Source organism: Dermochelys coriacea, chromosome 6 (genome assembly GCF_009764565.3).
Source record: "Dermochelys coriacea isolate rDerCor1 chromosome 6, rDerCor1.pri.v4, whole genome shotgun sequence".
In the NCBI taxonomy this organism is placed as follows: domain Eukaryota; kingdom Metazoa; phylum Chordata; order Testudines; family Dermochelyidae; genus Dermochelys; species Dermochelys coriacea.
Window position 1 is genome coordinate 51,714,125 of NC_050073.1, and position 144,179 is coordinate 51,858,303.

The window sequence follows — 144,179 nt, forward strand, 5'->3', positions numbered from 1 at the left end:
CAGGTAAGGACCAGTATGGAGAAAGGAAATCAGCAGTACTCTACCAAATTCTACCTACTTAAGACAACAAATGGAGATGCCATTCCCACTAGATTGGGCAGATGTTTAGAATAGGAGCATGCATGCTTTGCTGGGCTGGCTTGACTTCACCTCAGGGGAGTTCAGGTACCCTGCTAGGCTCCTGAAGCTCCAACTCCCCTTGGTGGGTCTCTCCTAGGCGCCTTCTCCACTGGAAACAAAAAGGGGGTGACAGCTCCCAACGAGCACTGGGAACTGTGGGCACCAGAAGGAGCCGGCATCCGGAGGCGATAGTGCAGATCTTCACATCACTGTGATCCTGCCTCGCACGCGTTGAGCAGCAGTGACCTCGCTAACCAGGCGGCCTTTAATGACCAGCACGGGCAGAGATGAGCCACCAAGCCGCGGAGATGAGGGGGGCAGGTCAGCCCTCGCTGGAGCGGTTACGCCCGCTCCCCTCTCGGGGGCTCTCTTTGGCTCCCCTCTGTAAAGCTGGGGTTGGGAAGCATCCGCTGGCAGCGGGGGAACGGAGCACAGCCCCGGGCCCTGCTACGGCAGCGGGCCTCACAGCGCAGGGGCGATTTGGGGCTGTTCTCCTCTTTCCAGCCCTTCACCTGGACGAGGACGAGAGGCCCCAGCCCCCGGGGGGCGGTTCGTGGCTCTGCTGCTCCCAAGCAGAGAGCTCGGCCCCGCTCTTCCCAGGCCACCGCCAGGGACTGAGCCCCGGCTCTGTCCTCAGCCCTTCAAGCCGCCAGCCGCTAGGACCCAGCGAGCCGCCCTAGCTGCGCACAGGCCGCCGGAACCAGAGCGGCTCTAGCATTGGCCGGCAAGAGAAGCCGCTGGACGGAGAGACACCCCCCCTCCCTCGGGACAGGCCAGAGCCCCGCCCGCTCCGAGCCCTCGCTCCCACCCCCAAAATGGCGGAGCAGGTATTTCCGCTTCCGGGTAGTCGAGGAAGGCCGGGATCGGGTGAAGATGGCGGTGGCAACAAGAGCCTCCGGGTGGGGCTGGCGTTGGCCGGTATGGGGCCAAATGCTGGGCCTGACTTGCTGCTGGGTTTAGGGGCACGGCCCGGCGCCGCCACCACCACTGGGTGGTCACCGAGGATGGCAGATACAGCAGCAGGTAAGGGGGGCCCCCTAGAGACCGTCACCCTGGAGATGTCTCCCCCCAGAAAATAACCGGTTTCAGGGTAGCAGCCGTGTTAGTCTGTAGTCGCAGAAAAGAAGAGGAGGCCTTGTGGCACCTGAGAGACTAACAAATGTATTTGAGCGCAAGCTTTCGTGAGCTACAGCTCCCTTCATCGGATAACCCCCCCAGAAAGAGCAACCCCATAGAGTGGGGGTCTCCAGCTCTCAACGAGAGTGTGGAAACCGTCTCCCTGCTGTCGCCATGATGAACTCGCAGGGTATCCCCGTAGGGTCTGCCCCACGACACCCCCCTCTAAGCTATTGTGACCCCCCCCCCCTCCCTGCGTTCCCTTGGAGACATCGCCATGGTGACAAGTCCCCTCCCCCCCCCCATCCCACCCGCTTGCCTTCCCCAGCGTGACCGTTGTTGCTCTGACTTTCCCCGCCGGCGCCCATAGCCCTTTTGCCCCCCTCGCAGAGCCGGTTCCCAGGGAATCTCTCTGCTGTTGCCGGTCAGGGTGGGCCTAGTTAGATCTGATCCCCGCAAGGTGCCCAGGGCAGGAACCCCTGTTAGATGCACCTCTCTTCCCCCCTTCCTCCACCTTCATTTGGCAACTGATGGAACTTAGTCTCTGCCATTTCCTTCTCTGATACCAGAGTGTCTAGTGTCCCAGAGAAGATTGCTGAAAGGGTCAGGACGAGCAGATGTGTAGGTTTTATTTTGTAGATGAAGGCGTGTTGATGTCACGTGGTAATTTCTCCAGCGGAAACTCCATGACGGTTGTTGCACAGGGTATGGATACTTCTTCCTACTCCTTGAGTCTAGTATAGGGTAATACTTGTTATGGGTGGTGATACCTAGGTTGAACTCAGTGTGTCGGTGCAAAGCCAGGCTGATCTGAGAGCTCATATCACATACTAGCTCATAGTCATAACTGCTCAGGTAGATCTTCACTTGTGGTGCCTGTTGGCTGAATGTCTGTTTCAAATAGCACCAGAGTTTCTAGAAATTGATTAAGAACTCTATAATATTCACCAATGAAGTACGGACAACTCAGCAGGCCCTCACTGACTATTGAGGTTATTAATCAGTAGAAATAAGTATGTGGGGAAGCTGAATGTAAGTTCAGACTAAAGCTGTGTTTTGAACATTCAGGTTCGGTGCCTGGATGTAACTCATCAAGAATGTTCAGATTTATAGATGGTGGCACAAAAGAAAAAGAAATCTGAGGTCTGAGTCACAACATTGAAATAATTTAGTCCTTCTATGCAATAAGTGCTCAGTAACCCTGTGGTGAAGCTTCAGGCAATCCTTTGGGGATTAGCAGATCTCACTGTCCTCTATCTGGAAGATGATGGAAAGCGACTGCTGTGCCTGTTGCTTTTGTAGCTGAGTCTTTTTGCTTTAGTGATGGTTAAAATCTGAAGTATGGATGAGTTTGGGATTTTCTCTCCTGATTCTCTTCCATATTCCTATTGGCTGGTTTAGGATGAGACAGACACGATATTTGCACTGAAATGCAGCTAGCTGTTATCTCCACTCTACAATATTTGTATATTCTTGGTCACAGCTTTTCATTTTGATACTAAGGTTTGTCTCTCAGTTCACTCAATTACTGAAGCAAAGTAGTTCCCATTGATTTTGCTCTTTTCTTACTGATTTGTTCCCTCTGTATTGTAAAGAAAAACAATCAAAATCTACTTTACACTAAATCGACTTTTAGCCTAAACTTCAGTTCAAAAGCCAATTCAGCATACTGAAAGGAAAAGGAGGAGAGGAAACCCCAGAAGGGAGAAAGTCAAAGCATCTTCTCCCTTTCTCTAACTGATGAATCAGAGAAAATAGGGAAAGGTGAGTGACTGACTTAGAAATCCTGTCTTCCCTTTCTAAGAGGGAGCTACTTCGTGGGCAGCTAGTGAAATGGGCTGTTAAGTTGTATGTATTGTGGCTATATGAAGTGTGGTGAGATGGCTCCTTTTTCAGTAGTTTGTAACTATGATTGTTCTTCTTAAGGTGGTGCAATTTTTCAGTGTCTCTCTCCGAATAAAATCTAAATTCTCTGGATGGATGGTAGGAAGAATGGCTGGGAAGTTCCAGTTTTGAGAAAGTAATGACTTCTGTGTAGGTGTTTGTTTCTCTTCCAGGAAGACGTTCAGATTGCTAAGAATCCCAGTGTTCTTAGTCAGAAGGTAATAATATCCTAGAAAAACCCAGGAAAAGAAATCACTGCTGGTAATAGCTCACCTTAACTGATCACTCATTATAATGTGTATGGTAACACCCATTGTTTCATGTTCTCTGTGTATATAAAATTGTCCTACTGTATTTTCCACTGCATGCATCCAGTGAAGTCGGCTGTAGCCCACGAAAGTTTATGCTCAAATAAATTTGTTAGTCTCTAAGGTGCCATAAGTACTCCTGTTCTTTTTTGCAGATACAGATTAACACGACTACTACTCTGAAATCTAAGCAGTGTTTTTCTCAGTGTTCTAGTTGGGGATGCCTGGCTATTCTTATTAAACTGAAATCTACATTGTTGTCAGCTTGAATTTCTACAGTGCAATTGCTAATATTACTGAAGAAGCTTATGCTTATTAACTTTTCCAAATATAAAATAGAATGCCTAGTTCTCTTCAGTTTAGGTATTACAAGTTTCAAAGAGCATCACTTTTATTTATGGTGCCCCAGGGATTCATTCTAAGTAATAAGCACTTTTGTTCTCTTGTCAAGCAAACCTTGGACGTTTGCTGCAATAGCCTAAAGCTCCACTAGTGAATATGAAAATACCTGCTGTTTGTTTAGCATCGGCCTCTGTCTGTTTTTACAGTCTCAGCACTGTTGGAGCAAGCCCGCTTTGCGTCTGCATCTTCTTTGACACCCTTTCTAGGTCTTTGCCTCATCGTTTCCCATTTCCTTTCCAATCCTGGCTGAAAATATTCTCCTTCAGCAGGTTCCTTCTTAATTTCTCTGTCCCACTGGTGGTATAGGCTGGCTAACCTAGTGAGGAGGGCTTTAAACTAGGTTCACCGGGGGAAGGAGACCAAAGCCCTGAGGTAAGTGGGAAAGCGGGATACCGGGAGGAAGCACAGGCAGGAATGTCTGTGAGGGGAGGGCTCCTGCCTCATACTGGGAATGAGGGGCGATCAACAGGTTATCTCAAGTGGCTTATATACAATGCACAAAGCCTTGGAAACAAGCAGGGAGAACTGGAGGTCCTGGTGATGTCAAGGAATTATGACGTGATTGGAATAACAGAGACTTGGTGGGATAACTCACATGACTGGAGTACAGTCATGGATGGTTATAAACTGTTCAGGAAGGACAGGCAGGGCAGAAAAGGTGGGGGAGTAGCACTGTATGTAAGGGGAGCAGTATGACTGTTCAGAGCTCCGGTACGAAACTGTGGAAAAAACCTGAGTGTCTCTGGATTAAGTTTAGAAGTGTGTGCAACAAGAGTGATGTCATGGTGGGAGTCTGCTATAGACCACCGGACCAGGGGGATGAGGTGGATGAGGCTTTCTTCCGGCAACTCACGGAAGCTACTAGATCGCATGCCCTGATTCTCATGGGTGACTTTAATTTTCCTGATATCTGCTGGGAGAGCAATACAGCGGTGCATAGACAATCCAGGAAGTTTTTGGAAAGCGTAGGGGACAATTTCCTGGTGCAAGTGCTAGGGGAGCCAACTAGGGGAGCGCTTTTCTTGACCTGCTGCTCACAAACCGGGTAGAATTAGTGGGGGAAGCAAAAGTGGATGGGAATCTGGGAGGCAGTGACCATGAGTTGGTTGAGTTCAGGATCCTGACGCAGGGAAGAAAGGTAAGCAGCAGGATACGGACCCTGGACTTCAGAAAGCAGACTTTGACTCCCTCAGGGAACAGATGGCCAGGATCCCCTGGGGGACTAACATGAAAGGGAAGGGAGTCCAGGAGAGCTGGCTGTATTTCAAGGAATCCCTGTTGAGGTTACAGGGACAAACCATCCCGATGAGTCGAAAGAATAGTAAATATGGCAGGCGACCAGCTTGGCTTAATGGTGAAATCCTAGCGGATCTTAAACATAAAAAAGAAGCTTACAAGAAGTGGAAGGTTGGACATATGACCAGGGAAGAGTATAAAAATATTGCTCGGGCATGTAGGAAAGATATCAGGAGGGCCAAATCGCACCTGGAGCTGCAGCTAGCAAGAGATGTCAAGAGTAACAAGAAGGGTTTCTTCAGGTATGTTGGCAACAAGAAGAAAGCCAAGGAAAGTGTGGGCCCCTTACTGAATGAGGGAGGCAAGCTAGTGACAGAGGATGTGGAAAAAGCTAATGTACTCAATGCTTTTTTTGCCTCTGTTTTCACTAACAAGGTCAGCTCCAGACTGCTGTGCTGGGCATCACAAAATGGGGAAGAGATGGCCAGCCCTCTGTAGAGATAGAGGTGGTTAGGGACTATTTAGAAAAGCTGGACGTGCACAGTCCATGGGGCCGGACGAATTGCATCCGAGAGTGCTGAAGGAATTGGCGGCTGTGATTGCAGAGCCCTTGGCCATTATCTTTGAAAACTCGTGGCGAACGGGGGAAGTCCCGGAGGACTGGAAAAAGGCTAATGTAGTGCCCATCTTTAAAAAAGGGAAGAAGGAGGATCCTGGGAACTACAGGCCAGTCAGCCTCACCTCAGTCCCTGGAAAAATCATGGAGCAGGTCCTCAAAGAATCAATCCTGAAGCACTTAGAGGAGAGGAAAGTGATCAGGAACAGTCAGCATGGATTCACCAAGGGAAGGTCATGCCTGACTAATCTAATCGCCTTTTATGATGAGATTACTGGTTCTGTGGATGAAGGGAAAGCAGTGGATGTATTGTTCTTGACTTTAGCAAAGCTTTTGACACGGTCTCCCACAGCATTCTTGTCAGCAAGTTAAGGAAGTATGGGCTGGATGAATGCACTATAAGGTGGGTAGAAAGCTGGCTAGATTGTCGGGCTCAACGGGTAGTGATCAATGGCTCCATGTCTAGTTGGCAGCCGGTGTCAAGTGGAGAACCCAGGGGTCGGTCCTGGGGCCCGTTTTGTTCAATATCTTCATAAATGATCTGGAGGATGGTGTGGATTGCACTCTCAGCAAATTTGCGGATGATACTAAACTGGGAGGAGTGGTAGATACGCTGGAGGGGAGGGATAGGATACAGAAGGACCTAGACAAATTGGAGGATTGGGCCAAAAGAAATCTAATGAGGTTCAATAAGGATAAGTGCAGGGTCCTGCACTTAGGATGGAAGAATCCAATGCACCGCTACAGACTAGGGACCGAATGGCTCGGCAGCAGTTCTGCGGAAAAGGACCTAGGGGTGACAGTGGACGAGAAGCTGGATATGAGTCAGCAGTGTGCCCTTGTTGCCAAGAAGGCCAATGGCATTTTGGGATGTATAAGTAGGGGCATAGCGAGCAGATCGAGGGACGTGATCGTTCCCCTCTATTCGACACTGGTGAGGCCTCATCTGGAGTACTGTGTCCAGTTTTGGGCCCCACACTACAGGAAGGATGTGGATAAATTGGAAAGAGTACAACGAAGGGCAACGAAAATGATTAGGGGTCTAGAGCACATGACTTATGAGGAGAGGCTGAGGGAGCTGGGATTGTTTAGTCTGCAGAAGAGAAGAATGAGGGGGGATTTGATAGCTGCTTTCAACTACCTGAAAGGGGGTTTCAAAGAGGATGGCTCTAGACTGTTCTCAATGGTAGCAGATGACAGAACGAGGAGTAATGGTCTCAAGTTGCAATGGGGGAGGTTTAGATTGGATATTAGGAAAAACTTTTTCACTAAGAGGGTGGTGAAACACTGGAATGCGTTACCTAGGGAGGTGGTAGAATCTCCTTCCTTAGAGGTTTTTAAGGTCAGGCTTGACAAAGCCCTGGCTGGGATGATTTAACTGGGACTTGGTCCTGCTTTGAGCAGGGGGTTGGACTAGATGACCTTCTGGGGTCCCTTCCAACCCTGATATTCTATGATTCTATGATTCTATGATTTCTATTAAAGCACCTTGAGATATAGTTTGTCTAAAAAAGGCTCCAAACTTCTATTTACTGAAGATTGTTTTCATTTGTTATATAATATAATATATAGGTATTTTTACTGCACCTATCATGATAGTATCTAGGTGCCATTAGGTTTGTATCCTAGCAAATACAAATGCTGTACAGCACCAGAGATGACTGAGGTTATAGTCATATCTGTTTCTGAGAACTAATGCTTATGCAGCAAAAACTGTAATAACCTTCAGCAAAGAACGTTTTGTAAGTTAGCATGTATCCAGCATATCCTGTTGAAGGAATGTGAGCTGTAGCTCACAAAAGCTTATGCTCAAATAAATTTGTTAGTCTCTAAGGTGACACAAGTCAGCCTTTTCTTTTGCAGATACAGACTAACACGGCTGCTACTCTGAAACCTATAATCTTGAGGGTTTCAGTTCATCGATGACATGATTTTGTTTGGACTTCAGGTCATTTTGTTTCATTGCAGAAAGCAACAATCTAACTTTTCTTGTGTAGACATTGGCAAGGTAAATCATTCATTTAAAAACTACAGACTTAGAGGACACAGGGATGATCCAGCAGCTAGTGTGTGCTTTTCTGACTTCATCTGAGTGAACATGTGATCATTGTTCACTGTGAACGTTGTCACCAAGGAACTGTCTGGCATATTGTAAATGCATTTCTAATGTGGAGCTGGACATCTTGTATCTTTCCCATTGGAATGGTTTATTATGCAGCGTAACCTTATTACCTTGATTTATTTCCCATCTCTGAACTTGTTCCTTTGTCTTCTCCCCAAAGGAGATGATTATAGAAATCTCATTCTAATTTACATCAAAATCCTAACTTAGTAGCTGGTATGTGGTCATTGAGTTTCCATTCTCACCCCAGCAGGTCTGCGTTGAATTTTAATTTTTCATTTATTTGGATTTTCATAAGTTAAAAAACAGAACTGAAGTTATTTCCCTTGCCAAGTGGATTGAAAGATGGTCTAGTTTTATTGCTGCATCCATAAGTGTCCTTTCTTCAAATGCCAAAATATGATCATGTAACATTTTAGAGCTGTAATCAGTTAACCACAGCAGATAGTCCTCCACTGCATATGGCAGTGGTTCTCATCTCTGGTCTGCTGCTGGTTCGACACTCCAATGGGGGCTGCGAGAAGGGCAGCCAGCACATCCCTTGGCCCGCACTGCTTTCTGCAGCCCCCATTGGCCTGGTGTGGCTAACCGCGGCCAGTGAGAGCCGCAATCAGCCGAACCTGCGGACACGGCAGGTAAACAAACTGGCCCGGCTCACCAGGGGCTTTCCGTGAACAAGCGTTGAGAACCACTGGCCTATGGCAACAAGATGTTAGAGGGATTATTTACCCCTTCAGTGGTAGAAGCACATGAGTGGTGCCAGATGCTACATGGGAGCATATTCCTTTGGTACCAGTAGATAATGCACTTAATAGAGTGTAAACCTAAATTCCTACCAGTGCATCTTTTTGTTTTTTGTTTTAATTTTCCAAAACGTTATTGTTTTTTAGTTAGACTCACTGGAAAGAACCGAGGACCTATCTTGTTACCAGAGCAATTGGTCATTCAATCAATTGTAAAACTGTTACTATTCAATAAAATAATTTTTAATTGAGCAGGACTGGTGGCTACATTTTCAATAGACCTGTCCTCTGCAGCTGTTTTCTTTCTTTCTCTTAAACGTTGGCAGCAGGAGCCCTTAGGCAGTGCAGATTTGTGTATAGTGCTTAAGTGAGGCCACATGTATTAGGGACTTGTCTGATTTTCACACTCTAGGGTATCCTGCAGTATTCTGTTGAATGATATAATTAGTTTCTCCAAGTCACTAGTTCTCAGGCTCATTTGCTACTGCTTCACAATTTTTCACTGGTATTCTAGCCTCCCAGGCTGTACTTTAATTATGAGCCTGTGTTCTGGGCCTTGGTGCCCCCATAGCTTCCTACCTTCTGTTCACAGAGGACTCTAAACTGCCATGGAGTCTCCCTGTTTACAGTCATGAGGCTCAGGTTTGGAGCAGGCTCAATTTTATTGCCAGTTTGAGTAATGCCAAAGTAAATGGGAGGTGGTGAACACTGATTCGTAACTAAGATCTTAAACTTAACTTAGTTGACTTGGGTGGTTGTCAAGGCTAGTATTTGCAAAGAAAGTATCGTTAATTTTATGGAAGGGAGAACTGAACTTGAAAGGTTTTGGCTTATTCAGCGCTATAGAGGTAGCCCAGGTGGAAATTAAATATCTGAAGGGCAGGTGCATGAGGATATGTCTGTACTGCAGTCATGTGGTATGATTGTAGCTTTAGCCGACACATGAAGTAACTTTAATCTAGCTAGCTTAGGTCCCAGAGCAGTGAAGCCACAGCAGCGTCTGTGTCAACACAGACTAGCCCCATGAGTAATTAACCAGGGTCCCGGACAGGCTAATAGAGCAGAAGATGAAATGTGGGCTGCTGCAGCTTCACTGCTCTGGGATTCAAGCAAGCTAGATTAAAGCCAGCTCAGATATGTCTACTCATGTTGCAGTCGTACCCTATGATTGCAATGTAGACATACCCAACTACGTGTTGGCAAGGCTTAAGTGATGGTGATGGGAAGATAATATGAAGCCTCTGGGTCTGACTAGGTTAGTCATTAATCCTGGATACTTAAATAAGCAACAGTGACAAGTAACGCCATCCCTGACCTTCACTTCGCACAGTGATCCACACGTTTCTCTGCAAATTGGACTACAGGTTACTCACTGCATCAGGAGCTGAAAGTGGAGACAATACAGAAACACCAACCTTTGTGCAAGATGCTGCATTCTGTACCCTTGTAAGTAGAGCCCTACCAAATTCACAGCCATGAAAAACGCATCATGGACCATGAAATCTGGCCTCCTCCCGTGAAATCTGGTCTTGTGTGCTTTTATCATATACTGTGCATATTTCATGGGGCAGACCAGCGTTTCTCAAATTGGGGGTCCTGAACAAAAAGGGAGTTGCAGGGGGGGTCACAATGTTGTCACCCTTACTTCTACGCTGCCTTCAGAGCTGGGTGGCCAGAGAGTGGCAGCTGTTGGCCAGGTGCACAGCTGTCAAGGTTCTTTCCCCACTCTGAACTCTAGGGTACAAATGTGGGGACCTGCATGAAAACCTCCTAAGCTTACTTTTACCAGCTTAGGTTAAAACTTCCCCAAGGTACAAACTATTTTACCTTTTGCCCTTGGACTTTCGCTGCCACCACCAAACATCATGAAAAAAGCTAATGCGGTTTTGGGATGCATCAGGAGAGGCATTTCCAGTAGGGATAAGGAGGTTTTAGTACCGTTATACAAGGCACTGGTGAGACCTCACCTAGAATACTGTGTGCAGTTCTGGTCTCCCATGTTTAAAAAGGATGAATTCAAACTGGAGCAGTGACAGAGAAGGGCTACTAGGATGATCCGAGGAATGGAAAACTTGTCTTATGAAAGGAGACTTAAGGAGCTTGGCTTGTTTAGCCTAACTAAAAGAAGGTTGAGGGGAGATATGATTGCTCTCTATAAATATATCAGAGGGATAAATATAGGAGAGGGAGAGGAATTATTTAAGCTCAGCACCAATGTGGACACAAGAACAAATGGGTATAAACTGGCCACCAGGAAGTTTAGACTTGAAATCAGACGAAGGTTTTTAACCATCAGAGGAGTGAAGTTTTGGAATAGCCTTCCAAGGGAAGCAGTGGGGGCAAAAGATCTATCTGGTTTTAAGATTCTACTCGATAAGTTTATGGAGGAGATGGTATGATGGGATAATGGGATTTTGGTAAGTAATTGATCTTTAAATATTCAGGGTAAATAGGCCAAATTCCCTGAGATGGGATATTAGATGGATGGGATCTGATTTTACTATAGAAAATTCTTTCCTGGGTATCTGGCTGGTGAATCTTGCCCATGTGCTCAGGGTTTGGCTGATTGCCATGTTTGGGGTCAGGAGGGAGTTTTCCTCCAGGGCAGATTGGAGAGGCCCTGGAGGTTTTTTTTGCCTTTCTCTGTAGCATGGGGCATGGTTGACTGGAGGGAGGCTTCTCTGCTCCTTGAAGTTTTGAACCATGATTTGAGGACTTCAATAGCTCAGACATGGGTGAGGTTTTTCATAGGAGTGGTGGGTGACATTCTGTGGCCTGCGCTGTGCAGGAGGTCGGACTAGATGATCAGAGTGGTCCCTTCTGACCTTAGTATCTATGAATCTATGAATCTAACCGGGTTTTTTATTAGGAAAGAGCTGTTTAGCAACGTCTCCCCCCCCCAAAATCCTCACCAAAACCTTGCACCCCCCTTCCTGGGGAAGGTTTGGTAAAAAGCCTCACCAATTTGCATAGGTGAACACAGCCCCAAACCCTTGGATCTTAAGAACAATGAAAAAAACATTGTTTCTTACAAAAAGAATTTTAATGGAAGAAAAAGTAAAAAGAATCACACCTGTAAAATCAGGTTGGTAAATACCTTACCAGGGTAATTAGATTCAAAACATAGAGAATCCCTCTAGACAAAACTTTAAGTTACAAAAAGACACAGACAGGAATATCCATTCCATTCAGCACAGCTTATTTTCTCAGCCATTTAAAGAAATCATAATCTAACGCATATCTAGCTAGATTACTTACTAAGTTCTAAGACTCCATTCCTGTTCTCTCCCCGGCAAAAGCATCACCCAGACCCTTTGTTTCTCCCCCCCTCCAGCTTTGAAAGTATCTTGTCTCCTCATTGGTCATTGTGGTCAGGTGCCAGCGAGGTTATCCTAGCGTCTTAACCCTTTACAGGTGAAAGGGTTTTTTCTCTGGCCAGGAGGGATTTTAAAGGCATTTACCCTTCCCTTTATATTTATGACAACAGCTCTGAAGACAGCTGTGCTGCTGCTGGAGGGGCCAAGTAAGGGTGGCAAAACCATATCATGTGACTCTTGCTTCTGCGCTACTGCTGCTGGTGTTGGCTCTGCCTTCAGAGCTAGGCTCCTGGCCAACAGCTGCTGCTCTCCAGCTGCCCAGTTCTGAAGGCAGTGCCGTCATCAGCAACAGTGCAGAAGTAGGATAGCAATAGTGCAACACCCTCCCCCCCCCCCGCAAAAAAAAAAAATAACCTTACAGCCTCCCCCCGCAACTCCTTTTTGTGTCAGAACCCCTACAATTACACCACCATGAAATTTCCAATTTAAATAGCTGAAATAATGAAATTTGCAATTTTTAAAACCCTCGGCTGTGAAGTTGACCAAAATGGACCCTGAATTTGGTAGGGCCCTATTTATAAGGGGATAATTATAAGAATGCTAAGAACATCTCATGCTTGTGTGTTTCACTCCCACTGGCTCCTGTTGACTTGTACTGCCTTTATTTCAAGATCCTCAACATCAGAAATCACTTCTCTATTCACAACCCTGTGAGACAGCTGTACTCCCCTTCTTCCTCCCCCTCCCCACCCCCCCGTCCCGGACAAGGCAGTTAACAGTGCCTTGAATGAAGCTTGGGTGACAAGATGAGCCAAAACCTAAGAATTTTCAGTACATCCAAGAGATCTCATCTGTACTACTCTGGTATAGTTGTCTAAGAAAGCTAGGGACTACTGTTCCAGTTTATAGTAAAAATCTCCAAATGAAGTAGCAAACTAATTCCCTGCAGTGTGTGCAGGGATCTCTATTGTCTCAGTAATGACAAAGCCATTGAGTTTCAGGTGTTGCACTAATTGCTATTTTCAGGTCAAATTTATGATCCTATGAAGTAGTTAATATATATTCCTTTGATAGGTTTGCATCCACCCTGAAATGCTATTTCTCGTAAATCTACTGATACAGCAAATCATCTCTTTTTAATTATATTAGGAATACATGTGCGGAATGCATATAAATCTGTTGTATCACAAATTTTGTTGTAAAGTTCAGACCAATATATAAATGACTTTACACTGCACTTATGGCTGTCACTAAGACTCACGCAACCAATGGCAAAACTAATATTATTCACTTCATCTGTTCAAAGCAGAGAAATTGAAAGAGGAGCAACACAAATGATGCAAACAAAATGCAATGCTATCAGGATTTATTTGCCTAACTCATTCATGCCTCCATGGATGGAGAGAAACAGCTTTACCAAACGCATGTAATTGAAAAAAGAAAAGGAGTACTTGTGGCACATTACAGACTAACAAATTTATTTGAGCATAAGCTTTCTTGAGCTACAGCTCACTTCATCGGATGCATTCACTGAATGCATCCGATGAAGTGAACTGTAGCTCACGAAAGCTTATGCTCAAATAAATTTGTTCTCTAAGGTGCCACAAGTGCTCCTTTTTCTTTTTGCGAATACAGATTAACACGGCTGCTACTCTGAAACCTGTCATGTAACTGGGTGGTTTGTCTCTTTAAGGGGCAACCAGCCTGTGTGAAAACAGGTGTTTGGGCCTGATAGAGGATATTATCAGATCCATCTGGGAAAAGATCAGAAGATTGCCTGGTGAGGCCCTGATTTCTGTGAAGGCTGAAAGAGCTGAGTTTGAGGGGGAGAGCTGTGGGAGCTGGCTCCTGTGGCAGGGCTGGAGCAGGGCGACTTCCAGGTAGATGGCTTATAGGAGAACTGGAGAAGAGCAGACAAGAGTATGGAGGAGTTCCCTGAGTCAGGGGAAAAGAAGCTGTTGGATTTACATTGAACTGCTTGATTTGGAGGTTTACTAAAGGTTGATGGTGCAATCAATAAAACAGTGCCCTAGAGAGGGCCTGAACAGAACCAAGGTGTAGCATTTAAACTTTCCACAGTGGGGAGCTTAACCAGCAGTTTACATCACAGCAATCAATCTTAATAAAATCCCACATAGTCCCATAATGTGTGTTCTCTCTCTTCCCCGGTTCTGTTAGGTGCAAACAAAGAAAAGAAAAAAGTTAAATAACAGTTATGTGGTTGATCAGAGGTTTGAATGTAATTGTGCTAGTACTTTAAACAAGGGAGGGTCTCCACATCAGGATTCATGGAGGAGCTAGTTAATGCAATAATGAGAGAGAGAGACAGATGTATATTTGCAGTTTAGCAGTGTGGGACAATCTAAAATCCAATACAGACAAATGAAACAAATTACGGTACTTTCTGCCTGCAGAGTATCTGCTGGCCTGCCCCTACATTTCCTGGTGATATTGACTGAGCAACATACTTGATGAAACTGAAAGTGACAACTGATCTCCTGCCTCACTTTCCTTGTAAATTCCAGTTTGCCTAGCCATCTGGCCTACTGCTTTACTGAGTTTTTTCCTCCAGCTTTGCTAGGTCCATTGTGCAATTGGGGAGGAGGGCAAGTGTTTAATTTTGTGTGTGCTCCCTGAAGCACTGTCTGCAGTACAACTCCCTTTGATCGCATTTACAAGGAGACAAAGGCTGGAGGTCAATGATCATTGACCAGCACATCCAGCATGAAGAGGACAATCAAAACACCAAATGTAAGTGTAGATCAGAGTAGCATCTTAGCCTTCAGGGAAGGACGTACAACATAAATACAGCTGCTTTTTAAAATTAAGTTGTATTGTATGTGAGATCAGATTATCCTTGGCCAAGCTTTCTTAACTTTTTACCTAGCCCGTTTAATGGAAAACTTTAATAGGATGTCAGGCCCTTTCTATTTAAAAACTTGTAAGACATTTGCAGGTACATTTTGTCTTATAAGAGCATTTTTCAAGTTTGATCCTGACTGTCTGTACCTAAGGGTTAAGAAACCTACCTTGCTTGATCCAGATGATTGGGAGTTTCTGACCTATAATGGCAAGTACTTGGTCAAGCACCTATTGATGTGTGCTTGCAGCTTGACAGAAAGTTAAAGTGCATAGGTTTGTATATAGTGAAGATCAGTGATTAGCTGTTAGTCAGATTGAAATAGTGATTTTGTTGTTTGTGTGGGTCAGGTCTGGGACCAGTCACAGAGATGCAGAATTATTTGTTTGCCAAGCCAAGTGTAAAACAGGTAGCTTCTATTAGCTCCTTTCAAGAGTCAGAGTCTTTGAGGCAGAGGGAACCTGAAGCAGGCTCAGAAAGATATGGACAAGTTTGGAGGAAAGCTTAGTTTTAAGGCTGGGGTAGGCAACCTATGGCACATGTGCCAAAGGTGGCACTCAAGCTGATTGTCAGTGGCACTCACACTGCCCGGGTCCTGGCCACCAGTCCAGGAGGCTCTGCATTTTAGTTTAATTTTAAATGAAGCTTCTTAAACACTTTAAAAACTTTATTTACTTTACATACAACAATAATTTAGTTATATATTATAGATTTCTAGAAAGAGACCTTCTAAAAACATTAAAATGTATTACTGGCACGTGAAACCTTAAATTAGAGTGAATAAATGAAGACTTGGCACACCGCTTCTGAAAAGTTGCCAACCCCTGGTTTAAGGTGTATGATGTGGTGGTGGTGGTGGTACAAATAAATTGACCATTTTTTACAGAAAAGGGATAAATTTGGACCAAATACAGTATATGCACTGGTATGAGAAAGGAGGAATACCACGTGTTCACAGTATGAAACTAAAAGGCCCCAATCCTGTAATTCACTGCATACAGGATTAGAACTGTGCCCTCCTGAAGTCTCATTATTTCAGGAGAGCTCCATGTAGGCACTCAACTGGGATCTTGGTGTGCATTGTTTTCCCATAGCTACTTTCTCTGAGAAAGTGGGGGTATGTTAAGTGTGACAGGAAGCATAAGAATAAAACATTTCATTTTTAAGAAGTGAAATGTGCAAAGATGAATAACCCTCCTTATGCTGTTACATACTAATGGTGCAACTGCTTTCCCTTTTCTTAATTCGGAAGTGTGAAGATAACTTTGTTGTCATGCTAAGACATTTGTTTGGTGCTATCATAATAATGGTGAAGTGGAAACATGAACACCTCTGTCATAAGATTTGTGAGCACTCTCAGAACTATGCAAGTTACACAGCTGATTTTAAACAGGGTGGCAAAGATTCTTTTCCTGAAAATTGTGCTATAAAAACTCAGGCTACAACTGTAGCCTACAGGACAACTTGTCTTGCACAGTTCTCAAAACAAAGCCCTACCCACGCACTTTAGAAAAATTGTGCTACAATTCTGCTAGCAGCAACCATGTTTGAACATCCCTGGTCCCATGTGGACAGGGCCTAAATGATCTCTCCAGTCATGCAGGTCTAGACTTTCAATACTCAGTTTTGCAGATACCTTTGTGTGAATTTTTTTGGTTTACAAACAAAGGCATGGGCTGGTACTTCATAAACATGCACCACTTGGAGTGTGAATGGTATGTGATTGTGGAAACTAGACCTACATGAATAAAATGGATCTCTTCCTCAGAATATTTCTAGCACCCCACATGCTGCTTACCACTTCTGGGTAAAGAAATGTATTAGCTAATGGGAAAGAAGAACCATAATCAAGGGGAAGATTTGCTTCAGAAACTGTATGTCGGGACAACAGTCGCAGCAAACAAGAGGCCACTGCTCTTTACTGCCAAGCATCTCATAGAAACATCTTGTCTTATTTCATAAGCTATGTGATTGTTACAAGATCCTTGGAACTTACCCCCATAAGATAAATAGAGGCCTGCCAATAGACTGATTACTAGAGAGGATCAGTGTGCATGTTTGCTGGCAGACACAAAGCTGAAGGGTGAGAGAATGACCTTCTAGACAGTCCTATCTTAGAACCCATTACTTTAGTTCTGTTACGGTTTATCGTGAATTAGGTTTATGGCTTTTAATGTGAGCAATAGTCTCAGCATTCCTGTAGGTTAGTGGATCAGCTAGAAAGGGCAGGGCTAAACTGTAGAAGCCCTTAGAGGTGTAAATGATCAATTTACGTTTACACTGAAAAAAGGATTGGGGGTGTGGTGTGAGAATGGAGAAAATGGTGAAAAGAGGGGGTCATGAGCCAGGAAGACTATTTTGGTAGCTTTCTGAATGATTTGAGGAGCAAGATTGCAGCTGTTTAAATGTGAAATGTCCTGGAAAATAGATTTGAGAAAGATTTCACATCACCTTCCCTTCCTCCCCCCAAATATAGGATATAGTCTCCAAAGATCAGTTGGTGGTATGATTTTTCAACTTCTAATCATGTCTTGATAAATTTTGGGGTGTTGCATGCCGTAAAACATCTTGTTGGTAATTGTTCAGTTAACACTGCTTTGTTTAATGTGATGTGGCACAGTTCTTCTGTGGATCTCAATGCTCTTGGCAAAGGATAGGGAAGTCCTGGTATACCTCCATTTTGCATATAGGTAAACTGAAGAACTTCCATCGGCAGCCAAAGAGGAACACTTTGAGTATGTTGGATCTGGAGTTTCATCACAAACCTATACTATGTACAGATCATCTGCATTCAGATTCTTCAGTAGACATCAGTCCTTTGTAGCAATTGTACTACAACATGGAGACTCCTTAGTTTGTCAGATCATGCTAGGGTAAATGCCATCTCTGACTCTTCTGAAACGGGAAGCTTTGACTATATGAAACACTTGAATGTGGAACCTAAGGTATCAAATTTTAGAGGAGAAAGTCAAAATCTTTTTCGGAAAAAACTGTTCAGTTTCATGGTTTGGTCAATTCAGGCTCTACACCATTCTTAAAAAAAGTCAACAAACGTATTTGATCATATTCCTCATTATTTATACTGATATAGAGTATTTGTAACGATTGTCCTTAGAAAACCAAACTCTATCTCTGTATGTAAACTACAGACTCTGATACTTAAGGTGAAAATGCTGGAGAGTGGGAAATGTGACATTACCAAACTTGATGTAGTTTTCTGGGAGGTGGAGATGAGTTTGAGTAAACTCAAGGATGTTATTGCTTGTTTTTTTTATGGGGGGGGAAGGAGGAGGAGAGGAGTATTCAAATTCTTCTGAGCAACCATCTCTTTCCATTTTGAATGAATAATGCAGTAAAATATTACAAGGCTTGGATAGTATACTGGGCACTAGAATAAACTTTTAAAATAGATTGCAACCAATACGGCACTCATTCATTTGCCCACATTCAAACGTCTGAAAATTATGTAAAGATCCTAAGGACAGCCACCTCGTTCACTATGTAATACTAGCTTGTGTGCTGAATGAGGAGGGCTCTGTGGGGGAGAATCCATATGTGATCTCATAACTAAAGATGGTAAGAATTGAACTTGATTTTGTAACCCTAACAATAATCTTAACTTTTCTTGGTATGGAATTTTCTAGGCCTTTTCTATTCCATAATGGACCGTCCATTGCATTCCCCCCATGGATAATCATCAAGATTTAAACCTGGAACATTCAAATCCACAATGCAGACTTTTTTTCATATGTGCTAAAGGAGCAGCTTTTAGCTTGCATTGGTAATAGGTGTGATGGGTTGTCACCCCCAGGATGCAATCTGGGAGCTGTGGGCACCACTGTGCCCCTCTAGTGACCCGGCTGGGCTGGCCCAGCTCGCACTGCTTTGTGAGAGATTTATGGCCAGCCTCACCAGGCCCTGTTATCACCCAATACGACAGCAGGTGATGCTACTCACCCAACTGAGCTACCTGAGCGCAAACAGCAGACACAGCAAATTTCCCAGCTCCCCAGGCATGTACCCCCTTGCTGGAGGATAAACCCAGAATTATATCATCTTGCACTGCACAGGGATCTGTACCATGTAAGCTCATAAATAGTTCACTCTCCCCTCGATGTGGGAAAGATATGCAACAAGCCTATCTTAACCATGCTGAGATTTTTTTTCCCCCACACACTTCATTTAAAGGGACACTGGTTTAGATAAAGCAAAAAACAAGTTTATAACTACAAAAGATAGACTTTAAGTGATAGCAAACAGATCAAAGCAGACTACCTAACAAATAAACAAAACTACAAACAAAGCGTAAGATACTAGATAGAATGGATGTGAATAAGCAATTTCTCAGCCAGGCTGATGATTAAGGCTCCATATTTGTCATGGAGGTCACAGATTCTGACCTTCGTGACTTCTGCAGCAGCCCCGTGCAGCTGGCCCAGGAGCCACTTGAGCAGCTCATGCATTCCTCGGGTCAGTCTCACTGGCTGCTGCTGGGGCAGTCTTGGAGCCCCACAGCAGCAGGAGTTTGGGTGTGGGGGGGCTCAGGGCTTGGAGTTGGGATGGGTGCTTACCTGGGAAGAGGGGCTCCTCTTCCTCAGCTCTCCTAGCTCCACGTGTTGCCTCTGTTGGCAGCCAGGCACCACCCCTGCAGCTCCCATTGGCTATGGTTCCAAACCAATGGGAGCTGCAGAACCAGGACTTGGGGCAGAGCAGAGGCAGCACATGGTGCTCTAGGAAGCTGGGGCCTTGCTTCCCAGGAGCTGAGTAAGGAGCCTGCCCCAGCCCCACCATCTCCCCCACCTGTGGCACTTCCCCTCCTCAGCACCTGCGGTGCCCCCCGAGTCTCTCCTCCTCCCCCACCTCACCCCCAATTTTAGTCAGAGATATTTTTTAGTAAAAGTCATGGACTACAGGCCTGTGAATTTTTGTTTTCTGCCTGTGACCTGTCCATGACCTTTACTAAAAATAGCTGTGACTAAAACATAGCCTTACTGATGATACAAGCAGTCCATCAGGTTTCTATACACAGGCTAGAAATCCTTTTAGCCTGGGACCAGCATTTCCCCCAATTCAGTCTTTGTTTCTCAGACATGTCCAGGAATTCTCTGTGTGGGGAGTGAGGCCTCTAGATGATGTCACACAAACCCCTTTAGATAGCTTTAACATATGGCGGGAACCATTTGTTCCAAAAACAGTTCCCAGCCCAGTTTGTGGAAAAACACAGGTACCCAAAATGGAGTTCAGTATCATGTGGTCTGGTCACTTGCCCTTGTTGAGTCATAGCAGCCATTACTTACAGGCCAGCCAAAACTTTTATGGGAAGGCTAAACTCTTCCATAGCCCATTGCCTTTGCTGGTGGGCCATCAATGCTGTCTAGCCTCTTCATTGTTGTACCTGAAAGGCTAGCTATGCATGCTACTCAGAGTAAGCACATTTGAAATACAGATACATAGTCAATATTCATAAATTTAGATGCAAAAATGATACATGCACACAAACGATTTGCTGAATCTGGGTATCTTAACTTTTCCAATGACACCTAACGTGACCTATCTTGTACAAAATGCACCATAATTATGCCATAATCATATCATATATCACTATGAGGAATATGGGGTATAGTGTCACAGTAAACTAATATTCTCTGTGGCCTTTGTATAGAAAAGGATGTATTGATAATCCCATGCATGTGTAAGTAATTACAGATTGGCTGGCCCACTGTGGTGTGGGAAGTAGAGCTAGGGGAGGACACAAGGAGCTCCCCATGCAGTAGCTAGATCCAGTCCCAGTGTTTATACTTCTGAGTGCAAAGTCTGAGAGGGTCTGGATCTAGGAGCAGTGTGAGACACTTGTCCAAAGAAGCTGAAGGGTTCTATGGCCCTGCCATTTCCACACCAGGGGGCAGAGCTAAACTGGCATCGGGACAGGATCACACCGTTCCAACTCTGGTATGCAGTTCTGCAGCTAGCTGAATGCCTGCTACTGTCATGGACTGTGACTTGACTTACCCACAGTGTAACCCTACATATTGTGCTACCAGTCCCTGCATACAAACTATTGAGACAGAGGCAGGGTGTTTTTGGTTGAGAACCTTAACTTCTGGAGTGTGTTTTGCTCTTGATCTGACGCTTCCTGGTGCAGTGTTATGCTCATTTATTTCCAGTCTTCTAAGTAAGTAAATTCTTGAAAAGGGTTGAAAGTAGGTGGGTACGTTAAGGTTGCATTACTTTTGTGTTGTATATTTACAGAGGGACTTTATGATGGAAATGTTTTAAAACTGATAACTGCAATCTCTATTTAAGGTCCTTGGTATTACAGTAATGGATGGTTTAGAAATAAGGGGTTTAATCATCCATTTGCCATTATCATTAGTGGGAGCTGTACACCTGAAGATATTTGAATGGGGTTGAAATTAAATGCTCAACTGAATTGTAAACTCAGAGCCCCAAAGGTGGCCACAATATTGCATGGGAGCTCTAAATGCTACTGTAATACAGAATAATAATGGATGCACTGTCAATGTCAGAAGATAAAAACTTCTGAAATTGTTCAACAGCTCCATAAAACTGGTTTGAGCCTTAGTTGAATGACATTAATTTTCATTTTTAAAACTCCATTTATCAAAGCTGTAACAGTCTCCTGATTAAAACAATTACATTTTAAACTGTCTTGCAGGTGGATTCGCCAATGAATTTAAAACATCCTCATGATTTGGTGATACTAATGAGACAAGAAACAACGGTAAACTACCTCAGAGAGCTGGAGGTAATGCAGTGTTGTGAGGAATAATACGTTGCTGTTTGCAAAGCGCTTTGATGAAAAAGGCTGTGCAAATGCCAACTAGGGATAGAGGTGTGAGCAGGGAATGTAATTTACATGTCTGAGTGTGCAGTGCTGTTTCAGTGGAAGGATAAATTCTTCCCTGCCTTTACAAGCTTTTTCTGGGGGAAGTTTGATCAATCTTGTGGTATTGTCCTGGGTTGCATTGCTAAATATATTGTTAATATTCATAACATTATCCATAAAACCTACATTAGCTTTTTAAAAAATATTCCTGCTAAACTATTTGATTCTGCTGCCTTGTGTAATGAATTCCACAGGCTGCTATAGAGAAGCATTGCTTGGAGTTCTGAATTGACTTTGCTGCAGACTCTCAGCTTGCCTCTGTGAGACTTCTGTGGCTCAGCCCTCTGGCCAGGTCACATAGTCCAAAACACCTTTGAGGGCATAATGAACTCAAATAGAAACTGTTCCAAGCCCTTTTGGGCCAGTTCATAAGCAAAATAAATTCTGGCCCTTTCTGGGTTAAATTCCCTCTCTGGAATTGAATCAGCAGGGTTTCATTGGCCACTGATTGCGTGTAGTAATGAGGAGGCCTGGCCTTGTTCCTCTGGCTGCAGCCTAGGGAGCGTCCCTCGTTACTCCTCTGGCTCTACTCGGGAACTGACTTGCTGGCTGCAGGCAGCTCCTTTTATTTTGGCCTGCTGGCCATTGATTAGCTGTTGCTAGTCCCAAGCCTTTCTGACTGCTGGAGGATCAGATCTCACTGGTTTTGAAAATGGCTGCTCTTTTCCTCTCAACTAACTGTTTCCTGGGGCAGGGTGCAGCAGAGCAGAGGGCCCTCCTGTATGGAGTTGTGAAGACCTGGTACACCCTGTCACAAGGAGTCTACACTTTGTATGGTGGTGTTTCCTCTTTCTGTTTGTAAATTTACCTACGGTGCAATTTGAGTGGTCTTTGGTCATTCTTTAGGGACAATGGGAGAAATAAAGGAGGGTCTGGTCAGTTTATACTGTTTTTTTCTGTAACTAATATATATATATATATATAATATATAAATAAAATCTTGGGTAAATCAAAATATCTGTAACAGACACTCTGAAATGAGGGAAAATATCTCTGATTTCTCGAGAGAGACCTGTTTAGGTAGTGGTGCTGTTTTGTTTGAATAGGTTGCTTTGGTAAGAAAGAAGCTTGGCTTGGGCAAGTGGCCTGTCAGTGGGGATGTACTTTATTTCCTCAATATATGCATGTTTCTCTTATTCCTACAGAAACAGTTAGTTGCTCAAAAGATTCATATAGAGGAGAATGAAGACAGAGACACAGGGCTGGAACAAAGGCATAATAAAGAGGATCCAGACTGCATTAAAGCAAAGGTGCCCTTGGGGGACTTGGATCTGTATGATGGCACATACATCACCTTAGAGAGCAAAGATATCAGGTAATGAGATGAAACTCTTGTACTTTAATAAGGTTTCACAAAATAAAAATTAATACCCGAGCATGAGATCAAAAAAAGTTCATATAGAGAATATTTAAGAAATTGTCAGATGATAGTTCCCTCGGATGGCATCTGTTTTTATTGTGTTAATGTTGGAGGGGTTTTCACTGTATGTGGAGTACTGCTTTCCTCCCCGAACTAATGCACTTCAATCCTGACTTGTAGTGTTGCATTTTGGGGCTTCCGTCTATGATGATCTATAAAGACTCTAATATTCCTAACCAGGATTCTTCCTGAGTAGTGAGTGTCAGTCATGTGAATCGAGCTACATGGTGGTAGTTTTTTGGGGTGTGTTTTTTTTTTTTAAGTGGATAAACTTCCTCTAGTATGGAGCAGACTGAAACCACTTGGTTCGTTTTTAATTCAAGACAGATTTGAAGTTGCATCTCCAGAAGCAGAAAGCTAATGAATCAAATGTTACCTAATTGTAATGCTTAGAAGATAAAAGGAATATGAATAGTCTATGTGAAGCTCAACTCTTTTTTGGTTGAGGTGATCTTCAAGGCTGATCTTCCTGCCTTGCCATGAGTGTACTTGAGATGTGGAGAAGAGTTACTTCCTCTCTCTAGCTCTGAGTTGTCTAGCCCCATTCCCAGATTCTACAGGTTTCTCTTCACTCTTAATATTGGTATATCACAATCGAAGGGTATGGCTACACTACAAAATTAGATCAATTTTATAGAAGTCGATTTTTAGAAGTCGATTTTATACAGTCGATTGCGTATGTCCACACTAAATGCAGTAAGTCGGCAGACTGCGTCCTCACTATCGTGGCTAGCATTGACTTACAGAGCAGTGCACTGTGGGTAGCTATCCCACAGTTCCCGCAGTCTCCGCTGCCCATTGGAATTCTGGGTTAAGCTCCTAATGCCTGATGGGGCAAAAACTTTGTCGCGGGTGGTTTTGGGTACATGTTGTTGGACCCCCCTCTCTTTCCCTCCCTCAGTGAAAACAACGGCAGACACTTGTTTCGCGCCTTTTTTCCGGGGTCCGTCCGCCATCCCAGCTCAGCCCGCTGCCTGCCTGGATGATCCAAACCCCAGGCAGGCAGCAGGTTGAGCAGGGCCGGCGGACGGAGCACCAGACTGACAGCGGGCTTAGCTGCTCAGCCCGCTGCCAGTCTGGAGCTCTGTCCGCCAGCTCCTGCCAGCCGGGGTCCCGGCCTCCAGCCCCGCTCAGTCCGCTGCCATGCTTGCCATACCACGGCAAACATGGAGCCCGCTCAGCTCACCGTCACTGTACATCTCCTGGGTGCTGCTGGCAGACGTGGTACTGCATAGCTTCACAGCAGCAGCTCCTTGCCTTTGCGGCAGACTGTGCAGTAGGACTGATAGCCGTCGTACGACTCCTGGGTGCTCCTGGAAGACCTAGGTGAGGTCTATCAGGGATGCCTGGACAGACATGGCTATCGTCCTCTTAGAGCACCGAATGGGAGTGACTCCAAGTCATTCTCTTCTATAAATTTCGTCTCATGGAGATTCAGTCCTGCCTGGAATACCATGCGAGCTGGAGGCTTCTGCCTCAGGCGGCTCTCCCAGCCGGCAGCATTGCGCGGTCGCACCTGTCCCTTGCTCCCATGGCTCATGAAGCCTGGACAGGAGTAAGGAGTAGTTCAGCTTGTGGAATGACAAATCCAGAACGAAGGATTGCACTCTATGGGCCACGTTAAGATTATTTCAGAGTCCTAGATAGCATTTAGTCCCTATAAAAGGCTTCATGAAAATTCCACCCCCCCCCACCTCCAAAATGTTAATTTATCAGAGCAGCTGAAAGGGTAAGGAATCCAGGACTATAACTTAGAGAGAGCTTCCATATTATTTAACTCACAATTGATATAATTAAAAGTAAAACTTCGCAGCGAGGTCTGTTCTAAGTCTAAAAATGCAGGAGGGGAGTCAGAAAAAGGAACAGGGACTGTTTCCACCCAGTTTTGAACCGGGGACCTTTCACGGGTTTGGTGACTGCGATGACCACTACACTATGGAAACCCAACTTGAATATACCCCTCGTGTGGTCCCTATTATACTTGTGGTTGTGTATTTTTAATAGTTTGGTGTGTCACGGGGCTTCACTTTTTTTGCGACAGACTTTGCCGAATGCACAAGAATGTTTTCTCTAGCTACAGAAGCTACCTGATGCAATGTCTATATCTATGGCCTTCCTGCTCACAAAGCAGTCATGCCCCCGCCCAAGGCGGACACAGCGTGGAGTGCATGTGACACAGCGACCTGGCTCAGGCAGGATCGCTAGTGAGGCATGATACTTTTGTTAAGCAAACACAGCAATTCTTTCCTGGCCTCTGCCACTGAATGCCTCCATGCATTAAGCTGTTCCCTATCAGTGCAGGAGGACTTCAAGAGTTCGGAAAACATGTCATCGCGAGTGCGTCTTTTCGCCTTCTAATCTGCGATAACCTCCGGGACGGAGATGATGAGGGAGCGTAGAAACATTCTGGAGAGACCGCATGGTCACCTGTGCTGCTGAGTTTGCTACACTGGCCAAACAAGAAATGAAATTCAAAAATTCCCGGGGCTTTTTCTTTGTGCCTGGCTAGTGCATCTGAGTTCAAAGTGCTGTCCAAAGCAATCACAATGGAGCACTCTGGAATAGCTCCAGGAGGCCAATATCGTCGAATTGCATCCACGCTTCCTCAAATTCCACCCGGCGATGTCGATTTCAGCACTAATTCCCTCGTCGGGCAGGAGTACAGAAATAAATTTTAAGAGCGCTTTAAGTCGACAAAAATGGCTTTGTCGTATGGACAGGTACAGGGTTAAATAGATCCAACGCTGCTAAATTCAACCTAAACTCGTAGTGTAGACCAGGACAGAGAGACTTCTCTGGTCAGAATGTATTACTATCTGCCTTGTAGAGGAAGAATAATTACAACAGAAACACACTGGGTGGACAGATGTTCCTCAGCATGTATTGCCAAAATCTCCCAACTAGTATATTTCTAACTATCAATCTGTGTCTTCTAAGGTAGCAATTCACTGATTTGGGGTTTGCTCTGAAAGTGAAGTACTGTTTATCCCTTGTACTGACTCATAAATCTGAGAGAGTGCTTCAGGGGTGCTAACTAGCTCAGACACAGATGTTCATTTTTTAAAAGTAGTGGTCTGTTTAGCACAAAATGTTGGCATTTTTGACTAACTATTTCACTAGTGCCTCTCGTGAACTTTATGGATTAAAGCACTTGTAAGCACTGAGTTTGAAATGTTGCTTTCTGGTTTTAGCCCCGAAGACTATATAGACACACAGTCTCCTGTACCTCCAGACCTAGAACAACCAGACTGTACAAAAATTCTAGATCTTCCGTACAGCATTCATGCTTTTCAGCACTTAAGGGTAAGTAGGCAATTGCAAGGTGTTTCTCTTCCTGCTGCCAGATGGTTTGAAGAGGTTTGATGTTATAGCTTTTGGGAAACCTTCCTAATCTAAATTTTAGCTTGTACCAGCAAAAGACTGCTCGTGCTGGTATAGAAAAGTTTTATAAAAATCAGACCTCTAAGCAACATTACTGTAGTGGCAAAAGTTTCTAGTGTAGACCTGGCCTTAGGGTCTATCTCTTGATGATTATTTTTTAATAAGAAGTAGTTTTAATAAAAGGTTTGTTACTTCCAAAAGAGAGAGGATATTCTTGTAGTTGAAGCAGGAATCAGGGTTTCTCAGTTCTATTCCTGGCTGGGTCCTGAATTACTTTCAATAATTTTCAAAAGCATCCACTCACTCCTTTTGTGCGCTTTTGCAGTGCCTCGCTCGACACACTTTGTCTGATGTTCTAGAGATATTTGGCACCCACAGTTGAATTTATGGGAGCTGTCAGTATTCAGTACCATAGAAAATAAAATCCTAGTTATCTCAATTTGGGTGGGACCCTAAAGAGTGCAGGATGAGAGGCTGCTTTTGGATGTGTTTGCATTAATATCATTCTAATGTTTTCTCATCTGTAAAAGAGTGAGTATAATGCTTGTGTCTCAAGGATGAAGCTTAAGAAACTTAACAAACTTTGGGATACTCGGGTGGAAGATGCTACAGGAGCATAAAGTATTATTTTGTAAATTTTCCTGAAATCTGCTGTATTGTACTCTTGTAGCCTCAATAAAACTTTCAGTAGACATTTGTGTTCTCTTCCCTCAATCTAGGGTGTTCAAGAAAGAGTTAATCTTTCCGCACCCTTGTTACCTAAAGAAGATCCTATCTCCATTTACTTATCCAGACGTTTAGGAAGAAGTATAGAGGACATAGGCCATCGCATTTATGAAGGTCTAATGAAGGTATGACAGTAGGGACCCTCATAGTTGTGGCATGCACAAGAACAGCCTCAAGAAGCTCTTGTGCTGTTGCATATACAGTGTATTTGTGGAATAAAACACTATGGGTACTATCTGTCCACATACTATTCATCATGTGCAAGTACCAACAAATGTTGAGATCCCTGGTACATGGGGCAGCACTTCAGTGTTTTCCACTGGAAAATGAACCCATCATGGGAAGCCATGTCTTTCTTTGCAGTGAGGATCAGTAGCCAGAGAAATAAATGGAGATGATTTAAAGTTCAGCTTTAGTAACTGGTGAGATATAGCTCATCAAACCACAGAAAATACACAGTCATCACTTAACAGCCTGAACATTTGAAATAGAACCCAAGTAGTTAAAGAGCAAAGGTATCAAAAAGAGAAAACAATGGAACTGAAATGGCCATTTTCTCAAAGATTTTTCTGCACCATATTGCTGTGCACATTCCTTACTCAGCTTAAAATAAAAATGTTGATTAAATGGTCACTTCAGGCATCTTGTGAAAGTTAATATTGGGGTTCATATATCCTTGATGTATTTATGTGCTGATTCATTCTCCCTTTAAATGCTCCCAGCTCCTATTGAAGGGTATTGTTGCAGAAGGAGAGGCATAACTGAAGGCATGTTCAGAGTTTAATTTTGCCTCCGGTACCAATTGGAAAGTCTAGTCAACCTATTGGTTTATAGTATATCTTGGCTCTTGGATTGTTACAGTTTTTACAGTCGTGTGTTTTCTTACAGAATTCTTCTTCCTGGGTGCTGTATAATATGGCCTCATTTTATTGGCGAATAAAGAATGAGCCATATCAGGTAGTGGAGTGTGCCATGCGGGCTCTCCACTTCTCCTCAAGGTGAGAGCAGCTGATACAGGTTCCTTTTGCAGTCTGCTTTCTATTTATCCTAAACAGTATACAGTTTTTTAGTTACTGAAAATTGTAGCCTAAGAAAATAGGCGATAGTCTACTGAATAGAGACTAAAAGAAAAGGAGTACTTGTGGCACGTTAGAGACTAACAAATTTATTTGAGCATAAGCTTTCGTGAGCTATAGTTCACTTCATCAAAGTTTATGCTCAAATAAATTTGTTAGTCTCTAAGGTGCCACAAGTACTCCTTTTCTTTTTGTGAATACAAACTAACACGGCTACTACTCTGAAACCTGAATAGAGATGGCCATTCAGAGTTCCATTATTAAGCAGCTACACTTTTAAATAGCTCTTAAGAGGGTGAAATAGCCAGGAGGTAAAGACTGAAAATTTTATTCAATTTACGTTAGACTTGTTCAGTCTTTCACTTCAATAATCCACAAACCTGACAATACCAAAAGAATGACAATCTTGCTGCTTTTTACTAGAAATTTATTTGCCAAATTCTGTAGAGAAGGTACAAAATGTGCTGCAGAATAGTTGATACAATGAGATGTGAATGTAACCAACACTAAGCTACTTAAGGCACATCTTATAATAGTCTTGTCAGATTGGGAACACAGGAACAACGGTGGCTGTTGCAATCTGGTAGCATCCCTGGAGATTGTCTAATCTGGTGGGAAGGGTTATTCTCTGGCTACTAAATCTGTGATCGTCCCCCTAGATGAATGAGCAGCAATCAGCTGTATCAGGAAAGTGCCGCCAACTATATTAATATCCATTCAAAGCCACTCTTCAAACATCAATTTTCAAAATCCAGTGACATTCCAGGAAAACACCATTTAGAAAAGGTTGGCCGGGGCAGCAGTACAAGTGAGAGTAGACACTACCTATAAGGTGCATTAATTAAAACTGAAAACTGATGACTCAAGAGTAGTTGCAATTTATGGTGTTTTGTAATTAAGCTCAGTGCTCTTATAACTTCTAATCCTACATGGTTGGCACTGAAGAAACCTCTGCTGTGCCATTGGGGTGGCTGCGTAGCTGAATAGTGGTGGCTTTCTTTAGAAGTTATAAACCCACTTTTGATTTCATTCTCTCAACCACAATTTGAGGTTGGCTATAGGTGGCAGAAGTTCAAAGCTGTGCTTCAATCTTAGTATCGTTTACTAGAATATACTTTCTAGTTTTCTGGAACTTGCAAGATGGCACTTCAGCAAATTCTATAAATACCTTGATGAGACAAATCCTGCTTGCTTACTGTGACTTATGATGTGACTTTTGGAATGATAAAGGAGAAAGAGGATGATCTTATAGTTAAGATACTGGTCTGGAATGTAGAAGATCTAGGTTCAGTTTCTGGCTCTGCCATGAAATCATGATCTTGATGCAAGTCATTTAATGCCTTCCTTGTCGGTTACTCATCAGCAAAATGTGGATAATAACTCACGGGGTGTTATAATGATAAATCCATAAATATTTTAGGGTGTGCACAGATACTATTGTGAAGAGATTCAGTAATGTACCTAGTTTTATTTTAATTGTGTGTTACTCTATGATTCTGTGCTGCTAAATGAAGCTTGAGTAGTTTGTCTATACACACTGTATGAAAAATAAAGGTTACATGTACATTTGATTGTAAAGTACACAGATGGAGTATTAAAAAAGAAACAGTACAACGTTTTCATAAACATAATGCCATCCATCCAAATGACACCTTGGCTGGAACAATCCAATATTAAGTTAGTTCCCCTGTCTGTGGAAAAACTACTCGTTACTCAGTCAATCTAGAAGCTGAACATACTTTTAGAATATATTTTTGGCAAGATCAGTAGTTCTCAAACAGGGGCACGTGTACCCTAGGGGTATGCATACATCTTCCAGGGAGTACATGAATTCATCTAGATATTTGCCTACTTTTACAACAGGCTACATAAAACACACTAGGGCAGTCATTACAAAGTTTCATACAGACAATGACTTGTTTATACTTCATATACTATACGCTGAAAGTACAATATTTATATTCCAATTGATGTATTTTATAATTATGTGGAAAAATGAGGAAGCAAGCAATTTTTTGGTAATAGTGTGATGTGACACTTTTTTTTGTATTTTTATTTCTGAGTTTGTAAGCAAGTAGTTTGTGAGGTGAAACTTGCAGGTATGCAAGACAAATCAGACTCCTGAAAGGGATAGGGTAGTCTGGAAGGGTTGAGAGCTACTGGGCTAGATCATGCAATTAAGGCTTGAAGTCAGACTGCATACTTGCAATGTTTACTAGCTGCTGTTAATTTTGGAAAGTCCTTGTAATGTGTGCCTGGAGAGCACACAAGAAACATGAATAAAGAAACTCATTATCAGACATCTTTAATATATATTTATATTTTTCCCTCTAGGCACAGTAAAGATATTGCCCTGCTAAACTTGGCAAATGTTCTACACAGGGCTCATTTCTCAGCAGATGCAGCCATCGTGGTCCATGCAGCTCTGGATTACAGTGACTTCTTTACCAGCTATTACACTTTGGGAAATATATACGCAGTAAATAAGATTTTTTTTATTTTCCAAGAACTGCAGAAAACCAGATAGTGTAATTTAATCTCTTTGGCTATAGTTACAGCACTTAAAATACAACACAATGATTAAATGATCCTGCAATAAATTTCACACATTGTTCAAGCTTGATGTTTAAGTTGGTTGGATTCAGACCTCTTCGCAGAGAAATTAAATCTCTTTCAACAAACAAAGAAAAGCTTATATCTGCTGTTGAAAACAACTCTAGAACAAAACCAGTCTTGTAGCTGATTTACCCAACAACATGATTACAATTTCAGAAGAGATTGGCTGCTGATTAAAACAAATCAATATAAATTGAAGTAAAAAACTGATCTTTATTAATCACTGGAAGTGTTTCATTAAATGTTGCTGAGCAGTGGCTAACTTTCTCTCTCTTTCAATCATTCTTCAGATGCTTGGGGAGTACAACCACTCAGTCCTGTGTTATGATCATGCTTTACAGGCCAAACCAGGATTTGAGCAAGCTGTAAAAAGGAAGCACGCTGTCCTTTGTCAGCAAAAACTTGAGCAGAAACTGGAAGCTCAGCATAGGTAACTAAGACATGCATCCTCTGAAAAGCCTAATAAAAATTCATATGCAAGTGGTCTCATTCTCAATGTTCTGTTCCTGTGATTATTGCTCACCATTGTGGTAAAACAATGACATTTTAACTTACTACAGTTTACAACTATTGCATAATCATAAATACAAATATTGTAAGCAACCAAAAGTTTCATATGAATGTGAAACGACAGATGGCTAATGTTTAAAACAACAAACTTTCCGATGTCAAATTTTAAGATCGCTTCAGCGAACACTAAATGAATTGAAGGAATATCAAAAACAGCATGACCATTACCTGAGACAACAGGAGATCTTAGAGAAGCACAAGCTGATCCAAGAAGAGCAAATCCTGAGGAACATCATCCATGAGACACAGATGGCAAAAGAGGCACAACTAGGTACAAGTTTTGTAATGAGCATTGAATGTAATGAGTAAGAGTCACTTTCAGTCACAGCATAATATAGTGAAACAATTCACTCCCATATTGGGTTATAATGCTCTTAGGTGGCCATTTCATTTTGCTTTTGAAAAAGTTGTGCGACATGTTCTCCAGTCAGTCCTTGGGTCCTTGTCTGGCGAAGGCAAAAATCTATAAAACGCTTAGTTTCAGGAAAAGGGAGAATGTTATGTTGTTCTTGGGGACCCTGAGCTAATACTGCCCATGTTGATTAGCTTATGAAGGAACTGTAGTTCATCATAGCTAGAAATGGAAATGCTGAAGCCTTTGGATAATGGAGGCTGAGCAATTGTGCAGGAAAACATCTGACCAAAAAAAAAATCCCTCTTACTTAATACTAAACTATATTTGAATTTTGTTAAGTTATTCTAAGGACTTAATCTATCTACATAACAAGTTAGTGCTGGGTGTGAAGCCAGGGCGTGAATCTGCAGTGCAGTAGCTTGCCAAGCACTAACTCGCCATGTGGACTTTGCTACATCACACTAAAAGTTCTTTAGTGCATTTTGATATACTCAGATTTCAACTACAGAACTTTTAGTGCACATGTAGTAGGGTGTTCACAGGCAGGCATGGTACTCTGTCTATACCTGGCACTAATTTGCTGGGTAGATAAGCCCTAAGCTATAGGCCCTAGACTTGAGGGAATTCTGAGTAAATCCAGGACGCTCAATGCACTATAAGAACAAACTTTTGGAATGTAATGTCCTTTCTCTGTGAATTTATAGTTAAAAGATTAAATCTATCCTACATCTCCAGTATCTGAGCAACCATTCAGTTTTCTCAGCAGCAGTCTTGTGCCTATCTATTTGGAAAAGACAGACTGCCAAAAAAGCTGAATGAAGTGCAAAAGGACTATAGGAAAATGAGTAGGAAATGCAGAATCGGGTATTTCAAATCCCAAACTCCATGCAAACTGTACTGCAGGAAATGTAGTCAAATGTCATAGTCCTTTACACAAATATTAGTTTACCCATCTTCTTTCAAAGATGGGAGTTCTCCTTTAATACCAGTCAACAAGATATCTGAGTCTAGTTGCAAACTAATGTGCTGGTTCTGGTCAGCTGAGAAACCCTCTGCTCTTTCACAGCAATGAACTTTTGTTAATGTTTGTGCTCCATAGGGAACCATCAGATATGTCGGCTTGGCAACCAACAGCACAACTTGCACTGCCAGTGGGACCAGCCTGTTCGCTATCACCGTGGGGACATTTTTGAAAATGTGGAATATGTTCAGGTTTGTCTGTGATTTAGCACCCCTACTAGTCGCTTATGCAACACAAGTCCTTGGGGCGAAAGATGTCCATAATTGCTACCACACAATCCTTTTTAAAAAAAAAAAAAAATTATAAAAGTAAAAGGCACATTCTGCTAGTGTAATTTTCCTGTGACCCTTTTGCTAATAGTGGGAGAACCAAAAATAACTTTGGATTTTGGCAGCCAAATGCCTGTTGTTTAAAGATTTTTGTTTTGTTGCATAGGGAGGGGGCAAAATGAGGACTCTTAACTATCTTTTTGGGAGGAAAATGTTCTGGAGTGTTTTGTGAAACCCCAACATTGCCCTGGATTTTCCATCACTTTTTTTTTTCCCCCCCTCTGTATAGAATGCCCTTTTTCTATTAAGTACAGGCATCAGACGATTTGAGAAGGAGTGTAGTTATCTTACATGAATATGCTAAATGTCATGTAGCTTGGAAATGGATGCTTCACATCTCAAGAGGCATACCCCTAATCTAGTTTCCTTGAAGGACACAGCAAACATACACTAGGTAACTAATGTATATAAAGAGACAAATGCCTTTAAGGAATCTGTTTTCTCTTTGGATCCACATATAGTACCCCCATAGAATAATGTACCCCGCTATGACAGCTGAAAAAGTGTGTGTATTGTGGCAGAGCGCCAACATTGTCCCCGTGGGTCCCGTGCTTCCAGGCAGTTTATGCTAGCTTCAGAGACTCACTGCAACCCTTCATGTAGCCCTTCTCTCTCTAGAGCCAGGGATACAGTCTACTGTGCCCTTTTCATCATAAGCCAGCAATGGAGGTTGGTGAGAGAATTCCCACAGTCTCTGTTGCTGCTATGGCCTCCTGCCAAAACAGTTTAGCCTCCTGTCCTGATAGTGGCCTGTTTTCCCCTCCTAGGAGGTGTTTCTGTAGTGGTGGGTTGGGGGGAACCCAGGCCCATCCTCTACTCCGGGTTCCAGCCCAGGGACCCTTATGGTAGCAGCTGTTGGCAGCCAACCTTTCACTGCCAGAGTTGCTACATTTCCCTGGGCCACTTCCACATAGCTCTCCTTCTTCACCCTTACCTTAGGGCTACCTTACCCATGACTTGAGGGTGTCTTCATTAACCAGCCTGTTATTAATCATTCCTTCATTAATCAGCTGCACTTCCTCTCCTCTGGCTTCTCTCTGCCTGACTGGAGTGAGCCCTTTTATGTTATCAAAGGGGCCTTAATTAGAGTTAGGTGGTCACATTAGCTTAATGGCCTCACCTGACTCTTTGCAGGTTAATTGGAGTCAGGTGTTCTCATTAGCCTAGAGCAGCCCCTGCTCTGGTCAATCAGGAAAAAGAAAACTGTTAAGCCCGTATATCTGCCTTCTGCTACTCTGCTGTACCCAACTGGCCTGGGTCTATCACAGTATATATAAATAATTGTTGGTTTTTACTTTATATACCCTTCTACAAATTATTTAAGATGGATAGTGATACTTCCCTCTTTCTTGACATTTTCAGTCAGTTCATCCTGATGAATATCGTTCTAAAAACTTTTGTAACATAATGAGATTTAAAGGGGAGGGAATCAGCATTATACTTCCTAATATTTTGTATTGCTAAGAATGTGAGTGGTAATGTGAGTTCTTCCCATCTAACAATGACTCTCAATACTAATAGAGGTGCTGCTGTTGTTCTAGTAGCTTAAAATACCAGCTTTTATGCTTTGGGTTTGATAGTGCCTGAAGAAAGGTTGAAACACTCTGCAAAAGTAGATATCATATTTGTATTTGTAAAAAGTTTGGAAAGCCTGATATTAATAGAAAGAGTTTCACAATATTTCTTTAAAAAACAATAAAATAGTATTTTGCTTTGATCTGCATTTTCTCCTTATGTTTGAAACCCTAATATTGTGCTAGTGCAAGAGGACCAGAAATGACTCATAAATTAACCAGTCTAGTTTTGCTGCCAAAGCTAAGGGAATTGCAAGAAGTAAACAACCTGCATAAGTGATGAAAAGCAAATCTAACTTACAAAATTCAGTGTTAGTAGTTCATTACCTTGAAAGGAAATACAGTCTAAAAATAGTGATGTCCCTGTCATTTTCTTTTTTATCGACAGTTTGGAGAAGACTCATCAAGATCCAGTATGAGATCCGTGAATTTGGATCTCCATGCAAACCACAGCGATCTCAGCCACTCTTTGCAGTCTTCTCCTGTTGCCCATTCTATTGTTTCACTGTGGGGTCTGGAATCAGATGCCTACAGGGTGAGCAAAGAGTATGAGCTCGCTCTTTTATACAGGGCTATCATGAAAGATTGTGTATTCCTTTAGTAAAAGTTTTTATTCTAAAGCAGCAGTGTCCAACCACTCATATGTAGCAGGACTTATGTGCCTGGTACTCCTGAGTTCTCCTTCATTGTCTCAGGTAAGCTGCTCTGCTGAGCACTAGTGGACCACTACTTCTGCCTGTCTCCCATTCATTTTTGTGTGAACTCTACCACACAATGTGGATTTGGGTTGCTGTCATGACGGCAAAATTGGGATTTAGAGCCCAAACCTCCGTTCATGGTAGAGCAGCACAAATTGCTAAAAATAGAAAGCACTGTGCTGATGCAACCGAAATCTTGGCTTGATAAATTGGGACAATTTCCAGAAAAGGCAGGAAACTATTATCCTAAGGGAAGAGCTTGGGTTTTTTTTTCTTGTTTGTCATCCTACTGTATTCCTGAGGTATTCTTATCATCTAGTTAATATGAAGGTTAACAAGATTGATTGATTGATTGATTATTTCTCAATAGTTTAAGGATTTTTTTTCTTTGTAATTAGGATAAACAGCATATTCTTTGGCCTAAAAGATCAGACTGTGTAAAATCCTTTCCAACAATCCCGAACCCAGAGGAACTGCCAACCTATTTCCTGCCTCCAGAAAACAGAGGATTCGGGCAAGTGTTGATTAATCATGAAGTGAATTTCCCATTGTATTGTATAATCTGGTTGTAGTGATGTGGCCTCATTATGAGAATCTGGGGTCACTGACCAACTGGTGTATTATTATTTTAAGGTGGCTGGGTCTCCCTCTAGCTGAAGAAGATGGTGTGTCAATCTGTCTGATTGTAGCAGGCAGCAATTGTATTCTTTTGGAGGCCCTCCCTCTTCCCACTCCACAAAAGGAGTCACAGCCATCTAATGCTCTGTCCACACTACAGCTATAACCAAGTCAGGACCCCATTTCCAAAATGACTTTCCCCTTACCTGGATTTAAGATGGTTAAAACGTAGTATGGACAGGACCAGGCATATGCCACTCAGCTGTTTGTGTGTTTACATCCCACCATTTGAAACATCAACTCATGTCTTCTCGGTTCTTTTCACTGTCAGAGTCCAGTCGATCCTGAGTAGCCCAGGAGAGGCCCATGTGCATGGAGAGGCCCAGCTGCCAGATTGTTCGTCTATTATTGATGTCCATAACAATGAAACTCTGTACATGTTGGTCAAAGAACTAGATGGTCATCTGGAGCTGAAATTTAAAATGCCGGATGATCATGCAAGACAAGTAAGAGGCACTGTTTTCATAAGTAACCTTTTCATTCTGAGTGTCTGCCTTTTACGGCCTTAGAGCTAAGGTCTTCAGGATTTGACAGATTCTCATAACAAAAAGATAAGTACCTTGCAAAATCAGGCCTAGTACTTCCATAGGCTTCCCCTTGCTGGGAAGTGTAAGTTCTTAATATCTGGCATGAGGTCCCATGACATGGCCTCTTTAAACACCTATCAAAAGTGTGTAGACAAAAAATGATGGTTAATCTAGAAAGTACTGTCATCTTCTAAAACCTCTGAAGACCACATGAAAACTGTTCATTGGCTTTACCACCTCGTTGGCACAGGAGAGACACCCACTTTTACCTGTCTTTCGTTATTGCTTACTGTTCCTTGGTTGCTTTAATTGGTCTTAAGAGTCTCCCCTCCCCCAGACCACCAACAGTGCATCTGTAGGGATCACTTTTCAGCTACAGTACAAAGAAGGGGCTTAGGAAATTTTAGGGTCATGAGACTTGAGCAAGCCAGATAGTTTTTACAGGATATAGCTGTGTTTGAGAGAGCACTTTAAAATCTTCCACCCTATTTTTCTGTTAAATGCTTTTTCATGTTCAGATCTTGCATTCGCGTATCAACAATCAAACTATTACAGAGGAGCAAATAGGAGTATTCATCTATCATGCTATAAAGAAGGTAAGTCAAGAATTGTAGTTCAAAGTAAATTTGAGAATTCTTGTTTATCTATGAGGTGTCATAACTAGACTCACGTTGTTCAGTGGCACACTATTTACAAGTTGCCTTGCCTGGTGGGTATAGCAGAGCTGAAATTTTTAACTTCTTTCGATCTAGGTTCCACAAAGAACCACAAATGTTCCGAGAAGCATCCCTTTTACTCAGTGGACCCTATTATAGTTTCCTTCCTACGTAAGAACACTGGTGGAGTGAGTGAATTTCATTCCTGTAAAAATTTGCAAGATATTGAGCGAGGGAATAAAATGCCATTTCCTGAATCAAACAACAAATACCCCTGGAACTAACATGATGATCGCCAACCAATAGACATTGCTTTTCTTATGTTATATTCCTTTCCCCCACCCTTTATCTGGCTTGTCTGTTTAGACAGTAGCTCCTCAGGGCAGAGACTGTCTTAAGTGTTTGTACAGCACTTAGCACAATGGGACCCTGATCATGAGTAGGGCCTTTGAGTGCTACCACAATACAAATAGTAATAGTAAATGTTCGGATGGAGAAAACTTTTTGGAGAAATCATACTCGATCTTAACAGATGTCAAATTCACTCTGTTGACATGCTGCCTTTCGTGTATGTACCCCATTGTCAAAGCCTAAATATAATATGTGGAGTGTTTGGTCATCTTTTCATTCTCCATAAGAAGAACAGATCTGAATGGTATTCTTATTCTTGTGCACATAACAATTCTTTGCAGGCCTAACGTCTTACCTTCTGAGTTTTCTTAAGTGGCCATCCGAATGCATAGTTTTGTTTTGTTTTTTTCCTTGGAAATACTCGGTTATTTCATGGCTTTAGTGCTGAAAAAGCTTCTCCAATAAACAACTTCTTAACCAGTTAGAGCACGTCATAAGCACGTTCTTGTCATTCTTATGTGCACAAATTGCCGAGGACAGGAGGCATTTTCAGAGCAGAAGTTCAGCAGTAAGCATCATTGTCTTCCTGGGGAAAGACTAAATCTGTCTGTAAACAGGTTTGAATGTTTAAATTAATGACAGCCTTATGTTGAAAAAATAGGATTAAAGCCTTTGCAATACCCTTATAAGCAACGCCATTGCTAACTCTTGCACAGCATTTATTTAATTATTACTGTAGCACTTAGAAGTCTTAGTTATGGACCAGTACCCCATTTGTGTTAGTTGCTGTACAAACAGAACAAAAAGACAGTCACTTCCCCCAAAGAGCTTACAAATGAAATACGTAATACTTGGATGCATAGAGACAGGCCAACGTGGGGATTACATGGAAACAGTGAAACAATATTGGTTAGAATGATAGGCAGTATGTCGCTTGTTCCTCACAACGTGAAGGGAGAGGAAAGGAATTGTGCACAAAACCCTACAACTGTTTCATTGAAAATGATTTTATTTAAGTTAAGGTGTCTCTTACAGTTAATAAAATCAGCTAAGAAAGCAGTAGTAAATCTGAACATATCTGCTTCTCCTACCAAGTGCTGGGAAGAGGAACCATAATTTACAACTAGAAATACAAAAAAATAGTCTCTTACACCCCACCCCTAAAAACTGAAATACAAAAGTCTTTCTAGAATTCTGAAAGTTCTAGACAATAGCTATTACTACAGTTATGTCTAGGACTAAAAACAATTACTCCAAGCCCTGCATATAGACCATTGCATTTAGCACTATATTTATTTTTTTGTGTTTCCGTATAAGGCCTCGGAATGCACCCCTGACAGATCTGCATGCATGCGTGACATTATTCAGTGAGTGGCCTCAACAATAAGACTTACTCACACAAGTAACATTACACATGTGTAAATTGTTGCAGGATTGAAGCATTAGATTTGTCCTACAATTACAGATTACCCAAAAAACATTGGAAAAGAGATTTGATAGCATATTAAACTATCCATTATATCCTGTAATGCAAATAAAACCTTTTAGTACGAGACTGATTGATTCAAAATTACTGCAGAAATACCATTATCTACAAAATTTACTTCTCTTTGAAAACTTTTACCCACTATGGTTATAAGAAACACCTAAGATTGCTACAGCTGAAAGAGAGAGAGAATTTGTTTTACATATTTTGTCATGCATTTGACACAACTCTACGTAGTTTCATTGTTCCGTCTCTAAAGAATGAATTAGTCTATTTCATGTAACTATAGGTCAAGGGACAGCTAAGAATAATTAGAAATCTGATTGATTGTACGTTTTATCCCTCTGCCCCACCATGTTTACTACTTTAAGTTGTGAACATTTTGGGTCAGTGACTATCTTGCTATATGTTTAGACAGTTGCCCAGCTCACTGTGGGCACTACCCAAAATACAAATGGATAGATAATTATTTAAAATTGGAAAATGTGATTCTAAAACCTCAAATTGGTAGAGGGACTTGAATCAGATATAGGATCTGGAACCATGTTCAACTACTTTTTGAAACTGACTACTTCTCAAATTGATGGTATCCTTTTATGTGTACATATGGTAATGTGGTTCTTGCACCATGGAATGGCAAAGGGCTAAGAATCATTGATTCCTGTGGCCAGGTGGGATTGTAATATGTATGCATTAAAGGACTTTGTGGAAATCATTCAGGACAATCGCATGAATCAAGGTTGCTAGCTGAATGTTCTTGCTGAGCAACAGGTGCTACTAAATTAACATTAGTTCATCTACCCTGCACCTGTGACGTTCAAATGGTAAGCTAAATACCCTCAGCCAAGGTAGAAGGTAGAATAAATTGTATCCAGTTCAAAAAGCAATACACTGAGTTGCTTATGTTGGAGAGAGTTTATGGTAAGCGACTGTAATTTCCTGAAATGTTGTGACTTTTTTTTCAGCCAAGGGATCCTTTATGGCTTATGCTTAATGAGGCTGGACTCTACTGGCGTGCTGTTGGAAATAGCACCTTTGCTGTCTCATGCTTGCGAAAAGCATTGAACTTAGCCCCACATGAGTATCAGGATATCCCTTTAGTCAATCTAGCTAACCTTTTGCTTCATTATGGTCTTCATCTGGATGCCAGCAAGCTCCTGGTAAAAGCTGTGGCCATCAATAATTCTGAGGTAAGGGTTGCTTTTGTATTAATTTAGTATTCAACAACAAAAGTCTTCCTGGAACATTGCTTCATTAATTCCCATCCCCAAGTTTTATTCTCATATATGTAATTCTTCAAGCATCTCATTTGGAACATGTTCATTTAAGTTGCTACTTCATGTTTGATAATATCAGGAAATTAAAGCGCCAGATAACACTGGATGCTAGTATCAGTGTCCGGAAGAATAAATAGCTTTAAATATGGATAACAAATTAGGTTGCTTCTGGACACCAGAATTCCAAACAGCTGGCTGGGTGTTTTGGGATTCAAATCCTGGCATCACTAGTATCTAAAATGGAGATTCTTGATGCTATGTTAACATTTAATCCTTGTTGGAGGAAAGAGAAACCATTACATAAAATATGTTTAGATCAGGTTTGATAGGAGGTAAGCTATCCTTGAGAAGTTGCTTCTACCCAGCAGTTTTACTAAGGCTGGTTTTACATGAGGGTAAATGTAGTCTTGTGGCTAAAGCACAGGACTGGGAGTCAGGAGATCAAAGTACTGTCCTAGCCCTGCCACTGACTGCTCGTGTAATATTACACAAGTAATTTATCTACTGTGGCTCAATTTCCCCATTCCCTATTTCATAGTGCTGTTGTGAGGCTTAATTCATTCATGTTTGGAAGTGCTGTGAAGTTTTCTGATGGAAGATGCAAGAGAAATGAAAAGTATGAGACTGTATCCTCTCCTTTTGGAAACTGATGGTTGCGGAATTAGATTTGGAAATCTACATGTTCGTCTACCTAAACACTTACTGCACAACAAGCTGGGGTGTAAATATACAGCGCTCCGGCATGCCATACAGTGATATATGCCATCATGTGCCAGGAATGCCCCTCTGCCATGTACATTGGTCAAACTGGACAGTCTCTACATAAAAGAATAAATGGACACAAATCAGACATCAAGAATTATAACATTCAAAAACCAGTCGGAGAACACTTCAATCTCTCTGGTCACTCGATTACAGACCTAAAAGTGGCTATCCTTCAACAAAAAAGCTTCAAAAACAGACTCCAATGAGAGACTGCTGAATTGCAATTAATTTGCAAACTGGATACAATTAATTTAGGCTTGAATAGAGACTGGGAATGGATGAGTCATTACACAAAGTAAAACTATTTCCCCATGTTATTTCTCCTCCCACCCCACCCCCCACTGTTCCTCAGATGTTCTTGTTAACTGCTGGAAATGGCCCACCTTGATTATCACCACAAAAGGTTTTCCTCCTTCTTCCCCCCCCCCCCCCTTCCTGCTGGTAATAGCTCATCTTAAGTGATCACTCTCCTTAAAGTAAAAAGAAAAGGAGTACTTGTGGCACCTTGGAGACTAACAAATTTATTTGAGCGTAAGCTTTCGTGAGCTACAGCTCACTTCATCAGATGCATTCGGTGGACTTGCAGTGTGTATGATAAAACCCATTGTTTCATGGTGTGTGTGTGTGTGTAAATCTGCCCACTGTATTTTCCACCGAATGCATCCGATGAAGTGGGCTGTAGCTCACGAAAGCTTATGCTCAAATAAATTTGTTAGTCTCTAAGGTGCCACAAGTACTCCTTTTCTTTTTTGCATGGACTCGGGTACTATGCACTAAAGTTCCCTACTGCGCATTCAAACAGTACATCAGTGCACATTAGAAAGCTTTTAGAGAACAACAGTGTCTATGCAGACAGTTAGTGCATGGCACTACACCCCCACTTGCCGTACAGTGTTTGTGTAGCCATGGCCTGAATATTAGTCATCACTTAGTTGGGCCCAAGAGTTAATTTGGAATCTGCTGCCCCCTACATAATGGGTAGATATAAAGATAAATAACATGCCTTTCAGAAATGTGGGGAGACAATGCAAAACCAGATTATTGAAACACTAACCAGTATTGTGGAATTTTTTTTTTTCTTAGGGTGTTGTAAGTACTTGGCAAAAAATGTCTTCTCTTCATTTCAAGTTTAACAATGAGCTCTTCATTAAAAGAATTCAAAATGAATTCCAATTGTCAGAACAAGACTGTTGCATTATCAAAGAAAATGCTGCTGATCAGAAGATGTTCCAAAAGAAGTAGTGTGCAAAAATAGTCTCTTGGCTATCTAGATATCCCTTCATAACACACACTCGTCTCTGCTGCCTTGATGATTCCTTTGTTTTCTTGATTAATCTCATGCACTTTACGTTCCTTTCTTTGCATTTTTTTTAATGGCGCTTGTGATATCTTGTGGGAATAGACTATTGCAAAAGCTGTTGTATCTTTGCAAATATTTTGATTAACTTTACTTTTCATTAACTATAAATATGCTGGTACAAAGTTTTATGATATATTTCTAAATTTTGTAAAATACTTTGTAGCCTGCAAATGATTTGAAGAAAATTTTCTCGGAGAAAACATTGATATTCAATTCTCTTTTTAAATATAGTTAGACCATGTTTGCAACTTTCCTGCTTGTAATAAGAGATGTATATAACTACTGGATTGGCCAGAAAAAGTTATGTAAGTTTTAAACAAAAACAACCCTAAGTGAAATGAGTGTCTCACTCCAGTTCCCAGGGGACAAGAGTCCAGATCACAACTCCTCCTTCCCCCATCATATTTGGGGCCTAGAATTGAGGCACTTTAGCAGTAGTATGGGAAGCTAATGGTTGCACAATTAGATTTGGTTGCTTCTGCCCATGCTGTCCCTTTTTATTTGGACAAAGGTCATCCAGGGTCGTCAGCCCCTCGAGCACTAAATTCACTTTAAGTGGGGAGGGCAAAAATAGAATCAGCTGTGTAGCATCGGGGTATTTTTAATACAAGAGCTAGCAGCAATTTTGCAACAGTTTGAAAAGGAATCTAACCAGTTTAGATTGCAGATAAGTGTATGAAAAAGGAGGATCACAAGAAAGCAAGGGATGAATGATTAAATAATTGAATTAGGAAATTGGAGGGAGGGAGACACAATACCCATGCTATTTAGAAACAGGTTGCACTGGCAGGAGTTTCTTCCAAAGGTTCTTCCAGTACCTTTTGGCAAAACTCTACAGCAGTTCAAGACTGAGAGTATTGCAATCAAACTTAAGTGTGCCGTGCTATAGTGATGTCAGTTAATTTACCACAAAAGCCTTATATTAACAATGCTAACCAGACAGTGGATAGATTAGAGTTGGCATTTAAAGGGGATTCTCTGGTGTGTAAGGGAAAAATAATGTGAACAAGAAGGTATGATTAACAATAGGGCAGGATGATTTGGGGCTTGTCTGAATGAATGAGGTGCAATGAATTACCAAAGGCACCCAAGAAGTAGTACCACCAAATGAAGATAACAAACACATGATGGGAAGTCATAAGAAGAAGAATCCAATAAACTGGCTAAGGTTGGCTGGAGCATCAGACTGAACTCAAATTTGAATTAACTCTCTGGATGTGAATTAGTATCTTGTGACTTAATTGCATCATCAGATTGTTAAACGCACACACTCTTCTGAAGCATGTTTTTAATACTAGAAGCAAAATTTTTGAAAGACATGACTAGTCTTAAAAGTTCCATGACAAGAAGTATCATTTAGTGGAGGAAATTGGCTGCTCTGTTGCATGAGCGTGGTCATTATTCTGGTCACAGGGTTAGATGCAGCACTTAATTTCTCTACATAAACCATAAAGATGCTTTTCAAAACAAAGTGTAATGCTTCATTGTGTGCCAGGACTTAAATCACTGGATGATCTAAAATGCATGTCAGTTAGTTTTGAAGAATCATTACAATGTCTTTTGTCTCTGATGCAAGAGATTGCTCTTGGCTAGTCAAAGTTACGAGTAAGAGTGTCCGCTTACTACTGCGAAGAATTGAACAATGGGCTGAAAGTCACAAATCCTAAGCTAGTATGAAATTGGAGCTCTGAGTAATTTAATTATTTATTTTTCTGGAGAACAATAAGCTTAGACTGGCAAAAGACTAATTGGCGCTCCCGTCCCATATTAAATCTCATGTTACATGGTACCTTTTGCTTTAGACGACTTGGCTCCTTACTAAAAACTCCCCTAAAACATTTTATTTCACATTCTTTGCTGCCATATGTAGAATGTGCCATGTTTAAGATTGGGCTGTAAATAAGTGGTTTATGTTATACTTGTGGGTATATATCAGATTTCTGTATCATTTTAAAAACCTGAAATCCTAAGCACAGTCAGTATGTCCAACTAATTATTGGTTTTAAAAACCCTTCTAGCTGATTTGGGAGTGTGGAGGGCATAAGACTGTCTATTGCAATAGCTTACCTTCAGTTTTGAACCCAAAACACATTTGTTGTGCTGATACAAGATTGCTTTTCTCTTTGCAGCCCCTGACTTTCTTGAGCCTAGGAAATGCCTATCTGGCTCTGAAGAATATCAGCAGAGCCTTGCAAGCCTTCAGGCATGCGCTGGATTTAACTACAAAGTGTCAGGAGTGTGAGAGCAGCCTGAAGTTGATCCGCTGTCTGCAGTTTTGTCCTTTTGTGTACAACATCACCTCTTCTGTATGCAGTGGTAAGCAGCTGCTGAAAAATGGCCAAAAAGTGACATGGAGTGCACTCTGCCTGTAAGGCTGTTTACTGGAGTTCAAGACCGCTGTATTCTTTCCCAAGAATCATCCCATTTTCCTCTGTTTACTCTCCTCTCTCCAAGCAAGGACTAGCATTGAGGCACATCTCTTCTGGGAAAGAGGATAGTACTCCATTCAGAGCTAATTCAGGGCTACTTATGTTAGTAGAGGGGCTGCCATTAAGTACAGAGCACATGCTGCCTTCACAGCAACCTAACCCCTCGTTTTCTAGGTAATGGGGGTTGAATCCATGTCTCTCCATGTCATTGCACCACTACAACTGGTGTGTTACTCTTAGCCCCCTTATATACCCATTTAAGTTCTTCAGACAAGTATTGTGAGATCGTTCTTTTAAAGCTATAGGTTCTGGTAGGGACTATTGTCTATTATAGTTTTATTTTTTAATCCAGTACTTCCAGGCTTGAATAATAGATTTTAAATGACATTTACTTTTTAGAAATGCTCCATAATGCACTCTTACTGCACTACATGATCATTTCTTTGTTCATGCAGGACCTACAGTAAGTGTTCCTGGATTTCTAGTTTTTTTTATTAAAAAAAAAAAAAAATCCACAGTGAGATGGGGGCAGAAAAAAACATGTTTTTAAAAAATCTGTTTGGAGACATGATGCTTTGTTGCCATTAATGGCTGCTCTAAGATCCAAAGCACAACCTTGTGGAGAAGGTTCACTCAATTTCACTTGGCCTCTCGTTGACTATTTCAGATGTCTTTTCTGTACTTGCTAATGGTTCGTGTGCAGCTCCCAAGCTATCCTGAAGACCATTTATGAATGTATTTGGCAGTCCCTTTTCTGTGAAGCCATCACCAAGGGACACTTCTCGATGATTTTACTCAGTATTTAAATGAAAGCCTCACATGATGAGATAAATGTGTTTGATTTTAATATTACTAGTACCTTCCCCTAAGTTCTTGAAAATGTATGCGAACAAATCTTTTCTCTGAATTAGCATCTGGAATTGAACACTTTAAATGTATACCAAGAAATATGTTAGCTGCTGATCGATGTGATCTTCCAAGATTATGCCACCAGAATAATATTATTTCCTGATGCATTTAAACATTTTCATTTCATTATTTGGTGTGCAAAACAAAAAAATTGTTTGGCCTTTATAAATATATTTTAGTAAGTGGTGTTACCGCTCAAGTGTTAGGCTTCTCATTTACCTCCATTCCAAAATCCTCTTTCCTGAAACTGACTTGGAAGGAGCTCTTAATTCTGGGCTACCATCCCTAAAATCTGTTAGTCATTTCCCTAATGGTGTGTCAATTCGAAATGTTTTCCTCTGCAGTTTTCCCAGCCAGGATGGAACTTTACTGCAGCCTTTTGTGGGGCTTATAAAAATCTTCCTCTTGTCTTTTTTCAAATGATTTTATTGGGGTTGGTTGTTTACCTGAATCTCTAGAATCTTGTTGGACTGAAACCTGAACAAAAGCCTATTCTATTTTGAAACAGAAGGAGAAAGAGAAGACACCTTTTTAAATTCTTCTATTTATTTAACATGACCTGAGAGTCTCATGAACGGTGGCTCTCTCTGAAACTGCCTGTGCTTCTACAAGAGTTTTTCAGTCTCGCATTTCCTAGTATGTGCACCTTCTTGATCTCATCGTCCCCACATTTGAAAGTATACTTCAACAAATGTTAATTGCTGCTGTTGGCATGGTTTCCCTAACCAGGACTTTTATTTTCTGTTCATGTTATAACACAGGGTTGTAGACCACTTTAGGAGACTTACATGGTTCTCAGGGGGTGGGAGGGCTGGGGACCTCTGCCCACACTGCTTGCGAAAACTATGCAAACGGTATTGCTTTTGCTAATGTGAGCATGTGTTAACAGAGCAGGCATGTTTAACTGGTGAGGTCCTTTAGGGAACCTGTAAGGCTTATATTCAAAAGGGAAGCTGAACATTTAACAGGTATATTAACTTCACTAATGCCAGAAATCAAGTTTCTAGGTGTCTTGCCATATATTTGTACTGTTCTCCTTTTTTGGTGCCTCTTCATGTCATGCTGCTCCTTTGTATTATAGACATTAGAGGTGGGAAAGACCATCTAGGTTATCTTATGCATCGTTGGCTAATGCAGAACAATTAGAAGTATGAAACTGACACATGGTGTAAATGTCTTTGTTTTATCAAACTGTTTTTAAAATAAACTTACCAGTGTATTCAACCTTGATATTGATGAGTTTTCTGGTTTAAAACATGGGTTTAAACCAAAATCTAAAATCTTAAGAATGCAAAACTGAAAAAGCAGACTTGTTTGTCTTTCATTTAGGGGAGGGAAAAGAAAGATGGTTCCAGGATGGCTTGGGGAGAGCTAGCATGATTATAAAGAGTAGAGTAGCCTCTTGAGTACAGGCAGCGTTCATGCTGAGTAGGTACACATAAGTTTGTACTCAGCATGTCTAAGCCGTGCTGCTGCTGCCCATGGTATCATGGCTATGCTGTTTATAACTCATGCTAGCTCTCATTGAGTATTTATGCAAGCTGGAAATTGCACCCCTATACCATGGTGTAGTTGTAGCCTCAGCTGGACTGGAAAAGAAAATATACAGAGGTTACTGGAAAGTGAAGGCCAAGACTGTCTGAGACCATCTTAAGCACACACATACTGAGAGTGCACAGACAAATTGAGGTTTGCACACAGATACCTACATATGTGCACATGTATTTTGGATTATCCCTGCCTATCTCAGGCCTGCACACAAGTGTTTGCACAACTTTGAAGAAATCACCATTTTTAGTGGTAAGATTTTAATTTCAATTCTAGCTTTTTGATGAGACAGGTTTATTGTGAGGTTTAGTTAAGAATATAATTAGAGTGGGACAGGCACATATATCCCATGATTTAATTGCTGTTTAGTATTATACCATCTTATGAAATACAGTGAGCCATAAACTGCATAACCAAAAGGATGAACACTGCATTGCAAATATCTAAAACAACCCACTGTGTTCTAATCTAAAATCTGTCACGTCTTCAGGTATTTATGGAAACATAAGAGAAGTACACAAGTAACTCACTGAGAAGTACATGAGTAATTTACTATGAGATGTACTTGCTGCTGCTACTGCTGGCTTCATAGTAAATTGAAACACACTCTGTGATCAGATGTGCACTGCATACCTATATGCTACTTACTGAATCATACATTTTAGAAATGGGAAAAGGCCAGTCCTTCCACTGCCAATGCAGCACATCTTCAAGCATATTTTTGAATAATTTCAGCAGTGGGGATTCTGTTGTTTGCCTTGGGGCACTCTTCCAGAGCCTAAATGAATTATTGCTAAAAAATAGTCTCCTGATGCTCATGATGGTTTTTTTCCCCTTGTTTCTATATATACACCTGGAGGGTCGACCAGCATAGTTTTCACACATGCCCACTCCTTAATTTTGAAGCCCTTCACATATGTTGTCAGATATAAGAGCACTCTTGCAGCATGTGCTATGCTTAAAACTCAGTACCTGTTTTGTATAATCCCTGACCTTTGATATGCATTATTTAAAAACACTAGCAAAGTTGCCTGTGCTTCAGTTTACAGGAATGTGTGCAAGTTGTATTATCCCTGTGCTCTGCCTGTCTGCTACGTTAGTGTGAATTGGGACAGGTAGCAAGACACACAAGGTATTGAATTCTAGTTTGCTTTGATTCTGTGCCTGCTTACAAGAAAGGAGCAAATGGGCTTGGGAGGAATTTGGGAAGCAGCATGGTCTAATGGTGTGAGCTTGGGATTAGGAAATAGGCATTGCTGAACTGTAGTCATGGCTCTTGCACAGACTGTTTGTGAGGCTCATGTATCTTTTTTTTCTGTTTTGGTTTTGTTTCCATCTGTAAAATGAGGGTAACCCATCCCTACCTCTCAGGAGTGTTGAGACCCTAGATTAAAGTTTATATAGAAGTTTTGAAGGTATGCTATAGGAATGCTAAATTTTTATTGGATGCTCATTACTGCTAGATTACCCACCCCACCTGAAAACAACCAGCATCTGAGTAGCAGGCTTTGTTTTCCTGCCATCTTTGTTTTGTGGGGAGCTGACTGACATGTTGGAATTGGGGCACTTAGTGTCTGAAGCAGGTTAAATTTAACAGTCCCACTCTATCTCATTTTTATGTTTAGTTTTCACCTTCCAGATCTAGGGCACTAACCCAGTACTGTTGAGGTTGGGTTATAAACACTGCAGGGGATTGAGTTAAATCAACAAAACAGTTTTCATTGTTTTTGTCAGAAATGATTGATCAAAACCTAACCTTTCATGTCCCTATAAATACTCACAGTATGATATTAAACTGTTTTATTTTCAGGTTTCTAGACAGGCAATGTCACTGCAGGAAATGTGTTTCTGTCAACAGGTGAAAATTGTGGACTCTTGTTGTTGATGATTAGAGTCTTTAGGCACTGTCATTCTAGCATCTGAGTGCACTTTACATAATTTAGACCAACAGAAACACTTCCCACATTCCAAGGAAATTGGGGGAATAACAACCAAGAGACTAACTTCCAAGTGTCCTACCTACACTGGCCCTTAATGGAAAGGGATGTGGGAACTCAGGAGATGTTTAATTACCTGGTGATCAGTTATTAGAAGACTGACATGTCAAGTATTTCATATACATACGAAACATAATTGGAAGGACAGGTGGCACAACAGCTGTTTAAAGTAGTCTTAAAGGGTGTGCAAGTAACAGGATCAAAGAAATTGACATAAAGGAGTTAAAATGCAAACAGGAAACATTGGTCAACTCCATAGCATCCCAAAAGCTACTTTCAGGAGTTAGCCACTCCTGTCCACTATATTCTGCTGGTCCTGCTAGTGCAGCAAGCCACAGATGTTCCGTCTGATAATGAAAGGAACTCTGTCCTGGAAGTTTTGAAGGTATGCTATAGGAATGCTAAATTTTTATTGGATGCTCATTACTGCTAGATTACCCACCCCACCTGAAAACAACCAGCATCTGAGTAGCAGGCTTTGTTTTCCTGCCATCTTTGTTTTGTGGGGAGCTGACTGACATGTTGGAATTGGGGCACTTAGTGTCTGAAGCAGGTTAAATTTAACAGTCCCACTCTATCTCATTTTTATGTTTAGTTTTCACCTTCCAGATCTAGGGCACTAACCCAGTACTGTTGAGGTTGGGTTATAAACACTGCAGGGGATTGAGTTAAATCAACAAAACAGTTTTCATTGTTTTTGTCAGAAATGATTGATCAAAACCTAACCTTTCATGTCCCTATAAATACTCACAGTATGATATTAAACTGTTTTATTTTCAGGTTTCTAGACAGGCAATGTCACTGCAGGAAATGTGTTTCTGTCAACAGGTGAAAATTGTGGACTCTTGTTGTTGATGATTAGAGTCTTTAGGCACTGTCATTCTAGCATCTGAGTGCACTTTACATAATTTAGACCAACAGAAACACTTCCCACATTCCAAGGAAATTGGGGGAATAACAACCAAGAGACTAACTTCCAAGTGTCCTACCTACACTGGCCCTTAATGGAAAGGGATGTGGGAACTCAGGAGATGTTTAATTACCTGGTGATCAGTTATTAGAAGACTGACATGTCAAGTATTTCATATACATACGAAACATAATTGGAAGGACAGGTGGCACAACAGCTGTTTAAAGTAGTCTTAAAGGGTGTGCAAGTAACAGGATCAAAGAAATTGACATAAAGGAGTTAAAATGCAAACAGGAAACATTGGTCAACTCCATAGCATCCCAAAAGCTACTTTCAGGAGTTAGCCACTCCTGTCCACTATATTCTGCTGGTCCTGCTAGTGCAGCAAGCCACAGATGTTCCGTCTGATAATGAAAGGAACTCTGTCCTGGAAGTTGTTGCACATTTTTTTTTAATCCCTGAGCAGCCGGGAGAAGTAAAAAACCTCATTTTAACATAAGAAGCTTCCTCTTTGAAAATTCTTTAACCCTTTGGAAAGCAGTTGTCCTTACACTGCATAATGCCATAATCTGAACACTCAGATGTTGGAAAGAGCTGCTTGCCATAGTATTAGAGTAACTTCGAACTGCACTGGAGATTAAAGTTGGATCAGTTCTCAGGTGACTGCTGAAAAGAAACAGCTGCTGTAGTATGGGAGCTTCCCATGCCCTATGCTCAGAAAAGCTGCTTTATTGCATATAATACTAAACTATAGGCAGGCAAAACCCCCTTTATTTTTAAACAAAATATTGTCGTCTCTATGTGAATAATTGCACCCCTCTTTCTAATTCTTTCCATTTGTATGATCTCCTGGCCTCAAGTTGTGTTGTAACTTTAAAAAGCAACCCATTTTAAAAGGAAGATTGAAGCAACCCTCTAGCAGTATATAGACTGCATACATTTTCTTCCATTTTGAAATCATCATTTGTTTTAATGTTTTAGACTTTCCAGTGTCTTTTTGGTCTCAAATTGTCTGACTTTTATACACCAGGTGGGCGTGCTGCTATTAAATATTTAGCCTTTTTATTGGTTACAAAGTACAGGTAATGTTTGCTGTAAGCCTTTCAGCATACATTATGTTCATACCATCATGTACTATGAATGCAGGTTTTTTTTGCATGTGGGTGCCTGTTTTCCTAGGTAATATGCATTTCATCACATTCTGTGTGATGTTATGATGTGCATATTTTGCAACACAGGTTATATATTGAACAGCAGTTGTATACTTTATTTATAAGAAGATGCTTTGGTTTTGGTGCCCTCTTGTGGTCTGAATATCCTACATCATAGGAAGTCAAAAGTTTAGATTCCTTCATCCACCTCCTTTTAAAATAAAGCATGGGGGAAAGTATCTGCTCCCTTTTTAAAAAAAAAAAATATATGCATTTTTTTTTTGCCTTTTCAAAGTGTAGATACTTGGGGTGCTTAGACCATAAACCAAGTGACACTGGCTTCAAAGGAGAAACTGTATACTTGAGTCTTAGCATAACTTTTAGATAGGCACTATTCAAGCATCAGATGCCCATTTGGTTGGGGAGATAGGATAAAGAACTGAGAGATTAAATTACTTGCCTAAATTAACATTATAAGTCAATAGCAGACTCATGAGTGGAACCCAGGAGTCGAACTCCCAACAGCAGGCTGCAACCACTAGACTCTACTCTGAGTTCTGTAGAGTAATATTTAATCCACACAAACTCAAAGCAAAAAGACTTTCTAGTGCTATACACTTCAAATAAAACTATGGTGTATTTATTACCTTTGCAACTAATTATGAAACATTTTTTGTGTTATCACCTATGGAAATATTTCATATGAAATTAATAAATATGTGCAAGCACCTCTGTCCTTTACTTACCTAGGATTGGACCCTGGGATAGTCTATAGAGCATGATTAGCCTTGCAGTTCCAAATGGAAAGCTGCTAAAGGTATCCTTTCCACAAAGTTTGTCTTGGATATAGTCCTTAGACATTTGTGCTTATTGCATTGGCATCAACTGAGGTTTCCCTTGCTCAAGCTGTTTTAACTTGCTTTTTCTTCAAGACATTCTCAACTTTATCTAGAGATGTCTGGTGTTGGTTTTTTGGTTTTTTTTTTTTTTTTTTTAAGGCAAACTCAATCTAATTTTGTTGCAGGTTTTTTTTGCTCCAACTAGGAACTCATAAAGTTTAAGGCCAGAATGGACCATCACGATCATCTGGTCTGACCTCCAGCACATTACAGGGCACAGAATCTCACACATGCACTCCTGTAATAGAACTATAACATCTGACTGAGTTATTGAAGTCCTCAGATTATGATTTGAAGACTTGAAGTTACAGATAGCCCATCATTTACACTAGATAAAAGCTGCAAGTGAAACACACATTGACTGGGTTAGATTCTCAAGTGAGTATTTTCATTCAAATAAAGTTTATCCTATTTCTTAATGACTCCCTCCCTTATCCGCTGAATGGAGGATGCTTGATCTCTTCTGAGTTTTCAGTATTTAGAGGTCGTCGTTAGTATGTCCCTTGAATTCTGCATGCATTAGAGGGAGTAAGTTAGCCTGTTGCATTCATTTCTTGCCCCCTACTGTCCGATTAGGTTTAACATCAATCAGGTCTTGTCTTGAAAGTTAGTGTGGATTAATAAGGTAGGGTGTGAATTTAAAGCACAGTAGCTGTTCCTTATCAACTCCATGTCCGGACATTCTTGTTCCGGAAACAGAATGCCTTGTTCCTTTTCATTTAACCCACTTTTTTGTTCTTGGATAAAAATGCTTCCATGTGGATTTGCTCTGGAACTTTGTGTAGACAAGCCCTCAATTACTTCTATAGCAAGATAAACTCACTGAAGCAAGGATAGTTGGGGAGAGGGAATTGCATTAGGATTTGTCTTAGAGATTTTGTTTGTAACATAATTAAGAAACTCTAAATATCTACTGATGGCTACCCTTTGTGTTTCAAAGGCTTTAAAAAGTATATATGTATTCTGTTGGCAAACAACTAAATAATGGCAATATTTTCCTGTGAATCGAATCTTTTTTTTTTCTTACTGCTAACCCTGGGATCTGAAAATCAAGCTGGATTCTTTCTGCCCCAAGCATTGTCAGCAACAGAGACCCTGCAATTGCATTTCAGTTAACAGATCTGTTGCTTTGCAGATAGAATCAGGTCACCTTCTCTAAACTGCATTGGCTCTGCAATGCCAACAAGAGCGGTTCAGACTTACTCTAGTCAGTAAAGTGAACAAATGTGCCTGATTCAGTACATGGAGCAGATCTGTTGAATAAGAGTGGTACTTATTCCAATTGTTTCCTCTTTAGAGGTATACCCAGCAGTGATTAGATATCTAAAGTTTTTTGCAAATCCATGGGAACTTATTCTGGTAGGGTCTATAGAAGTCTTTTATGGTCTTCTGGTCTCACTGATCCTCCGGTTCCAAGCTACAGTCTCACCAGTCCCAAGGAGGGAGGTAACAGTTCCCTCCTCCCTTGCAGCTTCTTTCAATAATCATTCAAATCAAGAATTGATCATTTAAGAACCAAAGTCTGCTTTGGTTTAGTTCCACATTCTAAGTAGCTAAACCATTGGATGTGTCTTCACATATAACTAGGAGACAGTTTTTTGTCAGAGAGTTACTCTAGAAAACAAGATTCCTGCCTTTGTTGCCTTAATGTAGACTTTCTGGTACTCGCAGGACAAATTTGTGCCAGGGATGGCTGCTTGAATGAAGTCCTTCCCTGCAGACTTTCTTGTTTAGTGGTTCTTTTTTGCAATAAATGTAAGCCAAGGTACAGTAGTTTTCAAACTTGCTTGCTCCCATGGAAAGTGAAAAGAGATGCTAAGATTCTTCACAATAATTCCCTGTAACTTTTTTTTTTTTCCCAAAATAAAGCCAATTTTAGTATTTCCCTATCCATGTATACACCACATTTAAAAATCCTGTCATGTAGTGCTGGGCACAACCCTCAGTTCTTAGCAACCTGAGTAATGCAGCAAGGTTCTGCAGGGAGGTTTAACAAAGTAGTTGTGGATCATTTCCAAATTACTATGGTCTCTTGGGGAGCAGTTCATCTCTTTGAGTTTGATACTTTTAGACCAGATTAGACAATGCTGTTCAGAGTAAAGAAAAGGCTAGAAAAGATTGGCTCCACCTCAGGGTGGTCAGAGCAGATCTGAGTTGTCTAGAGTACAATTGGAATAGGGATATCTGCTTCTATCTTACATGAGGGGCCCAAACATGTCCTCATTAGCAACTTGCCAGGATCCTGAAGGTTGTACCTATTTTGCTTAAGCTGGAGATCTTTTTAACCTCAGAGTCTGGCCTGTGGAGATTGAAGGGCCTACCATGCAATGCTTTATCTTCAGGTTGTATCAGATCAGTATGCGGTGCTTTGAGCAATTGGGCTGAGATGATGCAATGCATGCTGACAGTGGCATCTGTAGTACTAGTATCACTGGGATATATAACCCTACTCAAGGGGAAGTTGAGCCCAGGCCTTGTCTAACTCCATAACCATTTTTGACCCATGAGATAGACTTTGGTTACCCATGGTTTATCTATTTTATTGGCTTGTTTTTTTTGCCTGATCCCGATTCTTGTTGTCTGTCTTGCACTGTTTTGAGTGCCCTCAAAAGCTCTAAAACTATAATCTAGTTTAGCTACCAATGACTATGGAACTAGGACAGTTGAAAGCTTCCCTACGGAAGGAAACGGATGTTCCTTGGGCCAGTATTTACTGGGGAGGGGAGGGGGCAGTGTGGTCTTTCCAAGCATCCTGCTACAAAATCCCTATCCTAGCTGTAGGAGGGAGCTTGGTACTGTTTTAACAATGGAGAAGAAATCCTCAATATTGGAGCCTAAAATAATGTGTCACTGGCAGCCTTATTTTGCTTTTACATGCTATTCTTGTCAGCCTTCACTTTCTGCAGGGATTCCTTGGCTGGGCTCTTGAGGAAGTTAATCCTACTTACCGTTCACTGTGCACTCGGAGCCAGGACATTGAGCTCAGTCAATTTCCCCAGCCTTTATTTGAGAGCAGCGAGTCTTTCCTCCTTCATAGCCTTGTGTGAAAGGTGATCCATGTTGTCGGGCAAAATGCTGAACATGTGAGCTCTCATAGGCTGATAATGAAAATACCTGCCTGACCACCTGAGCCATACCTGTTCTTGCGTTAGTCCACATACTTAGTGCCTCTGAACCTTGTGGTCTGTAGCCAAGAGGGAGACGTTTATTTTTAGTGACTCATGTCCCTCACTGTATTGCTTCTCTGCCCCAGAGAATTCTTAAATTCTTCCTCTGGCCAGCGATTCTTGCTTACTTAACAGCTAGAACCACGTCCTCGAATCATATGGCAGTGAGTAAACATGGGCCAAATTGCTAAATCTAAGGACAAAATATTGAAGGTAAGACCTGTAGAATGAAAAGCAAATGAGAGAACAAATCTTCCTCAGCTGCTTCAGTAATTTTACAAAAGCCTGAATTTCTTTTTTTTTTAATTAACCAATGTGATATAAAATTGGTTGCATAATAGAAACTTTAAAGACATTCATAGTTTTGTTCCAAATTTGGCCTATATTTAAAAATTGTAACCTAGTAGGACATGTCCCATTGACTCACCATTTTTCACTATAATGACTTAGTAACTTTAAGATAAATTAGTGCTGGTAGTGTTTTTGTTTGTTTTTTATTATTGGTCTCTGCAAAAACAACACGTGAACTCCTCAGCCCTTGCTGCCAGCTAGCAAGCAGTGTTCTCGAGTTATCTCGGCAGTGATACTGTGTAAACCAAAACTGGTAATTTTGGCTCATTTAGGAACAAAATAGGGAGCATCCAATGAAACTGAGGCAACAAATATAAAAAAAGATAGAAGAAAACACTTTTTTTTTATACAGTGCATTATTAATGTATGTATCTTGATGGCCCAATATATCTTTGAAGCCAAGAGCTCCCTGGGATTGGAAACGGGTTTAAACAGTTATATAGACAATGAGACTCCACAGTTACATTAGATATGGCTGGGAAAAAAATATGGGATATAAATTCTTGTCCTTTAGACCATAAGCCAACTGCTAATTGCCTAGAATTAGCAAGAAATTTCCCCTGTGGGTAAGTTATTACATAATTGCCCATGAAGGTGTTCTTGCATCTTTCTCTGCAGCATCTAGTACTGGCCAGTGTGAGAGACCTGATATGAGACTTAGACTGATCTGGTCTGATCAAAAATGGATATTCTTACATTTCTAATAAATGTGTGTCAAATGAGTAAGAAGAGAATAATTATTATAGAAAAAAGAAATATGTTCTGTGTTTCTTTTAGATTCTGCAAGCAAAGGAGTGGTGGGCTAGGACAGAGGGCATGTGTTCTTCAGGAAGTACTACTGATGCTTGAGTAGGTGGCACTCCTGCCTCTGCATCAGCAAATAGCATAGTACTGGAGCACTGGGCTGCTAAACATGTTGTCCTCGAACAGAAATCAAGATCTTGGCTGAAGTGTCCAGTAAAGATCCCATCATGCTTTTTGCAACAGTAGAGAAATTAACTAGTTCTGGCCAAATTTAGCATTATTTTTGCCCTAAATTCCCCTAGCAATTTTAGCTAACTGTGGTATTCTTTGCTTCCTGGACTAAAACTGTTGGGTGCCATTGCTGAGTATTGTTAAACAGCTGTTGCATTCCAGCCCAGAAGTTGTTGCCTTTTTATGTTGAGGTAAATTAATCTCACTTTAGAAATGGACTCACTTTTCTTTAAATTTAGAATGCCATAGGGCTGCATAGTCCTTTAAGCAATTAGGCTGTGGGATGAAATTTACTGTGTAAGGAGCACATGATGTGGTGTAAGTTTACTTAACGTGAGTTTTGGATGGCTGCATTACTCATGAGTGACAAAGCCATGAGTGAATTATGCAGGTGCCTATCCCATACAGGTTAATTAAATCTATCATTGTTTTGGGCCTGAATATTGCTCATCCAATAAAAATTAATGTCGTTTGGTAAAGGATAAGTACCACGTGTAGAGGAACATAAGGGAACACTTGTGGCAATTATTGTTAAAAATATTAGGTGTCTGAAATCTGGGGATGGTGGGAGTGTTAGAAGCAGTTGCCACAGAGAATTCATGGGCAGAGTGCACGTGAGACAATCAAAGTTAATGCAGTTTGTTACGTGACTTTGCAATGTGGATCTTACCACAACATGTGGTATAAGTAACACTACCAATATTATTTTTTATAGTTACATAAGTGGCTTTTAGCACATTAGTTGAACTGATTATCAAATATAGTGCTTGATCCTGCAGTGTCCCTTACATGTGAGTAGACTAACTCATATGAGTAGTTCCGTTCAAGCAGACAGGGATTATAGGATTTGACCCAACAGATAGATAAGTTTACAGGACAGGGAATATGTCTAACTAGCACGAGACCAAAAAACCTAGAACAATGGCCCAATAGATTGATGTTGGGGGGAATTTGTGCTGAGGAGGTGGGGTTTCAAAGAGGGTTGGGTGTGGGCTGGTCAGTTGTGGTTATTGTTAGTCTCAAGACTTGTCTAAACATAAATGTAACCACTTTAACTATACCAGTATAATTAAATCAGCACAACCTCTAGTCGGGGTGTGACGCTCTATGGAATCTGGGGAACACTTTGGGATATTATGAATACCAATGTTGTAAAATTGCAATGAGTTATGCCAGATATGCCGAGTAAGATATCTGTGAAAACGTTATAATTTGCCAAATGTGGTGATCTTGTTTATATGTTTGTATCACCTTTGCATTGTGGGTTATAGATATGTATGTCTGTATTTCAAAAATTGTGCTATGCTTCTGGGTGACACCCCCAGACAGTTTGGCATCAGCGCTGCCTACCCTTCTTGATGGCCCATCGAGAGCCATCAGCTATACCATTGAGAGAAGGCAGAGGATACACCTTATGACTCAGCAAGGCATGCATGGCTAATGAGCCATGTGCTGAGCAGCTTGTGTTGGAAACAAAGGAAGCACAGGCTGCATGGCAAAATACTATAATAAAACGAAGCTGCATCTTCTCCATTTTGTCTTCAATCCTGCGCCTTACCTCTTAAGGAACTTTGCTACAAACAGAAGCTCTGAGCAAAGGACTGAATGACCCATCCAAGCTGTGGATGTGTTCCAGAGGGATTTTTAAGTCAGCAAACTCACCAGTACTGCTAGGAACCTGATATATGGACTTTTGAAATCTTTGTACGTATGTGATTGCTTTACTGTTTAACATCTCTTCCTGTTCTTTCCTTTTTCTTTATAGTAAATCTTTAGTTTTAGACACTAAAGGATTGGCTGGCAGCGTGATATTTTGGGTAAGATCCAAACCTATACTGACCTGTTGACGTGGCCAACCCTTTGGGGTCAGAAGAACATTTTTTTGTATATGTGAGCAGAGTTTAAAATAACTTCTGACTGTACTGGACTTAGGTGCTGGTTGGGAGCCAGAAAACTGGAATTCAATAAAAGGGGCTGTGTAATTTTCTTTTTTGCTTCTTGATGACCAGTGTGGGGGGATGAGAAGCACGGTTTGTGACTGGTTGAGGAGAATACTTCCAAGTCTGGTAGGTAACTCTGAAGTTATCTGCTCTCCCTTTTGCAGTCTGCCCTGACCTTGGCATTTTCAGTGATGCCTGCCCTGAGCACCATGGGTCACATTGGTGTAGTCGGCAGGATTCACAGAACCAGGTCATTTGGTTTTGGATCAGAACCCCACGCTATTCCAAATTTGAAATTTAAAATTGAGTGTATCAAAGGTTAAAGTTAATCACAATGAGTGATCCACAATCAAAACGGCAAACCCTGAAAGAGTGACAGCGTCCTCAGCATGAGAGAGAAATGGCAGAACTTCGGATCCAAGAGTAGCAAGCCTTGGGCCCAGCTGGAAAAAAGCTGAGGAGAGAGCCAGGCAAGCTGAGGAAAGAACCAAGCAAGCTGGAGAGTGAGACAGAATCTCACAAGAGGTGACTGGAGCTGCTGCAAGCTGAGACCGAAGTTGCCAAACTTAAACTCCAAATCAAAATAATGAAAGAACAACAGGAACTGTGCTATCCTGGAAGCTCAGCTCCTCTCTACAGCAATGATGGAGATAGTCTGTTCAGTTTATATGAATGTTGGTATGTTGTTTAATAATGATGTGGTAACTATGTTTTTAATCAAGGTAATGTCATAACCCAGTCCCAGAAAAAGTATGAATGTGAATCCTCTGTATTATCTGTGAAGGTGGTGGGGGTGTGTGGGTGTGTTTGACTCTCTCTAAGCAATGGCATGTTTAACCAGGTATGGTGTAACAAGGAAGAGGGTGTCTCTAGCCCTGGGATTGTGGAAAATAGCTGTTTGTCCAGTCAGAAAAGCAGTTTTATATGGTGTAGAAATTTCTGAATGTCTAATATCTCAGAAGTGAATCTGGAATTAGATGAAGTGCAGAAAGAAGCTCAGGGAAACATTTTCTTTAGAGCAAATCAGAGTTGATGGTCAGTTTGAAGCCCTAACGAAAGGGCAGATTTCTGGTGGGTGATGGATTGCTGGCAAGTGAAGTTTTATAAAAATGAGCCTGACCCAAGTCAAAGTTATGTGCTTAAAGTAGCTCAGTGTGATGAGCCACTGTTTGTGGAAAGCAACAGTTTATCTGTTGAAGGGAAAATTATTTCCAATTATTTGCCTGTTAAAAATAGCAATGGGCCTAATGTGGAGCAGACTGATGGTGCCTTTCAGCCTATGGTTGAGGATATTTCATTTGTCACAGAGGTGGTTCTGTGTATCTGGCCTCCCTTTTGCAGCCTGCCCTGACCTTGGCATTTCTGGTGAGGGCTGCCCCAGGCACCACAGGTCACAGGGGGTAAAAAGGTGCTTGTACCCATATAACTTACTCATGTACAGGAAGGAGAAAAAGCTATACCAGTATAACAGCACTTTTATTCTAGTACAGCTATTTTGGTTCAAAAAAAAAAAAATCACACCGCTGGCCAAAATAGTTATACCCGTACAAAATTTGTGTGTAGACCAGGCCTGACTCTTTTATAAAAAGTGAGGGCAAGTAATTCTTGGTAGATTTATTTTTAATTTGAACTTAGTGGATCTCTGTTGCCTTGATTTGTAGTAGTGACAGGGAGAATCAGCCCCTGATCAAAAGTTGACATCAGACCCAAATCAGACATAGCCATGTGGAGAGAAAAGTAATAGTGATTTTAAATTTAAATATTTTTATTTAGCAAATGCAGAACCAAGTGCATAGGAGAAATCACTGAGGATGAGCCATCAGCATTCTGAACTTGTGTGTGTATGTGTCTCTCCCTCCCCCTTTCTCCAAAGGAAGTCGAAGAATTTTTGAGGCACTAATTGAAATTCAGGCCACAATGCTGCTTAACCTGCTGCTCTATATGTAGCAGTGGAGCACCCTGAGAGAGGCATTGCTAATCTCGTTTTCTAGTCTCTTATCTGCTGACGGGGATGGAGAGTTAAATTTAGATACCTTCTTCCATGTTTGGGCCCTGTTCCCAGACAGCTCTGAGAGCACATTGTGGCTTCTATACCCGCGTCATAAAGAACGAGCTTCTGTTGTAGCCAGTGACGATCAAGGAGAAGAAAGGGAGGGTGTGCGGTGATTTAATATAGCTAGGTCTCCTCTTGCCCTTCATTCCCCCCCCTTAATTATTAAAGAGAATATTTTTTAAAGGGTTTGCTACACTGTTTGTAAAGCAGCCCAATGGCTTCTCCAAGGGTTTGTTGTCTTGGTGTGTGTCCCTGCCAAACTACACAGCATACAAATTTAAACAGGTAGATCTTCCTCTTCAGTTTTTTTTTTCATGTTTTGTTTTATTGTTGGTTTATATTTCATAAGGGCAATTTGTGGCGCTGTGCTCATCAGGGATAGGTCCATTATGCAATGGTAAGGTATTGCCATCTCTTAACATGAATAAGAAATCTGGTTATATCAGACAGCATCTCTATTTAAATAAATAAATAAATAAATAAATAAAAAGCCTTCATCATAAAAACTGCTGTACTGAGACTTATGATTAGTCTTAAAAATAAATCTATAGCTAAGCCAATTTAAATGAACTTTTTGGCTACCCCCCAGGTTAAAAAAACAAAATATTTTCCTACTATTGAAGACTGATTTACTATGTAATAATCCTCTTAATTGAAAACCTGTTACTGGAATAATGTAATAAAAAGAATGAACTTTACATACTTCATTGTAAAATTAGAATGAGATGGCTTGCTCTGTTTGCATAAGGCACAACAAGTTGTGATGCACTCTACACACTGGTGTATGTGGGTGGGATGTTCAGAATCACTCTGTGTTGGCCTAACTTTGCTCACCTGAAACTATTAACTTCCCTGGGAGATTGGGAGACCAGCATGGAGTGCTTTTGAAAAGCCCAGCCCACATGACTAAGGACCACTGTCAGGTAACCTAAAGAAGGAGTTTACTACTAACAGCTTAAATTAAATTGACAATTTAAAAAAAAATTACCTTTCACTTTTCACCACTCAGGAGGGTGGTTTGTTTTACATTTCACTCAGTTTGTAGTTACCTCAACTTTGACTCATAGGTCCTGTTGCAAATACTATTGACTGAAAGCTTCCAACTTTGCAGGGGAGTGTTCACATTTAAAAAAAAAAAACACCCTGTAAATATGATCAACCTTTCTGTATGAAATAATGAAAAGAGTTGAAATTAAACTAATCTGAATTCTTAGTTCTTCATGGATGTTCACTCTTTAATACTATTTGAGTTCTACAACTTAAGCAGCCATTAGAAATCATAGCCTATGCTTTCAGGAGTACAGTGCACATCCAGAAAATTAGGTCCAAAGCAGGGACCAAGCAGAGAAATGGAGAGCAGGAAAAGAGAGCTATTCAATTAAATGTTTGCTATTGAGCTGACTTTACAATATTCCACTGGAGAAGGAAACCTTATGTCCTTCGCTACCTGAGAATGCTGGATGCCAACTGTAGTCCTTGGCAGCACTGCCTATGATTTTTACTGGCTACTTGATGCTTTGGAACTTTAAGTATGTTTGCATTATTTATAAGCATTGTGAAATCCAATCTTGCCCTTATTGAAGTCAGTGGCAAAATTTCCACTGGCTTCAGTGGGAGCAGAATCATGCATTGTGATGGCAAAAATCCAGTTCAGAGTTTGAAAAACGGGGAGAGAATTGTTTTTTGTTGTGATGCATGTCCTACTGCAGTTTGTTTTTGTTCCATATTTTACCATAGCCCTGTAATCTCAGTGAGTGAATCAGTACAACAGTGAAGTCTGCTATCACTTTGTCTTCCTTATTTAATTATTTTAATTTTTTTTTTTACTGACCCAGTAAGACACACCATGACAGTATTGTAAAGCCCCATGATCATAGCATCTTTCCTTATCCCATCCCTTCCCTGCTGCTTGTTTCCTTTATTCATTGTAGCTCATCTCAAGACTAGATTACGAGCTCTCTAGGGCAGGGGCCCTATCTTGCACATCTTTGGGTGCTGTAAAATAGCATACTCTAACCTCCTCAATGTCAGTCGTGCAGCAGGATTCTCTGTAGCCATTTCAGGGAGGCTAGGTAATGTCATCAGAAAGAATCCCTGGTGATGCTGTAGTTCCAGCTTGCTCAGTAAGCGTGTCTCACTTTGTGCTCTGTGCTAACGGAACTCAGGATGGTGAGGTTTTTTTAATAATAATGTAAATTTTATATTGCTCTATAAAGAAACACTAGGCAATGCAGTGACAAATGGGATGGTGTGGATGCTGCTTGGTGTTTAGAGCCAAATCCCAGCTACTGTTCAATGAGCATGGCTGCACTGAAGTCAGTGGAGCTATGCTGTTTTATGCCATCTGAGGCTCTGGTTATTATCCTCTAGTTTCTGCGAAGACTATTTATTTTTAACTAAGATTGCACGCTATTCAGTTAATTTAGTTAATGCTATCTTATACTACTAGAGTGTCTTCACTCCAAAGGGTCTCAACGTGTTTTGTAACCAAAATGGCATACAAAAGTAAATCACTCATAACTGAAAAGTGGGATGAAAAGTAGCAGCTGTTTAATAGTGCACAAAATTTTAAGAAACTGAATATCATATCCACCTGAAACTGCAGGAAGTATTCAGAGATGCAGAATGTAATCACTTGAATCATAACTGTTGGATTTAACACTGCAACTCTTATAGGAGGTGGAGTGGAAATCTTAATTACTGTAAGAGGTAGAGGGCAAGGCCTTAGTTTTATATCTCACCTGAAAGATGTCACTTCTAGCAGCACAACTGCTCTAACATTATGCTGGGATGTTGGCTCAGTACTGATGTAGAGAGAAGTGCCACTGACTGAATCACCCATCCATGGAGATCTCCTTTCCAAGTGCTTGCTGGATCTAAAACCTGGATAATTTGAGACCTGTAAGGATCACCACCCAAGATGGTATTGTTGGTGGTAGGCTCACTAGTACTAAATTACATCATAAGCTCCTTTGAGGCATGAACCGTATCTTCCATCCTGTTTGTTCTGTAAAGCACCAAACACATTTCTGGGCCTGTAAAAACGATAAATGATATGTTGTGTTAAAATTTCAGTTGTATGGTGGCTATATCTAAAATCTTCAGTTTTAAATTTTAATTTGTAGACACCCTAGTAGTAAGTGTCTCCTTAAACCTTCTTGGGATCTGTGAATTGTCACTAGTTTTGTGTGTGCGAATGCGTAATGTACATGTTCTCTTATTGTTAACTGGCAATACAATATGTACCTGTGTGGTTCTATATAGGCAATTGGCAGTGAGGTTAAATGGGATGCAGTTTATAGTGTAACATTCCTCAAATTCTTACAGTTGGACTTGCCTATCTACCGAGTAGCATTTCCATCTCTGTGAAGCATAGGGGTGTGCTGCTTTGCCAGTGAAAGAAATACTAGAGTTGTGGAGTAGAACTATACGAAATTCACTGCGAGGTGTACTGTATTGTGGAAGTAAATCCAAGTGCACAAGTATAGGATTAATTTTCTTTCATTAGCCATTCCATCAGTCTGTTTTGTACCCTGACACTCCCTCACTAGATTGACTTCCTGCTGTGCTAGGGTTGTCTGATTACACTGCAGTGGTTTTATTGAACAAGGAAACCCTTGTTCTCAAACACCTTAGCTAGGTAAAATAATAAGTCAGGCCCCCAAAAATCATGGTTTTAAAAATTAATGCAGGTTGGGTTCTTGTTGTTTGACTTGTGGTGATGGTGGAACCTTTATGGGTCATGTTTGCAAGCATTTCTTTGCAGCCATGAGTACTAGAAACTTTTTAAATTGTATTTTTTTAATGAAAGCTGAGATTCTTATGTAATCCCATGAAACGAGGAGCGGGGACTTAAGAAGAACTTCACATGCATCATGAGATTCATGATAAAATATTGAAGCTTGGCAACATTGTAATCCGTGAACCAAAAAGCCAAGAATAAAAACACAACATAGACTCCATTCCTATAATTAACTACATGCTTTAAAAATGAAAACCTGTGTATGTTTTCGCTTTGATTCTCCTACATTGTTATTAGCCCAAGGCTGTGGGATGCTATATGAGAATCAGGCTGTGAAAATGAGCAATGTGCTATTGCTGTCCATAGCAAATGTAAAGCAAGAAGTAAACAGCATTATTGGTGACTAATTTAGATTTTAAGATATCTGAGTTTGAATCATAGAATATCAGGGTTGGAAGGGACCTCAGGAGGTCGTCTAGTCCAACCCCCTGCTCAAAGCAGGACCAATCCCCAACTAAATCATCCCAGCCAGGACTTTGTCAAGCCTGACCTTAAAAAATTCTAAGGAAGGAGATTGCACCACCTCCCTAGGTAATGCATTCCAGTGTTTCACCACCCTCCTAATGAAAAAGTTTTTCCTAATATCCAAGCTAAACCTCCCCCACTGCAACTTGAGACCATTACTCCTTGTTCTGTCATCTGCTACCACTGAGAACAGTCTAGATCCATCCTCTTTGGAACCCCCTTTCAGGTATTTGAAAGCAGCTATCAAATCCCCCCTCATTCTTCTGTTCCGCAGATTAAACAATCCCAGTTCCCTCAGCCTCTCCTCGTAAGTCATGTGTTCCAGTCCCCTAATCATTTTTGTTGCCCTCCGCTGAACTCTTTCCAATTTTTCCACATCCTTCTTGTAGTGTGGGACCCAAAACTGGACACAGTACTCCAGATGAGGCCTCACCATTGTCGAATAGAGGGGAACGATCACGTCCCTCGATCTGCTGGCAATGCCCCTACTTATACATCCCAAAATGCCATTGGCCTTCTTGGCAACAAGGGCACACTGTTGACTTATATCCAGCTTCTTGTCCACTGTAACTCCTAGGTCCTTTTCTGCAGAACTGTTGCCAAGCCATTCAGTCCCTAGTCTGTAGTGGTACATGGGATTCTTCCGTCCTAAGGGCAGGACTCTGCACTTGTCCTTGTTGAACCTCATCAGATTTCTTTTGCCCAATCCTCTAATTTGTCTAGGGCCCTTTGTATCCTATCCTGACCCTCCAGTGTATCTACGTCTTCTCCCAGTTTAGTGTCATCTGCAAACTTGCTGAAGGTGCAAGCCACATCATCCTCCAGATCATTAATGAAGATACTGAACAAAACCGGCCCAAGAACCGACCCTTGGGGCACTCCACTTGATACCGGCTGCCAACTAGACATGGAGCCATTGATCAGTACCCGTTGAGCCCGACAATCTAGCCAGCTTTCTATCCACCTTATAGTCCATTCATCCAACCAATACTACTTTAACTTACTGACAAGAATACTATGGGAGACCGTGTCAAAAGCTTTGCTAAAGTCAAGGAACAACACTTCAAGGAATCACTTCATTGCTGTTAGTGTAAAAAGTTTGACTCCGTGGTTGAGTCCCTTCTGGACACTCTGCTTCCATGAGACTCACAAGGCATAAGCCAACAGTAATAATTAATGAAATCCTCTGCAATTTCCCAAGCATCCAATCTTTTCTGCATACAAGTTCTTTGGGCAGGGACTCTCTCTTTGTGTTTGATTCTGTGCTGTTCACAAAAAAGTTTTTGACTTAACAAATAAGAGATGGATATTTTTCCCCAAATATGATTTTTGTCTTCCAAGAGAAGCCTGGTTACTTGAGTTGCAGTTTAAAAATTTTATTAAGATGATGCTTTTAAAAAGTGAATAGTACAGAGTTGAAGCGCAAATTTTCTTGTTATCAGGGAATAACGTACAGTTTATCAAGGGTGCGAAGTTCGGTTTAGGATCGGATGGCATAAGGAATACATAGTCTGTAATAAGAAAAGGAGTCCTTGTAGCACCTTAGAGACTTGCAAATTTATTTGAGCATAAGCTTTTGTGAGCTACAGCTGACTTCATCAGATGCATTCGGTATTCCTGATTGGGGGTAAAAGGTTGACAGGTCAAAGTACAGACATTGAGATATGAGGGTATGTTGTTCATACAATGGCTATGTTCAGGTGTGGAGTATATAATGAGTGGATACGATGATGAGGATGGATTGACCCTCATTTGATGAGATTTAACGTTCAGTGAGATTATGGTTCCAGTTCATATGGTCCAATGGACAAAGTCTCTCAGTCCCTTTCTTGTAGTCGAAGCACGTTGTCGTTCTGGCTCACACCTCCTGGTACTGTTGGTGGCCGGTGACATGTTCGATGTAGATGTCCCTGGACCATCGGATGTTGTCTGAGACCATGAGGCGCCTCATGAGCCGTGCATAGCGTCTAATACACATACAACTCTTAGCTCTTCCCAGGATGTGATGATCAATACCTGCCCTCTCTCAACTCCTTCCCTTCTTCTGCTCACTACCCTTTTTCTATCACCACACATGCACAAATGTGCATTCCAATTGCTGCTAGAAGCTGAAATCATCCTTCCCCATTTTCCTCTTTGTTGCTGTACTGCTCTTTTCCTTCCTTCCCAGTGCAGTTTATCTCCTTGTGCTAAGTAGAATGGAGGATCTAACGGGTCTTCTCCCTATTGTTTAAAATTTTTATTACAGTAATACCCAGAGACTCCAATCAGGATCAGGATTGCATTGTAGTAGGTACTCTACAAACAAAAGCACAGTTGCCCCCAAAGTAATTGCAATGTAAAATGAGGTAGGGAGTTTCATTGTTTTGATATTTCATACATTTGTTACTAAGTGCCACCTATCCCCTTTTGACATGACAGGAAATGTTTAGGAGGAAATAGATGGAGGAGAGGGCCTTACAGATCAATTAAGAGGACATTCTAACATCTCTGATCCTTTCCCTTTCTTTGTGGTACTCCTGTATTCATTCTGTGCTGCTGCCCAACAAACAGCTTGGCTCATTGAGTGGTGGCCTTGACTTCAGGGTATCCCAGTCAATCAGGTACTCATGCTATGGTAATGGGGGCATGCAAGTTCCTAGTTAGATACCTTCTCTCTTTAGAGTATTTGCATACTGCAGTTCTATTAATTCAAATGAAATGTGCCTGTTCTGTTTAGTATTTGAAACCATGCTAGTGTCAACCATGATTACACATGGTTGTTTCTAGCACCATTTATCTGGTGAGTTGAGACTTTCATCTGGAAAAAACATGCCATAAACATGCATTTTATAACATGATGCCCTGGGGGCAAGGGGTGGGGAATGAGAACGGAAACTCTTTCCACACTAATCAGGGAAATGGTATAAGCAACAGCCATAATTATTGCTAGCCTAGTGTTCATCATTGGATGCCCACAGCCTATCAATGAATTACGGGGATGGAAGGGAAGTAAACACAGATGTGGCAGTTGACAGTACATCAATGCAATTGATATGCACTCCTACTCACAAGTAACTTTCAAAGTATGTCATTGAGGGTTCTTAATGTGTCCCTGATTTTCCCATTAAATGGATTCACTTTTATAGGTAAAGTTTCCCCCAACCCTCCAATTTCTAGCAAATGCAAAGTTAGCATTACTTGAAGAATCAAGCTGGGCTTTTTTCCCCCCTTCTCTTACATCAAATCCTATAATAAAGGCATTATGTCACCTAATGTCACCTATGCAACCTCTTTATTGTCAGTGTAACACAGATGTAACTGACTGGAACTTAGTAAACTATTCTGTCGGTATTGCACAAGGTAGAATAGAATCCCCTGTGTTCTGTCTTAACTTTATCAGCAGTAGCTCTACACAAAGCTCTACTGCTGAGTAAGAAAGTGACATTTTTATAGTCACTTTTCAGAGTAACTAGTTTAAAAAAAAAAAAAACTTTATTGCACATCTCCAGGTCACTAGTTTTCATATACCACCAGCCTTGTGAAGATCTGTGAAGAAATAGCAAAACCCATCACTCAAAATTCAGACAGACACTCTTGGAAAACTAGAATACAAGAGAAAGGTTGGAAATGTTCACCTGGGTTTTGGTCAGGAACTGTCTTTTTAATCTGTTTGTGCAGTGCCTGATGCAATGGAGTTCTGATCTGTGACTGGGGCTCCTAGATCTTATAGTAACACAAATAATTAATAATAAAAGTCTACAGCCCATGAATGATCACGTGCTTCTGGGCTATGTTACAACCTTTTAGTCCATCCTTCTAACCCCATGTTCTCCCATTATTCTTCTGGCACCTATCATTGGGGGCAGAGGATTTAAAGTTCTAACTTGAGACTTTTCACCAGTAACTTGATCCAATTTGCAAAGATTTTTGGTTTCAACTAGCTTCTCTCTTCTCCAGTGATGCCAGGCAACTGGAAGCAGTATTTAAAAAAAAAAAAAAATTAGGCCACTTGGCTTTCTATATATAGCAGCACTTCTGATCCCAAGAAACCAACTCTCTCATGCAGTCTATTTTTAGCTGTCAGTGTTTGTAAATTAATATTAACGATGCTAGTCTTAAGTAATTCTTTTAAATGTCTTAGTATTTTTCCCTTGCTATTCCCAGTTTTTTTATTTTTAAAATAGTGGTTTAAAAAAAAAATGTGTGTACCTCAGTCTCTCCTACTTTCTTCTTCTTCATCAGAATGCTAAGTTGACCTCCGCTGCAGGGCATCATATTCTTAGAATGCACCTGGCTTGCATCAAAGTCAGTCTGGTGTTGATGTCAGCCAGAAGGACTAATTTCAGCTTTGGGATCCTGTGCACACCATTTCTTATAAATTACACATGAAGCTCTCTGCGTATTATGGAGATTTAAAAAGATGAAACAATTAAATAGTCATTGAAGGCGTGGAGAGTAGAAGGGGAAAAAGGCAGAGATACAATGACTGGTGAAAGAAGTAAAGTGTGAAAAACAGAAGTTAAAACAATTCATAATGTTTACTTTTTCCATTTTGTTTCATCATTCACCCATTTCATAAAATTTAGTTTAGCCAACATCTCAATATACAGCTGAAAAGCTAAAGAGCAGTAAATATTTACTGTCACTAGAAGGCTTACAGATCTAGCGCTTTTTTGGTGCCTCCACAGTAAAAATGTGTGAGCTGATTTTTTGAGGTTCTGATCACCCACAATTCCCACGGGATTTTTTCTACAAAGACAGAGAAATTCTAAAGTTCCAGTATCACAGAATAAGCTTTGGAGACAGCATGATCTGTTCCATGGTTTTTCAGTCTGGAAGTCACAACCATCCTCCCTTTCTCTGTGTGTCTGCCTTTGTCGGAAGGAGATCCTAAAACTGTGTGCAAAAGGTTGAAAACCACTAATCTATTCAGGAGCTTATTATCACACCCATCACTGGGGAATTGGCGCACTTTCCATAATGCAGTAAGCAATGTGACTAAGCATCTTTGAGGACAGAGTTGGGGACTGAGCCTCAGGACTCCTGCATTTTATTTCCAACTCTGCCACTGATTCACTACTTCACCTCTAAGTATGTTCATCTGGAAACAGAATGCAATAATTCTTACCTCACTCACAGGAGACAAGAAGGAAGGTCCAGTGGTTAGGACACTAGTCTGAAACTGTGAATACCTGGGCTCAGTTCCCTATTCCAACGCAGATTTCCTTTGTCATTTAGTCTCTCTGTGCCTCAGTTCCCCAGCTGTGAAATGGTGATAATAGCACTTCCCTCCGTCACTGGGGTTTTGTGGGGGGTGGGCATTTGATTCCTTACATTGATAAATAAAATATATTAGGTGCTCAGATACTACTGTGATGAGGGTCATATAAGTGCATAAGGTAGGAACGTTGAGATTTACTGTTAACACTGATAAAGCATTTGAGATCTGCAGTTGAAATGTACTTTAGAGATTGAAAATGTTACGAGTTTGTGGTTAGATTCTTAAGAGGCTACTCCTTATTTCAAGCTATTTTTCAAGACTCTTAAGATTTAATCCCATCGCTTATTCACCCTGAGGTTTTACCTAAGACTGTCGAGAGCAGTGTAGTCATAATGCAGGATAAATGGATACATTGCTCTGTCTATGCTCATTACTGTCTTTCCTTCTGGGTCTGATTTTTGTGAAATTTCTCCTAGACATTTTATGTAGTCCTTTTTATGTCTTCAATGGGTTCTGGGCTTCCAAATCTGTATGCCAACACCAAGGAGTTGTGAATTTTGAGTTAAATTTCAATGAATTTATGATTTTTGGCTTAGGTTATAATAATATGACTAAATCATGCTTAAGAAATATACATCCAAGTTAGCACCCAGTGTTTTGGTTTTTTGTTTTTTGTTTTTTTCCCCAGGTACTAGTTGCTCCAGTAATCTTCCAGGAGAAGAAACTGGGCTACTAATGAAAGAGAAAATCAGAGTAGATTAAGCGTCTGCGATCCTTGTATTCTGAACTTTTAGTGGCCTGATCTAGCAAAGTGCTTAGCACTCTGCCCTCCCACTAAAATCTCACTCAGTTGAGGGTCCTCGGTAACTTGTAGGATAGGCTTATTATGTAGGAGAAGGAGGAAAGGGGTGGAATGTCATTTCTAGAGTGTTGCTTCTGCACCTTAATAATTTAGGGTTTGTATTAGATGTGTCCAGAGGAAGGTGATTTATAATGTGTGCGTCTTTCTCTGTTTTTTACAGGCCACTGTCATGAGAGAAACCATGATGGCAGCCATGACAAGCAGAAGTACTTCAGTGACCCCCAAGAGTCTGTAATAACATCTGAGGAAGAAAACTCTGAGGGAGATATAGAAGAAGATCCAGAAGCCTTTGTTCAGAGTTCAACAGGAGACCCTTCCTCCCTGAGACTGGAAAGTAAGTCATCCTTAGAATTTCGGTTCATGCTTGGACAATGAGCCACTTTCTACACTTCAAGCCTAGCTTCCTTTTCAGAAGAGCGGTTTTCCTTCCTATAGATGTGCTCTCCTGTTCTGCTTGCCATAAGGATGAAACACTTATGACAAAACAGAAGAAAGGCTATTTCTTAATTCAGTTGATTTCTTATTTGATCTTTCAAATCCTTCCCAAACAGGAGACAAATTAATGGAGCTGCAGCCCAAGGCTATGACCGAGGTTCTTTTACCTTTCAAGTACCCTGTTTCTTTTATCATAGAACCATAGAATATCAGGGTTGGAAGGAACCTCAGTCCAACCCCCTGCTCAAAGCAGGACCAATCCCCAACTAAATCATCCCAGCCAGGGCTTTGTCAAGCCTGACCTTAAAAACTTCTAAGGAAGGAGATTCCATCACCTCCCTAGGTAACGCATTCCAGTGTTTTACCACTCTCCTAGTGAAAAAGCTTTTCCTAATATTCAAGCTAAACCTTCCCCCACTGCAACTTGAGACCATTACTCCTTGTTCTGTCATCTGCTACCACTGAGAACAGTCTAGATCCATCCTCTCTGGAACCCCCTTTCAGGTATTTGAAAGCAGCTATCAAATGCCCCCTCATTCTTCTCTTCCACAGACTAAACAATCCCAGTTCCCTCAGCCTCTCCTCGTAAGTCATGTGTTCCAGTCCCCTAATCATTTTTGTTGCCCTCCGCTGAACTCTTTCCAATTTTTCCACATCCTTCTTGTAGTGTGGGGCCCAAAACTGGACACAGTACTCCAGATGACTCACCAATGTTGAATAGAGGGGAATGATCACGTCCCTCGATCTGCTGGCAATGCCCCTACTTATACATCCCAAAATGCCATTGGCCTTCTTGGCAACAAAGGCATCCTGTTGACTCTCCCTATCCAGCTTCTTGTCCACTGTAACCCCTAGGTCCTTTTCTGCAGAACTGATGCCGAGCCATTCGGTCCCTAGTCTGTAGCGGTGCATGGGATTCTTCCGTCCTAAGTGCAGGACTCTGCACTTGTCCTTGTTGAACCTCATCAGGTTTCTTTTGGCCCAGTCCTCTAATTTGTCTAGGGCCCTCTGTATCCTATCCCTACCCTCCAGCTTATCTACCTCGCCTCCCAGTTTAGTGTCATCTGCAAACTTGCTGAGGGTGCAAACCACACCATCCTCCAGATCATTTATGAAGATATTGAACAAAACCGGCCCAAGGACCAATACTTGGGGCACTCCAGTTGATACCGGCTGCCAACTAGACATGGAGCCATTGATCACTACCCGTTGAGCCCGACAATCTAGCCAGCTTTCTATCCACCTTATAGTCCATTCATTCAGCCCATATTTCTTTAACTTGCTGGCAAGAATACTATGGGAGAATGCGTCAAAAGCTTTGCTAAAGTTAAGGAACAACATGTCCACTGCTTTCCCCTCATCCACAGAGCCAGTTATCTTGTCATAGAAGGCAATTAGATTAGTCAGGCATGACTTGCCCTTGGTGAATCCATGCTGACTGTTCCTGATCACTTTCCTCTCCTCTAAGTGCTTCAGAATTGATTCCTTGAGGACCTGCTCTATGATTTTTCCAGGGACTGAGGTGAGGCTGACTGGCCTGTAGTTCCCAGGAGCCTCCTCCTTCCCTTTTTTTAAAGATGGCCACTACATTAGCCTTTTTCCAGTCGTCTGGGACTTCCCCCGATCGCCATGTGTTTTCAAAGATAATGGCCAATGGCTCTGCAATCACATCCGCCAACTCCTTTAGCACTCTCTGATGCAGCACATCTGGCCCCATGGACTTGTGCTCGTCCAGCTTTTCTAAATAGTCCTGAACCACTTCTTTCTCCACAAAGGGCTGGTCATCTCCTCCCCATGCTGTGCTGCCCAGTGTAATAGTCTGGGAGCTGACCTTGTTCGTGAAGACAGAGGCAAAAGAAGCATTGAGTACATTAGCTTTTTCCACATCCTCTGTCACATGGTTGCCTCCCTCATTCAGTAAGGGGCCCACACTTCCCTTGACTTTCTTCTTATTGCTAACATACCTGAAGAAACCCTTCTTGTTACTCTTGCTAGCTGCAACTCCAGGTGTGATTTGGCCTTCCTGATTTCACTCCTGCATGCCTGAGCAATATTTTTATACTCTTCCCTGGTCATTTGTCCAATCTTCCCCTTCTTGTAAGCTTTTTTTGTGTTTAAGATCAGCAAGGATTTCACTGTAAAGCCAAGCTGGTCGCCTGCCATATTTACTATTCTTTCTACACATCGGGATGGTTTGTCCCTGTAACCTCAATAAGGATTCTTTAAAGTAAAGCCAGCTCTCCTGGACTCCTTTCCCCCTCATGTTGTTCTCCCAGGAGATCCTGCCCATCAGTTCCCTGAGGGAGTCAGTCTATTTTTCTGAAGTCCAGGGTCCGTATTCTGCTGCTCTCCTTTCTTCCCTGTGTCAGGATCCTGAACTCGACCATCTCATAGTCACTGCCTCCCAGGGTCCCATCCACTTTTGCTTCCCTTACTAATTCTTCCCGGTTTGTGAGCAGCAGGTCAAGAAGAGCTCTGCCCCTAGTTGGTTCCTCCAGCACTTGCATCAGGAAATTGTCCCCTACACTTTTTAGTTTGTGTGGGTAAAAACCCAGGCTGTGTACAATAGTCTCATTTACTGGAACATGTCTTGTTTCTCGAACTGCTGCTCCTCACAAAGTGAAATAATAATGAAACCTTTAAGACGTTATAAAGTTTTTAAAATAGTGTGTGAAGCATCTTTGACACATTCTGCCTCTTTAATGTGAGTTTTATTAGGGGTGTACTGTGTAAGGCCTTAAAGCAATCCCCTGCATGACATAAGAGTTAGAGAATTGTGTGCATTAATATTTAACACCCTTCAGATTTTGAACTCCTCAGACAGCAATCCTGGTGAGTTTTCCCCTGTTTTACTTTCCCTAGTGAAACACAATAGTAATGAGGTAAACTGCTGAAGTGGATCTTGATAACGTTTAACTCTGTGGCACTTGAAAACTCCTTATTTCGTCTCCTTATTCCAGAGAGAGAGAGGAAGAGAAACAAGTAACCTTTAAAGCTGATCATATTCTGTTCCCCACTCTTCTTCCTCAAGCCTAACAGAAAAAAGTATTGGGGTCCAAGTAAAAGCCCAGAGAGTAGGGTATGGTCCAGATTTAAGGATACTATTTCCTAGAAGACACTATGTTCATTTGTATATCCATCTCATTCTCACCTTGATGATTCAAGAGATAAGATCAGGACATGGAGAGTTTTATTCCATGTCAGGGCTTGGCTATGCTTGCAAGTTAGAGCGCATTAAATCAGCCCTGTGCGCCCTAACTCCTGAGGTGTCCACACTAGCAAGGCGCTTAGAGTGCCTGGACTCTGCAGCTGTAGCGCTCCTGGTAATCCACCTCCACGAGAAGCATAAAGTTTGATGCGCCCCGGCTGAAATGCCCGGGCATCAGTGTGGACGACGCGTCGCATTACTGCACTGTGATTGGCCTCCAGAAACATCCCATAATCCCCTGAAGTCAAGTGGCCACTCTTCTCATTGTTTTGAACTCTGCTGCAGATATCCCAGGGGGATCTCAGTCTTTTGTATTGGTGACCCCTTTCACACAGCAAGCCTCTTAGTGCAACCCCCCCTTATACATTAAAAATACTTTCTTATATATTTAACACCATTCTAAATGCTGGAGGCAAATCAGGGTTTGGGGTGGAGGCTGACAGCTTGCAACCCCCCTCCCCCCCATGTAATAACCTCACAACCCCCTGCGGGGTCCCGACCCCCAGTTTGGGAACCCCTGGGATATCCCCTTTGAAAGCTCCATTTCTGACAGCCGGCATGCTTATTTGCTCCGGGACAAAGCAAATCATTACTGTGGAATGCTGTTAGGGGGTGGGGGGGACTGCAACTGTCTGAACTTACAAGACCGCATGCTGACCCACTCTCTGCCCCCCAAAACAGTCTCTTCCCCAACATACACACAACACACTCTCTGCCCCCCCCCATTTGAAAAGCATGTTGCAGCCACTTGTACACTGGGATAGCTACCACAATGGACTGCTCTTTGTGGCATTGCAAGAGCTGTTAATGTGGCCACACCAGTGCGCTTGCAGCTGACAGTGTAAGCATACGGCAGCGTTTTCCCTGCTGCAGTCTCCGAAGGCTGGTTTAACTCCCAATGCTCTACATCTGCAAGTGTAGCCAAGTCCTCAGTGCTCAAGCTCAGAAAGCTACAAAGAAGCAGCTGTCTATCTTCCCACTGAAACAAAGAGAATTGTCATGGACAGGGAGAAGAAGAATGAGAATTGATCTAGAGTTGTCCACTTTTGAATCAGCAATTGATGAAGCATCATTATGCAAAGACCTATATTTTCCTAAAGACTTTCCAATAGCTTCTGACCATTTGTGACGCACAGTGAGCGAGCAGTAATCTTCCTATTCAACGCTTCTGATTTTGAAAAAATAAATGAGAAGTTGGTACTGAGAGTACAACTGCCATGGTCCTGGCAAGGTCTAAATTTCACCAAAGCCTTGTTTGCTTATGTCACTTTTCAGAGTCCTTTGTGTGCATGCATGTGTTCATGGTGAGGAAGGGGATTCATTCAAATGAAATATTTCAGTTCTGTTTGTTAAAACAAAATATTGTCTTCAATCCAGCTTTCATGAGCAGCCTATAATAACAAATCAATCCATGCAACTCAACAGTTTTGAAGAACTTTAACAAGCCAGGGTGTTTTGAAGAAAATCAGCTTTCCGGCTCTCAAAAAGTGGAAATTGTGATTTTTTTTTTTGTTGTTGTTGTTTTGTTTTTTTAAATTGTAGGAAGTTCCTTGCTTGGTGTTTACTTTTTTTTTTAATGAAAGGTCTTAGATGGTCTGCATTATATTTGTACAGGTAGAAGACTTTAGGCATATCCCTTTGTACTACCTTTTGGATACTATTGTAACACAAATAATTTTGGTCACACTTATGGACATTTCATTTCAGACACAGTTGTTGCAGAAAGCAATGACTCAGAAGGGATGGAGAGTTTGGGAGATGCTCAGATGTCTGAAGAGATGTTGGCCTTGGTAGACGAGTTTGAAAATTCCTGGTCTCTTGAAGCCTTTGAAGGGGCACTGGAGGTGAAAGGTCGTCGGATGGACTTGCAGGGAATTCGGGTTCTAAAGACGGGTTCTCAGGATGGACTGGCTAGCTCCTGTTTTGGAGATTGTGGAGATGATGATGAAGCTGAATGGGTAAGAGCACTCATTTTGGAAGATATAATTTAGTAGCATTCATAAGTCATGCTAATTTACTATGACTGTAACAATGATGGTTTGAAGGGAGGCTGAACACTTCAGCCTGGAATACAGAGTCTTTAATCTGTAGGTCACCAGTCTTTCCTGAGTTGTAAATGACCAAAAGACATGACCACCTGAGAGCTGGTTGATGGCTTCTGAGAAATAAATTGGTAGTTTCAGTCCACCTCCTAATAGAAAAAATGCCATCAGCATTGTTACTAATTGACATCTTTTATTGGTAGCAAAGAGGCCATGGATGAATGAACCATGGAGCCTGAGTACACCACTTATCTTTGGGGCGGTCCAGGCAAGAGGCGATGGTTGAGTCTCACTGATGGTGAATGAAATTTGCACTGCATTGTGCAAGTAGAGGATTTCATTCTCCTATGCTCTCCGATCTGGCATTTACCAGAACTGAATTCATTTTGATAAATACATGCATAAATTTAGAGAGACAAGGCAACTGAAGTAGAGCTACTTCTGTGATGAGAGAGCAGCTTTTGAGCTCCACAAAACTCTTCTTTAGGTATTTTTCTGACTTCAAAAAGAGCTCTGTGGAGTGTAAAAACTTCTCTTTCATGAACAGAAGCTGATCCAATAAAAGATTTTCACCCCCCTGTCTCTCGCATACCCTGGGACTGTGACAACAACATGAAAAACATTTTAAACAATTGTATTTTTTTTTTTAAATCTACCTTGTTGCATTCAGAAAACTAAAAAACAAAATGCTATTCTGCTTTAACTGGCCTTGGACTTTTACCCCAGTGGAAAATTATAATAAAAGGGAGGGTACAATATTAACTAAAAGGTCGAGTTAGTGTGAAGTTACCTGATGTCCATTTTGATGGTGCTAGGAACAAAACTAAAAGGAAAGTGTTCCAGTTCTGTAGCAATTAAATGGATTTTCTCTCTCACACATACACAAATGAATGCTCTAATGTATTTCATGTGTGCAATACAGTATAATTTCGTAGGGGTAACTGTGACAGTGTTGTTCTTTTACAGATCACATTCCAGGTCAAACGTTTAAAGAAACCAAAAGCAGAAAGCTTGGATCTTCAGGAGCCCCCTGGGAGAAATGGAGAGGAAGGGGTTAATGCAGAAGATGAAAACCTTTACCAAATGGCTCTGGAGATCAGTGGCCCAAAGATAACCTCCCCTGGACCACCAGGTAAATTACTGTTTTCAGGGAAAGCAAAATCCCTCAGTGCCTCACATTCCATTGTATTAATACATCAAATGGATAATAGTGAGATTAGAGAGGTATATTTTGGTCTATATGAATGTGGCACAATTAGAATTCTATCCCGTAAACATTCTCCTATGAGCCCCTATTTCTAGACTGCAGCACAGTTGTGTTTTGTATAGCATCTTTCACCTCAGCTGTTTTTCAAAACACTTTCGGGGGTAAAATGAAAAATAATGAGAGAGAGAGAGAGAGAGAGAGAGAGAGAGAGAGAGAGAGAGAGAGAGAGAGAGAGGGGAGAAAAAGCAAGGGAGGAAAGATGTTTCGGGGTACTATTTGAATGAAGCCAGAGATATAATGAGGTGGAGAAGTTGGTGGTGGTGGTGGTGGTGGTGGTAGTAGTAGTAATTTACCTGGTGTCATTGAAGTGCACAGCATTTTTGTATGTTCAGATACCCCAGTGACAGACACAGTATAAGATACATTTGATATAATGAATGATCCCTGCTCCAAGGACTTTCCACTCTGAGACGAAAATCAAATGTGGTCCCAGTCACAAAGTACTGCTGAGTTTTTATTCTTACTGTTTTCTTTGGTGATGGCCTGAAACAATGACTAGACATCTGTTCCAGATGGCAGGACTTGCAGACGAGAAGACGCTTGCACCAACTGAGGTGAAGTAAGGTGAAGAGAGAGATGAAGGTTGTGCTAGGGAGCAGAGAGGGAGTGCAGAAGGAAAACAGAAAGAAGCAAGATCTGTAAGATAGGCTTGACAAAAGTGTGAAGGTGTGCATCCACCACAGGAGCCATCAGTGGTATTCTGCACATGCTGGAATCTGAAGCACCTGGAGCCTGGGGATGCCATAGAGGAGTGAGTTCAAATAGTCAAGATGAGATTAAATTAAGGTATGGGGAGGATTTCAGCAGACATGAAGTCTAGATTGTGTTGTACTTAGGTAATGTTGCAGAGTTGATGCTAGACATATTGGTATTTTCAAGCAAAGGGCTGTCTTATTGCACCAAATTTTAGTTGATGACCTATTGAAAGATGGGATGGCCGAGTGGGTAAGATGCTCAACTACAATCCTGAAGGTTGTGGGTTTGAGTATAATTCAGTCTCGGACTTAAAGGCCACCTCCAGTTCACCCAGCTGCAAAATGGGTAGCTGATCCATTGGACTAGGACAGTCAAAGTGGTTGGACATGATGCTGGCCACATCACTCCCTAGTGTACTGTTCACTGTGAAACTAATATGCCTGGACCATATCATGTCAATGAGCCACTGGCTCAGGGAAACTTTTTGACTTTGACTGGTTGGGGTGGATTTGACGTTGTGACTTAGGACGCCACTTTAAAGGTTCTAATACAGTAACTCCTCACTTAGTCGTCCCGGTTAATGTTGTCACGTTGCTGATAGATTAGGGAACATACTTATTTAAAGTTGCGCAATGCTCCCTTATAACGTAGTTTGGCAGCTGCCTGCTTTGTCCACTGCTTGCAGGATTCTCTGGAAGAGCAACCCCTCCTCATGGGGATTAGAACCAGAGGGGGCTGGCAGCCCCTCCCCCATCAGCTCCCCTAAATTCCCTGTAGGGTATGTGGCTCGGCAGTTGCCCACCAGCAGTTCAGCTGTCCCTCCCCCGACTGCTGTGCTGCTCCTGTCCTGCCCTCTGCCTTGAAGCTGCTCCTGGCAACTTCCTGCTTGCTGGGGGAGGGGGAGAGAGGAGTGCTGATGTCAGAATGTCCCCCTGTTCCTGCCCCCCCCCCCCCGCTCTGTACCCCCTCTGCACAAAGCAGAGGAGCGGACAGAATGGGTGGGGGAGCTTCAGGAAGCTATTGCTTCCCCTCAGATCTGCTTAAAAGGGCAACATACTTGAAGTGCGGTCAGCATACTTAAAGGGGCAATGCACATGTCTCACTCATGCACGCACCCCCCAGCACTTTGGAAAGTCTGCACCTGTGCAGCCGTGCGTGTGCTGTCAAGAGGAGGGAGTGGTGCGCTCCAGCTGCAGAGCGTGGGTTCATCATCAAGTTTAGTTTTTGCAGGGAAGTGTTTGCAGCTACTGCCCTGCATCTATTCTGTTTCCTCCCTCCTGCCTCAGTCCACGCTGTCTTGTAGAGTGTGAGGCTACATTAACAGCAGAGCATTAACACTTGAGGGCTCAGCCGAAAGGCATTCCCTGGGAATATTCCACCCTCTTACTCCACCACCTCAAGCAAGCTTTACAATCATTCATTGCTGTGTACAATATTAAACTGTTGGTTTAAAATTGTTTAAAACTTGTACTGTATATGTATATAATGTCTAGCAAAAAACATTTCCCTGGAACCTAACACCGCCCCCCTATTTACATTAATTCTTATGGGGAAATTGGATTCGCTTAACATCGTTTTGCATAAAGTTGCATTTTTCAGGAACATAACTACAATATTAAGTGAGGAATTACTGTATGCACCTTTTAATAAGCTCCCATTTTAGCAGTTGGAAGACTTGGATTTGTTTAATACTTAAACAGTAAAGATTACTTGAGGCTAAGCAGGTTGGAAATTGGATTGTATCTGTGACCTTACATTCCCCCATAATGCTGAGCTCCCAAATATTATCTAGCTATCGTAGGTATTTGTATGGTGTCCGTTACTATAGTATCTGAGCATCTCGTATTCTTTAATGTATTTATCCTCTCAATACGCCTGCGAGGTAGGGTGTGCTATTTATCTCCATTTTACAGATGGAGAGCTGAAGCACAGAGAGGCAAAGTGACATGCCCAGGGTCATGTAGGAATCTCTGCTAGAGCAGGGAAATAAGCTCAGATGTCCCACTTCCCATGCTAGCTCCCTAACCAGTAGACCATCCTTTCTCTTGTTATATATTATCATTCCTTAGTGAGATGATCATCACCACCAGCAGAGTGGGCTCAGAAATGCCCATGTGAACTACTGAATACTGAAGAGTGAAATGCATTCCACAGTACTGACATGCTGAGAAATGATTACCCTGGCATGAATTTTCCCACTGACACACTGAGTGCAACTTCTTTTAACGGGCCTCTAATCAAAGTGTTTTCTATGAGTTGATGTAATAGATTTATTTTAATTTTGCAAAAATAAAGGGAAAGCACTTTTATGCAGGAGTAGGTGGTAAGATTTGGATCCAAATGGCGAAAAAAAAAATCAAGTAAATAGAAATAGATCTTGAAATGCTGCCTAGGCAATGTATTTAGCTCTTTGTTTGCCTGCTTGCTTTTTTTTTTTCTCTACATAGTATTATTGATGTTATTAAGCACTGTAATAGTTAGAACCATATAGGGCCAGCATAGTTAGCCTCTTGCTGAGCTATTTAATGGCTAAAATGTTTTTCTGTTTATACACTCCACTTGTTTTGAAACTTCCATGTGAGACACAGTATTGACTGGTGGTTAAAACAGGAAATCTGAAATGTTAGGGCCTGATCCAAAACGCACTGAAGTCAGTGGAAAGACTTAGGTGGGTTTTGGCCCACTGGTCTTATTCCTTACTTTCACTGATTTTCTGAGTAACCATGGACAAATTATCTCCCTGCCTCAATCTACTCATCTGTAAAATGGGAAGAATAATATTCACCAACCTAATGGGGATTTCCGAGATTTAATTTCTTAATGGTTTCTAAAGTACTCTTAGATCCACAAGCAAGACTGTGTAAAAGTTATCATCCATCATGATCAATAATAATGTTATTCCCTGAAAAATATTGACATATTCCATCTCACCCTGAAACAAGAAGAACAGAGGCTATAATAATCAAAAATATTTGCATTGATTCTGGAAGTAACTGCAGAACTGACAAGGAAAGCTCAGCACCTCCTTGGTAGTATTTTCTATTTAATAATTTACCTCAAGAAAGTTCAAGTGCAGAAATGCAGGTAACACATTGCTTTTTTGTGTGTGTGACCCAGAGAATTATTATTCTTAAACTTCAGATGTGGAAAGGTATTAATAAAAAGACTTTTAAACATGCACATTGGAGCCTGTCATACCCTATTTAGGCTCCGATCCTGCAATCGGATCAGCATAGGCAGACCTCTGGGTTCCATACAGGTGTGGAGCTCTTTTCACAGGGATCCAATTGCAGGATTGGGGCCGTAGCTCTTTGAGGCAGGGAATATCTCACATGCCTCTACATGTGTAAAGTGCTGTGTAAATCTGACACTTTATAAATCTTTAAAAATGAATCTTTGTAGCTTGCTTTTTTTTTAAAGAGAATTCCTTGTATTACCTGCTTCTTTCTAGGGAAAAGGCGTGACTATCGCAGCCTGGGCTGGCCAAGTCCTGATGAGTGTTTGAAACTCCGGAGGGTGGAGTTCACTACTGTAGCCAGCACATGGCTAGCTGTTTCTGCTAAAAATATTGAGTGAGTATCATGCATGTGAACTTAAGTAATTGGGGTAGGGTGGCTATATGGTGGTCTTATGTACGTATGCCAAACATCTTCGTGGCCCACTAAAGCGAATGGCAACTCTACTATGGCTTCAGCTGATCTTGATACCACCTCTATGGTAGTCCATCCAAGGAGGTGAGTCTTTAACATGGAGACAGCCCCTTTGTTCTTTGATTTGAGAGTGTCTGTCCCCGTGAGTCACCCACATTTGCAGTTTAGTGGTAGTGGGAGATCCTCAGTCGTTTCAGACGGTCCTCTAGCAGCAATGAACAGGGTGGCTATTTTCTATCTGTGCTTAGCAAGAATCTTTTCACTCAGATATAAACCATGTTACCTTTGTCCCTGCCCCGTCACCTGAATATACATGGGGCTCCTCCGTAAATCCATTCTTGTGCGGAATCCTGCAGCCTATTTGTTATGCACAGTATCTTGTGAGCACGACACCAATGCTCCCAGGTTTACCTGGGCTGCCTGCTGGTTTCCAGATGGTGTTTAAGGACTGAGAGTGCTGCCTGTGAGTGATAGTGTTGTAGTTGCAGTCAATGGAGGTGCTGAGTTAGATCCCAGTGATATAATAGAGAGGAGACTGTCAGCAGGTCATTCTCCAGCAGAGCCTTTCGACTCTGGACCTTGATAACCACCTTAGTCTGAATCTGTTGACGTTCAGGGATTGCTGCAAAGGCCATCTCTTTGCTCAGGCTTTGGGGAAGGCTGTAGGTTTGCATGGGTATATTTTGCTTTTTTGATTTACATATTGGTTTAGTTTAATTTTTGTTGTATTCTGTTGAGTGGTTTTTCCTTGTAATGACTGTTGTTTAAAACAAAATAGACAGACTATCTCCCTTCCTTTTCTCATCACTTTCTAGCCCATTCTGTAATAATGCAAGTCCCCTTTGTATTTGGATTCTTCACAGAAGAGAATATAAAACCTACTGATTAGGCAGACAGAGGAGGGTGAGCTGTCTTGGATTTGGAAACCTGCTCTAACTAATGCAAACATTGAGCCAGGTTGGGGGTGGGTGGGTTGTGTGAGCTGTATAACCATACGTGTATGAAGTGCTAATGGAAAAACTACCAGTATACCTCCATCCTTGGTGACTTATAACAACTCTGCTGCTATAAGGAAACTAGTTGGTGGTTAACGGCCACTCCTGAAGAAGAGCTCCATGTGAGCTCGAAAACTTTGTCTCGCAAACAGAAGATGGTTCAATAAAAGATATTATCTCGCCTACCTCGTTTCTCTACCACTTAGTTATGCAATCTAATAAGATAGATAAGCATCAGCTAGAACGGGTTTGCAAAGAAGGCTGTTGTTTTAGAATTTTATCTTCAGAGTGAAGGTCAAATTCTTCCTATTCTCCAAATGGGGTTCTGCCAGCATCCAAACAAAACTTACCTGCTCGATAAGCTGTTTGTGTTAATTGACTCCTCCCTCTCCTTCTCCTGACCAGGAGGGTCTTGTATGACTTAGAACTTGTTTTAATTCCTTTCTAGCATTACAGAGCACATCGATTTTGCCACACAGCTGCAAGAACCAGCCATGGAGCCCCTTTGCAGCCCCAATCTACCTGCCAGTATGCACACCTTGGACCATCTGCAAGGGGTTTCCAATCGGGCTAGCCTGCATTACACTGGAGAGAGTCAGCTAAAAGAGGTACACTTCTGTCTTCACACTGCTGTTTGGTGGCTATCTGAGATTTTAAGGATCAAGAGACAATTAGGTTTATGTCAAGGATAGGATGGTTCCACAGATTTGTAATAGGCTAATGAACCTTTCCTCACTGATTGACTGTTCATGGGTAGTAACGGATGAATACTACCATCTCATGACAGGTTTCAGAGTAGCAGCCGTGTTAAGTCTGTATTGGCAAAAAGAAAAGGAGTACTTGTGGCACCTTAGAGACTAACAAATTTTATTTGAGCATAAGCTTTCGTGAGCTACAGCTCACTTCATCGGATGCATTCAGTGGAAAATACAGTGGGGAGATTTATATACATAGAGAACATGAAACAATGGGTGTTACCATACACACTAACCAGAGTGATTACTTAAGTTGAGCTATTACCAGCAGGAGAGCTGGGAGGGTGGGGGGGAGGAGGAAACCTTTTGCAGTGATGATCAAGGTGGGCCATTTCCAGGAGTTGACAAGAACGTCTGAGGAACAGTGGGGGGTGGGGAGATAAACATGGGGAAATAGTTTTACTTTGTGTAATGACCCATCCACTCCCAGTCTCTATTCAAGCCTAAGTTAATTGTATCCAGTTTGCAAATTAATTCCAATTCAGCAGTCTCTCATTGGAGTCTGTTTTTGAAGCTTTTTTGTTGAAGGATAGCCACTTTTAGGTCTGTATTGAGTGACCAGAGAGATTGAAGTGTTCTCTGACTGGTTTTTGAATGTTATAATTCTTGATGTCTGATTTGTGTCCATTTATTCTTTTATGTAGAGACTGTCCAGTTTGACTGTCAGTGGATGGGTCATTACACAAAGTAAAACTATTTCCCCATGTTTATCCCCTTACCCCCCCACTGTTCCTCAGACGTTCTTGTCAACTCCTGGAAATGGCCCACCTTGATTATCACTACGAAAGGTTTCCTCCTTCCCTCCCACCCCCCCGCTCTCCTGCTGGTAATAGCTCACCTTAAGTGATCACTCTGGTTAGTGCGTATGGTAACACCCATTGTTTCATGTTCTCTATGTATATAAATCTCCCCACTGTATTTTCCATTGAATGCATCCGATGAAGAGATCTGTAGCTCACGAAAGCTTATGCTCTAATAAATTTGTTAGTCTCTAAGGTGCCACAAGTACTCCTTTTCTTTTTACCATCTAATGGGTATTCAGCAGCCTATGATGATCTCACGTCATTTTTTAGTAGCTCAGACGCCATATTGTTCCGTTGTTGGCTTTCTAAACAAAAGAGATGAGAATCAAATGGTCCCTGGACACTGAACTGCCTCCTCATTCCTAGAAGTGGTCCCTCTAAGATGCACTGGAGAGGAAATTTGCATAGCAATTGCCGCCAAGGCTGCACCTATTCTGTGGCTAAACAGTCGCTAGAGCTCTCAATCTGGGATCTTTTGCCAATAACGAAGTTATGTAAAGAAAAGTTTGCCATGTATGTTGAGCAGATCACAAAATGCTGAATCCTTTCTTGTTATGTTTTCCACATTTCAGTGTTGTACTTCAGGGGCCCTATTCTCACTGCCAGCTAGTGCATTTGTAGCATACACAAAAGCCCCCAGATACGCAGGCAACACACAGTGCTTCTTAGGGGAGGGATCAGGTCTTTGCTGAGAGACAGCATCAGATTTTAAGAAGCCATTTTCTTATCTGTTTTTCCTTGATTTCATCTTGTCAATTTCCACCCTCTAAGCACCTGCCTTTTCCTCCTCCCCAGGTATTACAGAATCTTGGCAAAGATCAATATTCACCACAGTCATTAGAGCAAGTCGGAACTCGAATAGCCAAAGTTTTGGAAAAGGTATGTGTGTGTGACAAACAAAATTGCAGCAGGGTCTTGTAGTGTCCTGTTTACTTGCCTGACAATCCAGCCTCAGGGCTATGTGTCTAGAAACTCAGTCTAGGACCATGGTGATATTGGATGATAGTTTAAAGAGAGTTCTGTCTCTATGCAGTACCTACAATTGCTTGTAAGCTTTTTTCTGACCCACCTTCTGTGCTTATACAACATGAGGTGAATCCATCAGATCTCTATGCGTGTCTCTTTAATAAAGTAAAACGTTTAAAGTATTCAATCCATATGACATCATCCTTGTACTGGGCAGTGTTTTCATTCTTCTTCACTGTCTTCCAGCTGAGGATCTTAAAGAACTTTTGAAAACATTAATAAATGGAGCCTTGGCACACCCCTGCCAAACAGGGACAGTACTGTTATGTCTTTTTTAAAGCTGAGAAAACTAAAATACTGAGAGATTAATGTCCAGATTCTCCTCTCTTACACAGCTACAACTCCCACTGAATCCAGTGAGCTTCACCCAAATAAGTGAACCAAGAATTTGTCCTATGGTCTACCACAGGCCTCTCACTAAGACTGTGGCTGGGTTAATCATAGAACACAGATCATCCATCAGCTAGTTTTATTCCTTAGCCAAATAACCTATCCAAACACCGCAACACTGCTATTGAGTTAATAGCAGAGGTGAAAGTAAGCCAGTACAGTCTGGTACGGCATACCAGACCTGCAGTGGCCATAGCCCCGGGCCCTTTAAATCACCGCTGGAGCCCTGCTGCCGCTAACCCTGGGGCTCAGGCAGTGGGGCTCGGGTGGCGCTTTAAAGGGCCCGGGGATCCAGCAGTGATTTAAAGGATCTGGAACTACGCTGCAGTAGGAGCTCCCAGCCACCACTGCAGCTGGGAGCTCCAGGGGTGATTTAAAGGCCCCAGGGCTCCCAGCTGGAGCCCTGGGGCCTTTAAGTCATTAAAGGCCCTGCCTCTTCCAGTTGAGGCCATGCCCCCGCTCAGGACTCCAGAGTACCCGTAAGTCCTTTAAATTACTTTCACCCCTGGTTAATAGTGTGCATGTGCGTGTGTGTGTCTCATGGAACAATGGTCAGATTTTATACCTGGACCCAGTTTTGTTACATGGCTGTCTGTCTGACATCCACCAAAAGAAGTTGATCAGGTGAAGTTCAGAACATTCCGCTCCAAAGCTGGAAACCCTGAACTAGGCTGATTTATAAAGTTAATGGAAGAGGTTTCCTATTTGGGCATCTCAGCATCAATGGTCTGTCTTGGTATCACTCATTTCATCAATACTGGACTATCTACTAGCCCTGAAATAACCTAGACTTTGTTAGTTCCATAATGGTCCACTACTCTTTGATAGAGGCTTCTAGATCAGATGCCCATTTTGGTAGGGCTGTCCTGACGTCTTTGTTTTAAACAGGACTCCGACTAGCCAGATAGCTGCTTGTTAGTTACCAAGAGTGAAAACTGAGTGACTGTTCACATAGATATCTACCCTACAGTAACTGTGGTTCTTTAAGATGTAATACATATGGATTCCATGACCCCACTCCTTCCCCACAACTATGGAGTCCTCCTTCTTTGGGAGTCTGTATTGGTGAAGTAACCGGTGGACGGTTGGGCCTGTTCCTTCTTTTGTGCCTTCAGCTGGCGGGGTGGGGAGGCATAATGACAACTAGGGTGCAGGTGTAGTCCCAACAAACACTGCAGGCTAGGAGAATTCAATCTTACATGCATGGATTGTATGCATGCCAAGAGTAGAATCCAGGTGGACAACACATCTGAAAGGACCATAGTTACTCAAGGGTGACTAAACTCTTCTTTCTTTAGGTCACGCACTCAGAAATTATGAAATGCCAGAATTAAGGTTGTCCATGCAACATTTGATTCTGCCTGCTGGTGCAGATGCATTGTTACAGTTCTTAATTACATACTATTCTTCCATAGGACTCATGCCTCAAGAGTGCACAAGATGGATGCACAACAGGTCACAATGAAAGTTGCAGAAGCAACCATAAATTTGGCATTTTCAGGCATTTGACTTTGCAACCTAAATAACTTAGCTGTTTTGTGTACCTCATTATTAGATAACAAACTCTCTTTTTTGCTGCCTTTTGTAAAGGTATACCGTTTAATTTTTAAATGGAAAACATTTGTTATGGATCTGTGGGGATTGTAGAGGGAGGAGGTGGGGCTGGGAGAATGTTTTGTACAGGTTTGTGTAATTCTTTTCCCCCTGCTGCATTTTTTTTTTTTTTTTTTTTTTCCAGAATCAGACTTCTTGGGTCCTCTCCAGCATGGCGGCTCTCTACTGGAGGGTGAAAGGTCAAGGGAAGAAGGCAATAGACTGTCTGCGGCAGGCCTTGCACTATGCACCACATCACATGAAGGTACGTACAACACTGTTCACTGCTGAAATGAAATACTGGCAGCTCTTCCCAACTTGTGGCTCATATGTAGCTGGATAACGAGTTCTCATCAGTTGGCTCTCATCAACGCCCCCCAGCTAGTGTAAATGTCATATGCGCACTCACCTGGCCAATGCACTGACCTAAGATATTAGCCAGTCCTAGTGAAGGTCTTTGAGGCTTTCATCACCTCGTTAATGTAGGATGTATTTTTACACAGCTGCAGAAGACACAGTTATGTCTCTCCTGAGCCTGGAAAGGCAAATGAATGTCCTTCAAGACTGACATGCTCAGTAATAAATGGCAGGCAGGCTGTCAATACATACATGAATCCCTTGATCATATGGAGTTGCCTTACCTGCTAAATTTATATAGGCATCCTGGAACAGAAATTTGTAGTTTCTGCCACCCAGGGATTAGTTAATATGTTCTAGGAATGCTTACTGCTTATATAGCACTTTCCATCTACAAAGAGTTTTACCTCTATTGGGGAGGTTGGTCATAGTCATTACCTCTTTTTACAGCTATGGGAACTGAGGCATAGAATGGAGAAGGGACGAAGCCAAGGCTACTCAGTGAGTCCATGGCAGAGCTGGGATTAGAACTGAAGGGAAAAAAAGGAAGAATGGTTTTGTCATTAAGGCATTGGATTGCAATTTGGGAGATCTGGCGTCTGCTGGCTCTGCCACAAATTTCCTGGGCCAGTCACTTAATCTTTGTGTGCGCCTCTATTCCCCGTCTGTAAAATGGTGATTAGGGTGCTTCCCTACCTGAAGGGGTATTGGGAGGAGGTACATGTGTTTGTGTGGTGGTCAGATACTGTGGTGATGGACTCTATATGGGTGGAAAGAGAGAATTTAGTTTGTGCCTGGCTTCCCTGTCCCAAGTGCACTCCACCTGACAACACTGTATCTATTTCTGTTCTGCTGTATCTGTTTCACTTCTGTAATTCAGTCTTGCTTTGTCCTGCATCTCTTAAAGGAAGACTGGAACTAGGAGATTATGCAGGTTAAGCACCATCAATTTTTTATTTATCTCCCCACCACTTTTTTTTTTATTGAACTGTTTAAGGGTCTTCAGAATTGGTTCCCTTAGCGATGTGTTTTGTGGGAGGAATTGGAGTAACATGATTGGCAGTTGTTAGCACACTGCCAACTTGGCAAGAACACAGCCTTGCAGTGCTGACCAATCTCCAGCAATTTCATGTCATTGCTCAACACCAGACTGCTTTCCAACCTCAGGACTTGCCTTCCTACTTGAAGGAGCAGCTGTCTCCAGAAAACATGTGGGCTTGGTTTATTGAAATCCAACAGCTTGAAAACTCTGAGGCTTGGCACTGAATGAGCAGCTATTCAATATTTTGTGTTATCCTCGTGTGTGTCTCCATGTCTTATTTACGGCATGTTATTCAAACCCTTTTCTGACTACAGAATTTCCGTAGGTTTTTCTGTGGCACTCTTCACTATAGTATCTGAGTGCTTCACAAACATGAATGAATTTATTTTTACAACACCCGGTGAGGTACTTTCCCCATTTTAACGATGAGGAATGGAAGCACAGGGAGACTAATGTCAAAAGTGCCCATTAGTTTTGGGTGCCCAATATGAGATGTCTAGGGCCTTATTTTTTTATTTTTTTTTTAAGAGTACTTAGCATTAGGAAGCAATTTGTGTCCAAATCATAGCTCTCATTGATTTAATTTGCAACTGTGAGTGCTCAGCTCTTCTTCAAATCAGACTCCTGTCAGGTGCCCAGAAAATGAGGAATAAACAATTAGTGGCCACCTGTGAAAACTGGGTTTATGCAACTTTCCTAGCATCACATAGGAACTCTGTGACAAAGGCAGTTCTCCAGGGCAGCATTCAGCTGCGTTAATGATAAGACATCCTTTCTCTTCCCGAAATCCCCTGCCTCATCACTACATACCTTCTAACTTCTGCAACATATGAGAACTTCACTACACAACAGTGATTTATCCCCAGCGGAGTCCCGTGAGGGGAAAATAGTATGGGATCATGTAATTAAAGATTATATCATGCATATGCTTAAAGGAGCCAAATTAGGATTGCAGAGACAACCTTAAAACTGGCATTTCTTAACTTTTGAGTGCTTGACTTTGCAACCATAATGAATGATCTGTTAATATAGATTTTTGTGTGTAATTACATATAAATATTACAAAGTTCTGGATTTGTACTTCTGAAGTCTAAACCTATGAGAAATAAAATAGGAGCAATCCATCCATCTCCAAGAAATAACCCAATGGGAGGGAAGAGAGGGCAGAGCCTCTCTGCCGATAGCGTTCACTACCAACTCCGTGATGCAGGGTCAAAAGACTGTAGCTTGTACTGCCCCCTCCCTTTATACCTCTGGCTCTTCTCTTTTCAGGATGTGCCACTAATAAGCCTAGCGAACATCTTCCATAATGCAAAACTTTGGAATGATGCCATCATCGTGGCTACCATGGCAGTGGAAATAGCCCCGCACTTTGTGGTTAATCATTTCACACTAGCTAATGTCTATGTTGCAATGGTGAGTAGCAGCTGCTAGATTTTTCTCCCATCTCCAGATACAGCGTAAAGCAGCTTTGAGCCCAAGAGCAAACTTAGAATTTCAAGGCTAGAGGTGCAGGAGACTGGAAGTGGAGATGAGCAAGATCAGAAAGGAGGAATATTCTGTCAAATATGCTCTTTCAATTATTCCAACATCTAAACTGATTATTTAATACTGGGATGGCTACTGTATTTATAGTCTGGTGTCACAATGCTATAGCTACAAGGCCTAGTAATGACAGTAGCCAGCTGTAGATAATTCTGCTTAATCTCCCCTCTAAATAATGTCACCGTCTATAGGCCCAAGGTTGTAATACAATACAAAATAACTGGATAACACAAGTGAGGCATAATTTCAATATCTAGATTATCGGCCCACAAAGATCACTAGTTGATAGTTTAAACTCCCTCACACTGTAGACCTATTTCTTTCAACATATGATTCTACACCCTGTTGATTAAAAGGAGCAAGAGTGTCTCATGCTCCTAGATTATCCATTTCTCATTGGACCTATGTTGTATACTTTGATTCTAATCAATTAGTAGGGCTGGTGCCAAGAAATCAGGATGGTTAAAGGGGTACCATCAACTTGAAATCTAGTTAGTATCAACGAATGAGTCTGAAGTATTTTCAGGTACTACGCTTGCCTCTGATTGCCCCTGCCAATTTTTCAGGACTTAGTCACATATTCTTAATGTTTTAAAATGTTTTAACTCTCCTTTGTTGCTGTATGAAAGGCCCACACAAATTACAGAGGAAACTGACTGGGTGGCCAGGTACTACTGTAGTGGGGTTGGAACATATAAATAATTAGATATATTGTGGCACTAACTGCACACAATGTTGCCAAATGTACAGTGGAAACAAACTGAAAGTCTTTTTTTCTACTACCCTTTTATATTATAGTAATCTGAGTGGTCACTTGAGATAATAGTATGCAAAACATATCAGACAGAAGTAAAATTGAGTTGCTGGTGTCCTTTTAAAGTTAACTTTCTGAAAATACATACCACCAGGCCTTTTCCCATCCTCAGCACATCCTTTCCCTGCCTCCAAAATGTCCCCTGGACCTAGGAGTTCTTGGTGGGGATGTGAGGGTGGGGCACAACAGAGCTGGCAGAATTGGTTCAGTGCCAAGTGGAGAGGGCTTCCTGGACTTGGAATATTCCCTGTGAGGGGCCTGTTTTGCACCAGTTCAGGCAGTACATAGGGCCTGCAGCATGGAGACACATTCCCCTTCTGGGTCAAGTTACACATACATCAAAAAGAGTAGCTCCAGCAGGGTGAATGGGATTACTTTACTGTTTCTGAGAGCAGTAAACTAAGTATCAAAAATGTTATATTAGTTACCAATACAGTATTAAAAATGTTGACTTGCGCTAGATTTAACCAGCAAATTGCCATATAATTTGGAAATGTTAGCCATCTGGCAAGTGGAGAAAGTTCTGGGAGATTCTACAGAGTCTTGCACAAAACTGTAGAATTGTGTGGAAAATAAAACTAAAGGGACATCAGGGTAAAACCAAATCACCATAAAATTATCCTTATGTATGTTACTAACGGAACTGTAAATAATAAGAGCTGAAAATGGAAAAGTCTCTGGTTCTTTCCATCAGATGCTGCTCGTTAATTTCTCACTTTTCCCATAAGAAACTAGTTTGGGGCTGCTTATGTGTAATTCCACAACAAATGCCCCTTCTTTTGTGAATCATAGAAAAACTTTGTTGGTTGGTCTGTGTAACTATTATAAATAACACTTCACATCTTTTATCCAAAAATTTCAGAAAACCTCACCAACACTGATTTAATTAAGCTTCCTAACCTCATGGGGAGGTGAGTATTATCCCCATTATATAAACGGAAACACTGAGGTACAGAACAGTATGACTTAAGCAAGACCACTTGTTGAGTCAACGGCAGAGCAAGACCCAGGAGTCTTAACTCTGAGTTTCCTGCTCTACGCGCTAACCCACACTGCCTTTCAATGCACTATGCAACTTGTGTTTTAAAAGAAAAAAAAACTGAGATAGGAAAAAAAAAATCTTGAAAAATAGGCTACAGTACTTATATCTCCTTTTATCAAAGGATCTCAAAGTGCTTTACAAATACTTATTGTTCAAGTCTGCATAGCAATTAGATGCCCACGGCTGGCCCAGGTCAGCTGGCTCAGGCTGCAGGATTTTAAAATTGCTCTATAGATATTTGAGCTCTGGGTAGAGCCCAAGCTCTGGGACTCCCGCGAAGGGGGAGGGTCTCAGAGCCCAGGCTCAAGCCTGAGCCTGAATATCTGCCCTGTAGTCCAAACCCTGCAAGCCCAAGTCAGCTGGCCCAGCCCAGCCATGCCATACCATGGGCCTTTTATTCTAGTGTAGATGTACCCCAAAAGTCATATCCTGGGAGGAGCTGAGCATGCTCAACTCTCATTGACTTAATTGTCACTCCTCATTCTGTGGGATTGGGCCATAAACCACATAACCTCCCTGAGAGGTAGGTGAGGAAAATATAGAGATCACCTCACATTTAATGACCCACCACAGCACTGCACAATCATTTAGGACAGAAAGTGAATCGAATATGTTGTGGCTTTTTCTGTTTTGAAAGCTGATATTTTCAATCTTCTTTCCTTACAGGAGGAGTTTGAAAAAGCCATGAGATGGTATGAATCAACATTAAAACTCCAGCCTGAGTTTGCACCAGCAAAGAGTCGAATCCGCACCATCCAGTGTCATTTACTCATGAAAAAAGAGCGACGGTCTCCATAAAGATTAGCAGCTTCTTCATTTTTCTAAAGAAAACAAAATCATTGTTCATTAGTCTGCTTTTAATGAGGGGTGCTAAGATAAATTGGGGAATCAAGATTTCTAACAAAACTCTCTTGGAAAGAAATGGGGTTTGGATCAAGGGATTTTTAGTTTGTTTTTTCAGGCGGGGGATTATCTTTGGGAAATACATTTCACAAGCCATGATTTAAAACATCTGTGTAAATAATTGAGCCAAGAAACTTTCCACGTGTCCACGACCTACTCCAGGATCATTAGGTTTTTCTTAATGCTCAAATTGGCGCCAACAGCACCGACAATAACTTGCTTCATTTTGTAGCATTTAAGTCAATGGAAATGCAAAGCACATCCCTGCACCAAATAGCAAAAAGTTATAATCAGCTCTTCACCCATCAGAAATTCATGCTTTACCCAGTCTCGTCAGTCCATATTGCCGTGTTACCAGCTCCAAGTTAGTTTGTGAAGGAGGAGGGAACATGATTTAATACAAAATCTTAGTTAAAAAAACAAAGTATTTTAGGAACATCAAGTCTTTTTTATACTGTTATTACTGTTGTGGGATGGGGATGAGTAGAAGGATGGGAACAGCAGGAGACCACAGTCTAAATGGATTATATTTTGGTTACAAGACAAAAAGAAGCCAATCAGTTAAAATCCAAATAAGGGGTTTAATATCTGTCGGTATATTCAAAGCCCTCTGCAGCCCTGAGTCTTTGTTTTACTAATTCTTTGTTCGCTGTATTTTTACCCATCTTGGAATAAGGTGCAAGTGTTAGTCTATCTCTCTGAGCCTTACCGACTTTCAACTGCTGAGAAGGAGAGAGAGAACAGAAATTGTGAGCAAACAAGTCAGGTGAAGTGTTTCCATATCAATCTTCTTTCGTCGGTGGAAGACCTGAAGCTCCAGACATCATTGTTCAATCAACAAGGGCACATACTTGGAACAAAATAAAATTATGTTTATGAACAAAACCCTGGCCTGTGGTTTAATTTTTTGTGTGCCTCAGATTCTTCTGGGGGAGAAAAAAGGAAGATGCTAGATTGAGCTGGTCGGAATACTTTTGACTAGATTAAATTCATCAAAATTTGTTTCATCGAAGCTGAAACATTTAGCAGAGAGTTAGCAGTTTGCAGTTTTTGTCATTAGGGGTTTTTTGGGTTTTGTGGGGTTTTTTGTTTTTGTTTGGGTTTTTTTTTTTTTTTTTTTTTAGAGAGAGAGAGAGAGAGAGAGAGAGAGAGAGAGACTCACACTGTGTAGTGGATGGTTAGGGCATTGACGTTGGTTGGGATGTAGGAGATCCTGGTTCAAGTCGCTGCTCTGCCTGATGCAGAGTGATCTGGAATGAAGAACTCTGCTCTGAATCAGGCAGAATAGGGACATGAACCTGGGTCTCCCATATCCCAAGGCAGTGCTTTAAGTGTGTGCGTTCACCTCTTCCCAAGCTCAGGTTTTGATCCAAAAACAGACATTTTGAGACAATTTCATTTGTGCAAAAGCATTTGAAAGGGTTTTCATCCCAGTGCAGAACAAAAATAAATTTTGGAACCTCAAAAGTTGTTTTGAAACAGAACTGTCCTCCAGTCAGATCTAGTGATAATAGCACAGATACAGCTTGTTGAAAAATGAGGGGGCGGGAAAATCACAAAAATATCAATGTTTTTTGTTATGAGGTTTTTAAACATTTTAGAATGCTGTTCTTTTCAAATGTCATGTAACTTTTCCCCTCTTCTGTTCCTCCCATCCCATTTTCCCTCTTTTTGTTTTGCCATTGAAAAAGGAGTAGAGGGAGAAAAATCAAAATTTTTGTGGCTTTTATTTAAAAAATGGAAAAAAATTAGATAACTTTTTTACAAAATTTCTGGTTTTGGACAGAAGCCATTCTTAACCAGCTCATAAAATATCATTGTAATGAAGATCTATGGGTTCTTTAATACACTCTGAAGATAAGAAGTGCTGAGAATTATTTATTCCAATTTCTGCTTATCTAGAGAAGATGATGTAGGTCTGACAAATATTACAGTTGTGCAGATTCATTTTTATAAAAATTAGTGAATATGTATGAGTTAAGCAACATCCTCTGGTTGCCAACAAAGCTCAGGATGTCACAAAACTTGTTATTCCCCAAACTAGAAGTTTACTGAAAGCTAAAGGTTATTGAGGAGGAGGTAAGTGTATATAGGCAAAAATACAGAAATTGTAATTTCAGTAAGACAGATTGTCCAAAATCTTTTCCTAGAAAATCTGGTAGAACACAGATTTTGGATCTGAACTCTGAAGAGGCTTGTTGTATGGTAGTCTAGCTTGGTTTCTGTAGCCAAGAGATAGGGTGCAGATAAATTGAAAGAAATCTCAATTGTCCGCTTGTGCCAGGAATAATTATAGTAAAAGACTTGCTCATAGTTGAACTGAAGCAACAACCGAGCTGGAAAAATCTATTTACAAAGTGGCTTTTCAGTCTGCTGCTTACCTCAGCCTTTGTTTGCAATTAGAGCTGATAATAGATGTTGGGAGCCACCTAGTTGGTGATACAAATGCTCCCTTGCTGCTTCATCCACAAATCTTAAAAGGCAAAGTACAATCTCCTGTTCTGGGTCTGGACTGAGGAGGTGCTTTCCTCTTGCTCCCCTATATCTTCTGGTCAGGATCAAGAGATTGCCACACTCTCTGGATTCTCTACACTACTGCTGTCTCTTTCTGGCTGGCACCAGTTGTTCATGTGCATGCCAAGGCCATGAGAACCTAGAGCAGCAGTGGGAGGAAGGTAGAAAACAATCGTTGGCCTTGGCATAGGATTCAACAAATCTTTATGGACCACTAGAAATTATGCTCAAATACAGCAGAGATTAAAATGTTTAACAATACCATAGTAGACCAGATGTAAAATACCATGAGGACTGCTGTATACTTTTCTCTTAGAAATAGCCATGCAGGTAGCATACAACAGGATGGAACAAACACTGTTGATTGTAACTGAGAATGTGTGCACAACAAGATCCACAAACTGGTAGCATAAGCAAGAAGATCGCAGAACTCAGCACTACTTGCCTTTTTAATCTGATTACTTTCCAGAGTTCACATCAACTTTTTCAGGCAAATATCTAATAAATAATTCATCCATTAAGGGAAACTCTGTTCTTTGAAATCTGTCTGCATCTTGGCTAGGTCTGTAGAGAAAATAAATATGGAAGTGTTATTTACTCCTCCTCATAATACAAGAACAAGGGGCCACCGAATGAAATTAATAGGTAGCAGGTTTAAAACAAACACAAAGTTGTTGTTTTTTTTTTTTTCACACAACGCACTGTCAATCTCTGGAACTCCTTGCCAGAGGGTGTTGTGAAGGCCAATACTATAACGGGGTTCAAAAGGGAGCTAGATAGATTCATGGAAGATAAGTCCATCAATGGCTACTAGCCAGGATGGACAGGAATGGTGTCCCTAGCCTCTGTTTGCCAGAAGCTGGGATTGAGTGACAGGGCATGTATCACTTGATGATAACCTGTCTGTTCATTCCCTTTGGGGTACCTGCCATTGGTCACTGTCAGAGGATAAGATATTGGGCTTGATGGACCTTTGATCTGACCCAGTATGGCCATTCTTATGTTAGTGCTTTTGTTGGTGAAACTTATGTCAGCCGGGATGTGTGTTTTTTCACACCCAAGAAACCCAACAAAAGTTTTACCGAAGAAAGTGCTAGTGTAGACATAGCCTAAGACCTTTTGCACAAAACCATCCCCTAAGAAAACATCTGAGTGAATATAGTCTTTGTAATATGCCTTGAATCAATAGAGTTGGGTGTGTCTGATCAAAAGGCGAAACCAAAGAGAATGTCCTTCATTCCAAACGCCATGCCTCAATAGGGATTGACAACTTGAGTATCCCAGCTGTTCTCAAATATCAGGTTAAAACATGAAGAGGTAAGGTATGCTGGACCCAGACCACCGCAGAAATTTTTTTTTTAAATTGGCTTTGTAAATTAAAACTAGCACTCTGAATTGGAAGCCAAGTGCATTTTATGGAGCAGAAAGTGAGATGCTCCATGTAAAAATAGCCAGTTCATTCTGCACAGACTGACATTTCTCAAGTGTGTCACTAGTAATCCAGTCCAAGAGTGACAAAGACCTGGATAGCTGGCGCAAGTTCTCTCAGCTGATGGCAAATGTAACAATCTCCTAGCCCAAAAAACCCCTCTTGATCACTGCTGCCATGTGAGTATCTAGCAATAGCCAGTAGTCCAGTTGTGTACGTTATTGACACAAAGGGAGTGGGCTCTCTCCTTCCCCAGATAGCCCTGTCATCTTCAGGTAATGCCATAGATGCCTTGTTCCACCAATAATCTCCAAAAAATGGAAATTCAGGACAGGGGGTGATAATTGGGAAAATTGTCCATGTCAAAATCACATCTTGATCCATGGACTAAGATCATGAGAAATGCTTTCTCACTGTCCTCATAAAGGGAAGGCAAGTGGAGGCAATCTCCACCAATAGTGAACCCAGTACCACCCTACTAGATAGTATCAGCCAAGAAGGACACATGTCTTAATTGCAGGTGGTAGCCCAAAATTTCCAGAGCACATCCAGGAACTCAGGAAACTAGATCAGCTGAAAGTAGAGAAGAAATTTCAAAAGTGCTTTGCCACCACTGAGGTTCCAGGTGAGTCCAAATCAGAGTGGGAAAACTCACAGCAAGAAACATTTGATTCTCCCTGTCTCCAACAAAAGGCAGCTCTGAGTCAGCAAAATCAACTAGTTCTGCTGATCAGAATTTCATAAACACTGTAGTGGAAAGGGAAATAAACCTCTTCATTGCTCCCATCGTGGCCCACAGCACAAGATTTTATCAAATCTTTTTGTAATGTAATAGTTTGAAGTGGGAACATGACTTCCATGACCAGTACCCTAGATTCTTCTTTCCTCACTCTGTCTGTTGGAAGCCAATTGTAAAGAAGTCAAAAACATGCTCCTGAAAACAGACTTCTTTGATTAAGCTTATGAACTCCTAGTTCACTCCCTCCTCCATAGCTTACCCAAAAGATATGTGCAAAACCATAATCTGGGTAAAAACTGTAGAACTACAAGCCATGTTCTTAGCATTCTTATTGAATCGGGGTTTAGGGCACTAGCTCTGGAGTCAGGAGACCTGTGTTCTGTTTTAAAGTGGGAATACACACAGCAAAAAACATTTGATTCTCTGTTCAAGAATTCTATTCCCAGCTTTGCCACTAACCTACTGTGACCCTGGGCAAGTCATTTCCCCCTCTCAGTGCTGCTTTTCCTCCTCCCGCCCTTTCACTGGCTTGTCTATTTAGAAAATGAACTGTTTGGGGGCAGGGACAGTTGTCACTACATCTTTGTACAGTGCCCTGATTTCAGCTGGGGCTTCTGTGTGCTACATAATACAAATAATATGAAGAATAATTAATATCAGGATAACCAGTGAAACTCATAAAGTGAGGAAAGGAGGAATTTAAGGACCACCGTATCAATAGTCAGCAGGTAGTTTTAAAGATCATCCCTTGAGTAGTGTGAAAAAATCAAGCTCCTTTCCCCTGGAGAACTATTGGTTCTTGGGTGTAGTAATCAAAATGATCCCCTGGTTTCAAGCATCATAAGTGGTGTCCCTCTGGAATGCTGCCAGTAACTCTAGAACCATGATTTCTTAGGGATCAGCTGATCATATTCCTTTACATCAGTTGGGATCCTCTTGAACACAGGTCCAAAAAGGTAAGCAAGGCTTCCATGTCTCCATGTACCTGGGTCAGTTGTTATAATTTTTTTTTTATTGCAGAGCACCCAAAAATACACTAGGTGCCATCTAGACACACACAGACTCAGCCCCATCCCTGAAGATTTTATAGTCTAAGACCAGTCAACATTTAAGCATGTAATTTTAAGCAAGTGAGTAGTCTCACTGAGTTAAATAAGACTAGTTTCATGTTAAAGCTTACATGTGTAAGTGTTGACAGGATCAAGGCATTGGCAGAGAGATGATCAGAGGAGCTTTATAACTAACCACAAGCCTTCAAAAGTCATGAATCGGGTCCCAAAATATCATGATTGTTTAAAATCTCATGATTTTTTAAAGTCGACTATTTATTTTTGTCTTTGTTTTTGAGCCTTTAGTGTGTACTGGGATCATGTTTCCCAGTTTTTCTCAGCATCCATGAGGGTCAGAAACTTACTTTTCTTTTTAAAGGAAAGCTGAAAGTCCCACCTTATCACATGTCTTCAGGAGCTGGAGCTTTAAGAAAAACATTAAATATGGCAAGATTTGCAATAAAATTGTGAGAATTGACAACACTTGAGGAGAGGAGACAAACCAGAGGGAAGAGGTACTACCGAGGGAATGTAAGGTTACAAATACAAGATGAGCTAGGTTTACTGCATATTCTACTAGTTGGCTTGGTTTGGTTTACTAATTTTAAGCACTTCCCCTTCTTTAGTCCCTCAGAATCAGGATATTGCTAGACCATATCTCTCATTATTAACATAATTTTATTATTTATATTTTATGATGCCTGCAGCATGCCAGTTATTTCACAGCAAGGCAGGCCTCAGCTCTAACAAGCTTACCATGTATGGGCACAAGGATCCACCAATATGGGGCTCTGTGAAGGATCAGGGACTGAATGACACTTGTTTGTTCAAATTTTTATCAATATCCGTAGGTGTCTAATTCAATGCTGCAGGTAAGCAAGGATATACAACAGACCAGCAATAGCCGGGAAAGGAAGCAGGAAAAGGTTACTCAGTGCAGGCACATGTTTTTTTTCTGGGTAGTTGAATTTTATTTTTTTTCTTCATTTTATTTACAGTGTCTTTTAAAGGGTCAAGCAGCCATTTTTAGTAGGTATTGCTGCAGAAGTGGAGTTTCAGGAGGTTAGGGGGTAGATTAACAGATTTTGAAAGGGAGGTCCAAGTGTAAGGAGTATGGTGATAGAAGGCACAGACGTGTGAGGAAACAAAAAGGGGGAGAATGGTTGTTGTCATTGATGGAGCAGAGAGGACAGGAAAACAAAGGGAGACCAGGTCGGAGACATAGCCTAGACCTGTTTGATGTAAGGCTTCAAAGGCAAGGACAAATAAGTTTTAACTTGATGCCAGTGAAGTGACTCTGCGAGTGACAAGGTGGAAGTGATGTTACGAAAGATGATAGTTTGCAACAGCCTTTTGGCTGGGACATGGTTACTGCCTAAAAGATCCAGGGGAAGGAGGCTGTGATAGTCACAGTAGGAGATGATCAGGGCATGAACAAATGATCTGGCCACTTCAATGAAGAGGAAAGGGCAGATTTTTTTTAAATGTGGAGGAAGATGGACCTAAGTGACAGAGAGAATGGTGGTGGTATCAAGTCTTGCAGAGAACTGGAGGAATAAGGCAGGGCTTGAGGAAATATTAACTCAATTTTGACCACATTAAGTTTGAACGGATGGAGGGCCATCCTGGATGGGAGATGCCCGGAGTGGAGAAGTGTATCTGAGTGCATTAAGGATCATACTCTAATACCCTGGTTACTTCTTGATGTTCGAGATTAGATGATGCTGTTACACTAATTTCTTTCCTTGAATACATATTGCCACCAGACTTATGATGATCTATGACCCTGTTGCCCCAGCATCATTGTCCTTGTTTGGTTGGCATTAAAGTGCTCCACATTTCTCTACCTAGAACAAAAGGTATGACACCAGCAAATCAAGCAGTGATCCTTCTAATCTAGGAGTGAAGTAGTGAAAAACTTTGCGCTATACCTTTTTAGTTGTCTCCATCTCTGTCTAGACTAAAAATTGTTTGCTCTCTAAGCTTATTTAATATTATTATTATTACTTATTTATTATTATTTTAGGGCTGTTGAATTTTAAACTAGACACCCTGGGTCCGACATTGGAGGGAAAAGAGAGCAGTTGACTGACTTCTATTCATGTTTGTCCTCTTTTCTTGTAAGTGATTGATTGATTGGAAATGGCACAGCATGACAATAGCAACCGCAAAAGGTGCCCTCAGTTTGGAAGGTTGGGGAGATCTCTGTTCTCTGGGAACCACCACCAGAGAAGTTATGACTGACTTAATTGTTGACCTGGTGGTGGCTTTTAGTGTTTCTGAGAATGAGAAACCAATAGCTGTGGCTAATGCTGAGCAGAAATGCTGTGAACTTCTTCCGCCTGCGCTCAGGCAATGCACCGAAGTTTTGGGATCGTGGTCATCTCCCTCTCGCTCTGCTGAACAAGGAATCCCTTAGGGTTGCTGTGCAGCGTGGTGGTTTTGTAATGTGAACAAATGCCCTCTGAGCACCACACACCCCAAAAACACTGTTCCCAGGTCTCCAGAGGGGAAAACCTCTGGGCTTGGCCACTTGGCTCTTCCTCTCAGCATCCAAAGGATTTGGACTCTTTTAGATCTCTGTGGCGTGATTTAAAGTGCTTTCCTTGCCATGTTGATTGTGGCCTGAATAATCTAGAACACAACAGGGGCAGGGCAGGATTGAAATATTTGGTATGGCTCTTCAAATCCTAGGTGCCACCAGCATTTCTTGATTACATTCTTCCAAGACACAGTATCCCATACTCACCTGTAGACTGGCCCCAAGGTCTCCAGTGGGATCCTGGGCAGCAAGTCCTTTTATTTTATTTTCTTTGCCTCCCCACATCTGCCAAATATGAGAGGATGGGGAATGGTAGTGATTGCCACCTTTTCCACTTCACTCTCCCTAGGTTCTCTCCTTCTCACTTCCAGTGCAGGTCTCAAGATCCTAAGAATGGCCATATTGGGCCAGACATGTACTTCTGGCTTTCACAACATCTGGCAATGAGTTCCACAAGTACTTCCTTTTGTTTGTTTTAAACTTGCTGCCTATTAATTTCATTGAGTAACCCCCGGTTTGTGTGTTATGTGAAGGGGCAACACATCCTTATTCACTTTTTCAGCACCATTCATGTTTTATAGTTTTCTGTCCTATCCCCCCTCAGTCACCTCTTTTCCAAACTGAACAGCCCCCATCTTTTTAATCTCCCATTAAAAAGCTGTTCCATACTGCTAAACATTTTTGTTACCATTCTCTGTACTTTTCCAATTCTAATATATCTTTTTTAAGATGGAGCAATCAAGACTGCAAGCAGTATTCAAAGTGTGAGTGTACCGTGGGTTTACATAGTGGCATTATGACATTTTTCTGTCTTTTTATCATCCCTTGCCTAGGTTTCAGAGTAGCAGCCGTGTTAGTCTGTATCCGTAAAAAGAAAAGGAGTACTTGTGGCACTTCAGAGACTAACAAATTTATTAGAGCATAAGCTTTCGTGAGCTACAGCCCTTTCCTAATGGTTCTTAACATTTTGTTAGGGTTGTTTTTTTTTTTGACTGCTGCTGCACATTGAGTGGATGTTTTCAGAGAACTCTCCATAATGACTCCAAGATCTCTTTCATGAGAGGTAACAGCTAATTTAGACTCCATCATTTGGTATGTATAGTTGGGATTATATTTTCTAATGTGCATTACTTTATATTTATCATCATGGATTTTCATCTGCATTTTGTTGTCCAGTCACCCAGTTTTGTGAGATCCCTTTGTAACTCTTTGCAGTCTGCTTTGGACTTAACTATCTTGAGTCATTTTGTATTTTGTGCAAACTTTGCCACCTCACTGTTTACCCCTTTTTATATATCATTTATTAATATGTTGAACAGCACTGGTCCAAGTACAGACCCTTGGGGGATCCTGCTATTTATCTCTCTACTCTGAAAACTGACCATATATTCCTGCCCTTTGTTTCTTATCTTTTAAGCAGTTACTGATCTATTAGAGAACCTTCTCTTTTATCCATGACTCCTTACTTTGCCTAAGAGCCTTTGATGAAGGATCCCATCACAGGCTTTCTGAAAATCTAAGTATACTATGTCCACTGGATCACCCTTGTCCACATGTTTGTTTGATCTCCTCAAAGAATTCGAATAAATTGGCAAGCTGTGATTTCCCTTCAGAAAATCTGTGTTGTCTCTTCCCCAACATATCGTGTGTGTGTGTGTGTGTGTGTGAGAGAGAGAGAGAGAGAGAGAGAGAGATAATGCTGGTCTTCACCATAGTTTCAACCAATTTTTCTGACACTGAAGTTAGACTTACTTGCCTGTAATTGCAAGGATCGCCTCTGGAGACTTTTTTTAAAAATCGGTGTTACATTATCTATCCTCCAGTCATCTGGTTCAGGGGCTGATTTACTCAATAGGTTACATACAACACTTAATAGTTCTGCAATTTCATATCTGAGTTCCTTCAGAACTCTTGGGTGAATACCATCTGGTCCTGGGGACTTACTACTGTTTAATTCATCAACTTGTCCCAGTACCTCCTCTGGACACCTCAATCTGGAACAGTTACTCAAATTTGTCACTGAAAAAGAATAGCTCAGGTGTGGGAATCTCCCTTACGTCCTTTGCAGTGAAGACCAATTCAAATAATTCATTTAGCTTCTCCACAATGTCTTTGTCTTCCTTGAGAGCTCCTTTAGCACTTTGATCATCCAGTGATTGTTTGGCAGGCTTCCTGCTTCTGATATACTTAAAAAAATATTTGCTGTGAGTTTTTGTGTCTTTTGCTGGGTGCTCTTCAATTTCTTTTTTGGCCTGCCTAATTATACTTAACTTGCCAGAATTTATGCTCCATTCTATTTTCCTCAGTAGAATTTGACTTTCAATTTTAAAAATGTTTTGTCTCTAACAACCTCTTTTACTCTGCTGGCTTTTTTTTTTTTGGTCCTCTTACTGTTGTTGTTTTTTATTTGAGGTATACATATAGTTAAAGCCTCTATGTTGTTTTTTTTAAAAGTTTCCATGCAGCTTGCAGGCATTTCACTCTTGTGACTGTTCCCTTTAATTTCTGTTCAATTATCTCCTCATTTTTGTGTAGTTTTTGACATTAAATGCCACTGTGGTGGATTTCTATGGTATTCACCCCCCATCTCCCACAAGGATGTTAAATTTAATTACATTACATTACATTATTATTATTATTATTTATTATTATTACTAAGCAGTTCAGCTCTATTCACCTCTTAGATCAGATCCTGTATGCCACTTAGGACTAACTCAAGGACTGCACTCCCCTTGTCGGTTCCAGGACTAGCTTCTCCAAGAAGCAATCATTCATAATGTCTAGACATTTTATCTCTGCGTCCTGTCCTGAGGTGACATTCCCACTCAGTACGGGAGTAGTTGAAATTCCCCATTATTACTGGGTTTTTCTTTCTTTGTAGCCTCTCTAATCTCCCTGAGTATTTCACAATCATCATTACCATCCTGGCTGGATGGTCAATAGTATATTCCTACGACTATACTCTCATTATTCAAGCATGGAATTTCTGTCCATACAGATTCTATGGTTATTGTTGGATTCATTTAAGATTTTTACTGTATTTCACTCTGCTTTCTTTCACGTATAGTGCCACTCCCCCACCACTCTGACCTACTCTGTCATTCCTATATATTTTGTACCCTGTTATTACCATGTCCCATTGATTATTGTCATTCCACCAAGTTTCAGTGATGCCTATTGTATCAATATCCTCGTTAACACCCGGCTCTCGAGTTCACCTGTCTTAGTATTTAGACTTCTTGCATTTGTATACAAGCACTTACAAAATTCATCAATATTTTAGCTGTCTGCCATTATCTGATGAAATTGAATGGGACACTTTCATTTGCCTGTTTCTCTTCAGTTCCTACCTGTACTTTATCAACTTCTATCCTGTCCTATATAATAGGATATAGAGCATCACCTTTGATAAATCTTCCTCTAAATGATGTCTGTCTGAACTGTGTGCTCCTCCGCACCTTTCGCTGTTCCCCTGCCATTAGTTTAAAAGAGTTTCCTCCTTCCATGCTGGGAAAATAGCCAGACACTGAACCACTCCAACATTATCATTGCTATGGCCCTCTCAGCTGTTAAATGGGAAGCTGCAGCATAGCTGAGAGATGATCCATAACAATTTATCACTGTAGTCTCCTGGAAACACTGGACATAGCTGGACACAGCTATGAGGGTCTCTCCTGCTGGGAGCAGGTCAGACTTGCTTCTTTCCTGCTCAGTAGTGTGCTTTGCTGGGGAATCCATGTCCTGTTGAAAACATGCAGTAGTTGGACGTGTGTCAAATCCCAAATCAGCATGGCACTGCCCAGTAAACACTATGCAAGTTTTCCTAAAGTACCTTATTCTGGCCTTGCGGCTATCCCATTCCTGCCTCGCCCCAGGCAACTCTGACAATGTACCTCAGTCTTGGCCTTCAGCAGCCCCTGTGATTTTAGTCCTGGTGCCCTGCACTTTTCTGTCAACATTCCTCTATTTTCACCACAGCACTCCCTGATATGCCAGTCTTTCACACCTCAGCTATTGCTGTGCCAGCTCTCCTCAACTCCAGCCTGCAGCACCCCTTGCTATTCCAGTTCCGGGTTGCCCATATACAGCTGTGCCAATGCCCTGCAGCACTAACCTATAGCATCCTTGCTCTTCCTGTTCTATTTCTTTTCTGAGACACATCTGTTAAATCAGAGATTTTTTTTAAAAAATATGAACGTATGCCCACTGGGAAAAATACTGAGACCAGCAAACGGGCCCCTCTGGTATCTCCAGGTCACTACTGGGAAAATTCTTGTGCATGAACCAATAATGCCAGCATTTATGTAATGACTTCCATGTGATGATCCAGGGGAGTAGCCAGATCCATTGCTAGAAGGGAGAAAAACATGTCTAAAAGAAGCAAATACTGTTCACTCTTTAACTCTGCCCTATGCTGGAGAGAGGAGGCAAAGGAGACCAGCCTCAGAGCTGGATTCCTTTGTCCTTCCCCAAGGAGGGAGGAACGGCATTGCCTTTGGGAAATGAGAGGACTCGGTGATTTCAGCACCAGGGCCACTTTCATTCTAAGCATATCTCACCCACTGCACTTGTGAGTGGCCAAAAGGAAAGAAGCTGAGGCCTACGCTTCATCAATCCTGCAGGTGGCAGCTGGACCCCAGCTTGAGCACTACGGAACCGAGCACTAGTACAAACAGCCAAACATGACCAGGAACTGGTGGGCAGCTCCCCATGCTTGGAGACAGCAGGACTGCATGGGGGAAGGAAGAAGACTAGAGGGGGGCAAAGGCTGCTGGAAGGCCGTACCCTTCCCAACACAAAGAGGGTTCTTCCCTCCTCTTTGAGCCTCTAAAGCCCCCTCTCACAAACAGATCCCCTATTTTCAGACAGTCACTGCTTTCCCCATGCACCACTCCCTATCCCATCATATATTTTGTTAGAGACGGGGCAGCAAATATAGGACAAGGGTGGGGGGGTGTCCCCACTGCAAGGGCTTGGCTCTGGTTTCTGTTAATTTAAACTCCTGCCATTTTCAGCAGCCTGGACACAGTGTGTTTCTTGAAATTTGGCTTGTAGATTATTAAAGGATCTGAATTCTCAGTAACCCTCCCAGTTAATGATTGGTTAATTCACCACACACCCAGTTAGCACAATGCATGGGCATATGTGCCTCTAGGAATTGGTAATGGAAATATAGAGCTCTCACCTTTAGATCACTGGTTCATGTGTAACCCAGGTTAACGGTGAATGATCAGGTTACCACCTGATTCTTTGGTAGCCTGTGTAAAATGGCTTAGGTGGATAGGGGTCTGTATTAAAAAGCCAGCAGCATTGTTGGCTCTGATTCCCCCCCCCCCCCGCCCTTATTGAGTGCAACCTCAGAGGAAAAGGAATGAAAACTGAGCTGTGCTTTTATTAGTAAAGATGTTCCTCCCAGGGTGAGGTCCACTGGCAGGGAGGAGTGTGAGGAAAGCTTTCCCTGCTGCTGCTCCTATGGTGCCTGTCTCTGTGCACAAACGGGACCATCATCTGCCCACAAATCAGTCCAGCACCCTTCATCAGCACTAAAATTCACTAAAGAAAATACAACCATTTGGTTCATTTGCTATATAAAGCAGAGAATTGCCTTATTAGAGCTCTGCTGATGTCACAGTGCTGAGATCACTTTACATGCAATGGTTTGAAAAAGAGGAATCGTGAGCTCATACAGTTGGAATGTAGCTTTGAGTTAGGATTTCACACTTTGTTACTGAGGCCTGTAAGCTTTCACTGTGTCTCATTTTCAGAGCCAGCCATTGTCTATTTCCACTTTCTCTGGATCCATTGGCTAAGTTCCATGCAAATTATTGTGTGAGTCTTTTCATAGGAGACCTTGAAAACTGACGTGCTGTGTGCTCTGCATGGACATTAGGGACTGGCTGCAGGCCACAAAATTTGGCTCTGAATCGAGATTCAGATTTCAAACACCCTGAAGTTTGGGGCATTAAGATCTGGGATTCGGATCTGGATACAGCTCTATTAGATATTAAAGATCCCATAGCATGTTTGGTAAGAGAGAGTTGGGGGTTCGCTCAGGTTTCCAGGGTGTATATCTGCTCTCCTTTTCCCCTATGCTGTGTACCAATTGTTTGCTGGATTCTCCTTCCCACCTTAGAGGTAGTGTATTGCGGGAGGGAAGGGGGGGAAGTGAAATGACTCCCATGTATATGTACTTTGTAAAGTACATTGGGATCCTGTACTGGGGTGAAAGTGGGTCGGAACAGCATACCGGTAAGAAGCCGGTACTGGCCTGTACACATCCCACTTTTAAATTGCCGCCGGAGCCCCGGGCAGTGGGACCCGGCAGCGTGGATGGGCTTGCTGGGGGCAGCTGACCCCAGCCCTGCCCCTTCTGCCTGAGGCCCCATACTAGTAAGGATTTAATATTACTTTCACCCTGGTCCTGTATGTGTAGTTTGTAAAACATCCAGATCAGATGATCAACAAACTGTACATCATTATTACAGCTTCCCCCACCCCCCCCCCCCACACACCCCATGATAAACTAAGTCGAGGCTCTTATACATTCTCAGAGAGAGTCTGAGGCATGCAGCAGTCAGTTCCCTCACACCACTGTGGGCTGTGAACAAACACCATAGTAGAAAGAACGTTGTAATCTGAGCACATTCTTGTTCCACCTCTGACTCTCCCTCTGGCCTTGAGCAAATCACTTTGTTTTTCTGTGCCTCAGTTTCTCCATCAGGATTAATATTATGTCCCTAGGTCATGGAATATATTGTGAGGCTAAATTAATTTTTCCTCAGTACTATGAAAATGAATATCGCTATAGAGAGCGCAAAGAATGATTGTTGTTCATTATTATTAGGACCCACCTTTTCCAAAAAAGAAAAACAGCAGAACTCCATGAGCACAAGAGGGCGCCATTCTAAAAGGTCTGGCCACATAGCATATCAAAAAGCATGGAAGACACCCTTTTTCTCCATTTAAATGATCTTTAGTTTAACATTGTGAAGTTCAACCTTTATTATGAGGGGTTTGTACCAGTGCATTTTGGGTGGGCTGAGAAGGTTATCTAGAACTGAAGATCAAGCAGTAATAATAATTATCTGTATGCACTGGACAGGACACAACCAGTACTGAATCAGAGAAATTAACAATGGAAGTGGCTAACAGAGGTGATCTAGTTGAGGGCAGGATTGGTCCATGCAGTATATTCAATGGAGCTTTATCCAATCAAGCTATAATTTTTCCAAGGGATAATATTCCACCTCTTGTCTCTTCCACAATAATAATAATCTCCTGATATTCAGGCTAAATTTTCCTTTGTTCAGTTTCATTCTTTGCACCACACTAAACAATTCCACTCCCTCTTTGTAGATGGTTATTCTGTTGTCCTGCCCTTAGTCTTTGTTTGGCTAATCTATACGTATTTCACGAATTCTCCTGACCTTCCTTATCAGCAATTCCCTCAACTCCTTTATCACACTGGTTGCTTGTTTCCCCAGATTCTGGTACCCAGGTGTCCAGAGCTGAATGGAGAATCAAGTTGCAGGGAGTTCCCCATTTATCTTTCTTGTCAGTGCAGTAGCTAGAACATGGCACTTCAGCATAGGTATTCTATATCCCCTAGAATGTAGGGTTCAGGCCAGAGTCCAACTCAAGCAGATTCAAACATAATAGTCTCTGCATTTGGTTTCAAACCAGGTGTCGGAGACCAACAGACCCACTTTCTGACATATGGACTCAGATTCTGTTAAAAATAAGTAAAGCGGGGGGTGGGGGAGAAGGTCAAAACTCCGGAATTAGGAGTGAGAGACACGGCCTTTTTATCTCTAGGTCACTAGTTCAGCTGGGGCCCATCTTGGCAATGACAAGTAGTTGCTGACCAAGGGCTATTTGAGGACCTGGGTGAAAGAAAATGGGGGGTGGAGGTCTCAGTCCAGCTCCTAGCAAGCAGCTGTCAACCTTCCAAAACCTGGTGGCAAATATTAGTGTCATATGAGAACCCAAGAAGTCAGTGGGAGATGAGAGAGTCTGAACTAGTCTTTCACCCCTAGGGTTTGTGGCCCCTCCAGGGCAGGGCACATTGGCTGGGCACATAAGGAAGCTTGCCCTTCTGATGCCCAAGTTGTACCCATTCTGTGGATACCCAGAAGGCAGCTATCTCCAGGGCTGTCAGCCTGGCCCCTTTTGCCAGCATGAAACGTGCTTTAAAATGTTGTCTAAAAAGCCAGGAATCCAAACACTATTAAATGCAAAGAAATCATGAAAAACAACAAGGAACAAAAGCGCTCAATCCAAGCTAAGCACTGCACAGACAGGAACCTGCTCTGACGTACATGAGCACCCCATAGGGATTAACTCTCTCCTGCCTGACAAAGCCAGCCTCACAGTCTCCATTTCGCAGGGTGTGTTATGCGCTACAAATGTATTTAATTCAGATAGATAGATGTTTGGCAAATGTCGAGATTTGTCTCCACCCATACAACCCTTGGGACCAAGATATTTCTTCCTGCACGAAGAATCCAAAAGAATTTCTCTTGTGAAATTGACACATGACATAGGCAGCAAAGGTCTAAAGAGAAATGGAAATGTAATTTCCCTATTCTCCTTCCCTGTCTCCTGAATCTTGGCTATGGGGCAAGGGCAGAAATTGCACTACTACTGATAATTAATCTTTTACTGCTGCACCTTTCATCTAAGGCTCTCAACATGTCTCAACAGCCATTAATTCATGAGCCCTCACAATATCCCTGTGAGATAAGCCAATTTTATTAACCTCACTGTCTAGATGAGGAAGCTGAGGCATGGAGGCAAAGGGCCTCACGTAAGATCATACAGCGAAACAATGGGTAGTGGTTGGAATAAAACCCATGAGACAGGAATCTCAGCTCTGTCTTTAAGCATTAGACCACATTCCCTCCCTTTCATAAAACTGCAGGGAAAAAGCTGCTGCACTCCCAGCCACTCAACAGAATCTTCTTTGGGAGGTCGTTGTTGATGGTTCCTGAGAAAGAAGGGGGAAAGGACCACTGTCTCGTGGGAATATACAAGGCCCCCATCTCTCAAAGAATGTTCAGTAGGTTGAGTGGACCAAAAGAATAAAGAATCTCAGCACCTGTTCTCTGCATAGTCTTTCATTTGTGAAGTGGAGCATCAGCCTTAGTGGCAGTCTAATTTGAGAAGGGCTCACTTCAGTTATTGGTTACGTCAGGAGTCACAACAACTGCTGCTGTCCCCTACCTGAGCATAATGAGCAGATTTGATTTTCAGATGTCTCGTTCACTGATCCCTTTCTTGCTGTGTCTATGCATGGGCAGTTCACAACCTCACATCAGTCCCACCTGCTCTGGTTCATAGCTCTGCTCTCAAGGGTTTTGAAGTACCCACAGCCATGAAGAGAAAATCTTGGAGGAGCCTTGAAGAAATCTCCAGACATCCTGACACTTTAGAGGGAGTGGCACCTGGATAATTTTTTCATGTTCCCCAGGATCAGTGTGTCTATGGGGAAGAGGTCTCAGCTCTCGCATCAGTTTTGACTTGAAATGACTAGCATCTTAGAAGGCCTGGCGAATACCTTTGATGGAGAAGTCTCCGGACTGTCTGTTATCAGCCATCATAATAGCCAGTGTTTCCTGGAGCTGGGCACAAGACCTGGGTAATCTTATCATTTTGAAACTCTCCCCTTATTAAGCATCTGTGACATCTGCTAGTTCTCAGAGGGACAGGTAGATTATAATAGGCACTAAGTTTCACTTAAAAAAAAAGAGGAGAAAATGTTAATTTGCTTTTGTTCTACTGGATTTTAAACAAAATGACATAATGGCTCTAAAATCTCCACCCTGGTTGTATTTGTCTTGGGGGAAAGAGAGAAAAGTAAAATGGCTTTAGGAAAAGATTTGTGACACAATGAAGAATAGAGTGTATCTGCTTCTGATATGGATTTGGGGGAACATTCCGCATAAAATGGCAGGTCTTTGAAATCTGTGGTGTTCATAAAATGAACATCCATCCAACAACCTCATACATAAATGTAGAGCGAGAGCTATACTAAAGCCCCATTTCCAAATGTCTCTCAATTTTGGAGTGTTCCAACTCTGCATCCAGATTTTGTGGCTTGAGCCTGTCCCTAAAATAAACCAAGTTGTGACTGGAGGTACTGAGCTAGCATGGCAGGACTGTAGTGTAGAGCCTTACATAGATATAGATTAGACAGAAGGAAGATATCTGGCCAGCATGTGGTGCTGACATATCAAGTTTGAGAACACCCAACCACATTTTTGGCTGGTTCTGTTTAATCAGCTTGAGCTGTGTTTAATAATTCAGCATGCTTGTTCCGCACAAGTGCTGGACAGCTAGAACCATGCCCCTAGTGCATTATTAAAATATCAGTGGAAAGTCCCATATTTTGCATGGTTGGACTTTTCTGAAACTCATTTGTCTTTCTAAGCTAAATTTCTTCAAATGCAGCTAAGGTCCTTGTCTTCAGTCAGGTAGGTGAATTATCAATACTGACCAGAGAACCCTTCCCATTAGCATAGGTACTGTCTACACTGCCGGGCTACAGCAGTACAGCTGTGCCACTGCAGCATGTTAAGTGTAGACAAGCCCTTTGTCTCACAAAAGAATATTTAAAGCTGGGTGTGGTTTTTCATTTTGAAAATAAATAATGTATGACAAAGCCTGGGATTTTGCAAACACAGGACCGTAAGAATTGACATATTGGAGTAGTTGGTTTTTCCAGCCTCATTTCCTGCCTCAGTAGATGTGACCAATGATCTAATGATCTAATTCAATATTCCACCTCCTGCTACAACAGAGAAGGCTAATGGTCCATCTACTCCAGTATCCTGACTCTGACTGCTACTAATACTGGATGGCCCAGAGGGCAGCTGAAATTCCCTAGATGTAGCTAATTATTCCATTCTAAACTTTGCTCTATATTAGCCCTCTACAGATTGTGTCTATACTACCTTGGAAACCAATCCTCTCCCTATGCACCTTCCTGAAAGTTGAGATCATCTAGGCGGCTTCTGCTAGTAGCCTCTCGATCTGAGGTCTGGGGTAAGGGGGGAGGCCACAATGCTGCTTCTGGTTCTCCATTAAATCTCAGTACAGTGTATAGCAGCGTATAAGGCTATGCCTATCTTTTGGCTGAAGATGGAATTGAACTGCAGAGGCTTATTTGGAGGAGGTGCACCTTTGAATAATTGTAGCAGGCTTTCCCTGAAATGCCCAGCCCTGTTAGCAGATATTAATCTAGCTGAGAAAGGGGAAAGTGGGTTCTGCTTATTTATACCCCACATGGATATAAGGGAGTTGTGAGTATCTCACTAGACCAGTGGTTCTTAACCTTTACTGCAGCCTGCACCCTTTTGGTTCTCAAAATATGTTCTCGCACCCCTTATCAAAAATCGTTGAAGTAGGTTAGTTCTTTAAACCTAGATATATTTTTTGTTTGTATATTACAGTAATCATTAAAAATGTATAATGTTAATAAATACGTAAGTTTGATTAAACAAAGTAGTTGTACTTATGTGCCTGTGCTAAATTTGTGTTTTCGATGATTTACCTTCTAAAAAAATGTCTCGCACCCCCTGCACTAGACAGCAAGAGCCTTTGTTAGGGATTGAGATGTTGGTGATCTCACTTCGTGGACAGAGCAGAAGCCAGATGTAATGAGCAAAGCAGATATCAGTGGTGCAAGTAGAAATAATTTCTTGCCAGTACGCTGCACTCCTGGGAGGGACACAAAGGAGGGACATGTGACCTCCCCACGTGACTCTGACTCTGCCTCGCCCCAAACCCGGAGTTTCCACACTCTCCCCATCCCCTCCACATGATCCACATCCATCCCATGTTACCGGAGGGGATGGGGCAGGCTGGGGCAGTACAGAGAAGCTGCCAGCGTTCTGCTTCTTTCCCCGCTGCGGTTCCCAGTGGGGAAAGGAGCAGAACGGCATCAGTTCCTCCGGCAGCTGTACACTCCCCCAGTCCCAGTCATCCAGGAGGGCTGCTGTACAGAGAAGACACAGCTCCATGGAAAAAAGGGGGGGGGGGGCTGGGAGCAGGCTCCTCCTCTGTCTTTCCAGTATGCCATAAAACAAGGGTGGGCAAACTACGGCCCACGGGCTGCATACAACCTGTCAGACCTTTTAATCCAGCCCTTGAGCTCCCGTCAGGGAATGCAGTCGGGGGCTTGCCCCACTCCGCGCATGCCATGGCTCTGCGCAGCTCCCGGAAAGCAGCCGCCATGTTCCCCTCCAGCTCCTATGCATAGGGGGTGGGGAAGCCAGGGTTAGGGGAACTTCAGCCAATGAGAGCTGTGGGGGCAGTGCCTGCGGAAGGGGCAGCACCCACACTCAGAGCCGCCTGGTCGTGCCTTTGCGTAGGAGCCAGAGCGGGAACATGCCACTGTTTCTGGGAGCCGCTTGAGGTAAGTGCCACCCAGAGCCTGCACCCCTGACCCCCTCTCAACCCCCTTCCCCAGCTCTGCTCCCCCTCCCACCCTCTGAACCCCTCAATTTCAGCCCAGAACCCCCTCCTATACCCTAAACCCCTTGCACCCCAACCTCTGGCCAAGCCCGGAGCCCCCTCCCACACCCTAAACTCCTCATTTCTGGCCCCACCCCAGAGCCCGCACCCCCTCCTGCACCCCTACCCCCAATTTCATGAGCATTCATGGCCCGCCATACAATTTCCATACCCAAATGTGGCCCTCGGGCCAAAATGTTTGTCCACCCCTGCTGTACCAGCTATAAATATCTTACTGGTATGGTGTACCGAAACGGACCACCATACTTGCACCACTGGCAAGCATCCAGGTCAGGGAATGAGTCAAGGGTCAGCACCAGAGTCAACTTTCCAATACCAGAGCCAAGGGTCAAACCTGAGGGTTGGAGCCAGGGTCAAATACCAAATGCCGGAGCCAGGGATCAAGCCAGAGCTAGAGCTTGGAGCCAGGGGTAGGAGCCAGGACTGGTAACTGATGATTTGAAGTGAGGTATAAGGGCAGGAACCTGAGGAGAGGCAAGGATCAGGTGCATAGTAGGATCCAGGAGCAAAGGCAGGGATGAGGCAGGAGCATAGGTGCTGGAACTAGGGGCACTGCGGGGTGCAGCAGCACCTCCTGGCTTGAAATGGTTTCCATTCTACACAGGGTTTACCATTTGGTTCAGTAGCTCTCAGCACCCCCACTATACAAATTCTTCCTGCGCTATTGGGCAAGAGCAGATCAGGAACAGGGTAGGGTGCAGACACAAGCAGGGTCCAGTGCAGCAACAACAGGGAATCACCTAGTTGCTTAGATAACTTTCTGTGCCTCCTGCTGGCTTAAACAGCATGGCTGGACCAATCAATGGAGCTGGTGATTCTCCAGTCAGGGCTACTGTGAGTGTCACCTTGGTTAAGGCTATAGTCCTACTACTTCCTTGGCCCAGCAGCTTTCAGCAGATTTTGGCTAGAGGCCAGGATATAACAGCTGTCTTCGCAGGCCTGGGTTCAACACCCGGGACATCACAGACTTTAGGACAGGGGTTCCCCAACTTTTTGCCAGCATGACCCCATTTTAGTGAACTGTTTCCTCCCAGGACCCCAGACAGCATGGAGGATGCCATTTTCTAGACCTAAATGGCATTCTCCACACAGTGTGAGCTCACACACCATACGTGCAAGATCATGTCACTTAGAGGACCTCCACACAGTATGACCTCATACATACGGTACATGCAAAGTCAGACTGTGCAGAGGATGCCATTTTGTAGAGCAAAATGCTGTCCTCTAAGCGACATGATCTTGCACACACTGTGCATGAGAGGGCCTGCTGTATGGAGCAAAATGGTGTCCTGCACACTAGGGATTGCTGCAACCCCATCTGCTGATGGTGTGACCCACAGTTTGGGAACTGCTGCTTTTGGGTGTGGTCCTAAGGCAAGAATCCTAGCCAAGCTCCTAGGAGCTGAACTCATCTTTATTGTTGATTTCGTTGTTAATAAAACCAAACTCCATCACCAGGGCTGAGTCTGGACATTACCATCTGCGTGGACTGTGTCTGTAGACAGGGCCCACTCCAGGCACCAGCTTTCCAAGCAGGTGCTTGGGGCAGCAGTCCATGTCCCACCGCGGCAATTCAGCTGCAGCTCCACCGCTATTGCGGTGGCAGCAATTCGGCAGCAACTGCTTGGGGCGGCAAAATTGGTAGAGCCGCCCCTGTCTGTAGAGCAGGTAGGAAAAGGGGCCTGTTTATAACCATATTCTGATCTCCTTTCTAGCATCTTCCCTCCAAAGGTACAAAAGCTTTTTACAGAGATTAATTAATCTAACCCTACAAGTGCCGTGACTATTCCTATTGAACAGATGCACAGGTGAAGTGATTTGTCGAAGGTCATAGGGAGGCAGAACTGGTAATAAGAAAAGGAGTACTTGTGGCACCTTAGAGATTAACTAATTTATTTATATATATATCCCAACTAAAACCTTTCCAACACATCATCAAGGATCTATAACCTATCCTGAAGGATGACCCATCACTCTCACAGATTTTGGGAGACAGGCCAGTCCTTGCTTACAGACAGCCCCCCAATCTGAAGCAAATACTCACCAGCAACCACACACCACACAACAGAACCACTAACCCAGGAACCTATCCTTGCAACAAAGCCCGTTGCCAACTCTGTCCACGTATCTATTCAGGGGACACCATCACAGGGCCTAATCACATCATCCACACTATCAGAGGCTCGTTCACCTGCGCATCTACCAATGTCATATATGCCATCATGTGCCAGCAATGCCCCTCTGCCATGTACATTGGTCAAACTGGACAGTCTCTACGTAAAAGAATGAATGGACACAAATCAGACGTCAAGAATTATAACATTCAAAAACCAGTTGGAGAACACTTCAATCTCTCTGGTCACTCGATTATAGACCTGAGGGTGGCTATCCTTCAACAAAAAAACTTCAAAAACAGACTCCAACGAGAGACTGCTGAATTGGAATTAATTTGCAAACTGGATACAATTAACTTAGGCTTGAATGGAGACTGGGAATGGATGAGTCATTACATAAAGTAAAACTATTTCCCCATGTTATTTCTCCCCCCCCCCCCCCCCCGTTCCTCAGATGTTCTTGTTAACTGCTGGAAATAGCCTACCTTGCTTGTCACCATGAAAGGTTTTCCTCTTTCCCCCCCCCCGCTGCTGGTGATGGCTCATCTTAAGTGATCACTTTCCTTACAGTGTGTATGATAAAACCCATTGTTTCATGTTCTCTGTGTGTGTATATAAATCTCCCCTCTGTATTTTCTACCAAATGCATCCAATGAAGTGAGCTGTAGCTCACAAAAGCTTATGCTCTAATAAATTTGTTAGTCTCTAAGGTGCCACAAGTACTCCTTTCTTTTTGCCAATACAGACTAACACGGCTGCTACTCTGAGAACTGGTAATGGAACCCAGGAGTCCTGATTCCTGGTATTTTATTACCCATTAGACAATGCTTCCTCTTTTGACACAATTATGCCATTAAGTTGTAATAAATGGTGATGCTCAAATGAATTTCTGCTAGGAAGCTTGGGTTTACTGTTTTAAGTCAATAAATAAGTAGGTATTGTAGCTGTTGCAGTCTGGCACTATCCCATGAGGCCACAGTGTGAAAAGCACCACTCCCTGTCTTTTCTGAAAGGCTACTCTTCCCTTCAGTACCATTCATATCATCCCACTTGCTGCAATCTCACATAACCCCCTACCAGCCAGGGAATTCATCTTCTAAAATCTAATGGCAAGTCTGTTTTCATGGGTCTTGCAGGCAGCTCAGAGAGGCTTGTGAACTTGCCCTGCAGCATTGGGAAGTGAGTAACAGCACAACTTGTTTGTTCTGCAGGAGAGAGAGGGAAAGGGGAGGATTAGACACAGCAGGTAAGTTTTTATTTGCTTCTGTCACGGGGGCTGGGAACAGATCACTGTCCCTCAGAAATGGGGAAAGAGCCCCTCAATTTCCCGCTCCAAGAGCTTCATTCTCAGTGACCTGACCAAAGTGGTGAGGGGTAAAAGCTAAACAGTGAGACCAAGGAGACTGCACTTCTCTCTCTCTCCCCTAGTAGGGTCCATTCAAGTCAGGACTGAGGCATCTTGATGGGGCAGTGAAAGGTAAGGAAGGTAGTGCTCCTGCAGCCTGAGTATATCAGCTCAGTCTCTAGGGCAGTCCATTTGGTGCCTTCCACCAGCACTACAATTAAACAATAAAAACATGCAGCTGATTGCAGCTGCCCTGAGTTTTCACAGGTGAAAACTGTATGCGTTAGAATGCAATGCAGCCTGGTTGTTTGGATCAAGATGGGGCAATCTGGATCACTTGGTAAGTGGAGTGCAAGCAACCAATATGTGTTTTAATACGGCTAAATGTAGCTATATACACTAGGAACACAGAATGCTGGCCATACTTACAGAATGGGGGACTCTGTCCTGGTAAGCAGTGACTCTGAAAAAAGATGTGTGGGTCATGGTGGCTAATGAGCTGAACATGAGTTCCCAGTGCAAGGCTGTGGCCAAAAGACCTAATGCAATTCTTGGATGCATAAACAGAAGAATTTCAAGTAGAAGTAGAGAGGCTATTTTACATCTCTATTTGGCACTGGTGTGACCACTCCTGGAGTACTAGGTCTGGTTCTGGTGTCCCCAATTCAAGAAGGATGCTGATCAATTGGGGAGGGTTCAGAGAAGAGCCATGAGAATGCTATAGTCTATAAGTATCTACATGGGAAACAAATATTTATTAATGGGCTCTTCAGTCTTGCAGCGAAAAGTATAATGCGATCCAATGGCTGGAAGTTGAAGCTAGACAAATTCAGATTGGAAGTAAGGCATAAATGTTTAATGGTGAGATTAAATAACCTTTGAACAATTCACCACAGCTCATGGTGGAGTCTCCATCACTTCCAATTTTGAAATCAAGATTGGATGTTTTTCTAAAAGCTCTGCTTTAGGAATTACTTTGGGGAAGTTCTCTGGCCTGTGTGACACAGGAGGTCAGACTGGATGATCACAATGGTCCATTCTGGCCTTGGACTCTATGACTTGCCTGCTGGGTCTTTGTAGGTACTACAGCTCGTGGCTCCATATTAAATATGAGAATGGCCATGGACGCACAGTCACCATCTCTAGCCACACATCCCACTTTGGCTAAGCTTCTGAAATGACAGTCTTTCCTTTCCCACCATCCCATCACACAGGGATGGCTATGAGAATGTATGCTTCTGTAAACCTGGCCGCCTCTGAAATCCATGTGGAGACATCTGGGGAGAAAAATAAGGGGATTCTTTAAGAAGAAGGCTGCTTTTGTTGTTAAAGCACTGTACTGGAACTCAGGAGATCTGAGTTAAATTTCTGATTTGGCCACAGGCACACCTTCTATGAGCTTGGGCAAGTCACTTAATCTCTCTCTGCTTCAGTTCCCTGTCTATAAAATGAGGACAATGCTCTCTTTCCCACATCCTTTCTCTGTCTTGTCTACATAGATCTTCAGGGCACGTATTGCCTCTTACTATTGTATAAGGCCCTGGTCTTGGTATGGCCTTTAGGCATTCCTGTAATTAAGAAATAATCATTAAAATCCCGATAGAAATATTTTGGAGTAGGAGAAGTTATCTTGGAGAGACAGCGTGAGGGAAATAAAGATTATGGTAAAATGTAGCTATTGCACCTCTTAAGTGAGGCTGTTAGCATCTCTGAATTGGCATAAACACCATTTGTTTTCCCTGTATCCTTTGCTGCCCTGATTCATTGTGGGCTGAAGCGAGACCTTTCTGTTGCAGAATTTGTTTTGTCCTCAGCTTAAATAAAACAAACTCTTGACAACACAACTTTTTGTCATCCCCCCCACCTTTTGCCCCTCCACGCCCCTGCTTCAGGGAACTACCAGTAATCTCCAAGTACACATACCAAGCTCTGTAAAAATAGCAACACAATTGCAAACTTCAGGGTAATTGCTCCTTGGTTTCAAAATATCTGTTCTCCTCCTTCCCTGTCTTTTATCTCTCAAGCCTCAATACCTCACTAAAGCAACATCCCCAACTCCCAGGCAGGGTTGCCTTCTTAAATTTGCTGCACCATTATTAATGGCAGCAATCTCCGTCTTAGAGTATTTAAAAATATACACTTCTCTAAATATAGCCAATCTTCATGTGTTTAACTACTACAGGAGGAGACTCAAAGGGGACCAAAATATTGACATCCACTGGGTGTGTATAATTTGTTTTGGTTCTTTCTCTCTCATACACAGCTTTGTATATTATCCATACACCTTCATGGAAAATCAGTTATTATTTAGCATGAGGAATGTGGCTGCTGTTTTGATCTGGATTCGGATGGAGTTTCCTTTGTTTATTTTTCCATGCTCTGTCCAAATGGTGTCAATGAGAATGGAGCTTATTGAGCTATTTATAGTCTGTCTCCACACGCGGCTGCACCTTTCCAGCAGCCACATCCCCCACGGTGGGGGGAGGGAGGAGATGGCACAGCTTGCCTAGGATGTAGGGGGCAGGGGAAGTGCACCTGCTATAGAGGGGACAGAGGGCAGAGTATGCTGAGTACAGGGAGGATAGAGATTATCTGGCACAGAGATGTTTGTGGGGGGAAGTGAGGGCCGAGAATTTCTGGTGTAGCAAAGATGGGAGAAGCAGGGAATAGAATATGTCTGGTATGGAGAGGATGGGAAGGGAAGTGAGGGCAGAGCCAAGCATGCCTAGTACATGGGGTGGGAAACAGGGTGGGGGTGAGGCAGCCATCATTTGGAACAAAGGGGTATGGGAGGGAATTGGAGGTAATGCTCAACTGGCAGGGAGTGAGATTTGGGGGGCACATCATGTGGGAGCCCAGCTCACATGGCAGCAATGGGGATTGGAGGACAGGGCTCATTGGAAGAAAGAAGTTTTGGGGGGTGGAGTTCACCTGACAGGGAAAGAGGTGTGGGGGTGGGGGGTAGTGGAGCCCAGCTCAGCTAGGAGGAAGGGGGATTTGTGCAGGAGCAGAGCCCAGGCTTGCCAGGGATGGGCTAGTCATGTACATCTCAAAGCTTTGAGAACTCCATGTGCTCTCAGACATCTGTCACGAATGACTCGGGCTGATGTTCACTGCCCAACCCTCCCTGCCTTCCCCCCCCCCCCATCCTCCTCCCTTCCTCAGGGTATGGCCTGTGCACAGACACTGGCTTCTGGTGCTTGCAGACACAGGGCAGTAAAGGGATGATGTGGCACAACCTCCTCGGCTGCATAAGAGGCTCCAAAGTGGTCCCAGCATCCAGAACCTTTTTTTTATTGTGCCCCCTCAGAGAACCGCGTGCCCCCCCACCCTGAATTATGGGCTCTCCCCTCCCCCCAGCTGTCCCTGGCCTCCCTTATTCCATTCCCCCTCAGGCTTTTCCCTTTACAGCCTATGGGTAGGTTTGATTCATCCCTTTCCTTGCATGCATATTTGTGCTGGGGGCAGTTTCCTAAAAGGGGTGAGTGTGACCCACCCGCAACAGAAGCAGCCACAGAGATTGGTTTCACAGCCATGTTCTTAATTAATTAGCATTAATTACCTTGCCCTTGGTGCAGTCTGCAGGGCTTTAGGTGCTGACTAAGGGAGCAAGGGCAAAAAGGCATGTGTGTGCATGCATCTGTGTGTGTGTGTGTGAGTGTATAAGTGTGTATAATCTCTCCCTATACAGGTTTAAGGGGATTAAGGGACATCCCATTTTCCTAATGGGGTGCAGTGAAAAAGCTGCAGTTTCTGCTTGAGGTACTGCTTGAGCTGGCAGGCAGGACTGGGCTGGCCAGATGGAGGGATGAGAGGGAGGTAGAGCGAGAGAGAAAGAGGCAGGGAAGGGAGGGGGGAGAGAAGGCAGCTAGACACCTACGCAAACACAGAGCGAGAGGAGATCCTTGGATGCAAACACAGACACAGGCTTCCTCCTCCTCCTCACATGCCCCTGATTCATTTCCACATGCCGTACACGTGACATGCTAATTCAGGGCTACTACAGAACTCCAGGGTGAAAGGAAAATGGGGGAGAGAAATAATACCCAGTAAGACACCAAACTGCAACCTTTAAGGGGGATTTGGCTCATCTTAGCAGCATCCCCACTCTGTGATCCCTCTCCCTATCCCAAGACATGCAGTGAGAAGGGGGGAAGGCCTTACCAGCAGCCCCCCTCCCCTCCGCCTTCATCCACCCACACACCACCACCTTGTGTGAGCAGTTACATGTGACTCCAGCACATGAAACCAGCTCAGTGCCAACACACATCACACTTTCCTCAGGACATGGGGTTAAATCAGAAGTGCATTCCCCCTTCACTTCCCTGCAGCACGACACAGGCTGAGGTAGAATGAGCTGCAGTCTGCCAAGCCACAGCCTCTGCCCTCTCCTCTGAAATTGGGAGACTTTGAATCCATATTTTAAAACACACACGCACACACAAAAACCCCTATGTGCTTGGGGAAAATAAACCCAAAGCAACCTGGTTAAAAACCAGACGGAAGCATTTCCCAGCACCATACTATGAAATTCTGCCACCCTCTGCCATGCTCCCCCTACCCAACCATCCCAATCTTCTCTTTAATTACTGGTGCCATTCACATCAAAAGGATTTTATGTCCCTATTTCCCCCACCCCTACCCCTGCCCATGTTAGGACACCTGTCCTGGCTGCTTATTCCCACTGAAATCTTCCTCCTCCTCCTCCTCTCACCCAGCACTATTTCAGAAGGTAGGAATGCAGTGGATTCTCATGTTCGAATCAAGTGTTATTGGAGTCGCATTCTGCTTAGGCCAGAGACTGTAAAAGAAGAGAGAAAAATCCCAATAAAAGCTGGCCAGATTCTGATCTCTGCTACATTGGAGTGAATTGTACGGAACTGTCCCCCTGAGTTCACAGGCATTACTCTGGATTTACATCAGTGTAACGGACAGCAGAATTTGACCCACTGTATTTAGTTCATTGTCCCATTTATATGGTGCTCCCATCACCTTCTCTTCAGATGCGGAGTCAAAAATATACCCACCACCTGGATTCATAATTTATATAATGTAAAATGAATAACGACACTCGAAAGAGCTCTGCATCCCATTGAAACCCCTTCCCATCCCCTTGCTGAAGCCTGATTCAATGTAAGGGGTTTTCAGACTCTCTGAAACCTCCACTAACTCAGGCTCCATCTGGGGCCCATGTGCATATGTGTGAGGAAAACAAATTCCTGAGCCATTTCCCAAGATCATCCCTGCCCCAGCCTTCATACAAACCTATGGATTGTCAGGTCAGCCATCCTAGCTGATCTCTATGGGAAAGGAAGCAGAATGTGTAGTGCGCAGCAATGGAAAATCAACACCTTGAATTGTTCTTGGAAGAGAATAGCAGCCAGTGCAGATAATGGGGTGCAGGTGTAATACGTTCTCTGTGCAATACAGCACTAAGCATGTAAGCAGTCCTAACAGAGGTTTCTAAGTGCCTTTCACATATGGTCCCAAGCAGAACCCATTGCAGCAATCTAACCTCGAGGAGGTGGAGAACTGGAGAATGGTGATGAGGGCCAGATTCAAAAGGAAAAGTCAAAGTTGCCAAGGTAGAACATATGGGACACAATGATCTAGGCCACTCTACACGCCAAGTATTTCTTGACTCCACCCAGCCCCTATGTGATGCCCTGATGGTGTACAAGGTCTTAAAGACATCACTAGTGGTCAGAGAGAATTCCCCCTGCACGGGAGCATCTTCTGTTGTTCCTTTCATCACCTCAACAGGGTGCGCTGTGGGGCATGAGGATGTGGGAAGAGGTACATTGGTAGCATAAGGCACTCTGGAGATTCTGGGCTGTGATGCAGCCTTTCAGATGTTCGTGTAAATTATAGCAACCCTCGGGGCTGCTCTAATTTATGGTAGGAGCTGTATGAGCCCTAGCTAGCCCTGAAGCAGGGTGGCATAAAGCCACCTTTGCCCTCCTTCCCACAGGCTGTGCCTTGTATGTTGTGCCTCTAAGAGACACAGTATAGAATCAGATCACAAATTTTTCAAGGAATCAGAGCAGAGACCCAAGGTCAGGAGCAGACTTAGGCCAGCATCAAGCAGATGGTAACAAAGCAATTAAGCCATGAAAATGGTCTCCTGAGGGAGAGGACTGCTTTTACAAAGTCTTCCTTAGCTCCTGTCTCCGCTTTCCCTTTCTCCTCTCAGTGGGAAAGAGCAGCCCTGGTCCTAAGCCCAAGAAATGGCTTCTCAGGACAGCTGCTTGCCTTCTTCTGCATTCCTGCAAGACACAGACATGAAGCTCCAGTCCACTGGCTGCTCAGGGTCTCCCCTGATCTGGAAGGCAACTTTCTCAGCAAGAGGTTGATTATTTTAAACCAAGACCTGGGGTGGAGAGGAATAGTCTCTAAAACCACACTTTTGGCCACCATGTTTCTTATTTAGAGGAAGTTTGACTGACCCAGGGGGATAGGCAGGGAAGGTGGTCAAATATGCACCAGTTCTCATGTTCAGATAGTTTAAGGCCATAATTTATTGTTATTTGCATTATAACAATGGAGCAGGGCCCATTGTGATAGGTGCTGTACAAACATAAAGGATAAAGTGCCCTGCCACCAAGAGTTCAGTCTGAGTAAAAAAGGGACCATTTAGTCTGACCTCAACGGATACAACACACAAGCTAGAGCTGACCCAAGGAGTCCTGTCTCTTAGTTCCTACTCTAATCATTATACCACATGTGTTTCCATATGTGTAGGGCCATAGACATGTCAGTATATGAATGTCTGCTCTCTCCAACTGCCTCTCACCCTAGAAACTGCCTGGTTTGTTGCTTAGTGCTTTTCATCTTCTAAACACTTGATCAACAATAATTCATCTTCATAGCTCCCCGTGAGGTACGGCAATAATACTTTCATTTTACAGAGATTTGTCCAAGAAGAAACAGTGTGATAGGTGGGATGAGAACCCAGGAGATCCTGGTTCCTAGCCTGTACTCAAGGCTGTGACACAATAATCCCACAGCCCTTGTGCTGGTAAAACTCTCAGTGAGTTCAGTGGAAGCTTTTCACTGTGTATAAGGACTGCAAGATTTGGCCCTGAATGAAAATCAGTTTCACCTTCCCTTAACTGCCAAGATCTACATTGAATGTTTCCTCTGTAAGTGAAGTTTGTGATCAAATACTTATTCCCAGAGTCAATCTCCAGTGTGTTGTTTCCAAGCTCTGTTTGAAATTCCTCTGTGCATTTGTTTTTGGGTCTCAATTCAGTTCCCCATGGATAGAGGTTCAGATAACAAAACCACCACCACAACTGGCACTAGTTAGCCCCACATTAAGGATCACAGTAGAAAGGCTAAATACTGACTGGACTATGGAGACTGAACTCCCTTGGGTAGCTCAAGTTGAAGGCATTCAGGGGGGCACCACATAGGAAGAGATTGCCCTGCTGATGCCCATGTTGTGCCTGGTCTGTCTATAAGTAAGGGACTTCAGGGTGTCAGCTCCAGCATCTTTTGTCTTGGCTAATTCTGAAGCCATTTGCATGTAAATATTTCTATGCTCCTTAAGGGATTTGTATTTTATTTTATTTGTGTGGTGGTTTTGTTTTGCACACTGGCCTTTTACCAGGTCATTTACATAATGTGGCCATTCTATTTCTGCCCTAGGTGATGTTTTAAAATAACACCCCAGCTCCAGGAATCCTGCAAAACCTCTTCCTGCAAGCATCACCCACTCGGGTGTGGAGGGGCTTGTAGTGTGAAAAAGGGAGCAAAATCAAGCCACAAGGGGGCATGTTCTGTTCTAATTCATAAAATGTGAATTCATTGACAAAAATGCTGAACAATTGGTGAATGGTGTGTGCATAAGTTAATGCTGCTGAAGAATATACCGTAAGTGACTGTCAGGGGTTGTACGCAGTAAAATGGAGAGATGTGCTGGAACAGTGGTGTCCTAAAATGCACCTTGTGGATGCCCTCTGGTTCTCTGTAGATTAGGATACGTCTACATTAGGAGTACTTTACTGCAATAGGAGCACCAGTATACTATACTGGCAGTGCACTCCTAGAGTGGATGCAGCTATACCGACAGAGCTCTGCTCTGTATTGGTATAGTAAAACCACCCTGCAAGAACCAAACAAGCTATACCAGTAAAAGTGCACTTTTGCCAGTATAACTGTGGTCAAACTAGGGCTTCTGCCAGCACAGCTATGTTATTCAGGGATCACCCCTCTTCACACCCCTGACCTATGCTTGCAGAAGTCTGTACTATAGCATAGTCTGAGATAGGGAGTTGTGGCTAGTGGAAAGTAATGGGTCTAATTCTGCCTCCAGATCCCACTGAAGTTAATGAGGGCAGCAGTGGTGTAACAGAGGGAAAAATGTGGCTTTAGTGACCCTAACTGACTAGAGTAACCTGGCTCTGGGGATACCTTGGTCTTTTTGGATTTTGTAACTAGTGAACTCAACCAACAAGTATTTTGGATTCCTCTGCAAAGAAAGCTAGAAGTGGAAGGGTTGTGTTCAGATTATTTATTTCTAAGCAAATTAGATGCAGCCCATCATCTCCTAGCAAGGTGTCAAAACAGCATCCGGAGTTGGAAAGTTTGGGTGTCCCTGTGCTATAGGAAACACTAAGCTGCTACAGTCAATTATTTTTAAAAGGCCATAAGTTACCTTCAACCAGGTGGTTTGTATTAGGGAAACTTGCTAAAGGACCACTGAAACTGAATGGAAAGATAAAAAATCTTTTTTGGAACATTCTGCTGCTATCTCATAACTTTTGTCTGGTTCTCTCTTCCCTCTTAACTCTTATGTAGCACTTTTCATCAGCAGATCTCAAAGCCCATTACAAAGGAGGTCAGATATTATGTTCATTTTATAGATGAGGAAAATGATGCACAGAGACTTAAATTGTCCTAGGTCATCCAGCAGGCCAGTGGCCGAACTCAGAATAGAATCCAGGTCTCTTGAATCTCAGTCTAGTGATCTAACCCCTAGGCACTTATTACTCATTATGGTAATCCTCCCTGCTCCCACTATGTCTCCCTGATTTCTGGCTACTGGGGCTTGTGGAGTGGATTATATCACCAAAAGAGGGTAATCTGAATGGACTGAGCATAGGACTGGGAGTCCAGAATTCTGCAATAGAGCTGGCTGGGAATTTTTTGACAAAACATCATGAGTGATTTGTGAAAAACAAACTGTTCTCAAAACAAGTTTCAGAGTAGCAGCCGTGTTAGTCTGTATTCGCAAAAAGAAAAGGAGTACTTGTGGCACCTTAGAGACTAACAAATTTATTAGAGCATAAGCTTTCGTGAGCTACTGCTGTAGCTCACGAAAGCTTATGCTCTAATAAATTTGTTAGTCTCTAAGGTGCCACAAGTACTCCTTTTCTTTTTGTTCTCAAAACAGTGTCAGATTTGATGAATCTACTAACTTGAAAAAAATGTTTGACGTTGAAATGTTTCGTTTTGGCATTTTGGGAACAAAAAATTCTGGTATTTGATTCTAAACAGCTTTGCATTTCATAAGTTAAAATAGACTAAAAAAAGGGTTTAAAAACTGCAAAAAGGTCCACGCTGAAATGAAACATTCAAAGTGATCAAAACAAAATGTCTCCATTGACCCAAGCCAAACAAAAAAAATGGCTTTTTGGTTTGTGAATTGTTGTGAGATTTTGAGTTTTTGTCCTAAGTTGAGATGAGAAGAAAATTCAAATTCATGTAAATATTTGAGGGATGGGAAAACTGTTTCCCACCCAGCTCTGCTCTTGTGTTCTAATCCCAGTTATGCCACTGCCTCACTACACATCTTTGGCCTAGTCTTTTAACCGCCCAGGAATGCTTGCATGGTGCTTGAAAGTTCTCAGGTTCTAAGTGGATAGAAAGGAAGGAAAAGGGAGAAAAATACAGGGAGGAGTATGGATGGGTGGGTGTAGCGTGTTGGGTGGGCATATACATGAGCTATGACTGCCTTCCATTGGTGTATTGGTGCTGTGACAATGCAGATAACTGGTGACTACCTCCACTTTACTGAAACATGCAGAAGAAATGTCAGTGAGCAGGATAAGGCATTGAAGTCTTCCCAGGCAGAGAGTGAATTTCAGACATAAGTACCTGGTGCGCAATCCATCCCAAATACCAGGATGGATTTCCCTGAACTCTGTACAGTCCTGAAATCTTCCTTCAGACTTTAACCGTACTTCTCACACAGGAAATGGTGCCACTCAGTTTGCTAAGACTTATAGCCAGAGTCAGGCCTGGAGCTAGATTCCACCAGGGTTAGATGGTTCAAGCTCTTTTTCAGGGCCCCAGAAGTGGAAATTCTGTCAGGGGAGAAAGATATGATAGACTAGAGAGGCTGCAGGAGTCCACACTGTTTCTGGGAGCAAGGCTCTCAGCCTGGGTAGACAGACTTGCACCAGTTCAACCTGAGCTGGTCCTCTGAAAACAGCAGTATGGACATTGTGGCTCTGGAGGAGACTTGGCCTAGCCATCCAAGTGCCGTATTTGGGGTTGGGAATTTGAGGACTTCCGTAACTCAGCCAGAGACTAGGGGTCTGTTTCAGGAGTGGGTGGGTGAGGTTCTGTAGCTTGCAATATGCAGGAGATCAGACGAGATGATCACAACGGTCCCTTCTGACCTTAAAATCTGTGAGTTGATGGAACTGACTGTAAAGGAGGCAAGACTGTGGTGGCAGGGGATGCACTGATTCAGCTTATCCATTCAGCAGTCTGACCCTATGTGACTCTCATGTAAAGCTCCCCCTCCGTGCAGCTACCCTGAGAAAGGACAGAACCTTTTGATGCTGGGAGATGGAGTCTACATCTCCTGCTACCAGTCTCAGTAAGTGTGGCCCCTGTGAGCAGGCCCAACTCCAATGACTTTGATGGTGCTGCACTCACTCATACCAGGACTGAGCTGTGCCTTGGACACTCAAGCTAGCGAGAAGGGATCCATCAGAGTTTAAAATAAGCATTTGAAATGAGTGGTTTTTGATTCCCCCCCTGCACCCCAAAAGTGCCAACAAGTCACAGCTGATTAAAACAGCTTTCCCCCTTATATTCCTAAATCCTCCCACTCCCCAATCACCCTGACCAGCTAATGTGTCAAATGACAACTTGACCTGTCTACAGTAGGGTTTTAAAATGTGTTCACTGAGGCATTTTTAAAACACCACCTTTTCCCCAGTCTAGACAGGAAGCCCGTATGATACTCTCCGTGCATAAGCACAAACCCCAGTATTATTAGTTATTTGTCTTGCAGTAGTCCCTAGGGATCATGACGGGCCGCTCTGTGCTAGCATTGCACAACCAAATAATGGAAAAGTTCCCTTCTCCCAGGAGCTTACAATCATGTTGTGCTGCTATTACACATGGAGAGCAGTGGAAACCGCTCCTGTGAATTCACCAGCCCCAGAACACAGGCAGGCACATCACAGCTGTGCAAGTGTCTTGTTTCAATTTAAATCCCAAGAATGCTCAGGAGATGCTACCTAAAGTCAGTCTGGAAAGATGTTCCAGAGCCTGGTCCACTTCCCAGTAGCCAGCACCACAAACCATCCCTTGCCCCCATCCAAGTTGGCCTGTTGTTGCTCAGCACGGATGTCAAGGACTGCATGAGCCACGCAGAAAGAACACTTCCCCCTCCCTTTCCTGGGCAGCAGCAGAGCAAGGTTCCAGCCCATTCAGGTTATGAAGTGACTGTACCTCTAGGGCTAAGAGAGGGAGTTCAGCCTCTGAGCCCATTCAGTTCTTGGCACCATCTATCTCCTTCTTCAAGCCCCCTACTCTTGTTCTTATGCTCTGCCAACTTTGTTTTCCTCTGGGTCCCTCCCATTTTCTGCTATGCCTAGAACAACCTTCCTGAACCCTGGCACCATACAGCCTATCCCTGCTCCTTCCAGTCCCTCTTAAACACCCCACTTCTTCAGGTTCTTTTTCCAGGGCTGACCATTCTGCAATGATTCCTAGGAGCATTTAAACAAAGGAAACAAACAGCCAATTGGATTAAGAAGCAGAAAATAACAAGATGTGCATGTCACACATAACAATAACCTTGGAAGTTTATATTGTGTTTTCCTTGTCCCTCCCCTTGTCTGACTGGTTTTTGTCCGATGTTGTTCTTCCCTATGTCATGTCTAAGTTAGACCGGAATCTCCTCACAGCAGGCACACTGTCTCTATTTTATTTCTCTATGAAGTGCCACGCACACTGAGCTATCTTCTACCATAGTAAATGCCCACAAACTTAATTAGTGCCCAGTTAATCTTGCCCAGTGGTGCCTCGCGTTCTTCCACAATGTGGAGAATGGCTAATCTTAAACCTCTGAAGAACAGGTAATACCAAGTTAAGATACACCCCAGTCCCACAATGCAACCTTAACTCTGCCCTCCTGGAGCTGGCAATACCCAGTGGAAAGAATGGTGCAGGAAGGGGAGGGTGCCATGATAAGTAGACTTGAGAAAGTTTTCAGACCATGTGTCATGATTTGTGTTGTGGTCCACAGATTTGAATTCCAGCATCTATCTGCACACACTGTAGTAGATGTAGCTGTATTGAATGGTGGAATGATTAGTTGCAGCAGGCTGACAGAGCTGTTACTATGATAAGACAAGAGGGGCATGCGTACTTTGAAGGATCAAATATGCCTCATTTCAGTGTTGAGTTCTGTAGGTGGTGCCCACAGAAGCATGCGAAGGTGTTTTCTTGACAAAGGGATTGTCAGAGGATCGGTAGCATACATGACTGTCATCTCCAAGGTTTGCTGAGGGCAATATCTAAGATGGAATCTTCAGGGCCGGGGGAAGGGAAAGCAACATTTAGCAAGGCTGGGTTGGTTTGTGTGGAGAAGACTCAGCCCAGGTCTACACTAAAAAGTTAAGTCAACCCAGCTATGTCATTCAGGGTGTGAAAAATCCTCACCCCTGACCAACATAGTTACGCTGACCTAATCCCCAATATAGACAGCGCTAGGTTGACAGAAGAATTCTTTCATTAACCTAGCTACCATCTCTAGGGGAGATAGATTAATTACAGTGATGGGAGAACCCCTCCCATTGCTGTAATGAGTGTCTATGCTGAAGTGCAGCAGCAGTGCAGTGTTTGAGCATAAGCCATGGGTGGGTAGTTCCTGTTTGCTATGCCTAACCTAAACCCAAGTTTTGCCTCAGTAAAGAGGTGATAGATTTTGTTCTACATTACCTATGTGCTGTTCCAAAATATTCTGTAGCATTCATAAGGTTAAAGAGCTAGTACATGTATAATTGGTATGCTGGGAATTACTCAAAGAGGGCAGAGTTAAAGTTACATTGCAGGGGCATATACCTTAACATTGTATGTCCTGGTTTTCAAAGGTTTACGCTTATGTTATCTTAACTCTTCATTTTGTGCTGTCCAGAGGTATACATTTAGCCACACTCCACATTATGGAAGGGTATGAGGCAGCACTAGGCTACATAATTCTTCATAAACAAAGTTTTTAGGCATTTCATTTATTTGTTTTTTTTTTTAAAAACAACAATTTCCTAGTATTCCCATGTACCACAACCCAGCCCCTCTTTCCACTGCCTCTGGCTCTTTAGCAATGATTACCATGCCCACGAGCTACACTGGCTACATGTTAGTCACTTCACCAGCCCTGCATTATTTGCTTGTCTCCCATCTCACTACGTGTCTGGAACAACCTGTCTTCCCTCCTCAGCCCAATCCCCAAGCCCATGCGTAGACATACACTGCTCCAAGCCCACTTGTATACATACACCACATTGCTCCAAGCCCATAGACATACACCAGCTCTGCTCTTCTTGCCACTCTCAGAGACATGCAGAGGTTCTGGGGGACCTTGAGCAAAATCTGAAACTGAAGTCCCCCCACCCTTCCAAAATATTACCACTGAGAAGAGGCCATGGAGTAGGCAGGGGGGTTGGAGTCCAAGGCCACACTGCACTCACCCCACAGTGGTGGCTTGGCTGCTGTTGCACTGGGCTGGGTCCAGCTTCCCACTCTGGGAGTAGCAGCCTGGTATATGGGGTCACACCATCACTCAGGTTTAGCCCCTCTGACCCTCTGCATGATAGAGGGATGACTGGGCCAAACTAAGTGGCACTGCAACTTAGGGTTGCCAATTTTCTGACTGAACAAAACTGAACACCCTTGCCCTGACCTTTCTTTGAGGCCGCTCCCCACTCACTCCATCCTCCCACCCCCCTTCGCTCACTCTCCCCCACCCTCGCTCACTTGCTCATTTTCACCATGCTGGGGAGGGTCCCTTTTCGACAGGGTGTTCAGCTGAAAACTGGACACCTGGCAACCTCATGCCAGATCACACCACCACTCAGTTTGGGGACCTGGGGCAAACTGCCCCTTTCCCCTCAACTCCATGCCCTGGGAAACTTAGAGAGGTCACAGGGAGGTGGGAAAGTGGTGAGCTGGTGAGGAGTGCATGCACCAGCTGGAGAGAGGAAGGGACAGGAAAGTCCTTCCTTACCCCAAATCTTGACCTAATGTATGGAGAATGGGCCCTACCAGGACCAGCTCTAGGCACCAGCAAAGCAAGCACATGCTTGGGGTGGCACAATTCCAGGGGCGGCATTCCAGCCCTCCTATTTTTTTTTTTTTTTTGGCTTGGGCAGTTGTGCTCTCGACTCATGGGGCTGCAAATTTTTTGCTTAGGGCAGCAAAAAACCTAGAGCCAGCCCTGGGCCCTACACAACTATCTGCAGCACATGCAGCTCAGAGAGGAGTCAAGTGGCCCATTCATCTGAATGAGACGTTCTCTGGTGAATAAGAACACTGCATGGAGATGAATACAGCCTGAAGCAATATCTCTGAGCTGTGAACTGCTCCATTCACCTCAGAGAGTGTTCTCATGTGCCCTCCTCAGGCATTTAGTAGCCTGACTTATACGTGGGGACACAGGGAGAGGGGCTCTGTTGGGCCCCCGATCTCTAATCCCCCCCATTTCCACTGCCACCCACATGTCTCCCTCCGAGCTTAACGCACCTCCCCTCCCGCATCTCCTGCTTCCCAATCCCATATCCACACCCAAGATCTTCCCCTCCCCATTACCTGTTCCCATTTATCCCCTCTCCTCTTAATTCTCTCTCCTCATACATCCCTAACCCCCTTTCTCCATGTTCCCCCCAACCACCCTTCCCCCATCTCCATGCCACAGCACTGCTCTAACACCATCAGCCCCCCATGCCACCCCGACTGGTCACCCCCACCCCTTATTCTGCACCAAAAAAAAGTTATACGGATCTGAAAATATGAGTAGTTCATGTTCAAGAGACTATTGACCAATTGACCTGCTTTCCTTTGATTACACTTGATTCCATTGTTCAGGAAACATGATTACATCCTCCTAACTGTCCTTCATTTGCCCTCTGTTTAATCAATGCTAATTTTCTTGACAATATGTCTAAACTAAAATCATAATCTGGATTTTAGAGCACTTTAAAATATTCTTAAACCAGAAATTTTGGTCTCAGAGCAGAACTTCCAGAAGGCGTCTCTGCAGATTGGAAGGAACATGCACAATACAAATGCTCTGAAATCTGCCAAGGCTCACTTACTACTCAGATACAGCACCTGTTCAGTGACCACAGCACATCACCTTGAGCCACCAGTTACTGTGAAAACACTGTAACAGCCTGCCTGGAAAATCTTACTTCAGAAGAGCCCTAGTTTTGTTGCATATGCACAATTCAGTCTCTTTGGCTCAGCAGTTTGGCATAAGCTAATCACTAAAGCCAAACTCTAGGGTCAATCACTTCTTCAATATTTCTTTCCCAAAGGGGCATTGGGTGTGATGCACTAGCTGAGATACATGTCATGCACCTGAGATCAGTCTGGGGAGGATCAGAGCCACAGTTTGAGCCTCAAGTGAGAGCAAAAAAAAGTTAGAAACCGAGCTGATATTGTGAAAAGCTGGTTTTTAGGAGGACTGTCTTTTGGGAACTTTTTGCTCAAATGACCCCAAGTTCAGACCACTAACACCACCCAGTATGCCCATGAGGCACAATAAGTTTCAAGACAATCCATGTAAGCATGTGGATTTTAGAGCACTTAGTATAGTCCAAGGAAAGTGATGCTCAGCCTTAACTAAGGGACCTACCACTAAGGTTTCTAAGCACCCATGATGTTGAAGCAATAATAAGTAATAATTGAAGTATCAAGTATGCTAGCTTGATTTCCACACTTAGGCCCCAGTCTTGCAAATATGCATGTGCTTAATGTTAAGCCCATGAGTAGTCCCATTGACTGCAATGACTTTAATCATAAGAGTAACCTTAGACACATGAGTAAATGTTTGCAGGATCAGGGCCTTATTTAGGAGCTGATCCTTTAAACTCTTACTACCAGGCAAAGTGCATCCTGAAGTGAGTAGTTCCATTGATGGGACTACTCAGAGCTCTAAAGATTACTGTGGATAATAATTGTTTGCTAGATCAGTCATCCTGTAAGTTAAGTATATATGGCTCTATACAGGGGCACGTCAAGGACAGAGAGAGAGACCCTTGATGTGGACTCTTGTCCACTTCGGGTACGTCCACACTGCAGTGTAAAATCGGATCCTTGGGACCCAGGCTTATGGACTGAATGTTTCCCAGCCTGTGTTTGAGCATCCACACCACATTGTAAATCTGGGCTTACAATTGCTGGACATGAATCTTCCAAGGTACATCTAAACTGCAATAAAAAAAAAAAACCTGGCACCAAGTGTCAGAGACCCTGTGGGGCTTAGGCTGCAGGGCTAAAAATAGCAGTAGAGATGTTCAGGCTCCGGCTGGAGCCTGGGCTCTGAGACCCTCCCTCCTCGTGAAGTTTCAGAGCTCAGGTTTCAGTCCAAGCCCGAATGTCTTCACTACAACTTTTTGTCCTGCTGACGCAGGCTAGCTGTGGCCATGCTGTGTGTCTTTTATTGCAGTGTGAACATTCCCACAGCCATGCTAAGGCATCCATACTGCACTACGCAGACAACTTGAACTACATCCACACTGCAAAATGACAGGACTCAGTAGGACTCGGGCTCTGACGCACCCTCTTAACAGGGTCCTAGGTCCTGGCTCCTGAGTCCTTGCTGACCCGAGTCGACTGATTTGTGTGTGGACAGAAATGGGGCTTGGGCTCGGGCTCAAACCTGAGTCAGAACCCAGGCTTAGAGTGCAAAGTAGACATTACGGATACATCTACACAGCAAGCAGGATCCTGAGGCAGCAAGTCTCAGAGCCCAGATCTACAGACTCGGACTCGCACTATGCACTCAAAATAGCTGTGTAGACGTTTTGGCTTGGCCTAGAGCTCAGGTTCTGAAACTCATCCCCCTCCCTAGGCATCACAGCCAAAGCCCAAACATCTACACAGCTATTTATAGTGCCATAATGTGACCCCATGTATGTAGACCCTGGCTCTGAAGCCCTAAGGGTCTGACCTAAAGACCTTGGAAATCACTGCCCTTCCCTCTCACTTCCATGGACTTTGGATCAGGCCCTAAGATCTGAGTCTTAATTCTACATGGTAAATGGAATGAATTTTTAAAAAATTAAATCAGTTTTGCTAGGTGCCGATCAACACAGTAAGGAAACGAATACGCAGATTGCAAACTTAAATCCACCTAATCAAATTCCTCTGGGCTGCGGTGTCTTTTCTGTGAAATCAACCTGCATTAAAGGGGCTGTGGTGCTGTTTGTGAATGTAGCATCTCTGCAAATTACCAATGCTCCATTGCATCGTGTTTGTATGAATGGGGGTTACATGTGCTTGCCCACTAGTCCACGTGAGAGGTGGGCTGAGGAAAGAAGGATCTTTTTTAAAAAAAATGAATCTAGGGGGAAAGAAGTGGAAGCTGTGGATTCATAGTAGAAAGGGAATGGTATCCTAAAATAACCCCTCTGTCATTTACTCAGCCACCCACCACTCAGTGCCAAAATAAAGGTGCAGCTCTTTCATTTAAAATTAATTCTTGGCCCTGGAGGGTATCAATAGATCAATATCTTGTGCTTCTGATCTCCGGTGTGCCACCCTTCAATGGCTCATGCAAAGGCTAAAAACAGAAAGATGCAACACAAAAGATACTGCAGTCAGCTCAAGCAGGGGGGTTATTTTTAGATCAGTAAAGGGAAAGGAGGAGAGAGGGGGAGAAGGGAAAGAGAGAGAGCCTGGTGTGGGGTTTGCAATCTAATTTGGTCTTTCTTTCTTTCTATCTTTCTTTTTTTTTATTCCATCAATGGTATTTTCCATACAGTCTGATTTCTTTTTGACTCCTAGGGAGGGGGCTAGGGTGGGGGGAGGCACAGCAAAGCTGGGCTGAAGATTCTGGAGTTTTATGGCTCATTCCAGCTAGTGGCTTCTCTCTGCCAGTTGAATTAATTTGATACTATTTTTGAAAGTCAGTGTTTCTAAGGGAGACCTAATGACGCAATGACGTCAATGCAGGTCAATAGCACACACTGGAGGAACTGACTGTGCTACCGGGAGCCAAGGGCTGGGAGCCTTTTCCAACCAACCCCAGCTCCTGCACACACACACAAAGACTCCTGGGGGAGGGGAGGAAATCCTAAAGGGGTGAATGCACAATGCCCCCCAAGCTAACCCGACACCCCTAAAATAAGATGCATGCTGTTTGTAAGCACCAAAGTAATCTTTAAAAAAAATGTGATCATCAGACGCACTGCAGTGCAAAGAAAAAAAAAACACCTCCCTACCTGTCAAAGGCAACGTTATTGTAATACACACACACACACACACACACACACACACATTTAGGTTGTGAAATGCAACGCACACAACATTAGGGGCTTGCCTATAAATAGAGCCCGCGAAGGTGCGTGCATTGGCAATTTGTTCCCCAAACCGGGAGGGGGAGAGGGGTGTTTTGCAAACGTGGGTGATGAGTTATTCTGCTCTGATCAGTTACTCAGGAGGTGCCTGGATTGGTGGTGTGGGGGTGGATGCGTGGGTGGGAGGGTGAGTGGGAGGGGGGTTTTGCTTCTCTCTGTCTCCAAGTCAGGCACAGAACACGAACTGGTTTTTTTTTTTTTTTTTGCTTTTCTCCTGGAAGAGTGCAGACACACATTACGCGAAACCCACAGCCTTTCGCGAGAGAGACAGCTCGAAACGCTCTAGTTTATTTATATAATCACCCCCCCCCCCAAACACCTTCTTCCCTTCCCATCCCTCCCCAAATTCCCTGGAAATCCAACTGAGGCATGTAGAAGCGGGGCAAGCGTTTTTGTTTAGGGTTTTATTTTTTTTTGTTTTGCTCCGGGGGGGGGGTTTTTTGCACACAAAAATGTAAGTGAAGAAGATTTTGCAAGGTAGGTTCCTGTGTGTGTGTGTGTGCGCGTGTGTTGTGCTTGAGCTTTTTGCAAAGTTTTCTGATTTCAGTTGATGGATGCTTTGCAAGCAGCAGACTTTGCTGATTTGTTCTGCTCCCTGCCTTTTTAAAACCTCAACGACATTGCATTTCCCCCTCTTAACAAAACAAAAAAAAAAGGAAAGAATCCTAGACTGTCGTGTCGTGCGTCCTGTGTATTTGATGATTCCAGCAGGAAAAACGTGTCCATTTTTTAAGAAAAACCGGGGGTGGGGGGAGGATTTTGGATTTTTTTCCAACATTGTTGCAGAGTTTCTTACTTTCACTTTGTCACATTTTTAGGAGGTTGGCTCACTCTTGTAACGATCTTGCAAACGATGTTTTAATTGGGAAAAGGTTTTAAAGTCAGCAGCAGCAGGAGGGTGGAAAGGAATTGGCATTTCTTGAATACAGAATTTGCCACCATTGAAGATAGACAGACAACCTATAGATTGTTGGGGTGCAAATTAAGTAGTAAGAGTAAATGGTAACAAAATAATAATAAACACTCTGATGCAAGAGTGAGAGGCTGTTACAACCTCCAGCCACCTGTAGAGGGAAATCTTTATACATAGTAATCTTTTATAGCTGTATCTATAGGGAAACTAAGGAGAATTACATGTTCCAAACTTTGCTACTCTCTATATGCAACAAGAAGTGCAAGCTGTTTAGTTAATTTTAGGGTGCTTGCCAACTGCCAGAGCCCTTTAGATTAAGAGAAACGGTGTTATTTAGTATCTCCTGAATCTTAGCTACAACCAAGGTGAAATATCTATGATGCAGGTTCTGGTTTAATGCTGTTTCACTCGAAGAAGCGGTTATAAACAGGTGTTTCACCTGAGAAGAGATGTTTTGATTTATTGATAATTTCAAGGTGTGTTTATAATCTGGGCAAATCCAGGAGGGTTTTATTGTTCAAGGAAAAGAGAGTCATTTCATTGTTTACGAAGTGGCCATGGGCATTAAGTGGTGCATTAATGCACCAGCCTTTTACCACTGGAGATCACAGTTCAACTTCTGATTTTTTTAAGGTACTAGCTAAAATAATAATCATTTATACATGCAGTGTTCTATATATTTATTTGTGATGTCTTGTATAACACCTTTCATCCTGAAGGATCCCAAAACGCTTTACAAAACTATGGCTCTGACCTTCCAGCTGCATGTGCATGGGTGACCCCATCACCTGGATGGAGCAGATTGACTTCACTCTGGTTCTATGCCCCAATTCCAGAATCAGGGTCAATAGGCACAAAAATATGGAGGAGATGCTCTAGCTCAAGACTGACACACTGGCAGAAGTGTGGCCTCCAGTGTCAGGGAATGCCATAGGTCAGGAATGAGGCACATCGGAAGGGTGGGGAGGTTGCACTGCACCTGACTTTAGCCAGTGCTTTCAGTTCTCATTCTCATGGGTTCCAGATTCACCCAGGATTGTGCTGGTTTGTTTAACTACAGAACTGGAATATTGGGCTTCCAGCAACAACATACTGACATTGTGAATTAGAAACTGTGGAACGTTTCTGGTGCTGTGCAGCCCTCACCTATGACTCTTGCACCCCTGTATCTTCTGGTCCCTTCTCCCTGGACCCCCAAAGAAAAAAATTACACAGATTTTGAATTTGTTTAGCTGTGACTTAAGTCCACTCCTGTCTGTCTCCCCCACATCAGCAGTCTGGATACTCTACTGCAGAATAAAGCAACTGTCCAAATGTGTGTCTTGATGCACATTTCAGCCAGATTCTCACTCTGCTTGGTGAAGATTGGTATGGGACAAGTCTTTCTTCTCTGCTTCCCTCTCCCCATGTTGTTGCAACAGCCAGGACCTGTCATTGGCTGATGACACCACCAGTTCAGGGTTCTTGGTCAGGCTTGTTGCCATTGTGCTGTGAGGTAGTGCCTCTGATTTCTGGTTCAGTGACCTCTATCTCTTCTTGATTAAAAAAAAAAATGAATTGTGGTCTCTCTTTCTTTCTATTAGGCAAAATGCATTTGCATTTCCAGTTCTCCTGATCTGCTTCTGCCTTCTGCCCTGAAGAATCAATCCTCGTCCAGGGGAGACAGCTTGGTCTCTTACTGCTTCGTGGTTTTGCTACTGGAATGCTCTGAATGTAACTTCAGATAATTATTGCCACCATGTTTAGACCAATTCAGAAGCTGAAAATTGTCTTTCTAATTAGGCAAAATGTATGTGCATTTCCAGTCCTCCTGATCTGCCATCTGTGGCAGTGGTGCTTTCTGATGCACTTCTCCAGCTCCTTTCATCTGCCCTCTTCTTAGAGCCTTTGCACAGGCTGTAGTCTCCACTTCTGGGTGACCATATCCAGATTCCGTCACACAGTCATGCTCTAGCTACAGTTGCACAATCATGTGCACACAGACACATTTGTGCCCACACGTGTGTTTCCAGCCTTGCAGATACATTTGCACAACTCATTCCATAGAGAATGTTTCCATCCAGTGTAGAAGGAATTTTCCAGCCTGACTTTAGATCCTCTGCCCTCTTGCCACATGGTGGATGCCATGTGAAGCACTGTCATTTATTAGGGCTTGGAAGCATTTTGGGTACTGAAATAACTAATACTAATAACTAACTACCCATTTATATCAACAATACACACATTTACACCATTTGAGGATTTTCCCCAGTGTTTCTTAAAGCAACCATGTAGCTTGTTAACTGTGTCAGTGTCTCAATTCATTTGCTTGTACCTTGCATTATAGTTCTTCATGCTTTGCGTGATCTCCTGCTGCACTGATTCACTTACATCCAGTTGTGCCCCACAATAGCGCTTATCTCAAGGATGTCACGTGAACTAATTCTAAAGTGAAGAACTTTTCTTTCATATGGTGGTAATATGCACCATCTTGCAATATATTTGCAAAATACCAGCTGCATGGTACACTGACTGTTAAAATAAATTGTGACTAGCGTAAGGTAGCATTTGTTCCAGGCTTTCCATTGCATCTATATTTATCCACTTAAGAACAATTGTCTGCCACCACTAGAGATCTAAGCAGTCTCCATGGTAAAAGAGCACCTGAGCTTGTACACTCTCTTGTTGAGACAAGATCTGTATCTAGGCAGCCACCCAAATTCCATTCTATGTCCTATTGGCTCTTGGAGTTTTCTCTGAGAGTTGAAAGTAAAACTTATTCTTCTACTCATCTACAAATCTGTGAGTTGTAAAGGGGAACAGGATGAATAGGCTGGTGCAGAGGACAACATTGCTTGTAAGGGAATTCCATGAGGAACTCACCGGCTGAGAAAACTACCTACAGAGTATTAATGCTGGAAAGATGCATTGGCCAAACAATATTTTGCTCCTTGCAGAGCACTTTGTATATTGACTTACAACCATCTATCAAGTAGGGCTCAGAACACCGCTGCATGACATGTTAGTAGTAGTACACTCATTTTTCAGAGGGGTAAATGGAAGTACAATGTAGAAGAGTGAATTGCCCAGATTTGCAGTCAGTCAGGGGCAGAACTTGAAAGACAACACAAATACAAGAACTGTCTAGCAAAGAAACTGTCCCCTTCCTGCTTCAGTATGTACATCTCTGAAAGCCACCTCAAACTGCAGTAAAAAAAAAGGAGTACTTGTGGCACCTTAGAGACTAACAAATTTATTTGAGCATTTTGGGGGGAAAGACATTTCCAAACTATTCTTTCCCAATAATAAACCTGGTTAGACGTTTGGTGGTGGCAGCGAAAGTCCAAGGGCAAGAGGTAAAATAGTTTGTACCTTGGGGAAGTTTTAACCTAAGCTGGTAAAAGTAAGCTTAGGAGGTTTTCATGCCGGTCCCCACATCTGTACCCTAGAGTTCAGAGTGGGGAAGGAACCTTGACATGCAACATCCGATGAAGTGAGCTGTAGCTGACAAAAGCTTATGCTCAAATAAATTTGTTAGTCTCTAAGGTGCCACGAGTACTCCTTTTCTTTTTGCGAATACACAGCTGCTACTCTGAAACTTGTCAAACTGCATTGACTTTTTCCTGGCTCCACATTGCCAGGTGAGCTCATGTCACTCTTTTCTTTTGTTTTATAATCCATGTTAAATCAGGATGAAGACCCTGTTTTAATACTGTCCAGCATTGGTCTCCCATGCTGCCAGGATGACAAACAAGGTCACTTCTTAGCAAGATGGTTGCTCCATGATATTATAATTGAAATATGTTCTTTCAAATATACACAAGATGCAAAGTTCTTCTTACCATGATGTGTTCCTTCCCTCTTCAAATCCAATCACTGGCTTCCCATACCTTTCACAATGAGATTAGACTTCTCATCCCCACCTTTGAGGCTCTGAACAGCTCTACTCCTGTCTTGGTCTCTCCATTTGTATCTTTCACTCTGACCAAGCCCTTTTTCCTAGTCACTTGCTTTGTATTTTTCTTCTACTCTGATCTTTGTCCCTCCTTGCCAGATACCCCTTACACCTACTACCCTCCATTTATTCAGATCTCTCCTGGAAACACACCTCTTCTGCAAAGCCTACTACTGATTGCCTGCCTAAACCAAAAAGATTGTTACACATTTGTCTAATGCAAAAATCATTGTATGGCTGAGTTAACTTTCCTCTGCTCATCAGTGCAAGTTTCTCTGCTTTGTTTTGTCTATCCATTTAGATAGTAAGCTTCTTGGGGCAGGGACTGTATCTTCCTCTGTATTTTGTACAACCCTTACCATGCTGTCAATATTTAACTCATAGTTACCAAAGATCTTCCATCTTGTTGGGCTGAACAAAACAATTATAAACTTGTTTTAACACCTGGAGCCCAGTTTTCAGACATTGACACCTGAAGGAATGTCCAGCTATGGGGTTGGACTACCCTTTTAAGATAAATGTGTTTGAAAATTAGGCACACAATGTTTAGCATGTTGCTAGTGTTAGAAGAAAGGGGGGGGGACCATAAATAAAGAAGATTGATATCTTCCAAGTAGGATTTTTATGCTAAGTTTATGATTAAGCAAAAATTCCAGACAGTTTTTAAATACAAAAGTTGAACTACCTGAGAAATAAGTCAATATGAAATGAAATATAATTCAGTTTTTAAATTTCTGTTAATATATTCATATAATAGTTGCAATTCTTGCAAAGGAAACACAAAAACAATCTATAATTGTCTGGAACTTACCAATAATTGTATAAAGCTCTTGTGGTTCCTCAGCTGGTTCTGCAGCCGAAGTTTATAGCACAATGGTGATAGTCTGCACTTCTAATATCACCCATCCCCAAAGATCTCCAAGTATTTACCAATGCTCAGTCAACCTCACGACAAAGCCCCTTTCCTCTCTACCCAGGGTCATCCAATGAGGTAGACAACTATAAGTACATTCCTCTAACTGTATGTAAATTTAGACATAGTGAGGACAGGTGACCTGACCGGGACCTAGGAGTCTTGAGTGCCAGTCCTTTGTTATAACTATGGGTCAAAATTAGCACAGGGGAATTTGAAGAAAAGTATTGACTCTATTGTTATCCCTTTGGCTCTTCACTGGCAGTCATTGGTGCTATGATCATGGTACACAAAACAACCACAATACAATGGTGTTTCTGAAGAATTTCATAAGGAAACATGCTCTTCAGACTGTTAAGTGCGGCTGCTCCTTCCTGTGTCTCTTCCAGTATTTCTTGTCTTGTCTGTCTTGCCTGTTAGTCTAGACGCTCTTAAAGTTTTTTGTAGAGCGGACCAGGCTACATCTTAATGCAGAGAGAATCTTGTGGACACTTCTACTCCCATTTCCAGTCTCACACCCACTACCTCCTTTCCATTCATGATGAAATAATATCACTGTATTAAATACAGCCTTTGTTTATGTGGAAAAGGAGTAGGGAAAGTATTTTGTTTTTAGCTTCTTTTTAATGTGATTTAACACCTTGGAAAAAATGAGAGCCAGTACCACGTGACCAGTTAGTCCTCTGTTGGAGTCCAGTAAATGTTCTGTAGACACTGGTGGTTCACAGACCATAATCTAAGACCCACTGGTTTCACTTGTAAATGGTGAGGCAGAGACTGCCTGATCTTTATATCATGTACAGGGCTGACCATGCTGTTAGTCCTTAACAAATAGATATTAACTATTGGCAACAGAGAAAAAAAATCACTCGTGGTCTGTATATGCTGGTCCAATGATCCTCCAGTTCTCATTTGTACTGCTGGAATCCACTACGTCTGATATTATTTTTCTGTACCATTGAATCCACATTTCCAGAAGTATGACTTCTGGGTGGGCGGTAATGCCAGAAACATTGACTTGGGTAACCTAGGAACTGGGCATTCCCTCTGCAGGTTAGTGGCAAAATGACAGCTAAAGTAACCCAGATTCAAATGCACTCCCAACTTCTCTGGTTCAGTAGCAACTCTGCTGTTCCAATGTGTTGTAATTTTTGATGGCCAAATTAAATTGCATTGGAAATTAAGATACAACAATTAGACAGGAACAGTGGACATCAAAGACCAAGAGGAGAAGAGTGATTGAACAAATCTCATCATTGTAACCCTAGGTAACTGAGCACACCCTTCACCTCATCATGTCTAATTTATTGCTAAATGCACTCTACATCTTATTCCTTTTCACAGGATATCCAACCATCTTCCTCCTCGAGATGATTTGATTTCTGCTGCTGATTGAGTTATTTGGCTCCAGGTTCTAACTACCATCTCAGTAAAGAAATTCTGCCTGTGTTGCTTAAATGTCACTCATCTCCCTCCCCTGACCTCTAGCACTGCCTGTGATACTTGGTTTTGAATTAGTTAAAGCTTCATGCAGCTTTTTAGCATCTCTTCATAACCGCCACTTCTCCTTTTTTCTACCACAAGAAGCTTCCCAAAGTTCCCCAA

General features: G+C 42.5%; 1 protein-coding gene across 7 annotated transcripts; it reads left to right on the plus strand.

Annotated features, from left to right (window-relative positions):
• Nucleotides 1-951: 951 nt before the first annotated feature.
• TTC17 (tetratricopeptide repeat domain 17) lies at nucleotides 952-94,606 on the plus strand. 7 transcript variants are annotated; one of them, XM_043517719.1, is made up of 27 exons: nucleotides 952-1,143; nucleotides 7,546-7,690; nucleotides 21,401-21,490; nucleotides 22,777-22,946; nucleotides 26,243-26,354; nucleotides 27,152-27,283; nucleotides 28,047-28,156; nucleotides 30,569-30,713; nucleotides 31,141-31,280; nucleotides 31,531-31,691; nucleotides 32,875-32,987; nucleotides 35,088-35,234; nucleotides 35,796-35,911; nucleotides 36,347-36,521; nucleotides 37,121-37,198; nucleotides 40,061-40,285; nucleotides 44,627-44,813; nucleotides 71,319-71,492; nucleotides 76,509-76,759; nucleotides 77,810-77,975; nucleotides 82,258-82,378; nucleotides 83,900-84,059; nucleotides 85,805-85,888; nucleotides 88,164-88,283; nucleotides 90,690-90,833; nucleotides 92,639-92,687; nucleotides 93,485-93,583. In XM_043517719.1, exons 2-26 carry the CDS (start codon nucleotides 7,610-7,612, stop codon nucleotides 92,660-92,662), a joined length of 3,426 nt encoding a protein of 1,141 aa, XP_043373654.1. In that variant the 5' UTR covers nucleotides 952-1,143; nucleotides 7,546-7,609; the 3' UTR covers nucleotides 92,663-92,687; nucleotides 93,485-93,583. The 7 variants fall into 7 exon arrangements, 6 of the variants coding, with proteins under 6 accessions (XP_043373654.1, XP_043373651.1, XP_043373653.1 ...); XM_043517716.1 differs by lacking the exon at nucleotides 92,639-92,687 and having other exon boundaries at nucleotides 93,485-94,606; XM_043517718.1 differs by lacking the exon at nucleotides 93,485-93,583 and having other exon boundaries at nucleotides 92,639-92,884.
• Nucleotides 94,607-144,179: the final 49,573 nt, after the last annotated feature.

Coding starts and splice junctions, on each gene's coding strand:
- TTC17 (XM_043517716.1), top strand. CDS start 7,610: ATGATTTTGTTTGGACTTCAGGTCATTTTGTTTCATTGCAGAAAGCAA. Junction 7,691..21,400: donor CTTGTGTAGACATTGGCAAG/GTAAATCATTCA, acceptor ACTGTCTTGCAG/GTGGATTCGCCAATGAATTT. Junction 30,714..31,140: donor CTTTGGGAAATATATACGCA/GTAAATAAGATT, acceptor ATCATTCTTCAG/ATGCTTGGGGAGTACAACCA.